The 144179-nt window shown below is 44.3% G+C and overlaps 1 protein-coding gene across 4 annotated transcripts; it reads right to left on the reverse strand.

Annotated features, from left to right (window-relative positions):
- Positions 1–8132: 8132 nt before the first annotated feature.
- Positions 8133–105443, reverse strand: TNC (tenascin C). 4 transcript variants are annotated; one of them, XM_045840664.1, is made up of 29 exons: positions 105221–105443; positions 69780–70372; positions 65875–67284; positions 64370–64633; positions 63225–63340; positions 62178–62334; positions 58470–58739; positions 57492–57677; positions 57167–57256; positions 55240–55503; positions 48741–49013; positions 47916–48188; positions 47050–47322; positions 43708–43980; positions 41097–41387; positions 36822–37103; positions 33478–33750; positions 31662–31934; positions 26655–26777; positions 25401–25544; positions 23156–23275; positions 21292–21435; positions 20432–20562; positions 17074–17206; positions 15293–15444; positions 14322–14418; positions 13316–13477; positions 9957–10120; positions 8133–8862 (listed from the first exon to the last, which is right to left on the reverse strand). In XM_045840664.1, exons 2-29 carry the CDS (start codon positions 70234–70236, stop codon positions 8752–8754), a joined length of 6906 nt encoding a protein of 2301 aa, XP_045696620.1. In that variant the 5' UTR covers positions 70237–70372; positions 105221–105443; the 3' UTR covers positions 8133–8751. The 4 variants fall into 4 exon arrangements, with proteins under 4 accessions (XP_045696620.1, XP_045696617.1, XP_045696618.1 ...); XM_045840661.1 differs by lacking the exons at positions 33478–33750; positions 36822–37103 and having other exon boundaries at positions 41115–41387; positions 105221–105441; XM_045840662.1 differs by lacking the exons at positions 33478–33750; positions 36822–37103; positions 105221–105443 and adding an exon at positions 103741–103856 and having other exon boundaries at positions 41115–41387.
- Between the last annotated feature and the right edge of the window lie 38736 nt (positions 105444–144179).

Here is a 144179-nt window from a genome sequence, read left to right on the forward strand (position 1 = left end):
ATCTGTGTTTCGTGGTCTCTTAACTCCTTTGTGATTTCCTTTCCTTTCGTTGCCTTTGAGTCTCAGGCTGGAGACTGAAAACTTGGAGCAGAAACATTTTGGACACTTTGTATGAAACAACTAACCCAACCAGAGGTGCAGAGTGAGTCCATCTCAGGGCTGGACAGGGCGTGACAACAGCAGCACTTAAATCACCGGGACCAGGGATCCCTCCGTTGTCAGGTGCTCACTGCTTCTGCGAGAGCCTGTTGTGCTCCGGATGGTTCAAGTTCTTTTCTTACTTGAGTGCAATTGGTCCCTGGGTAGATTTCACCATTGAATCCAAGTTCTTCTTTCTGTCACCCAACAGGATAGGCCTTCTCTCTTCCTTCTGTGATAGGCCTTCAGAGATTTTTGTCCCTGCTTATTATCCCATTTTATTCTCCCCAGAGAGGTGGTATTTCTAGTCTCACTATTCCGATTGTCTAAGTGTTCACCCTCTAAGGGTAACAAGTATGTTACAAATATATTAATAAGACATCTATTAATTGAGTACCCTCCCTCTGTTTTCTACTGGGCTTGGTTGTGACCTTGGCATTTTCCCCAGTAACTTGCAGGCAGTTATTATAAATTGGCTTCTTAATAAAGGAATGCCAACTGGGCAGCTACTGTGTTCGAGCACTGTGAACCGTGAGTAGACCTGGGGAGGCAGTGTGAACACAGCAGGCTCCTCTGTCCCCTCGTGGTATTTGCACCCTGCTCTGGAGCTAACTCTGTGTTGCACTGAATTGCCCTTTGCCACCTCGGAGTTGGGCTTTCGGCTGGAGAGAATGCTTTTCCTAACCCGACTCTGAGGCTCACCTGCAAGAGGTGCAGGCAGAGTGTGATCCTCAGCCTCCCTTGAGCTGAGTCCACTGTGTGTCTCTCTCCCAACCCCCTTTCACACACCTGGGGCCTATTGCACGCTCTCCTCTGCTAACCGCTTAGAGGGCTTTGAGTGCAGGGGAAATACAGGGTCCGGCAGGAGTAACTGCTACCTGAGTGTGGCTGGTAGGGTAATAATATGGGTGTAATAATTTATAGTTTTAACTTGAACATTTCACTTAAAATATCATGTGGCATGCTTGAGTGTGATATTGTTATGTTACAGAATTGCATGCTTATGATTTTGTAATAAAAGATTTTGTAATATAAAAGGGTGTTATTTGTGCTGTACCCTGATCTACAGAGAGAAGCTGAGTGCCGCTGGGGATGATCCAGCCTCCTTTTATATTGGGAGGCAGAGGTGCTTTTTGGAGAAGCTCTTGAACCCACAGCTAGGTACACCCAGTTTAGTGATGCTCCTACCATACCTGGAAATGCTCTCTCAGTGTCTCTGTCCCTATCATTTTTAGGAACCTTTCTAAAATTAGTGTATGTAAATAAGAGGTTTGGCAGGTCCGCTAATCCTGCTCACTTCCCACCAGGCCTTGAGAAATGATGGTTCTCGGTAGGGTGGGGTGGTAGGGCCTCTGTCCAGAAATGAAAGAGACCACGTGTGTGGAAAGTCCCGGGAGGAGTGATTTTGGCTGGACATATACCATGTCCTGTCTTTCAAATGATTGATTTTATGGTGTTTTCCCCTCGGAATACCCTGCTGGATCTTTTATTTATTTTTAAAGAAAGGGGAGGGGGGGAGAAAGAGAGGGAGAGAAATATCAGTGTGGGTTGCCTTTCACATGCCCCCCCCCCCCCACCAGGGGACCTGGCCCGCAACCCAGGCATATGCCCTGACTGGAAATTGGACCAGTGACCCTTTGGTGTGCAGCCTACACTCAATCCACTGAGCCACACCAGCTGGGGCCCTTTGCTGTTTCTTTAAATCACACCGTTAGTTTCTGACCTGTTGAGATAATGATGTGGCTGAGCGGGAACTGATTTCAGATCCACACCGAGTGTTTGGCAGCTTTGGGAAAATTGTGTCCTCTCTGAGTTTGTTTGTTTCTGCTCACAATGATGATCTGGGAACAGAGCTGACACTGAACACATTATACAGAGAATAAAGTGAGGCTAATCAGGACGGCTGGCTTCTCCTCCCAGGTCTGGCCATGTGGTCAGTTAACACGCAATGATTGAGAAACCACAGAGCGGGCTCTGTTCTAGGGGCTGGAGACACAGCAGACAGGAAACATGTATAAAGTTCCTGTTGTCACGGAGCACAATTTCCAGAAAACACCCGTAAATAGGTAAGCCAGCAGTATGTCTGGTGCAAATACATGCTATGGAGAAAAACAGAGACGAGTACTGGGCACAGGGCTTGTGTGTGTGCGTTTTTGCATGCGTGCATGTGCGTGCTTCTGCAGGGTTCTGAGAAGGTGACATCGGGAGGACACCTGAAGGAAATGAACAGGAGCCACGCACGTGTTGGGGGAAAAGCCTTCCAGGTGGAGGTCTGCCGTGGGGGAGGGTCTGCCAGGTTTGAAGGACAGCAGGCAGGCCAGTGTGCCTAGAGAGTCATGAGAGAGGAATTGAGGTGTGGAAAGTATGAGGGGACAGATCGCTGAGGGCTTCAAGGCCACTGTAGCACCTCGGGCTTTGCTCTAAGGCAGATGGCAAGCCCTGGAGGGTTTCAAGCAGCAGAATGAGATGACTCAACTTAGCATTGCAAGAGGATCACTCTACAACTCTTTGGGGGGATAGACTGGCTCTGGGGGGCGACTGTTGGGGCTCAGAGCCTTCGACTTTGTTTCCAGTGCTTCCCACGCCGCTCAGGATAGTCCAGGTGGATCGCCATCTAACCAGGTTTCAGAGGTGAAGAGGAAGTAAAAAACGTCGAGGGCAGTAGGAACTAGTCCCTATCTCCAGGTGCGCCTCACTCTGGGATAGAAAGTTGGGCTGTAGGAAAGGAGAACAGAAGTTTTTTCTCAGAGGGCCCAGGGGCAAGCCAAAGGAACAAGTGTAGACAGCAGGAAAGTGTGAGCTTGGCCTCGCAACCAACAGTAAGGAAGTCAAAAGCAAAAGTAAATCAGTGAGGGGACTTTAATATAATGGGGCCATTGAACATGGCAGAGAACGGGGGTCGGTGCTCCTTGCCAGGAATGTGAGTGGGGATTGGACACATGGGCCAGAAACCCTGTCCCTATCCTCCCCCTGCCCCCGCATTCCTATCCCCCACCCCAACGTACATTCGAAAGATGTGGTAAACCAGAGGGTTTGTGTGCAGGGGAGACAAGAACAGCAGAAGCGGCCTGCCATGCCTTGGGCAGAGTTTGAGCCTCGTATGGAGAGAGGGATTTGAGTGGAAGTGAAGGTGTTCCTTGAAAGTGTGAGTCTAGGAGCTCCGTTGACTTCGCGTCCACGTCGCTTTCCCCAGGCGCTCTGCATTTAGAGCCTCCCTAAAGCCGGGGGTGACTGCCATCTGCTGGAAGATTTAGGTATTGCACCCAGACGCTCAGCTTTCCAACTTCAGAGACAAACCTGTGTCGGCATTTTTCTCCTGACCAGGCCCCGTCCATTTTCTCTTTTAAATCATCACACATTCTCTTCCGGGTAGGCCCTCGTCATTCTCATTTTTAGGGATACTCAGAAAAATCACGCGAGTAGACCAAAATCATTCGGTAATTTCGAAACTTAGGACCCAAGCTCAGCTCTGACTACAAAAGAGAATTACTTGGAGAAGTTGTTACGATCACACCTGCCTTGCAACTGTAACGTGCAATGTGAGAGCTGGCACACGGCAGGTGCTCCGTGTGTGCCCAGTGAGAGAACGGATAGAGGGTACGTATGCAGATGGCGCTCCTCTGGGCTCTGTGGCCGATGGGCGCAGAAGACCTACATTTTAGTTCTCGGTCTGGCACTTCAAGGCCAAGTGAACTTGAAAGTCATTTTATTGCTCTGAAACACATTTCTTAACCTGTAACTACAACACACCGGGACAATGTGGCGGCTACTTATTTTCACTGTGTGTGTGTGTGTGTGTTTCCTATAATATACTGAAATCTGTTTTCCAGTCTTGGCATTGGAGCAATTATCAAGGACAGATCCTTCTCCTGCTTCCTTTCTGAGCTCTCAGTTCAATTTCAGGGCTCACCGGGGAGGAAAAAGGATGAGGAGAGTGAGCCCCCTGCTGGCCAGTGATATATCACACCGGCTCACACCCAGGCAGGGTGTGCCTTGGAGCCTCCCAGCACCCATTGTGGCCAGGGGACGCAGGTTGGGGGAGGTTGCCTTTCTAGTGCGACAGTGGGCTTTCTAAAGAGCAATGCTGATGATGTCGCTCCTGCCTTAAATGTCTTCAGAAATTCTCAGCTGTGCTCTGAGGACACAAAGCCTTCAAGGCAACGCCCTGCCCCACTTTCAACCTTTGCATCCAGCCACAGCCTCGCCCTCATTCTAACCATGGAAACCTCAAGGGAGGCTCCCCTAGTCCCCCTCCCACCTCACCCAAATCCGAACAGCAGCGATGCCCTAGTGCTCCAGGACCCTGCTGCCCTCCCCACTCCTGGAGTTAATGGCGCCTTGACTCTGGCTCCCCAGGTCCCTAATTAGTCTGGCCTAACTGAAATGACATCCATGTCTGGGAAAGATGCGCTGTAGGCATAGGGGGCAGCTTGGGGGCAGGGGTGTGGATATGGAGAAGCTCTCTGGATCCCCCAAGTCCTATGGTTTTTACCTTCTGTCCTCTCTCAGAATCATACACTGCACCTCAGGGCACCACGGTTACACAAACCTTTTCCCCTGGGCTCCAGCGGTGGCTTCCGTGTAGGCCTCTCCCATCGTGCACCTCTTTGCCCAAATCCAAACTGTCACAAAAAGATGGTTAAAAATAAATAAAAACATGGTCATAATACTTCCCTGGAGTAGCTTCCTATTGCACTAAGGAAAAAGACCAAAATCCTTATTCTGGACCAAGGGAACCCACCTGCAGGACTGGGTGGCCCTGCTCCTCCTGGACCTCTGGCTTTCCTTCTGCGCAGCCTGGCAGCCTCAGGGCCTGCAGAGACAGAGCCTCTGCCCTCTGCCTCTCCTGCCTCCTGCCCTGCTTAACTCCTCCTTGTCGTGCAGATCATGACTCCAATGCCCTTCCTCAGGGAAGCCTTCCTGGCCCCATGCCCAGTGGCCGTTCTCATCATGTCCTGTACTTGCTCCCATAGCACGACCTCAGTTTCCAGTTTCCCATTGGCTTGTCTGATGCGGTGGCTGTTGCCATCTGTCCCCAGTGTGGAGGCTCTGAAGGGTGGGGATGTGGTTATTTTGTTCACTTAGTGCTGGACATAGGGGTGCTCATTGCTAACTTGAAATGGAAAGGAAATTAAGAACCCTGGGAGGAGAGATCCGATCAGCTCAGCCCACAAGGAGCTCTGGATACTCTGGGGTTGGCGAGGCGTGGTGGGAAGGAGAGTGGCTACGGGAGAGGGCAAGCCCAGCAGGGGAGAAGGTGGGATAGATCATAGTCCCAGAGGATGGAGCTGTGTGGTTGGTACTGTGACGGTGGGCCAGCCAGCCTTAGGGACTCCTTGGTTTGCATTCCTTGCTCAAGGCTAAGTAGAAGTCCCTCTGCAGTTACCCAACAGGCAAAGCCTAAATTATGTGCCTACACTCTGGCTGCCCTGGGGAGGAGGAAAGGGTAGTTTTCCATTTGGCTTCCATGGTGGGAGACAGGGTCCTTGCCCAATGGGAAATGCTCCAAAACTAGAAAGGAGTTTGGATGTTGGGAAGGCATTAGATGACCAATGTCCGCAGCAGGGAGAGAGGCGTGAATAGACACAGTGAGGCCAGGCTAGCGGGCAGCCTTGTGAGTGGTTCTGAGGGCGAGGTACTCACAGGAGTGGGTGTGGTATGAGTTGAGGGGCTCTCTTTCCAGTGGTGTGGGCAGGGTGGGGGAGAACCGCATGGGCTAGCATGGTCTCCCAGGTCTACCAGCAGCTGAGGTGCAGAGACTGTCCTGGGCCTGAGGGGCAAGGGCAAGAGCAGTTATTTGAAACCCGATGGGAGGGTTGCGTGGAGATGTTCAGTTGACTGGTCCTGTATCTCTGTTATGAGGGAAACAGCCCACCATGATGCCACAGAGATAAAGCTGGAAAATAAGTACCCTGACTCCTCCCTGCCCCAGGCAGGGGGGTGCATTGATATAATTCACACACGGGGGCCTTGAAGGATACAATGCAGGGAGAAGGGAGGCAGGCAGATGGGGAGGGGCAAAGGGAAGACCAAACACCCTGGAAATTAATTCTCAATGGAAAGCTACTTAGTGTTTTATGAGGGTTGGGGTCAGATGTGGGCTTGGACTTTGAGGGTGGAGTAGAATTTTAGGAGACCTTTCTGGAGGGAGGAGGTTGCTTGAATGAAGTCACGGAGTCAGTGACTGGATTGGAATGCATCTGAGACACGGCGACCTTGCACTTTCGACCAGAGCTTGGGGTGTGTAGGCGGTTTGAAACCAGCTGTGAAGCACAGAATGTCATGGCCTCAGCCTCTTCTGGGGGTACCTACAACCTTCCCAAGGACACAATGAAAGTCTCCTGTTTGATGTGACCTCTTCACGAATCACAATTTGATTCTTGAGCAGCTTCTGGGGAATGCCTTACTGGCTTAGCTGTATCTAACTTTCTGGGGAGCGGAGGAGGCTGGAGTTCAGAGACCTCCAAGGCAGCAGGCAGGAGAGGGTTAAGCTCCCACTGAGGCCTGGGGGTTGCAGGGCACCAGTTTGTTTGGGTTTACAGAGCAAGGCCAGTGTTGCTATGGCTGAATTGCAGGCAACAAGTCCTGTGATCTGGAACAGCCAATTGTGTATATAACATGACAGTACTTATTAAAGCATGATAAACTCAGCAGCATGGGGTCTGGCCAGAGCCATAAATTCCTCTGATCCTCACTTCTGAGCCATCACATTCCATTTGAATGAGGCCTATCAGCCCAAACCGTTTCATTAACTAAGTCAATTTGCTGAAAGTTCCTAAGGGAATGAACCGGCAATTGCTTTCTCCATCCTCCCAATACCCTTGTTTTAAAAGAGAAATGTATAATGTGTGGTTCTGACTCACATTCCCCAAGCACAAACAGATCTGCTGTGCTGGGCAGTGAGTTCTCCCCATTACAGATGTATTCAGGGTAGGGCAGGGGGACACTGGCCCTGCCCTTTTTAGGGGCCTTGAGTAGGGGAGAAGGAGATATTTCTAACAGGTATTCTTTTCAGTTCTAAGGCTTGGGGATTGTGGGATCCTGATGAAGGATCCAGTGGACCTTCCTCGTTCTGCAACCTGTGCATTGTCGCCATAGCACCCCTTTTCCTGGGGAAGGAGAGATTTTTATCAGGGGCCTGGGGGAGAGCAGGAACATCGGGGCCAGAGGGCCAGAGTCTAAATCCTAGTTCTGTTATTAATTGGGTACGTAGCCACAGACAAGTCATTGTGCTTCTAGGAAGCTCGATCCATCATATATAGAGTAATAGTATGCCCTGATCAGACAGCTCAGTTGGTTACAGCATCGTCCTGATATGCCGATGTTGTGGGTTTGATCCCTGGTCAGGGCCCATACATGAATCAACGAATGAATGAATAAGTGGAACAAAAAAAATTGACATTTCTCTTCTCTTTCTCTCTCCGTTCCCTTCTCTTTTCTAAAATCAATACGTAAAATTTAAAGAGGAATAGTATAACTAATGCTTATTAGCATTTAATATATGCCAGGCACTATGCTAAGGGCTTTCTATGGATAATATCATTTATTTTTCACAGAAATGCTTTGAAATTAAGAAGTGTGAGCATCCCCATTTCACTGGTGAGGAAACTGAGGCACAGAGCACTTAGGGAATGAGGGGATGGTGGAGCCAAGATTTGAACTCAGGCAGTTCTGCTTCCGGGAATTTTAACAATTCTCACCTCGTCTATGTCATAAAATTGTTAGGAGATTACTTTAGAAAATGGGTGTAAAAGATCTTTTAAACCATAAACGATTAGTCTTAGAAATACTGAGCAAGAAGACAAATCTGAAGTTGTCAGCTTTTCCCAACCTTGTTCAACTTTGTCCAAAAATGTGTTCCCTTCCCTTCCGGCCCTTCATCTCCCACGTGACCACACCCCTCCTCACCTTCACTTTCCAGCGCCCGCCCGGTTCAAGCTCACTAGCATTGGTGGGATTCAGGCTCAGCAACAAAAGGCAAAATGACAGCTCTGTTTAAAAGTACTTGTGCTTTTATTAAAAAAAATACAATCAGGTACTGTCCACGTGTGTTTTGGAAAGGAAGATGTCTTTAAAAGTCCTTAGCTTTCATCATCATTATTATATTAATAACATTAATTACATCCTTGACATGGAAACGGCATTGCTTGTCTGGGTTCTGCAGTATGAAATGTAAAACACAGGCATGGCTCCCAATGACACACATTGAATCGTTGCTAACAAAAATAGTGATAATTAATTACACAGCTCTGTGTAAAATACAGCTGGTTCTAAAACAGACTACCACTGTACAGCCCACCCCTCTCCCAGCCCCAGAGGCGCCCCGAGAGGGGAAACCAGAAACCCTCGTGCTGCTGTCCCTGGGAGCGGTTTGCTGATCCGAAACAACAAAACAGAAACCTGCTGGAGACTGTCGTCTTTGGTGCGAAGGAAGGAATTGCGGAGCTCGGAGGCCAGCGCTCCTGCCAGTGGCCCCGCTGCTCCATGGTCAATGTTAACTCCTGCCAAGTGCCCAGGTGTGGCTTGACGGTTAGATGGGTTGTATTGATACTTTGGTAGAATTTTTGTCTTCCTCTGGGCCCTACACCTCTCTCACCGAGTTGTCCCTGAATTTTACGCCCGTTTGCGCCTGCCTTCGAGATTTCGGAAGTTGCTGGGTCTCAACTTCATCTCGGCAAACTGGATTGAATGTTCGTGGCCCTTCCAGTGGAACCAGTTAACACCCTGCAAAAAAGAGAAGACCTCCAGGTTGGTTTCCATTAGGCAAGGTGTTTACTGACCGTTGTTACTTAGTTGATGGAGCGAGTTCTGTTTCAACGTGGCTATTTGGTAGCTCACAGCTGTCTGCTGCCCCTGTGTCTATTGATCTGTGCAGTGAAAGCTTTCAAAGGGGCCGGCAGGATCTGACTCGGTTATTTTACTTCAGTCAGAAGCCACTGAGGTTTGATCCACCATCTTTAAACAAAGTGGCGGCTGATGAAACTTGCCATCGTTAGGAAAGGTGCTAACGGAATTCAGGTCCTGATTGGACGTTACAGGATTGAGTAGCTACAGGCAGGGGAGTTTATAATCCACAAGATTCCTACAAAGTACTTTAATAGGGGTTGGTGTGGAATGGCAGAAAGACCACAGATGTAACACATTTTGGAACCTGGAATATAGTGTTAAATCTTAGTGCTCAGGCTTGAGAGATAAACAGTCTTGAACAAGTTATCAAACATTTCTGGGCCTCAGTTTCACTATTTTTTTAAAAGCCTGACAATGCCAACCTTGGAAGGGTGCTATGAAGATGAAACGAATTCTGTCACAGTGGCTGGAGCAGAGTCAGAGTTAGGGCCGAGCTCCCATCCCTCTGGTGGCCTTTTACATGATCTCCTTCTTCTCCCCAAATTGGTTGGGAGGATGACAAAAGTGGTTTCCTTTTGGCATGTAGCTTTTTTTATTTTTCAAGGAGACTGTACTACACTGATGTTGGGGGGAAGGCAGTGAAGTGTAACCAGCAACGTAACGAGACGGAGGGAACACCTGGGCTCGCCCCGCTTCACCTGGATGGCCTTCACTGAATCTGCTCTCCCTTTGGCATTCAAAGATTTTGTCCGGGAAAAGCTTTCTTCTGCAATCCACTTGACCAGTAGTTCCCCTTGGGAACTTCAAGAGTTCACACATGCTGTTTCTGTGATTTCCCCTGACCTGCAGTGCCACTGGGGTTTCTCCTTGTGGTGCTGGGAAAAACACACCATCTACCTGAGGTTCCTGCCTCCCAGTCTCACCCCCAGCCAGTTTCCCAAGCCGGGACTTCGGCCTCACGATCTACTCACCTGACTGTGGTTATCGTCTCCGTATCTGCCCATTAGGTTGACACGGTGACAGTTCTTATACCAGAAGGCCCCCTTGTAGGACAGAGCACAGTTGGTGATGGCTGAGTCCGTGTCCTTGTCGAAGGTGGAGAAGGACCTGCCATTGTGGTAGGCCATCGAATCACCTGGGAGAGAGAAAGTACATGCCTGAGAGATCCCAGCTGGAGTTTTCTGTGGGCTGCGAAGGGCAGAACCAGGGGTGACAATGGAAAGGTCCTGGGGTGGGCCGGCCTTGAATATTGGACCCAGATTTAGGATCACATACAGGACTGGATGGGTTATGAGTGTCACCAAGGATGCGTTTCTGATGGAAGCAGCATAATCTGGTAGAAAGAGGGCTGTGGGTGGCTTCGGAGGGTCCAACTTCAAGGCCCATGTCTTCTATTCCGTAGCCATGACCTTGCACAAGTCAAGTCTCTTGCTGAACCTGTTTTCTCATCTTAAAAATGGAACCAGCATATTGCTTCTATCCACCTCAGGGTGCTGTCGGGACTGTGTATGACGGCGTGTGCTATAAAGGCACAGTGCTGAGCAAATAGTTAGGGTTGTTGTTCTTTTTACGGTTTTTTGCATCTTTCCATAAAGGAGCTCACTGAGTGATGTGAGAAATCTGCATTCAAGAATGCTTTCCCCAAATACAAATATTTAGAGCCATACTTAGAACGAAAACCCTTCAGATATTAGGTGTCACCAAATAGCCTGCGTATCATGTATTTTTCATAGTGTTTATGGGACCAGCATTCCCTGATTCTTAGACAAAAAGTCCATTCATAGTGCTTTCTGGGACTCTACTTTGTAACTTAATACGTTGACTTTTAGGAACATTTAAGTGCCCTTTCTTTCCACGTACCTCACTCCCCACCCGGTCAGTGCTGTGCATAAAAATATGAAATGCCACGGCACATGAGCCTGATATTTTGGAGCAAGTTGTCAGAGGGCTCAGATGCCCTTTTAAGCTGCCAAGAGCATGAACACGGCAGGCAGGAGCTGATGAGATGCTCCCTGTCAGGGCTGCCTGTGTGCAGGGGCACATCCCAGCTCATCTGGGGCGGGAATACAGAGAGACTGGTGGGCGGAGGCTCCCTCATTCCTGCGGCTCCATCCGTCTTTGTCTGCCTTGTAACTAGACCCTTTTTGCCTGAAGCCATCTGAACCAAAGAGGTATTTATTGCCAGGTAGTAAACCATCAGAATTCTTTGAGGGATGCAAGAACAAAAACAGTTTTTGCCCCCAGGTCTTCCTCTTCTCTAACAGCTCCCTCTCTTCTTTGACTGAGCCTGGCTTTTGGTGAACCTTTACCAGGAGACTTTTTTTCCCCATCATAGATGTTTCCTTGGAGGGCTCAGAGAGGTTGGATAGTACCACAGCATCTCTCTCTTCTGTTTTCATGCACATAACTGAGCGTTGCCCGAAGTGGGCCTGGGGGGCATGGGCTGGGCACACTCTCAGACCTGATCTGTCTTGATACCAAGAACAGCTTCTGCAGCTAGGCTTGTGCCCTGGGCCTGTAACAGGGTACAGCCTAGAGGGGGGCCCCAAATAGGGATTTGGAATGTGGTCCAGAACTCAAGGTATCCAGGAAATAATAGGATGTCCTCACTCTTCCCCACACAGGTATGAGTGGGGGGAAGGGACACATGGAACAGGAACACGCAGGGCTGTTTTGTACAGCAATAGCTAACTGGTTTCATAGATATGTTAAATAGCTGTGGCCATGCTTTGAGCCAGGGGGATGGAAGTGACCTCCACCCAAGATGTAACTGGGAGGCAATTCCCCCTGGTTATAGCACCTGCATGAGAGTTTGGAGAAGATTGGCTCCACGCCATGCAGCCACAGCTGCCCGGACTCACAATGGCAGCCCAGTAAAGCTGGAAGGATACGGGAATGCTGGCACGTGTAACCGATTATAGGAGGAGTTGAAAATGATGTTGCATAGGAAGATTGGCACGGGTATTTAAACGCAGACGCGGCAGCCATTGAGGAGAGGACCACATGGCCATGGCAGTGCAGGGAGAGAGCTACGTGGTTTTGGCAGAGTGGAGACCTCTGCAGCTTTGCTGGGAGAGAACCATGTGGCTTTGGGGTGCTCTCTTTGGCTACATGGCTTAAGAAGTAGGAGAGGCTTTGCCTGGAAGAAAAGGGGTACAGGGACTTTTGTTGGTGGGCCATGAGAAGGTGCTACATGGTTTTGGATTAACTGGAGATCCTGGTGGCAACATAGCTGATGGTCCCGGGAGCCTGAATCACAGACTACAACTTTTCCTGAGATCCGGTACCCCAAATAAGGGCAGGGGGTGAAGGAAGGACTGTGTGTGTCTGTGGGTATCTTAAAAGACTTTAATATTTTGATGAAGATATTAGCTCACTACTTTAAGTCTCTGTGCTTTAAATAAACATTTCCTTTCCTTTTCGCAAATCTCTGGCATTGGGAGATGTCTTTCCTCTGGCGGTGGACAAACAAACCTGGGGTGGGGTCCTTTCGGTAATAGTATATCATACACCCCCCTGGGCCCTGTTCTGTAACAGGCCCACCTGCTATGAGCTGTTTCATCTTGGGCAAATCGCTGAGTTTTTCTGAGCCTTGGTTTTCTCCCCTGTGTCTTCCTGGCACAGTTTTTGTGAGAGTTAAATGGGGGTCATGTGTGGGGAATGTCTGTAAAAGAGGGTATTACCTACCAGGCCTGAATGCAGGTTTCCCTACTTATTTCTCCTCTAGAGTGGAGTCAGGAAACCATGCAAAGGTCATTTCAAGTCAAAGAAATCTTTGAGACCTGAACTAGGTTATGGATGAGACAAGGAACGAAAAGGCTGCTGGAGAGCGTCGGGATGACCTTGTGACAGGGATGTCTTAGAAGAGATTCAGACACTTGGGTGATGGAGTGGATTGTCTGCACAGACCAGCAACACCACCCACAGTGGGCGGCACCACCAGGGAACCTGGAAGAAACGCTGGCTCTCGATGTGTCAGCAGTGCACATTCCAGTCACAGGAAACTGAGAAGCACTGGCTCACGTGAGTATTAAAGTCTGAGAGACTGTTTTTCTATCAGTCTAAAACTGGTATCTGAAAGTGGATAAGAAGGCACCTTTTTAAGTGATGGCAGCTGCAGATCAGTCCTGGTTGTCCTGCGTCCCAACCTCCTCTGTTTCAGTGACCAAAATACCTATCTACCCAGCCCTGTTCAACAGCAGTTCTTCTGCACTGGCTTCCAGTAGGGATTCACATGTTTGTTGATGCAATTTATGGATGGATTCATGAAGGATGGGATGATGAATGCAGGGATCAGCCGAAAACACGAGCCGGTCCTGTGGGTTCCTACCTGCTGTGCCACTGTATTCCTCCACCTTCAGCTTGTAGCGAGTCTTCGCATCTCCCACGCTGAACCTGTTGTAGACGGCGTAGGCTGTCTTCCCGCGGTCCTGCAGGTCCACACGGAGCTCGTACTGCCCTTGGGATGTGATTTTGTTCAGGTTGTCCAGCCCTGTGGATGACAGGCAGGGGTTGATGCAGATGCGCAAGTGACTGAGGCCATTACTTCTACTCCACCATGTCAGAGCAGTGACTGTAAATGCTAACGGGAGTTGCGGTCATACACAGACCCAGGCTCGATCCTTGCTGGTGCAACACCAGGCAAAACAGATGATGTTTTACCTGATGTCATTCTCAGGTAAAATCAGGGTGGCAAGCGTTGCCCTGCCAACCACCTAGGGTATTGTGAAGATTAAAGGAGGTAAGGTGGAAACAACTCCTTATAAACTCTAAAGCTCCTTACAAGTGAAGGACAATGGAGGACAGCAGGATCCACCTTCCCCGCCTAGGCACTGATGCACAGGACAGTGCCCTCTGCAGGCAGGTTGTGGGAAAGTGTCAGCTGCGTGGGTGTATGGGTGTAATGTTGGCTTGGGAGATTTCAAATTGCAGCTCAAATGCTTATAGTGTCGGCTAGACTCTTGGGCAAGATGGGGATTTTGTACCTTGCAGGGGTGCTTAGAGGTGATGGTTATAAGCAGCCCATCTCAGCCCTGGGAGACCAGAACAGAAGCAGTTAATGGTATCAATAAGGATGATTTTATAAATGGTTCAGTGAATGATGTAAGGCTAAGCTCATTCTTAAGGCCTGGCTGTTCGCTTTCCCTTGACCAGATTTTTATTTTTAATGATCCAGAGAATTTGAAGTATTTTCCACTGAGGAGTTGAAATTCTGAGTCTACCACCAGAGCTGTCTCCTCCTCATCCATTTCTCTCCCATAGGTTGCTGTGGGCTGGGACAGCGACAAGGAGGGCAGACATGGACGTTGGGTCACAGACATGCAGGGCTGCGTTACCAAGCCAGAATTCTTCTTTGCGGTCCCCAAAGCCAGCAGCATAGGCCTTCCAGTTTCGGTAGAAATCCTCACGCCCGTTTTTGCGTCTCAGGAATACCTGTGAACATAACCAGTGAAGCTGGGTGCGTGTAAGCTATTGAAGGAGGGAGAAGGCATCTTCCTGGGAGGAAGAGCGTTCGACTGCAGGAAAAGCACTGGCCCCCTGTCACAATTTGCCAGGTAACTCTGGGCAGGTCCCCTCCCCTCTCTGAGCCTTGGTGTCCTCACTTAAAGAATAGGGACTAACAATACCAGCCAGCTCTGAGTGGCAATGATGTGTCAATGCAGGACATTGCTATAACAAATGCATCATCCTGGGGTGGGATGATGATAGTGGGAGAGACTGCATGCAGGGACCAGGGTATGTGTGCACTCACTGTACTGTGTGCTCAATTTTGCTGCAAACCTAAAACTGCTCTAAAAAATAGTTTAAGTCTTTGAACAACAGGGTGGGGATTGACAGAGGGAGTGGGGGGAGGGATGGGCAGGACAGGGGAGAGCAACAGGGGAAAAATTGAGACTGTAATTGAACAATAAAAAAAATAAAGTTTATCAATTGCAAAACACTACCCAGATCACATGGTAGAGATTGAAATAATTCATATAAAGTTCTTGGCACAGTGCTTGGTAGAGAGCAGGCACTAATTAATACACAGAGTGTATGACCACTGTCATATTTATGCATCACACAGCTGAGGATCAGAGGAGGGAGGTCACAAGAAAATGATTTTCTTCTGTTTTTTTTTTAACCCACAGCTTCTTTCCCAGTCTTTGGTATAAGAGCTAATCCCTGAAAGTCTCTGTGTGACAGGTGATATCTGACAAAGCCTCATGTGCCTTGGGGTCAGAGTGCAGGGAGAGGACCTCCGCCCCTCCCGCCCCATGTGCCCTCTGCCCCCAGGCCTCTTTCCTGAGGTTTCAGTGATACTCACGATCCATCCACCCCCGTCAGAGGTCATGTCACAGAAGACTTCCAAAGGCTGGGTCTTATTGCTGTTCAGATAAATGGTGTAGAGGCCAGAGGTTGTGTCTCCGTTCAGCATTGCTTGGGAGCAGTCCCTGGGGAATGGGTACAGGAGTCCAACTGCAGGGTGAGAGGAAAGGGTGGCTGTCAGAGCGGGAGGCCTGGGGTGGAGCTTGCACATTTCAGTGCTACTGTTTGTTGGCTGGATGACTTACCCTCTGAGACGTTGTTCCCTTACATGCAAGGTGGGGACAGAACCTATTTTGCGAGGATGCAATGAGGTGCAGAGGTTATGGATGTAAGGGACACATCTGTCTCAGTCCCTTAGACGGATGGAAGCCATCAGTGATGGCAGCAGGAGGAGGGCTAAGCCACTGGGATGGGCATGTAGGAGGTTGGCCTTGATCTGCCTGGAGCAGCCAGGCAGCACCTGATGAGCACGTGGGTACTGGCCAGGATGGCTGGATTCCTAGCACCCTGCGGGTGGCCCGCTGTGGATCAGGGCACGCTGTTACGCTGGGTGTGCCCCAGTGTCATCAGACAACTCAGAAACCAAAGATAAGGGTCCTAGTCCTCAACTTGCCCCTTCCTTGCCTTGGGGTGCCAGAGAAGGCATTTAACTGCCCTGAGCCTGGGAATCTTAGATAGGGGAACACGAGAATGCCTGGGGAATCTCCAAGTGCAATAATGTGATGGAAAACATTAAAAACATGATGGATACAGACCGTCTTGGGTCTGTGCTTAGCAGGTGGCACAGAGAATTGACGGCCAGAGGAGTTTTTTTTCTGATCTGACTCCTCACTGGACCACTGTACTTCACCTTCACCTGAGGTTGCAGCATTAGCTGTTGTCTATTTCATAGCCCTACTCTGAGAGCATCTTTAGGATACACTCATATTGTTGTGTTCTCAGCACCTGGCGTAAGTTCTGTCAGAGGTACTTTTGCCTGTGCACGTCCTTTAGCAGGTGTATGCAGAGTGACCAGAGTGAAGCATGAAGGGCAGGTTCAAGGCTGTACAAAGCCCGATGCCTCCCTTCCCAGGAATGGCTGCTTCCTCTTATTCACCAGTGGAACACCTTGCGTGTCTGCCATCTGCAGAAGACACCCAGTGGCAGGGTGCAGAGAGGGTGCCCTGGTCCTCGAACACCTGAGCCCAAATCTGACTCTAACCCATGGTGTAGCCTTGAGCAGGTCATTGAGTCTCTGAGAACCTCTATTACCCCACCAAAAACTGGGTATTGTATTCCTGGCTCACCACACCTGCTTGGTGGGAATACAGTGTGTGATTCTGAATCTGGACAGGCTTTGTAAATGCTGACATCCTGAGAAAAAAAGAGAGGGACCCTAAACTTACAATGAGCCCTGAGAATGGACCACACAATGGGCTAGGATGTCAAATACAATGCAAGGACCCTCACAAAGGTCTTGTGAAGAAGGGATGGTTATTAATCCCATTGTATAGATGGAATAACTGAGGCTTGTGGAATGGCAGCGATTTTCCTGAGTCACGCAGAGCAAGTGGTGGAGATGAGGATTGAGTCCAAATGTCCAGTAAGTAGTGATACTTGCTGACCCTCCTTCCCTTTCCCCACGAGCCCCGTTATCCCTTGCACCCACACTCCTTGGACTTTCAGGTAGTAGCAGGGAACTGATCCTTTTTAGAGATTGGTAGAAAGGGTTAATGTAGCAGTCAGAGAAGGAGAGGAGGGTTGGTTCAGCTCACAGAGTTCGATCCCTGAGCTGCTTACTTGTGGTGAAGATGGTCTGGACCAGCTTGCTCCTCAGGGGCCCACGCAGTGCCTGGATCTTTGCTGTGTAGTGAGTGGATGGGCTCAGCTCTGCTAGGCTGTAGGAGGTGGTGTCTGGCCCCAAAATGACTTCCTAAGGGCAGAAGAAAGACTAGAATAACTTTTGGCCACATAAATCCTTGGGTACAGATGATGCATTCATTCATTCAACCATCCATTTATTTCTTTTTCTTCCCTTTTACTCCCATTTATTTCTGTATTTAACAAGAATCCACTGGTCCCAATCTGTGCCAGGCTCCATGCTCACTCCTCAGATGTCAGAGATGGGGGAATGCAGCATGAGCTAAGGTCTTGGGGCCAGGAGAGGCAGAGCTAATTAAAATAATATGAAAAGGCAACAACGTGCCCCAGACATCCTTGGTTCTTGGTGGGGGAGTGCCAGAAGAGGTAGGAAAAGACCAGATGACCAGGGGACTTAAATGCCATGCTGTGGAATTTAAAGTATGTCATGATAAGAAATGGAGATTCCTAAAAGGTTTATGAGATGAGCCCAATGTAATATGGTAGCAAGGTGAATTACACGAAGGACAAAAGGTTTAGACTTTGAGACAGTTATATCAGTGGTCCCTAAATATGGCTCTTTTTCACAGCCCTCTGGAAAGCTTTAAAATAATACAACACCTGGGCTCCATCCCAGACTGACGGGATCATAAGGGCTGGAAGTGGGGCCTGCTCAGGTGCCTATCTGAGAAACTCCCCAGATGATTCTGAAGCCCAGTCGGTTTGGGGCTCTCTTCAGTCAGGAGGTGATTGCAGTGCTTGGTAGGCAGGGCGTGTGAAGACTGGAGCTGACCCAGCATGCCTCTCTTCTAGAGCAAAGGCATCCAGGAGAGGCAGACGTGCGCAGCTGCGGCACACATCTGCAAGCTAACTACGCTTGCAGTCTGTGACTGGTCACTGTGCTGCTGTCCAGAGGTGATCGGTTTCGATGTGCAGGAAATTCTCTTTCTTTTCAAATCTTCTTTCTAGCTTCCCATGCCTGTGAAGTCACCTTTTAGCAAACAACCTTGGTGTGTGAGCCTGGAATTCAACCTGCATTCCTAGCTAACCAAACACAGCAGTGCTCTGTACAATCTGCAGACACAGCTGACCGGGGTTAGGCAGTGATGACTCAGTACGGAGGCCCCTGGGAGGTTCTCTTCACCCTCGCAACTCAGCAGGTGAAGTTATCCTGATTCTTCCAATGGGGGTGGGGTTTCAGAGAAGCCAAGAGACTTGCTCTCACTCCATAATTTATTGGTGGCAGAGGATGGTCCCCTGGTATCTTGTCCAGGACTCTTCTGTCCTACACCGGGCTGATTTTCTGGAGTGACTCGCATAAAGCTGGGAACTGGCCATGCAGGAAAGTAAACCAGGGTGAGTGCCCATTTGATATGTGACCTTGTGACCTTTGCATGGCCCCCAGGTCTGGCCCTTGGGGAAGGATCAGATACAAAGCTGGGTTCATTGAATTACTTGGGGATACAATTACCTATGAGCTCTCTAGGCTGCTGTGCAGTCATTTTCTAGGCAACTAGGATGGATTGAAATGAGACTCATGACTTTAGGTGGACACCAAATCCTAGACTGCCGGGCCAGGAAGGGACCTTAGAGATTGGTGGGTCCAGTGCATTCATCTTATAGATGTGAACACTGCCCCCCAGAGAAAGTAAGGGACTTGCCTCTGTTCACACAGGGAGTTAGTTCGTTGTTATACCAACTCCAAGCAGGGCCATGATGGTAACTAGAAGCGTGTGTCTGCTTCTGGCTAAGCACGGAAGATCAGACATGACGGTTTATCTCTACTGGCCTCTGATGTCCACTAAAATGAGCATGAAGGGACATACAGTGTAAACCCACAAAGTGAGGGACATGGCAGAGGAGACAGCCCCAGGCACGTGGTGCCAGCGGAATCCTGGTAGATAGAAAGTGTGCAGGGGAGTGACAGCTGAGGGACAGAATGGAGAATGCTGGGGACTGAGTTGGCCGAGCCCTCAGAGGCTTGATGACGAATGCCCCAGCACCCAGGGAGTTCAGGAATGGAATGCAGGCAGGGGCAAAGATGCCTTTGAAGGTCAGTGTGGGGCATGGCTGAGCAAAAGTTTGTTTAAAAGCTTTGTGTGAGAGAAGGACCCCCCCCCAGCTCTAACAGTCTGCATGATGGTCCTTCCCAGCCCAGAGGGAAGGCTGAGTCTAGCCTCCGGAAAGACTGAGCCAGGGAAGGGGCTCTTGTCCAAACCCAGCAGGGATAGCTGCAGGGGAGGTTGGGGTATCACACCAGAAACAGAAAGTTTGTGCGCAGTGGGGCCCACACTCTTTCTCTAGTTGGGCTCCTGGCAGCCTGGTTTGCAGGAGTTGGAGGGTCCTCCAGGGAGACTCAGTTGCTCAAGAGAAAAGGCTTACAGTACTGATACTTGGGAGTCCCCCTGCCCCAGATTGCTGGGTACTTGCCCCATAGTTGACAGGCCCTGTCTGTGTGACTGGAATTCCCAATCAGCTGTTTCATTCTTGGCTCCAGGGAAAAGGACCAACAGACATTGGGTAGAAGTCTCCAGCATGAAAGATGGAGACCTAAACCAAACCAACAGTAGTGAAGCGGAAAAGAACTTGGAAGAAACACTGCAGGTTGTAGAATAAAAAAGCAATAACATGCATTCTCGGAGATAAAGAGAAGATGATGCATAAAACGTGAACAATATGCTAGGAACAGATGAATGTGCAGAGACTAAGTAAGAGATCCCAGAAATGTAAAGGGTGATGACCGAAATTAAAAATTCATTAACAAGGTTTAGCAGGTTAAGTTAGGAAAATCTCACTTGCATGAAGGTCTAAAGTTATTTCAAATTAAAAAGTAAAAGGGAAAATGTTCCTGGGTAGAGAAATAAATAGCATGAACCACTCCTGTGAACAGTACCCACCGTTCAAGTCATAAGACCACGGTGATATGTATTTCAAACATACAACAGAGAGATGCCCTCTGGGAGGTAATGTACGTATATGTGGCAAAAATGCAGAAGAAGCCTTTGGCCTTTGCTCAACGAAATGTTAACAGACCAAGAATCCAGCTCCCAAACTGTTCTCAAGTCTTATGAGCAGTGGTTCTTGACCTTGGCCGGCTACCAAAACTGGAGTCTGATGGAAATGAGAGATGCTGGAGCATATGATTCAGAAGGCATGGCATCCAGTCCCTATTAATTTTTTTTCCAGTTTCTCAGTTGCACTGGGATAGAGAAACACACCCAGATAATTCTTCCCTACTTTGAGAATAACAGAAAGGTTTCAATTAGCAGTGGAGACTTTTTTATATACTTCAAGATACCTTGACTGTACCATCCGCGGATTCATACACCAATAGGTAACCGGTGACAGATGCCCGGGGGGGTCGCCAGGTGAGGACGGCACTTTCCGACTGAACCTCGGTAGCAGTCAAGTCTCTAGGAGCATCGAGGTCTGGCGAAGATAAGACATCCAACAGCAGATAAGTGGGCATGTGCAAGACAAAAATCCCTGGCTAGGTATCCGGAGGCCTGGGTCTAAGTCCTTTTCTAACCATTGCTCTACCTGACCTTGGATGGAGCCTTCCCCATCTGTAAATGAGGAGGTTGAGCCATATAATCTCCACAGACATATGTCCTCTGGGCTCCATCTCATCCGAGGGACCAGGTTTTCCCGAGCCCAACCCAGCCTTGATGGGCCTTGGACTGGGAGAGAAAGACACAGCTGTGGACATGTCACCGATGTCCCTTGTTCCTAAACAAGAGGACAGATGGATACCCATATTGATGCTCACCCCTACTGAGAGGGCACTTCCTCCATTTCCCTGCTTGCTACAGTTTGTGAAAAGATCTCAATGTATAAAAACTCAACAGACATTTAGACAAACTTGCCTGAACAATCTTTCTCTCACAATATTTCCTTGTCTAGAACATGGCTCACTAAATACTGAATTGAGGGCCAGTGGGGGCTGGTTTTCTACTTAAAAGCTCTTCTTTTAAAATTGTTTTCTGGTCCACTGGGAGAACAGGTCATCTCAGGTCAACAGGAAGCCGTGTGCTTCTTCAGGCCCAGACGGAGTGGGTGCTGGGGAGTTTGGCTGGTAGTGGACGCTGCACGGATCGGACTGAAGAAGGACGCTGGAGAGGGGACTGTCTAAGGTAGGGGCTCCTGGTGTCTTTGTACCTGTCGTGAACTTGGTATTGATGGTGGAGCTTTTCTGGGGCCCTTTTTCTGCAAAGATCCTTAGCGTGTACTCCGTGGCCGGCTCGAGGTTGGTCAGCACGTACTCCACCGTGTTCCCGGACACTGTTCTCGTAATTTCTGGCACTGCACATGAAACACACACACCGAGGCAGTTACCTCTGCTGGTCTGAGCCACCAGCAGACTCCGCCAGCAGCGCACATACCTCCTTCTCACACAGACACTTTCACTGGCCCTGCAGAAAGGCACGTTCGAGTTCCTGAAATGACTCACGCCCCTTTCTCTCTCTTAAGCATTCAGCTCATGTACAAAGGATTCATCATATGGAGACTGAATTTTTCCAGGCACCAAATCAGAAGAAAGGGGAACTGGGGGTCAGGAGAATTTTCCAGATCGTGCAGGCACAGCTGGAGGAGTGGTGCTGGAACATCTTTAAATATTGCCCACACTTCATCTGTCTCAGGGCTCGTTGTCCCTCTCCTTCTTCCTTACTTACATGGCCTTTTATACTTTGACAAATGTTGTCAAGTCATTAGGCTGGAGGACCACAACAGTCGGGCGACAGACGTACCAGAGTCTGGTCCTGCCTTTGAGACCCACTGGGTCAGGTCCAAGGTAGAAACCAAACATTAGTGCCCGAGTGTATGTGTTTATTCCCTAATCGCTGGTGACCAGCCATCCTGGCTTGCCAGGGACTGAGGAGTGTCTCAGGGTGTGGCACTTTTAGTGCTAAAACGGGGAAAGTCCTGGGCAAATTGGAACGAGTTGGCCACCCCACCACATCATCTATGAGCCCCCCTCCACACCCCCAGATCACGCCTTTCCTAGGCACTCAAAATTTCCATGATTTCCGTGAGCTATATTCTGATGTGTTTTAGGTGAGACAACACCATCTTCTCAGACTCAGAAGCGTTTGTCCATAGAAAATATTTATGAATTGAAGAATAAAAAGAATAAACACACACACCTATCCTCCTCCCCATTCCCTCCCCCAGGCTCTGTCCTCACAAAGAATTCTCTCAGGTTGGTGCCGGCCTGAGTTCAGGTGTTCAAAGGCCCCAGACACAGGTCATGGCGCCTTGTCCTCTAGTCACTGAAAGGAAAACCCTACTGAACCATCAAATATAAAATTAGCATATGCTTTGAGATTAATGTAGTAACATTTTTTCTAGAGGAGCTCATTACAAACGTATAGCTCATTCATTGGAAAGGAATCCCTCTCCTCTCTTATTTGCATTGGAGTTTAATAAAACAGGTGTTTAATTTGCCAACTGAGCATCTTACCAAAGAGGCTTGCAAAGACGAGGAACAATACCTTCTGATTTCTCAAACTTGCTACCGCTGGCCCCTCTGTGGCCCCTGGAAAGCCTAGGTTCCCAGAATCACCTGAAGTAGCCACTTTAAGATTAAGCTTCTGAACCCCTTCTTTCTAACAGATGAGAGCTGCTTCCTAGAGAGGAAGAGAGGGTGGCTGATGCCGGAAGGTGGAGACCCTTGCAGGAGAGGAGGAATAGGCTAGGGATGGTTGCCTTTAGTTTTCCTTTAGATGGACGACGGGACTTCCTTGACAAAACCACAACATGCAAGCTCTTTGACAACAGGCAGTGGCACACAGGCAGGGCTTCCTTGCCACTCCCCTACCAGGCCCCACCTCCCCCACCCTGCCCCTGCCCCAGCCCTCGTTCTGAGGTGGAAATGGAGAGCCACGGGGACACTGCTGGCCTTCCAGCCTCCCCATGCATTTCTGTCATCCTTCACCAAAGGTGGCCAGAGAAGGGAGAACGGGGAGAGCTTCAGCAGAGCAGATGCTCCCCACAGTGGGGAGGGTCTTGGACACAGCCTCACCTTTCTCCCCTGTGTAGGAGATGACATAACTGTCCACGGGGGCGATGGCTGGCTGCCACATGGCCAGGGCTTCTGAGTCGGTGATGTTGGCTGTCACCAGGCCAGAGGGGCTGTCCAGAGCTGCAAAGAAAGATGATGTGTCAGAGATAGGCAATCGTGGGTAGGACCGCAGATCACAGCTGTCATCAGACCTCTGCTGCCCACTCTGCTCCCGGACTCCTGGCTGGGGACACAGCGCCAGCTGCATGGAAGGTTTAGAGTCCTGACCTGGGAGCCAGGATGAGCAGGGTTTGAGTCTTCCCTTGCTGGACGTGTTACCTTGGGTCTCTATTTCCCCATCTGTAAAGTAGGGATACTCATTCTGCTTGGTGGAATCCTCAGTGTTATTCTGATCATCACATGATATCATAGGTGGAAAGATGCTGTATCAAATGGAAAGGGCTGGACACGTGACAAGTTATCATTATAGTTCCTGTTGCTTTCCCAAGGGAGGGAACTTAAAAACACACACACACACACAGGAAACTTATGGAGTGAAGGCTGCCTGAGGCTTTTTGGGGTTTGAGTGAGAGCTCTGGTTAGATGGCTTGTTGAGGACGTGGGCTCTGGGCGCTGGGGGCTGGGGGCTGGGCTCCGCCTTGGCCTCTCTGTCTGGGGTCTGTGTGGCCTGTGTCATTTCCTTCTGCAAACCTCACTTCCTTCAGCTGTCAAAGGGGGACTGTTGCAAAGATGAACCTGGTGCTGTGTGTGATGTGTGCTGGGGACAGCGCTCAATAATGGCGGTGTTATCAATAGAGCATTCAAGTTACTTGGAGTCATTGATACGATTTCCCAATGACTTGGTCTGGGAAAGGATGGATATTCACAGGGCCCTGGCCCGTTTGGTTGACCACTGCTGCTACCCAACACTGCTTTTTTAGAAACCAAGCTACTTACGACTATTTTCCTCTTGTGTCCCCATTTACCACTTAATTATTTCAGTATAGCAGCCCCAGGAGGGTGGAGGGCAGCTGTCATGAGCTCATTCTGCAGATGACACGCCTGAGTCCCAAGGGAGGCAATGACTGGCCTTGACAGTCAGGAGTGGCCGAGTGACTTGGGGGACCCAGATCCTCCGCTCCGAGTTCCTTCCTGCCTCATCATGCCTGCACAGAATCTCCTTTAACTGGCGAGGACACTGGTGCCTTGGGGAGAAAGGCATCCAGCTTTCGCTGTCTGCTGCCATGGAGAATCTGTGAATGAAAAACTTCTGTGGGGGCAACAAGGGCTTGTGTGGCAGGGTGGACAGGACTCTGGGTTCAGATAGGATGTTTTAATTGCATGTTATAAACTCTTTGAGGCTATTAGGGTATTTTTAAAATTTCTACAAAGCCCATTCTTTGCATCTTTGAATGGATTAGACTGGATAATTGCTCATATATCAAAGGATAAATTGTTTAGAGACATGGCTGCCTGAAGAGAAATTTCCCAGTTCATTCTTCTTCAATGCAATTCATTATTTCCCCCTCCTCACTGGGCGCTGTCCAAATCAGGTTGTAACAGGAAAACAATCCTTTATTTGAGAGGCACACAGAGCTAGACTGACCTCAGTTGAAATTTGTCTCCAGCATTTACTAGTTATAGGGCTCTGGGTCTCAGTTGTTTCCTCTGTAGAATGGGAGTGACAATAGCCATTTTAATGGTTTAAATGTGAAGGGATTAGTAACAGAGCCGGGAATTCAGTGGCTGCTCAGTTGAGAGCAGTAACTTGGTAGCTGCCACTGTATCACGTCTGTGTGAAGCACCTGCTTGAAAGGACCCTCGTGATTTGCTGGCACCAGGTGGGGAAGGGGGTGGAGGCTGATTGTACACAGTCATCTTATATACAGATGCTTTACCTATATTGTTTCATGTGATTCTTACAGTAGAGGAAGCAGAATTGTACCCATTTCACAGAGAAGGAAGCTAGAGCCTAAAGAACTGAATTGACTGCTCATGTATCTAGAAATGGTCAGTCCAGGATTTCAACCCAGCTCAGCGTGACTCCCCAGCTTGGCCTTTACCTTCCATATGGCCCCAGGAAACAAAGGTCCAGGGTGTTTAAGGATAAAATTAGGGTTCCCCAGCCCATAGGAGGAAGGGGATGGGCCCGAAATGAGGCATGTGATGCTTCAAATCCCGTCCACTTCCCACTAAGATTTCCTAAATGGAAACATTTTCCCAGCTGCTGAGTCATGAGCGATAATACTAAAGGCGACAACAGCACCTGTGGTGAAGGTTCCCGAGACGGGTTCGCTTTCCTCGAAGCCCTTTGTGGCGATGATGCTGACAAGGTACTCGGATCCAGGTAAGAGTTTCACCAGCCTGGCCCGGGTCCCGGTTCCGTCCACAGTGACCACTTGTGGTGTACCTGGAACACAGTAAAGCAGCGTCGGGGCTGGGGAGCCTCGCCGAAACGCACTCACTGTTGCCCCAAGAGTGGGTGTACCCGATCCGGAGATGACACCATACCAGTGCCATTTTCTTGACTTCTCATTTGCTCTTGCCCTCTGGCATAAGAGAAGAGGTCTTACTTTTTGTATAATGTAATTTTCCATCCAGGCAGATGCCAAAATCCAAGCCAGGAGAGGAAAAAACATGAAGTCACAATGTGTTAAAAATGGCAAATTTCCGTTCGGTAGAGAGCTGTCATGTTGTACAAATTTTATTTATTTTTCTCACAAAGAATATGGGAAGCTCACCATGTGATGCCCATGTAACATATTTAACCCATTGTTTTAGGTTAGGCATATATAGGCTCCCTTACCAGTAAGGATTCTATTCTTTAAGAAGAGAAGATAGTCATAATCAAGTCTGTACTCTGACAGTTATTAAAAAGCCCAAAATTTATATTTCTTAGAATTTGGGGACTGGTGAAGAGCTTGAACATCAGCTAGTTAAACTCAGCACCTCATAGAGATGCTACAGCATTCCTCTGAAGAGGTTGTCAAGCCTTCTCTCTGTACACACTTCCCCTAACAGGGAGCTCACTACCTGCCAGAATGTTTTTAGACAGATTTGACTGTGCATCCTCCATGGTCATTTGTATTACAGCCGATGTGCTCTGAATTAGAACTCTCAATTCTACTAGGTCACAACTTCCCATCCTTTACTGAGACAGATAGATTTGGGGGCCCAATGGCAAAAACCTCACATACGTCCAGGTCAAGACCAGCTTTTCAGATGAGCATGCTCAAAGAGAAAGGCCAGTGTATTCCGTGTCTTCTGTCATTGTGTCAGCACAATGTTGGGGATCTCTTTCTCACAGATGTTTAGAATTTCAGGGCTGGAAAGGATCTTCATACAATGACCCTCCCATGGTAGATTCTTCCTAGGACTTCATAGCACTTTACAATGTAGAGTCTATCCAGATGCTCTCCAACATGAAGATGGTTGGGAGGACAGGAATGATCAGGGTCTCTTCACTATTCTACCCAGACCCCCAGGCCCCTCCTCCCCGTGGCCTCGCCGAGCCTCCTACCTCCAGCCATGGGCACGTAGGTGACCCGGAAGTTCTCCACCTGGGCAGTGGGTGCCATCCAGCTGACAGTAGCCGAGTTTTCAGTGATGTCTGAGAAGATGATTTCCTTCGGGGAGCCCATGGCTGTGGAGGAGAAAACACAGAAGAAACCCAGAAACAGTTAGGTAACTATGTTGCTCATCAAAGATTCTTCCTGGATTCCTTATCCAGGAAAATTCAGCCCCTCGTCTGTCTCTGGGCCAAGCCTTTGGGATGGAGAATGTGGTGGTCTGTGGTCAAGTTACTGTTTTGATGGAAATACCCAGTCTTTCATTCAGGTTCAGGGCCCTGGGCTATGGAGCTGCCATTTGGTTTTATTCAAGAAGAATGTTAGCACCTTGGCTGACATGGAAGGAAGTGTGGGTAAGTGGATTCCCAGCTTGAGACACACCCTCCTTTGATTCGGGATTTTTAGCACTTGTTTTCCCAAACCTTGGCTTTCTAGTCCCTTTTATTAAATGATACCAAGACTTGACAATGGCATAGTTCTTAGCAATTTGTAAGGACTAACTCTCATTTAGAAACCCCTGAGAAGAGGGTATGATTAGCCATTTGATGGAGGAGTAAACTGAGGCTTGGTTGGTTTCCCAGTGAACATTCTTGTGGTGTGACCTTTCTGGGTCCCAGGACTGGGCGCTGGAACGGAGGACAACCCCAGGATCCTGAAAATAATGTTTGCATGGAAACTGACCTTGGCAAACCCATTCCCAGAACTGGACGGAGGTCCAGAGCCAGGGGAGTAATCTTGGGCCCACTGCCAAAGCAAACACAGCAAGGACATGGGTTCTACCTGCGGAGAAAGCCACGCCCAGGGGCCCGTTTCTGCTACATAAACATCTCCCCCTGCAAACCCAGTGTCCTTTGGCTTTCTCTCTGTGTGTTTTGGCGTAGCTTTCTGCCCTCTTTAGCTGACCATGCTTAACCAGAGAATTCAGGAAACAATTTTCAGGTCTCCAGGGACCTCACTTCATCTTTTCCCTGTTCCAACCCACGTGGATCATTAAGTTCTGAAACCCACAGACCACTCTGTAGAGGGTGTTTTTTTTTCTTCCTTTCTATCTTTTTCTCTCCTCCTGCAGCGTTCTCTTGCAACCCGGTAGCCACCCCCAGACTCTGTGGCTGCCTGATGTTTTACCCTCTGCTGGAAGAGCTTTGGAAACCACAAGGGCTCTGGGGCCTGCAAGATCGTGAGAGTCCAAATACCACGGAGAGCCTGGGCAACCTGGGGCAGGTCCCTTCACTGCTGTGAGCCTCAATTGCTCCAGCTGCCCTGTGATAAATGGTGTCCACTTTCAGGAAGGAATGTTCTGAGGATTAGCAGAGATAATGGGTATAAAGCCCCAGTGCAGAATCTGGCATGCAGTAAAGAATTCAGTAAACATGATTTGCCCTCTCTTTCTTTTATTTGACATGTGATTCTTTCTGCCATGGGCCACCTTGGTTTTTGAAGACCTTTCCCCCAGGAAAGGTCTAGATGAGGCCAGCTGAGGAAAAAATCCCAGGGAGGTATGTAAACTCAGGCTCTCCTGCAAACTTCATTGGTGCAGGTCCTGGCCCATTTTAGAAGGTGTGCCTTGAGGCCACAGCTGAATTCTCTGAACCCCAGTTTTTTCATCTGAAAAATGGCAATATTATCAGCACTATCTTAGCAACCATAGGACTCAGTAGCCTCATCCACCATGCACTCCTGAGTGTACAGGAGCAGTGGAATTGCAGGGTCCATGTGCATGACAGTTTTGGACTGTAGACCTAGCTAAGTGTGGAAGGCTATTTGTCATTTTAGCATGCCTCCTTTGGCATGAAGAGCCTGCTTCACATGGAAAGGAGGACAGCCAAGTCTCTGCAGACTCATTGACCTAGACTGCCAGACACAATGACACTGAGACACGGTGGCGTGCAGTTTCAAATGCATCTGAACTGGAACTGAACAGAGGGGTGAAAAGGCTGTTTGGCTGGAAAGGGAGATGGGGTGGGAGGGAGAATGTTCTGGGAGTTGGGGAAAGGGGCATTGATTACCCCCATTGGCCTCAGGGGTGCATGACTGGGACTCCCAGTGGGGACAGTTTAAGGAACCTCCAGAAGAGAATGACAAAATCATTTTACTCTCTTGCTGGATTTTGAACTCTTTTCTGTCTATTCCAGGGCCCCTCCAGGGGGTCCTCAGAGACGTGTTGTCACTGAACTCCCCAGAGGCAAAAAGAGCACTCCCCAGAAGTGCTCTTGGCACTCCAGGCATCCCACAGGGGGCCAAGGCTATTAGGAAGAAGTGGCTTAAACTATAGAAGGGAAGAGGTGCCCTTGGAAATGCAGGAAACGACGGATAGAAGGAGGAAAAGTCATAAACTAAGTGTCCGTCAGTAGGGAAATGGTCAAATTAATGTGTATGCAGTTATCTCTGAGATCTGTGAATAAGCAAGGAACACACACACACACGCACGCACATCAACAACAGTGTGTACAGCAGAGGGTATGTTAACCACTGTGCCAGAAAAGGGTAGAAGAGAATGTAGAGTTATGACTAATTTTGTCTGTTTGTATAACATATTTCTGGAATGATACAGAAGGAAGTGGTAATACTGGTTTCCTCCAGATAGAGCAACTGGGGGGAAGGGATGTAGAATAGAAACTTCACTCTAACCCTTCTGTGATTTTTGAATTTTGAACCAAGTGGACCGTTAAAAATAAAATTTATACTAAATTACCTAATATCATGTTGTTACATTAGGCTATGTTATATTTTATTAAATAATAATAATAATGTATTAATAGCTAATTTTGTTACAATGGGAAGGGAACTCTGCTAAATACTCTGCATTCATGATCTTATGTAAACCTGATGGCTGACCTTTGAGGTAAATTCTATCTGCCAAGCGAGGGGACTGAGGCTCAGAGAGAAAAGGAGACTGGTCCAAAGTCACTCAGCCGGTAAGACACAGAGCCCAGATCAGACTACACGGAATCCACCCAGAGACTACAGGCTAACCACCAGGCTACACGGCTTCGAACCACCCCCTCTGCCACCAGGGCACTCGGGGCTGGCAGCTGGCACTCAGGGGGGTAAGAGAAAGACATGCAGCAGCTTCATAAGGAAAAAGAGGCATGGAGCATCACAGAGGTGGTTTACAATGGTGCAAGGGAAGAAAGGGCGGAGAACGGATGAAAAAACAGAGGGAAACTTTATAAAGTTGACGACAGAGTTACCTCTCCTGCTGCCTCTAAGCACCAGAGCACAGGCACGCAGACACACAACGCACACACAACTCTGTGTGAGTTACAAGGCCCCAGAGACAGAAATCAAAGACAGGGCTTTCTAAAAAAGCACAGTCTATCTTTTCTTGTCTTTCATTCTTAAAAAAAAAAACAACAACAAAAAAAACCCCAACATGATTATTCATTCTCCTTTTGGCTTTGGAACTGCCGAGCCTCGAGAAAAAAAGTCCAACAAAACAAAATCAGTAATTAGAAGTAAACTTTGAAAACCAGTGTTTATACACCAAGGTCAAAATCAGGCTCTGTCTCTGGTCTGCAGTTGTTTTATGGGCAGCCCCAGGGGGAGGCGGCGAGGAGCTGCAGCCCGGGAGAGGGTGTCCTTGTCCGTAAGGAGCAGGGTTTTCCCCCTCACTGAGTCACTGCCCGGCTCTCAGCATTTCCTCCACGTCCACAAATACTGACTGTGATTTCTGTAGGTGGCTTTTTGGAGCTCACGAGGTCCTGAAACTGGACATAATAAAATACCCATCCCTGGACAAAGAAGTTTTGGCTAGTGGTATTCTCTGTACTTGCCACAGAGGGAAAGTATGTACAAGGGTAGGCAAAAGTTCATGTACAGTTGTTTGTACAGCAAATAATACAATAATAAGTAAATAATAACACAAGAATAAACTGTGTTTCATGTACTTGTAACTGTGAACCTACTGTTGCCCACCCCGGTATAGTCATTGGTTATCTGTCATCTAACATGCTTATAGTTAATAGTATTAAAATAAGTTGGTGTTTGGGTTCTACCCCAAATCTGGCTGTGTGTCCTTAGGCAAAATCACTTGACCTTTTCTGGGCCTCGGGTTCTTTCTGCACAAACAGAAGAGGCTGTGCTGCATCACTTCTGTGGTCCCTTCACCTCTTCCTGGGATTTGATGAGTCTTTTCTCTGCTTCCGCTTTGAAGCAGCTGTCTCTAGCTAAGGCTGTGTTTGTCTGTTTTTCTCAGTTTTGTGAAGAAATTCACCCCACCTGTTGTAGGTCTTTCCTTTTCCTTCTAAAGAGTCATCTTAGTTTTCCTATTATTATTATTATTAGCTATGTTATTAACCATCTTCCTTTATTCTCCTTGAAAGAACTCAGATGGAATAGGCTTTTCATTTCCTCCTCTGGCGTCCTTTAGAGTCACTGTAAGTACTGAATAAAATTAGCGAGTGTCAGGAGGAGCAGGCCTTAACCATGCCAGCCTCCTCTTTTTCCTTCCTGATCATGCTACTGGTTTTTCACACATAGCATTTTATAAAGATTAATTGTATAGGTGGAGGTACTACTTCTGTGTTATCCCTGTATAGCATAATTCAAACATTTGACCAAAGAACAAGGAAGTGTATATCTGGATAAAAAATGATGAGATAATGGGTAGAAGGAAAAAATCTTTGGAATGAAAAAATGCAATAATTGTAATGATGGTGATGTATTAATGACAATAATGAATACAGAAATATATCTCATTTGCTGAGCCCTCACTATGTGCCAGTCCTGCTCTGGGCTTTCCATGAATTATCTCATTTAATCCTCACAATGCTATTAAATAAATCACATAATACTTTTTTTGTGTAGAGCCTCAGCCACATTGTCCAGTCTCCCTGTCTATAATCAAAACAGCCAGGATCTGAAGTCTGCACCCAAAGCTCCTGTAAGTTCCTAGCCCTGTGAGAAGGAGACCCCCAGGTAGTGACTTTTCTCGGTTCTCTCCTGTTTCTGTACGGTACCTGTTGTCGCCAGAGCACTGACTGGCTGGGAGCGCCTTCCACTGCTTATTCCATAGAGTTCAATTTCATATGCGGTGGCCTCTCTGAGACCTGTTATGTCCTTGGTACGCTCGGGGGCAAGGAGGGTTATTTCCAGTGGCTCAGACTGCTTTTTGGTATCTCTGATTTTGAGAACAAAACTGTCAAAGACCCCTTCATCAGCGGTCCAGGACAGACGGAAACCATCTGGGGTGGCATCTGAAACCAGAAGGTTGTCAACCTCTGGTTCGGCTTCTAGAAGGGGAGAAAATAGTGGAAGGAGGAAAGACAACATCAATTATCAGCATGTGCAAGCTTCTCTCCAATGGGATGTCAATATGCAGTGATGGCCCCATCCTGAGATACCAAAAGTAAAATGATTCAACGTGGAAAAGTCTAGCAGGCCTAGGAGAAGGGAAAGATGGCGTTGACACATTTAAAACAAACCAAGTGCATATGTGAGTTTTGTCTAAAAGCAATTCTATAAATCCACATCTGGACTCAACATTGGCCCTCCCCTGCATTATTAAACAAGTTCAAAGCCAGTAACTTGTTTACATTTGCTCTCTGTCTTCCAGTGGCTGAGTGCCCATCCGCTGTGAGATCTTTTTCTTTTCTTTTTGAAAAAACAAATAAACCAGCATTAACGATCTGTAGAGCTGCCCATGATGATACTGCTGATTATATTTCCCTTGATCATGAGCAAAATGGCTTTTAAAATGATATAAATGTTATGATCTTCTTGCTTTTTTCTTGGAGCTGTTTTACTAAAGAAGGCTCCCACTCTTTTGACTTGCTTGCTTTTTTTAACCATTAGATAAGTGTTAAGATGGTAGAACTGATGCTTGGAACCTCTTGTGCTGAATGCTTTGGACTCAAGGTATTATCTTGGATTGCCTGAACTAGACAAAACTCAATGTCAACGTAAATTTACAGCTGTGTTTCCCAAAGTGTACTCACAGCAAACCATTCCTGTTTGATCTTCTTCCTTAAAAGGTATCCACGGTCCAGTAAGTTTGGGAAATACTGCCTGGGTGAGTACCTCTTGGAGAGACACATGCATATTAGGATGTTCTTTAAAGTCCTGTGGTCAAGGATCCTTTTAAACTATGTTTAAGTCAGTGTTTCCAAAACTTGTTTGAACATGGAACTTCTTCACCATGTAGAACCTTTGAATATTCCACAGAAGTAATGGTCTCTAGAGAGACTTTGGGAAACACAGATTTGTTTGAAGGTTCACGTTGTTAATGCTCTATTTCTCTAGGAGTTACTAGTCTTGAGAAAATTATGGATTTAGTCTGTGTTCAAGAATAGCCATGATGTTAGTGATTACCGACATAGTAAGTTGATAATTGGCTTTGCAATGACAAGCCCACCTGGTAAGTTTGTCAAGGTTATAGCTGAAACTTGGAGATGGCAAACGTAAGTTTTTGAAACATACTCATTGGTGTATTTCTTCTGAGAAGGCTGAAATGTAGCTGGGGACCAGCCAGGATGAACACGGGGGAAGGTGATGTGGAGTAAACACACAAGAGCTACAGATAAGACGTGGTCTGATGGATTTGGCACACCAAGTGGCGACATTTCGACCTTCTCGTTTCTGGGGTGGGAGAAGGGGAGTGCTCATTAGAGACGTAAGACAAGGGAGAATGTGGTGGGGGAGCATAAAAGTCCAGGCCACATCTACAGATTAAGTAGAGAACACGGACAAGGATGTTAAAACCATGGTGATATGGTCAATGGATTACATGGTAGGAAACCAGGAAGAGAAGAAAATGGCTCACTTGAATCGAAATACCTGTAACAATCTCAGCCCTCAAGGGCTTCGTTTGGTGCCCTTGGGTAAAGCCAGAGACCATAACCTCATAGCCAATGCCGGTTATGAGGCCTCTGAGCTCCAGCTTCCTCTGGGGTCCTGAAAGTGTGAATTCCTGGGGATCCAGCAGCCTCCCTGAATCCACCACCGTGACTAGGAAGCTGTCAAAGGCATTCTCCGATGCCATCCAGGAAACTGTGAACCCGTAGGGATTAATGTCGGAAATGGTTAGGTTTTCCAGAAGGGGCAGAGCCTCTGAAAGAAGGGAGGAGTGAAAATAACGCAGGTTAGCAGCACTGACTCTGCCGGGATAGCGTAAGTCTGCACAAACACTGACAGATACCCAGTCGCCCATTAAATGTGTTGTATGCTTAGCAGATTAGTAAGAGTTTATTAGGTGCCAGATGATGGGGTCTTGTGTAAATTTCATAATAAGCCTATGAGAGAGATACTATTCACATTATACAGGAAAGAAAACGGAGCTTCAAAGAGATTAATTAACTTGGCCAAAGTCACAAAGCTAGTGTGGGATAGAGCAGGGTTTTTTTAGCAGGGTCTGACTCCAGTAGCTGGGAACTTCTTATAAAGTCAGATATTTTGTGTTGTGTTTGGGCCCTTTCTCTACTTTCCACTTTCTTCTCATCTTAAAGCAAATCAGCTTTTCACCCCCTTCAAATATATTTCCTTGTTGCTATACTTCATGTGTTTCTACTCCATTTCTAGTTTGCATTTTGAATCAAGTTGATTAGGCAGTGAGTGACACATGTTCTCAAGTTGAGAAAAAGGGAGGAAGATTTTTCATGTGTCAAAATTAACACATTATGGCAATGGCCAGTAAAGAATACTAAGACTTGCTAATTCTTTTGATATTTATTTTTTTCTGGATAAAATTAGGGGATAAAGGACACGTCAGGATCTTCTGTAAGTTCTGTCATCATCATTTGTTCATTCATTCACCAACATCTACATCTTAAGCACTTACTCGTTAGGTGCCAAGGGTTCTTTTCACACCTTGGCATTCTCAAGAGGAGTGTGCTTATAAGAACTGAGCTTCTGTCAATACTACCCTCCCCCATCATATCTAAAGAAACACAGAGGTCAGTGACTTGTCCAGGATCACATATCTACTAGGTGGCTAGGCTGAGATCCAACTCAGGTCTTCAGATTCCAAGTTCAATGTTCTTTCCACACCCTTAGCCAACATCTAATTAGTCAAGCCATCAGTGCTGGTAAGTGCTGAGACATAAGTAGGATTAGCAAAGGTCCAAAGCATCCCCTCTTGCAAAACAAAACAGTAATGGTGAATGTATTTATTTTTTATCAGAGTGGGCAGGAGGGTGGGAATTTCATGGTCAAGGCTGTTTTAGCTGCATCTAGTTTAGAGCCTTCTTTTTTTCATCACTGCTAAATGGAAACTTTCAAAGAGATAAATGACCATACACTAATGCCCACAGTCTAATCCACAGGATGTAAAGAAAAATGTTTTAAAAAGAAGTGTTTGGTGACTGAATGAACAAGTAAATGGATGTCCTCATCCTCTAAGCAGAGATTTAAATTTTACTGTGGCTTGGACTTTCTGTACTTATGTTGAAACACTTGGTGTTTATTTTGAGACTTTTTTTTTACCATGTAAAGATCTCCCCAGAATCACAACTCTATCAAAGGCAAAGATGAAATCACATGTACTGTGCAAACAGGCTTCCTTGTCTGTAAGACAAGAGTCTCAGATTCTGTTGCTGAGCTTTGTTTAGATAAGCGGCGCCTCACTCGGAGAGCTGGCTGCATTGCACCTCAACGCCATCAAAGCAGCGCTTTCTGATGAAAAGGAGAGCATTTGGGCTAATTAGTCAATCCAGGGTCTGTTATTTGTAGTCCGCCCCCCCTTTAAAATATGCTTCTTTTAAATGCAGTCTTTCCTCTTTGAATCAAGGATTAGCTGAGACAATACTGTAACTGGATCCAGGCTTCCCAAAACCAGCTCTCCTGACCTCCTTTTCTTCTCTCTATTCTGCAGGAGGCTCTGCCAGCAGCTACAAGTCCAGGCCTGACGGGCTCTGTGGCTGGCCATGTCTGTCCTCCCTGGCAGTGAGAGTCTCAGGTCATGGCTACCCCATGCCCCACTAAGGAATTACCGTGGTCTGTGTCTGAAGACTGTGTGAATGGCTGAATTTACATTAGATAACGAGACAGAAAATACAATCACTTTTTGATCTCACATTAAAACATGCCCAAGATTCTCTCAAAAATAACAGGAAAGTTACGGTTGCAGAGGTCTATTGATTCTATCTAGGCTTACTGCTAATTTTTAAGCACACCACTTTCCTCATAGTGTTGGGGGAAAGCAGGAAGGACCCAGCAGTACCTGTCAAATGCCAACTGGATGCCGGGCAGTTAATTTCCATCATGTCCACTTAGTTCCTGGGACAAGGCTGCCCGAGGGAGCTATGGGCACCATCTCCTCTTAATAGGGAAATTGGGGTTCAGAGCAGTTAGGAACCAGACAAGGTTATGTAACTGAAAAGAATGTGGGAGAGGGTGAGAAACCACTCAGGCCTGGTCTCACAGTCCTCCCTCTTATAGGACATTATGCTGCCTCCAATACTTACTTGAATGTATTAATATATCTTATTTACAGCAATTTAGGCCCTAGGAGGGTTCTGGTTTAATGTGAAAATCAGATGGCAAAGTTGGTGCTCCTATTTTTCAGACTAGATATTTGGTAAATCGACACTATTGGCATCCTTTGCCATTGATTTAGGATGATCTCAGAAAGGAAATAGAAAACCATTTCTTCACATAATTCAAAGAGAAATTGGAAGTCAAGTTTAAGGAATGGGTAAGGTTAAATTAAGCATGGGACTTATGTGCTCTTCTAGGTTGAGCCTTCATTAATCTGTTATAAGGTCAATTTTAAAGAAGTACTTTTTAGAAGAAAAAGATAAATTATATTTCTGGGGCATGTAGTTTATGGACTGACTGACTTACAATAGCAGGATTTATGGACAAAATTCCTACTCTAGGTCATTATGAACTTAGAACTCACTCTTTAGTCAGAATCTCCAAACTGTAAATCGGACAGTCTATAAAACTGCACATAGCAATCTGCAAGTTCTATACAACTTTCGACCACATTGTGTCCACTTACTAAGAGTGGCTATGGAAGATCCCTCCCTGCAATAGTATCTGCTCTCTCTTCACTTAGAAGTTTATATATGAAGTGAAGACTGTATTGTGGGTTCAGTTTCTCTTTAGAATGTCTATCACCTGTCCCCCCTTTTCCCATCTCAGAATTCTAAGCAGACAAGTGAGAACCTTTGAAAGAGTACCTGTCATGACAAAGGCAGTGAGGGGTCTGGTGGGCTCCCCAGCCCAGGTGGTCCCTGTCACACTAACGTCATAGCCAGTGTTCTCCACCAAGCCGGTGATGTGAGCGTGCTGTGCGTCTCCTGAGACTGTGAATTGCTGGGGCTCATGCAGCGAATGAGAATCGCTAACATTGATAACAATCTTTGCAAGAGGCCCAGCTTGAATGGTCCATGACACGTTGAAGCTGTCAGAAGTAATATTGCTAAAGATTAGCATGCCCAACTGTGGCTCTGGCTCTGAAGAAGAAGGAACATAGGCAGAGAGAGAGAAAGAGACATTATTAGAGGAAGCAGTGTGGATATTTCCAGAATGTAGCCATAGAACATGAAAGTGTCAATCCCTCCAATTATTTGCTGAAAGGTAGTATATTAGGCTCCATCACTTTGTCTGCAGGCATAGATTTGCATTCTTTTAAGTGTAGACATGACCATGTGCTAGTCATGTATGAAGAAGAGTAAACAAGCCATGAGAGCAGCAGGATTAATGCAAAGGGCATTAAGGGTACATTCTCTAAGGTTTGTAATGAGGCCTTAGCTCCGTAAGATGTTCCAAGAAGACAGCTTCCTATTGAAGCATGTCTGCTAAACATGGAAGACTATCTCTCACCCTAGAGATTCACAAAACGGTCTAGCATTCACACTAGCTTTTAGGGACAGTCTAGCTTTTAGAGACTCAGAAATGCTGGTTCCTGGAAAGAAACCTATTTAATTTTATTTAGCCCAGCATTGCATAGGCTGATTGATCAATGGATACCCTATATGAGGAATATTCTTTGAACATCTCAAGGAGTGACTTTGCCACTGAGCACCTTATAAAATTTACTCTGAAGCTTCCTTACTTAGTCTTCTTTATATCGATTTGGATTGCACCAATTAAAGGCTAGTACCCATATAAAACAAATTCTTGACAGTAGTTAGAAACCCAAATGTGTATGCCTTAGGAAAACCAACATCTCACCGTCAATGCTGTAAATGTGAAAATGGCTTTCACTAAAAAAAACACCTGGTGTATGCACACATTACAGAAAAACTTGAAGTTGGGTGTTGCATTTTTCTGATTAGGAAATTCACCTATCGGATAATTTGGAAAGATGGATGGTTCCATGAAGGTTAAGCTTCTCTTGTCCCTTGAAGTCTAGACAATCAGTGATAAGAGCAACTTGTTTTTAAAGTAGGGGGTCCTATGCTGCTACTTTCAACGGAGATGTGCTCTATGATCTGGCTTCTCACATGCACATTTACCAAAAACACGAACATTAAAGTATGTTCAACCCAGACTATATTTTAGAGAGAGGCAAGAGTCCTGGAGGGCTGAGATATGAAGATGAGGATTTGGGGTTGGGAGGAAGCAGACTAATCCTCCCAAGGATTCAGGGGTTGTTTTGCTGCAGCCACTGCACTTGCAGGAAGGAAAGGACTCATTTGGATAAACTTTAGCTGGATGATTGCACAGCATAACCCAATGCCATAAAGTGTCTCAGGACAAAAAGGATCTGGCTCAGGAGCAGACTACAGCCCTAAATAATGGCATGGGATTTCCTACTTAGCAGTCAGTTTGATGGTCTGATTTTCAGCCACAGCAGTGGCAAATTACCTCAACCCCACAAAAGGTAAAATCCTCCAAATGGGACTCTGTTTGTCCTATTGCTGGCTGTGGAAACAATCTCCCGAATTAAGGGTGCATGTTAGGGCTCTTCTCACGCTACCAGACAGAGACCAGCAGTGCCGACACATTCACCATGCTGGATGAGACCTGACTGCTCGAGGCCAGGTTGACTGCCAGCTGTCTGTCTCCCAAAGGGTGCAGCCAAGCTGAAAAGTGAGATGCAAGAAAAAACTCAGAAAGAGAATGGTAGTTAGTGTTCCATGCGAGCTAGGAACTTTTTTCTCCCACCACTTCTAACCCTTGGAAACAATTTCTTGACATGCTGCCTGCTTCCAGGAAATACAGACATTTTCTCAAACATGTAATGCTCTGGATATTCACCACATGCACCAAGATTTGGACAAGATGATGGATGAAAGGAAGACTCTAAACCTTTGTGACAGATTTCAGTGGGTGACAAAACATGCTTGATAGGGTAAATGTCATAAAAGAGCAGTCTCTTGGTAGAGAATGCAGGCAAATGAAAGTCTCAAGGACAAGATGAGACCACGGGGTCCTCCCATGTGGTTCTTGGGGTGTGTTTTAGGATCTTTTCTCTACATGTTAGTGGGCCACTTTTAAAGTCCTCGTGGAGAGGAAGAGAGTGTTGAGCATTCTGACTAAGGAAACAAAAACAGCATGCATACACCTCTTTGAATGTGACAGGGGTAAACTTTGATTAGAAAGACCGCAGGCAGATGATAATGAGAGGAACTGGAAACAATTATTCAAGATCAGATGAAAGGATGGTTTAGAAATTCAACCAAAGCAAGTCAGGTTAACTCTATACAAACAGAGCAACTCCAGATGTGGATGAATATTTAGGAAAAAGAGGTTGATGTTGAAGTTACTTAATTTGGGGTGAGAGTATTTAAAAAAAAATACCTTTAAAGCTCTGATTTGGGTGGCTCTATCAAACTTGAGAGAGATCTGGAGGAACTAAGAGGACGAAAAATAGGGAGTGAGTGAATTTTTTGAATGCTCCTCAAAGGAAGTTTGATGGAGAGTGAAGACCCCCTCGTGGGAAATACCTGTGGTTGTCTGGACCATCAGGGTCTGAGCGTGCTGCCTGCCCACGAGCCCGTGAAGGTGGGCGGTGTAATTAGAGGAAGCTTTGAGGTTGGCGGTGACAGAACTGCGTGACGCCACAGGCACTGAATGTGCACCACCATCTCCTGGAGGTGGTCAGAATCCCTAACCTCTACAAGAAAGCTATCAAAGGCAGACTCCCAAGCTTTCCATGAGATGGACACACTGCCCCAGGTCACATTTGAGATAGTGAGGTGGCTAAGGAGAGGTTCAGCTACTAAAGCAAGGAAGGGGAAAAAAATAGGAAAGCGTGTCAATTTAAAACACCATTATAGGTTCAAAATCAAAACACATAAGACTAAATCCATAAAGTTTTAGGTTGGACCCTCTGGTTAGGGAACTTGTCCTTTGTTGGAACAGATCTGAGCCATCAGACACAAATATGTAGGGCTGACCAGTTTTCTTCCCTAGGTGGTGGTGTAGTTTAATGTGGCTGAGACGAGAATGAGAGAATGCTGGCCCTCAGGCTTTTCTGCGGGCCGCCCTGATAGTGAGGACTGAAGACAGACCCTGCCTCAACCTCGGCGACTGATACAATAGGTAGCTCTGATGCTACAATGGCCATCCTTTTCTTGAATTCCCCAGAACATGAGACTGTGAACTGTAAGAAGAAATTCTCCCTTGTTTATTCCATAACTATTTTTTTCAGTTTGTGATGTCTTACTTTATCTGTCAAGAGGAGGCATTGTCCCAAATGTACTAAGATGGCCATTTTGCACGGAAAAGGCCCTCCTCTCTAAATTCATGCAGAATATTCCCTTCTGCTGCATGCCAGCGAACATCTGCCATAGGGTGCATGTCACAGGTGTTACAAATTTGAAGTGACAGCCATTTACCCTTCTGCCAACCAAGCTCCTTGTTTGAATGTGACTATTTTATTTCCGTGTTTACCATCTAACACTTGCTGTTCTGGGGGCAAGAACATGTTCTGGTCTTTTCTCTTCGAGGGAGCATTGGAATCGGGATGTCCTGGGTGGCATGGTTTCCTTCTGTACTCATCTGAGGAGGGATCTGCTCTTTTTTTATTGCTTTCTGAATTGAAAAAAAAAAAAGCACCAACACAATTTCATGAGACTGTCAGGGTATTTGAGTATTAGGAGGTCAAAGGCACTAGGAAGACAAAGATACGAGGATAACAAAAAATATGACTTTTGAGGCCTGCTTGATTGATGTGATGTCTTTCTAGCTGTGGGAGAATGGTCATTATGGCTTATGGCTTTTTGTTGTTTTTGCTACTGAAGGGGAGGGTGCTTTTCTCTAGATTCTATGTGGCAATCTGGACCAAACTACATTTAATGCTGCAAATGTCCTGGTCAGTGACAGATCAGGCAAGGGTCTTAGTGGAGATCCACCACTTGGGCTGCTGTTGGAGGAGAGGCATGTAAACAGTGCTCCAGCCTGGCATCGCAGAGGAGTTACTGCACTGGGGCCTTGCTTCGGTGGGAGAGAAGGAGCTGCTTCACCCTGCAAGGAAGACCCTGGAGAGAGAGGGCGTTAGAAGTGGGAGGATGCATGTGTACCTGTGGTGGCTGTGATATTGATGGTTTTGGTCCGGATGCTGGGAGCAAGTCCAGAGAGGTAGACAATAAAATCATTACTAGGGCGTAGCCCTGAGATGTGGGCAGTTCGTTCAGCACCAGAGATTCTGTATTGCATCGTCTCCAGTAACCTATTGGAATCAATAATTTCAATGGTAAAGGTCTCGAAGGCTCCATCGGTAGCTGTCCAGGAGAGATTGAAGCTCTCAGGGGTTATGTCGGAAACATTTAAGTTTCCAATTTCTGGTTCTCTGGCTGAAAAAAACAATGGGTAGAGGAGAAGAAACAAGTAAATTTGAGTTGATCGTTTGGCTGTGTTTTAAGGCTGAAGTTGTTAATAGAACTGTAGTTGGGGAGAAGGATCTGATACCTGAGAGTTATGGCGAAATGAAAGTGTTACTAATCAATGCCGTTGAGGGAGGAAGTTGGTTAAAAGGAAAACACAGAAGGGTGGGTACAGCGGTTGGATTGCCCTGCTCAGGGGCTGCCCCACAGGATCAGGCTGGCGGAGACCAGCGTGTGAGAAGACACGCTGAGTGACGGCGGCTGGACTGGCTGTGCCTGAGCCAGATGCTTCTGGGAGCCCCACCTCGAGGATGCTGGCCACCAGTCAAAAGATATGAGTTCTGGCAGCTTCCAGTCTCCTGAATTGCACTCAATAGACCAAGATTACTTGGCTAGCTCCTATAGGCATCTTTCGCCTTGAGGGAGCTCCCATCTATTCAAATGAAAACTAAATAATTCTGATGCCAATACCCTCCCTAGATGGTACCTGCAGGCTTCTGATTTTGCAACTTAAAAGAAATTGGCAGCTTGTCAGTGTAATTCTTGATACTTTCTGTAAACTTCTGACAAGGGCCAGCCGTTCTCATATTCTGTTAAAATAGCTTGTCCTCTCTTAACTGCTCCCTGCGGGCCAAGAAGGCTAGTATTTGCGTTGCCAACCAGCAGAGCAGAGCCAGAACGAGGCAGTCAGGCAACCCTGTTCAGCCAAGAAATGACATTTTGCCTTGGAGATGGTTCTACCCAAGTTTTTCTGAGCAACAGGAAGAATACATGCAGAGGGCAGGCAGAAGCAGGGTTTGAAAAGCTAATACTGTCTCTCTCTCTCTCACTCTGGCAAGGAAAGAGAAAGCCTTCCTGTCCCAATGGATTTGGTGAAATACAGATCAGATGGGGTTATGGCCCTTCCTCCCCTCTTACTGACACATCAGAAGCAAGAATGTTGTTATCAGTAAAATGGAAAAAAAACTCATAAAACTACTAAGAACACCCAAACCGTAAGATCTGCAGGAAAGATCAGAAGTGGAGGGTGATTTCCCTGCCTTCTGAGAAGGGACAGTTTGTGGATATGAGCTGGAATGAGCCCCAGGTACATGCAGGGCAGCCTCAGCTGCAATTTTGAGGCATTTGGGATCCCCATTCATTCAGTGGTTGCCTGTGCAGTATGTTTATCTCAGCAAGAGATACTAAAATGAGAAGCTAAAAAGTGGAGCTATGTTTTTGGTACAACCAGCTAGGACATATAGGTTTGCATGACAGTTTAGTTGCAATAATTACCTAAAAATGGGGTAGCATATGCAGAACCAAACAAGACATTCTCTACTGAGCTTCAAACCAATGGTGGCCCCTAGGAAGATGGACAAAGGCAAACAGTGCTGCAAGGCTGCTCACTTTCACAGGCTCCCGGGGAAACGCTGAACGCCTTGTCCCTCTGCAGAGGGATGAGTCAATTACAAGGCACTGTCCTGGGTCTGAGCTGGGAGTGTGCCGTCCAAAGGCCAGCATGCGGGGGAGCAACTCTTGATTAAAAGAGCGAAATGGGCATTGGATCTCTGGCATTCATAGCCTGAGACGTTCCTTGCTTCAGATGCTGCTGTGTGTACTTCTGTTAATGAACGGCTTTTTCGTTGGTACTATCCCCAGTCATAATTGTGTGATATTTTTTCCCTCCCTTGTTGCTCTAGCTATTTGCTAATTTGGTGTTCTAACAATGACTCAGTAACTGAGACAATTGCCCAGCAGAGAGTAATTCAGTTGCCTTATTTTACTCAGTGCATTTTAAAGAAACATTTGAATGAAAACATTTTTTTAATGCAAGAACGACAGCGCTCCTACCCTTGAGGTGTTCAGGATAGTAAAGCACCATTTCCAACCAGCAAAAATACTCTCTGAAGTAAACAATCTGTACTCCACCAGCACTCACAGAGGGGAAGGGTTGGCTTTTAGTTATATCCAAGCACTAGAGAGGAGAATTAAAACTTTCAGTCTGTCTTCTAAACCAGAAAGGCATCATTCCATAGAGATGAGAGACGTAGTTGTAGAATTAGGTAGATAAAGTCTGGGAGAGGCTGGAAGCTGAAGCTCAGAAAAGGTAACACCTATATTGCTCATTCTTGAGATAGCAAAGGCATCTGGACCAAGGCTCAGGCCATAGGGAGGTCTCTGACCATGCATGGCCAGCAGCTACAGGGCGCATGGAAAGGATTCAGACGTGGAGAGAAGCTGACTCCCTGATCTCTTGGAGAGAAAGAAGGGACCTGGGGGGAGGGCATCTACATGGAGAGGAAAGTACCTGTGGAGGCCTCAGTGGAGAGCACTGGTGTTCTATAGCCCCGGATCACCCCATAGATGGTAACTCTGTAAGGGGTGGCGGCCTTGAGGCCCGGGATGTCCATAGCCCGCAGGCTGCCAGGCACCGTGAGGTTCTGAGCTGCTTCCACCTTGTTGGCCTCCTGCACCTGAATGACAAAGTGCTCATAGGCCTGGTCAGCTGCGGTCCAGTTGAGTTTGAGGCCATCCCAGCCAACCTCAGTCACGGCTAAGCCTCCCAGCAGGGGGAGCTCCTCTGAAGAAGGACAGAGAGGTATTTGTCAGTTCTGTAAACCAAAAATGAAGAAACCAAACGTCCCACAGCCCAGCGAAGAGAGAAAGGGGTGGGAGAATATTTTGTGTGTGTGTGTGTGTGTGTGTGTGTGTGTGTGTTTGTGTGTGTGCACGTGCATGTGTGTGTCTGTGGTCATTTTTGGTCTCTGGGTATTTCCAGTTAGAACTGTGCTACCTGGCCACAGCTTTTTGTTTCAGGAGTTGAAAATCTGTACTGTCCGTCCCCGAGATGACAGTGCCATCTTGACCACTGCACAACCTGCCTGTCTCTGAGCGGGCACAGCCAGAGCTTAAAGGACAATTCGAAAAGGTGGGACTGTGGGTCAGGCTGAAGGAGATAGGAATGTTTAAAAGTGTAGGCTTTGGAGGCAGCTGGGCCTTGGTTAGAATTCCAACACTGATGTTTGCTAGCTGCCTAATCTTGGCAGGTCACCAACTCATCTCTGAGCCTCACTTTTCCCACCTTTAAAAGGAACTGACCGTACCATTTCACTGGATTGTGCGATGATTAACCGGTGCTATTTATAAACCTCTGAGTATCCTACCTGACACATACTGAGTGCCTGGTAAGTAAGTGACAGCCTAACAGACACATCCTTGTTTTGATGTAACTGCACAGGAACTTCATTTCTTTAATGTGACTTTTTCCTTAATTCAAGCAGCTTTGCCCTGTCTAATAGCACTATGACTCATTTGCCTTCTTTTGACCGATCTTCCTCCTCCACACATACTGCCTATCCATTCCCTTCTCATTAAGCCCTCAGGACAGTTAGGTTCTGGTCAGCATCAAACCTCCTTAAAGAACAAAGCCTCAGGTTTGTTGATCAGGAGAACAGAGTTTCTGCTGAAGATAACATCTTGACCTCAGTGTTGTGTCAGCCCCAGACCCGTGCGGGTGGAACAACCCTACTGCCCACATCCTTTCGAAGCCAGACAGAACAGTGCCACAGCTGACATCAGCACCAGATGCGCTGATCAGCTACTCCCTACCCTGGCCCTGACCAATCAGTAGCACCCACAATCCTGATTCCATTAGTTGCTGTGATTGATGATTCCCCCCTACATAACCCATCCCCTACAAGCCACGGGGAGCCAGGTTTAAGAGCATTAGCTCATAGGCTTGGTGCTGTTTCCTTAAATAAACCTTGACTTTCTTTGCTGCAACCCCCCTTTTGCGTCTTAGTGGGCTTTGACATGCACGGGCAAACAACTCCCTTCAGTTTGGTTAACAGTGTTTCCCCGTTGCAAATTCTTGGTTATATTGGAGAGAATTCCTTGCTTCATTTGATTACTTGACCTTGAAGAGATCATCTCATTGCTGGACCTGTGCTATCTGACTGGGTTTATAAAGCTTCAGGTTTGGACAGGTCTGGTGTTTTCTCTCTGGACTTTTCTCAGCTTTCATTGATCAAAGGTTCTGTACTGTATTCTTGGACTGGTGCTTTCCCTTCCACCGTCTTCTGCTAGTATTTTGTGTCTGAATGAAGAATGCCTGCATCATGAAGCCAGGCCCTTTGTGGGAAGTGAGGGCCCACTTTAACTTCCAAGTGATCATTGCTTGGTAAATGGTGCAGAACAGAACCTGCTATTTATTTTTCTACAATGTATGGAAGGAATTTAATGTAGTTATTATTGCTTACTTAGAAAGTTTAGGTTCAAATGTCAAAAAAGCCCCTGTTTCTCAAGGTTAAATGAAATCTCTCAGTCTCTCTTTCTAAAGCTGAAGTGGCTGTGGATTCAAAGTTAGAAATGAAAATAACTGCAGGAATTTTACTGTGAGAGTCTGAGCAAACTTGTCCATTCAGAGGGACTGTTTTCCAGTTGTGTTCTACATAGACCTGGTATCTTTTTGCAAGAACTGGGTTGGGGCCCTGGGTCTAGGCAGCTCACCAAGAGCTAGGAAGGAAGCTGGTCATTTAATTGTCATAAATGGGGTTCCTTGCAAGATTTGATGTACAAAGGAGTTCTGCTGCTAAAAGCAAAAGTTTACAAACTACAGATGTAGACCATTAGCATCCTGCATCCAGATTGCACAGGTCTCAAAGGCCCCTTTCACACGTGTTTGGTTTGAAGCTGCTCTAGGAAACACAGGACAGGGACAACCTGGCCAGCTTGTGGGGCTGCATCATTACCTTTCTTATTTCTGGAATTGCATGCAGTTTCTAGCAAAGACTAAATATATGTGTTATATGTGCACAAGAAAAACAGTTTTTAAAATTAGATTATTTGGATGGTGGTATCAAAACAGACTACATAATCTAGAAAATATCATGAGTTTAAGGCTCACCATAAAAACCTTCCTACCAAATATCTGGCCCATTTTCCCATAGCTCCTTTTTAAGAAGTTTCTAGAAACCTCATGACCAGTGTGAAGTTTTTGGTAACAGATGAAGCAGCATATTTTCAGGGGACAAATTGAGACAAATTGATTTTCCTCCTCCAAAACATGGGAGTCAAATGTGGCTGCCCTTTCGGGGAAATGTTCCTGCCCTGAGTGGCTGTTGGAGAAGAGAGAGGCTTGGTGATTTTCGAAGATGACTACATCATTTCCAAGGTTGTTCTGTAGAGACCTGGCTATTAGCTGGATGACTGAGGCCACGGACGATTAGAGTTCTCTAGAAAGTTCTGACCTTATTCTTGTGCCCCAGCCCTACTGTTTATGCTGTTTTTATTATGGTATGTTGCTACCTGGTAAATTTAGGCATTTGCCAGTCAATATTTATTAAAGGATAGGCACTTCACTGAGCACTTTCATGATCTCATTTTCCCGCTCCTGACAGTGTTCTGCAGTAGAGGTCTTATCTCCAATTGGAAGGTGAGAAAAGCAGGCTCAGAGATGGGACATAATCCACCCTCCCCAGAATATTCAACCAGTAAGGTGGAACTCCAACCCAGACCTTCCTGAGTTACAGCTTGTGTCTACGCTGCCTCTCCACAACACCGAGACAGGCTCTGCCACGAGGGGAGTTTTCTGTGTTCCAAAGACAGGCTGCCTCAATCACAGTCCCGGTCAGACAGGGGGGTCATATACCTGTGGTGACCTCCACACCAAGGGGTCGAGTGCTGCGGTCCCCGACCTCGCCGTGCAGGGTGATTGTGTAAGGGGTACCAGCCCTGAGGCCTGGGATTTCCACGGAGCTCAGGCTGCCAGGAACGGTGAGGCTGTGAACTTCTTTGGCCTGGCCAGCCTCCTGGACCTCAATGACAAACTGCTCATAGATCCCTTCTGGGGTGGTCCAGTGCAGTCTGAGCGCATCCCAGCTAACCTCGGTCACTGTGAGGTTTCCCAGATCTGGAACCTCTTCTGCACAAGGACATAGAATTGCTGAGTTACTAGAGAAGCCTGTTGCACGTTGGATGGCATTTTGGTGAGGATTGGGATGAGTTGTCTAGACAGTGCTGGTTACAGACACATAATCTCTCCACAGCAGCTGCTGAGCACACTCGAATAGCCAGCATTAAAGCCAAGCTTTTTCTCTTCGGGCGTTGGGGGTGAAAGAGAGCTCTAGGGATTGTTCACAATTTCTATTTTTGACATACCCATGGGGCTTTGGGGAGTCTTTTGATATGTTCTTAAAATGAGCTCAAACTTTTTTCTACTTGCAAATTGTGCTTTCCAACTTCTTAAATATTATCACTGAAACTTGCTTTGAAAGAAAAGTCACCTTTCACTTTTGTAAGGGAAAAGTACATGGAATTTCTCATGGGACTGGCTACCATGCTACAACTTGGGCTTGGCCATATAAGGAATATGACACTGAGACAGAAGCAGGGGTGATTCACAGGTTTTCCCCAAGGTGGTGGGGGGCTGAACCCTGTTTAGAGCAGGGAAGAGTTTTGATCCCTCCTGAGAAGAGACAATGGGAGGAAGAAAATTAATGAGTTAGTTTAGAATACCTGTCAAGACTTCAACAGAGAGAGGGGCTGTGCTGAAGTCCCGAGTGACCCCGCGAATGGTGACGCTGTAATGAGTGGCTGCTCTGAGCCCAGGCAGGTCCACGGACCTCAGCCCTCCCGGGACGGTGAGGTTCTGGGCCGACTCTACCGAGCCAGTCTCCTGCACCTGAATAAAAAACTGCTCGTAGGCTCCTTCCGGAGCACTCCAGTTGAGCTTGAGGTTGCTCCAGCCCACCTTGGACACGGTGACCTCTCCCAAACTGGGAATTTCCCCTGGAGAAGGACAAAGAACCAGCTTAATAATCAAATCACACACGATCCAGGGGCTCTGTAACACAAGAACAGGCATTATGTGACTTAAAAAAAAAAAAGTGACTTTCTTTACGTAAAGGTGCATCATGCAGCTTCCTAAATTTGCAAAATAGAGCAAAGGAGGCAAGGTGTAGGAAAAGATTCGTTATCTTATTTCATTAAGGAATAGCCCTAACCTCCAGTAGACAAGGAAATTAATTTTTTCCTTTTAAATAAAATGCTTTAATGCCCCTTAGCAGGAGGGAGTCTGTGAAGCTGATCGTCCTTGCCTTTGGGCTGAGAGTGTAACCCCCAGGCTGGACTCTGTGGAACTCCAAAGGGCGTTGCCCACATGGGGGTCAGTGTGGAAGCTGCCCCTGGAGCCCTGCAGCCTCACAGCTCCCCATTCTCACACACCATAGCGCTATAACCTGGGGCAGAATAAGTCCATCCAAAAGCAAGTTGCCACCGATTATCCTTGGGCAGTTTCCTGTTGGAAAAAACAGAAGCTATAGACAGAAAGGTAAGAGGTACCTGTGGAGGCCTCAGTGGAGAGCACTGGTGTTCTATAGCCCCGGATCACCCCATAGATGGTAACTCTGTAAGGGGTGGCAGCCTTGAGGCCGGGGATGTCCATAGCCCGCAGGCTGCCAGGCACTGTGAGGTTCTGAGCTGCCTCCACCTTGTTGGCCTCCTGCACCTGAATGACAAAGTGCTCATAGGCCTGGTCAGCTGCGGTCCAGTTGAGTTTGAGGCCATCCCAGCCAACCTTGGTCACGGTGAGGTTTTCCAGTTCAGGGGTGTGGTCTGAATAATGACAGAGATGGGGTCAGTTAAACCATGCCTCAACATGCTTGCTTCGTGGGAACCCCCAAATGGCACCCTGGCTGCCAGTGCTGAAAGGCCACGGGGGGCCTGAGTGCTGTGTGTCACCGACCATGTCCCTGAATGCGTCCTCGAAAGGTGCTGTTGCAAAACAACAACAGAAACATCAATGTAATACTTGTTTTGCCTGGTTGCATATTTGGTCTTGTCTTTTGAAAATGGTATTTTCCTGTTGACCTGTGGTCTATGTTATTACTGCTCTTGGTTTCAGTTTATTCCTCCATTCCTTCGGTTATTCCTTGATTTCTTGGTCTGAGCTGTCCAGCCTCCTGTATTTTTAGAAAATTGGCTCCTCTTAGATGTCCTGCCTTTCCTTCACTCCTCTATATTATTGTCTCTTTGTGTTGGAATTTTTGTCAGTTTCCGGGGTTCAGATTGGCTTACATAAACAACTTCAGGAAGCTGAGAGATAAATGAATATAGTACAAGTAAGGCTGAGCTGAGCAAGGCGGTGTGTCTGTAGAAAACTGTCGCTTACTAGACAGAAAGACTGAGGCCCTAGGAGAAATAATTAAAATGGGATGTGCCCTGTGTTCCACCTCCTGAGCACACACATGAAGTGCAGCTTAACTCTCTTGTCTGAATGTATACAATTCAGAGTTACAACATGCCCAGGGCTGACTTAAATGGACTTTGCATGATCTAGGAAGAAAGTACTTTCTCTGGAAATGGATCCTGTAAAAGCAGAGTAAGAACTGCTTTGAGTTCACTTAAAAGATCTTTTCCCTCCTCTATTTATGCCTTACACTGTTTGCTAATTTTAAATGAGCTCTGTGTCCATTAAAGCAGGCTTCTAACTTAAAAATCTGAGTTTGCAATTGGATTGAAGATATCCTTTCAGAGGGGAAAATGTTTCTTTTCAAGAATCTATTGAATTCAGACTTTCCAAGTTCTTGGGACTGTTCTTTCTAATTGTTTAATATTGGCAAAGTGTATACTCCTTCAAATCTTGTTAGAACATGGGTCTGCAAACTATGATCTGAGGGTCCAGTCTGGTCTGCTGCCTATTTCAGTAATGGGCACACTGACAACAGTTTTCATATTTTTAAGTGGTTGGGGAAAAATCCAAAGAGGAATAAGTACTTCAAATATATGAAAATATATGAAAATATATGAAATTCAGGTTTTATTGGAATGTAGTTGTGCTTTCTCATTTATGTAGTATTGACAGCTGCTCAAACCAGCCTTAAATGCACTGGCCCTTGTGAGGCCAGGAGCAGAGCTCCAGACATAACAATCATGTCCTTGACCTTGGGATTTCAGCACAACCACACTCAGGAGCATGCCCTTTACAGTAACCCAGCAGTCTTCTTGCATGAAGGGACATGGGACAAATCTAACCTCACCAAAACCTTAAAGGTTAAGGAAATTGATCCAATAGCTCATAAACTCTCCTTCTTATCCCACTTTCTTCTTTTTTCTCCTCCTCCTCTCAAAATTGCTGGTCTGCAACTTGACATTGATGATTTCCCCCTTTATGTGAATCAAGTCACTCTCTCCTTTGCAGCTTTTAAAGCTCTCCTTCTAATTCTGACATAAAACATATTTTTCCCCATGAAAGAAATTTTCAGGTACCAGGCTGTAAGAGATATGAGAGTGACCTAACTGGGCAGGGAGGAAGGGATTACAGGTTATCTATTAAACTGTGGCAGTGAAGATGGATGGAGGGAGGAGAGGAGACCCACATGGAAAAGGTCTCTTCCTGATGAGAGCCATCTTTTCTCCTTGAATCAGTGTTTTATATGCCACTGGCACTACATTATACCGTGCTCCCCTCTCCCATGTCCTGCTTCATCTGCTCATACAGTTGAGAGTAATTTCACCTAATGTTATGTTTCTTGGTGAATACTAATAATCATGGTAACAATACTTCCACCCAAATTTCTGGCTGTTCTTCCATCCTTTTGTCTTTTGAATAGGGAGGTATGTAAATCAAGGAAGATTATACTTTCAAGTTTAAAATCAAGTTTCTACTTAGTGAATGGTGCTGCGACTATTTCTATAGCAGGTGCCCTTGGTATCCCACCCAAAACTTTTCACTAAACCAGTGCTAGTCAGATAAGTATTCATTTATCAATGAATAAAATCAAAGATAAATTAAAAGAAGAGGGATAAGAATAAGAAAAAGGGATATACTGATATTAATAAAATTCAGCAGACAAGAGCTGAGGTGGGGCCCAAGAGGCTTCCCACAGTAAACGTTGACTGTACATCTCAACAGCAAATGACACACTGGGGGCTCACTGCCCGGGAAGCCCAGTATTTCTGTTGTATAGTTCCATACTCAATCTCCTGGCATTTCTTTATGAAAAGGCTGTTGTCTTTTTCTTCCAGCTGTGCACTGGCATCTACCCTGTGAACAATGTTAGTGGGCCTGGGAAATGAGAATTTCGAAATCCCATTTCTGGGCTGATGGTGGGTTGACCAGCTGGCCTGAAGGAATTTCTGGCTGTGCCAATTTCAGATCTTTAGATTCCCAACATCTTGTAGATGATAAAGTGTTAAGTAGTTTGCTGCCTTAAAATATACCTTTTTGGAAAATTTATTATTTTAAGCTGGTTATTTTTAAGAACAAAACACTCAAGGAGAAGCTTTGACCTTTTCCCTAGCTGCTTAAACAACTGAGGTCCCTACATGCTCATAAAGCACATGCCTTGTGCTTGCCTGTGTCCAAAGCCCTGAGGATATAGTGCTGGATAGAGGCAGAGTCCTTACATTTTGGTTGGTAGTAGGAGCTAGACAATAGATAAGTAAACCAATTCCTGGATAATATCAGGCCAGGTAAGTGTCAAGAGGAACCCTGGAATGCATGGAGGGGTAAATCAGGATGGGGGCACCATTTTATATCAGTGGCCAGAAAAGAGATAACACATTGCATTCAGCTCTTGAGATAACACATGAGCTGAATGCAATGAGGAAGATGCCATGGGAAGAACTAAGAGAACAGTGGTAACTAGGCAGCAAGAAGAGCATGTGAAAAGGCCCTAAGGTAGGAAGGAGCAGCCTTGGCACACTTAAGGAACAGGGAGAAGGCTGAGGTGACAATGGGGAAATGAGTAAGGGAATGAATGGTGGTAACCGGGTCAGAGAGACAGAAAGGGCCAGAGTCTGTTGGGTTGTGCGGTCTGTGGTAGGGTCTTTGGATGTTATTGCATGTGTGATTGGCAGCTAGATTCTGCATACTTTTAATTTGGTGCCACATCAAGGAAAAGGTTTTCACTCTGGCTCAATTCTGCAGCTAGAACCCTGGAATTCCCTGGGAAAAATGCTTTGGGGAAGCCAATTCCATAGCTTCTGTGGAAAACCCACAGACAATGAGTGGCACTTCGCAGACTTCTGCTTTTAAGAATCTAGTGATGCAGAACTGGGAGTCCCTTTTTTCTGAAGTTAGAACCTATAGTCCTTTGACATTTCAGGACTCATAACCACATAACACATCTACCCAAGAGCTCCCACTTTTCCTGTTTCTTTTTCTTTCCCACATGCTTATAAAGGCCGGGAGCCTGGACTCCTATTTCTTTACATATTCCACAACACAGTCCTGTTTGCCTCTCTGTGTCTGTCCAAAAGCTTACTCCCATTTTAGGCCTGATTCTCAAAGGCATTCTGTGTTCCTGCTGCATGCTCTGCCTCCCATTTACAGCAAGGGGAGTGTCGTGTTTTCTGTTTATTAGATCATGACTTCCCCAGAGCACAAACCTGTCTTAATTGCTCTAGCATCCCCAGAACTTAGCACAGAGCACATTTGTAGTATACTGTTGGCTGTAGTAAATGTAAGAGACTTGGGAAGACAGAATTCAGGAGAAGGAAAGAAATGTCCACCTCACTTTTAATAAAATAAAATAATTCTATGGAGAAAGCTATAGAGAAATATTATGGAGACAATGGGTAAAGAACCAATAAAAGGGACTGTGCACCCTTTTTTTTTCTATAATGGAGAATGTATTTAAATATCTAACATGATTTCTGTGAAACAGCGTTAAGGAGGCATGCCTGGGAGATGAAATCATGAGCCTTTGGGGTGCCAAAACTGGACTCTCAGTCAGAGACAAAGTAGTTCCAGCCTGTGGTTCATTTGGAAGCTCTCATCTCTCTGAGCCTCTGAGGCCTGTGTTTCCCTACTGGAGGTAGGAGATAATGTGGCTACAAGGTAATATGATTAGATGGAGCTAGGGAACTCTCTATGATTCAGTATTTGTCAAACTCAGGGAAGAGCAAAGAGAAAGAGGAAGAGAGGGGGAGAAGGAAGAAGAGGAAGAAAAAAGGTGGAGGAATTTCCTATTTTTTGTTTTTCTGATTCTTTGTTATCCCTTGATACCTTATAACAAGCTGAAACATTCACCTCTTTACCATGGATTTAATCCTTCCTGGTTCTATTCTGTCCCTCCCTCACCTATGACTAAGCTTCCTTTCCATAGGATCCTTGATGATCATCTCAGAGCTGGGAGGGAAGCAGTCCATGCACAATCCATAGACTTGACCACCAGAGCTCACTTTAGACTCTCTGAAGGGGCTACCTTTTGCCTGACAAATAGTCCTTCCCTCTCTCTCTTACTTATAAACAGCCATATTTTCATGTGGGCAGCAACATGCTCAGCCAGAAGACTATCTTTCTTATAGCTTGGAATGGCTGATAAAATGTGAAGTCATTGGTGAGGTTTCCAGAAAGACTCATCTAGTAGCTACTCTTTTTTGGTTTTGTTTTTTCCCCCTTTATGCTTCCTAGAACACAGATATGAAGGCTGTACTGCAGCAGCCATGCTGTGACATGGAGGTGACTTTGGGAATGGATGCCAAGAATGGAGAAATGAGGAGAGTAGGAGCTGGAGTCACTGATAATTTGGAACTATCCCTGAATCACTGAACCTCAGACATACTTTATAGAGGAGACCAACTTTTGCTTAAGTGACTGTTATTTGAGATTTATATAATATGGTGGTGAAGGTACTTGTAAATGTACCTTCAAAAGGTACAAAAAAAGGTACTTTTACCTTTGGAAAAGACTCAGAGCCATTTCCAAATTTTGAAAGTACATTTTGTACCTTCAGAGGGTACAAAAAAGGGTACTTTTACCTTTGGAAAAGACTCAAAGGCACTTCCAAATTTGTCCATTACAACCTCTTTTCTGTTTATGGAGAGTCAGCTAGAGTAAAACAGCTCTGCCATGACACTTTCTCTTATGGCTCCTGATTCTTCTCATCACTCCCTTACCTTGATTGAGTCCCATCTAGCATTCTGAATGTCTAGCCTTCAGGTCTGTGAGCAGGAGCATGGGAGCCAGAATGACAATGCCAAGTACGTGACCCACTTGTCCCTCAAGTATCAGCACACTACAATGTATTCAAGTGGGTTCTCAAGAAATAATTACATTGAAACTACAGACTATTATTTGTCAAACCCTGATGAATTAACATTTTCCAACTATACATCTTTTATATTTGGGGGCCAAAATTATATGTGCATATTTTTCACATGTGAAGAAATGATGTGTTTATTTTTCATTTTTGCTACTGAGGAAGTGTGGCAGCAGGTACAAAGTATGGAATGACTGGGTGAGAAGGGACACTGGAGGTCAGATTTGCCACCATGGGGCCATGAAATTCCCTCTTAATGACTAAGAGAAAAGAGAAAATGAGAAGGGTACCTTGGAAGGCTCCAAGGACCATATGTAAATTTGCAGTAACCTTAGAGGAAAGCTAAAGACCTGGAATAGAAACATTTAATGAAAAATAACCAAAGAATTATTACCACCATCATGGTCATCTTGAAAAGAAATAAAATGAAAAGTAAATTAATTTTTAGGCTAAAGGGGGAGGGGGACAACAAACAATTTAAAAGACTCTGTACAGTGCACAAAATAAAATTTAAAAAGAATCAAAAACAAGCAGAAATCCCGATGGTTTCAGTTTTCCTAGGGAGAAATAGTTGAAAACCACTATTGATTACCCAGCAAGGGAACTTTGCCTAGTCAGTCGACAAAAGGAAAAGATAAGTGAGTAGCTCTTTCAAAGGGGCATGTAGAGGCTATGTGAGTAGGGAAAGTGGCAGGACTTCCCATCTGGTGTTCTTGTGTGAAGACAGCCCAGCAGCTGGGTCTGCCAACCTCTCAGTCAACAGTGTCTGCAGGGAGCTCAGGGGCTAACCTCACCTGTGGACGCCTTTACCCGCGCGGGCTTGCTCCTGTGCCTGCCCTTCTCTGCTCTCAGGAGGATGGAATATTCCTTCCCAGGTTCCAGGCCTCTCAGGACGTAGGAAGTGGTGTCTCTGGGAAGCTGCACCTCCATTGGCTGGCCCGAGGCAAGGCTGTAGTTGAGGCGGTAATGGTCAAACTTGGCCAATGGTGACTTCCAGAACAGGGTCAGGGTGGTCTCCGTCGTCTCAGAAACCCGAAGGTCCTTGGGTGCGTCCATATCTGGGAGGAAGACACAGAGATGAACCCTCTGCAGGCTGTGAGGCAGGCTGCTTCTGGGACTGAAAGTCAGCGGGCTCGGGGCTGCAGCCCCGCGTCCCGCGGTAGACTGGCCGGGTGGCTTCAGGAGACTCACCTAACTGGGTCCCAGCTTTCACCTGTGTAAATGCTGTTGCACGTTACCTCACCCGATTTGTGGAAGACTGAAAAGAATATAGTGGGACGTCCATACCACGAAATGCTACTCAATTAAGAGCATTTATAAGGGATTGACTATTGATACGAAAACAACCTGGATGGATCTCAAGAGAATTATGCTGAGTGAAAGTCAGTCTCAAAAGGTTGCCTACTATATGATTCCTTTTAAGTAGCATTCTTGAAATGACAAAATTATAGAGATAAAGAACAAATCACTGATTGCTGAGGGTTAGGGACGGGGAGGGAGGTGTCATGGCTGTGAAAAAGGAAGAGAGATCCCAATGATGGAACTATTCCAGGTCTTGACTGTAGCAGGCCATTCAAAAATCTACATGTGATAAAACTGCATAGAAGTTAATACACACAGATGAGTGTGTGTAAAACTGGCGACATCTGAATATATTGATGTCAGTTTCTTGGTTGTGATATTGTGTTTTTTTTTAATGTTAGGATTTTTTAAAAGATTTTATTTATTTATTTTTAGAGAGAGGGAAGGGAGGGAGAAAGAGAGGGAGAGAAACATTGATGTGTGGTTGCCTCTTGTGCACCCCCCAACTGGAGACCTGGCCTGAAACCCAGGCACGTGCCCTAGGCTGGGAATCAAACAGGTGACCCTTTGGTTCACAGGCCAGCACTCAATCCACTGAGCCACACCGGCCAGGTGATATTGTTTTATAATTAAACAGTTGTTACCACTGGGGGAAGCTGGGGGAGGGGCTTAGGGGGAGTCTCTATATTATTTCACAGCATGTGAATCTACAGTTACCTTAAAATAAAACGCTCAAAAAGAATATGTAAGTGCTCAGCATTGGCTCCTGCATAATGAGAAAGCTCAGTGAAGCATGAGTTATGTCCCCCCTGCACTCTGGCCTCCCTTTTCTTCACAATATTTAGGGGTATGTCAGGAGGAGATTGGCAGAGAGATAGAGGAAAGTGGTTTTTTTTTATGTTTTCCAGAAGAAAAGAAAAACCTTGAAGAAAGAAGCAAGGGCTTCGAATCAGGTAGCTCTTCACCATCCTTACCCAGAAGTCAGAGCCTCAGGATGCAGTGGGTAAGAGCAACTTCTGACTTAACCTGTGCTCCTGCCACTTAAAGTAACTTAGTGTGTTCTAACAGAAACCCTGCAGATGTGTTTGCATTAGTGAATGGCATTAAAAAAACAAAACAAAACATGAAATGAGTTATGAACTTTAAAAAGTTTGTAGATTTCTTATAAAGTCTGTTTCCAATTTTTCCTAAAAAGAAACCCGCTGCTCCGTTTCCTGAGAGAGCAGTGTCGGCATCGTTTGGGAGTGGTGTGCTCACGTTACTGTGGGGTTAGACATCTGGGCTGGATGATCCTAGGGGTTCCTTTCTCATTGGAGCATCTACTGTTTCTTTTAAAGCAGATTTTCTGCCTCCGGAGCCCTGTGTCTGCTAGTGCCAGCGCAGGGCGGAGGGGTGCAGTAGGAGTCCGGTGTGCCTCACCTGTGGCCGCATTGATGGTGGCTGGATTGCTTTCCATGTCCCCCTTCACAGCAGACACGCCAATCCCATATTCAGTTCCTGGCCTCAGGCCTAAGAGAGAATGTACAGGTTGAAATTCAGCTTCAAATCGAAAAGCCTTTCAGAGGATCATAAAAATGCACCCCCTTCTCTGGAGGCTATGATTTTTCAGTGTTTGGAATGCTCTCAAGACTAACTGACATCCCAGGGAGAGGAGTTGCTGGGAACTGTACCGTGTTCTGTCACTGGAGGTTTGCCACATGGGGCCGTGTCCCGGGGCTGGCTGGGTCTGCCATGTGGAGCTCACCTGTGAGTGTGGTCTTGGTTGTGGCTTGTTGGCTCTTCGGGACTTCGACCTCAGCGTGGTCGCCTCCAGAGATGGGTGCGTACTTAATTCTGTAGCTGTCGATCGCGGCCTTGCCGTTCCTCCACTCCAGGGTGATGCTGCTGTCAGTCTGAGAGACACGGCGGAGGTTCCTGGGAGCATCCAGCCCTGCGTGGGAGGGGGAGGGACATCTGTATTGGAAACACCAGGTTCGGGGGGGTCTCACAGTTCAAGCTGAGACGTGAAAGTTCTCACCATTGGAGAAAAATTGCCCACATACCTGTCTCAATAGCTGATGTACAATCCAAACAAATATGACATATTTGACACCTTTCCCCATTATTAATATATGTGATACTTGAGTCATTCATGCTTTCCTCAGATTTTGTGCTTAAAAAAACTATACGGAAACTTACAAATTAGCTCTATTAGTGTAAGAACTGGTCTGTTGAGTTCATCAGTGCATTTCCAGTAACTCACATAGTGCTTACTGAGTTCTGAAAAAGTATGTACTGGATGACTGATGACACTTTGGTATGTTAAAAAAAATACCATAGGCTAAGAGGTTAGGAGGCATCTTTGTCATTCATGTTTTCCATATACTATATTTTATTATTAAAAATTATATTTAAAAATTTTGTACTAGAACTTTTGTCTGAGAATGTCAGACCTGCACCTTCTATGTATGCAACTATGTGTGTGTATATACACATATATGCATGTATATGTATATATACATAAATGTATGTATGTGTATGTTTGTATATATACACACGTGTGTGTGTGTATATATTGCTATGAAAGGTTACTTTGGGTATTTTTTTCTCTGAAAAATTAATCAATCAACCAGTACAATATTTGAAAATAAAATTTAAAGGAATGAAAATTCCCTTTGTAGTTTCTTGCTGTAAACGGAGCTGGGAAGACACCCCAGTGCAGAGGGGGACGGAGTGTTCTTACCTGTTGTGAAGGTCTCTTTGGCAGGGTTGCTGGCCATGTCGACCCTGCGGGAGGTGAGGGACACCTCGTACTCAGTGTCGGGCTTCAGGTTCCCGATGGAATACTGGGTCTCATCAGCCGTGAGATCGATGGTGGTGCGGTCGCCCGGCACATCCTTGATCCCATAGGAGAGCTCGATGCCATCGATCTCGGCCAGGGGCTTGAACCAGGTGACCAGTGCCGTGGTGTCTGTGACGTCTTTCACCTCCATCTGGCTGGGAGCATCCAGGCCTGTGACCAGCAAAGGACAGAGCTGTTTCAGAGACCGCGGGGGCTGTGCCAGGGCGGAGCACATAGGCAGCCGTCGCCATCCACCTCTGTATAGTCAGGTGTAGTACTGACCACTCAACCTTACTTTCTCTTCTGAGCCTCAGTTGCCTGTTTGACAGGCTGTACGTAGGGATGATGACAGCTACCTGGTAGGGTTTGTTGTTTTTCTCAAAGTAAAGGAGACAATGCTTGCAAAGCGTCCAGCATGCAGTCTGGGACACAGCAGCCACATCATAGGTGGTTGTTACTCAGTTAGTATTATTAGTACTGTTTTCATAAGTTGAAGAAACAAGCTTGGGGCTACTTCATTTAAAAAACATTGACTTAGTCTCTTCTGCCTTTTTAACTAGGCAACACTCTGGATGGTCGGTAACTTCTCCATTAGAATTATGGCACCGGAAATTGAGGCAATGACTGTCTCACCAGCATATGGGAAATTGTTTTTGATGAAAAGGATTCAGGAAGGAAAGTCATGGCTGCCTCTCCTTGTCTCCTCAGCGTGGCCTTCCTCCTGCCCTGTTATTCACCTCCTGCTCTGTCCACCCTTTGGTTTGGGAGCTCCGACAGCAGGCTGCTCAGTGCTCTGAGAGCAATTCATGCTGTTTCTCCCCTCCTGGCCTCTCCACTGGCTGTTCCTTGGTTCCTGCTCCCCACAATTGCTTGTCCTCCATCTAAAAATCTCCTACTTACCCTTCAGAATCCCATTTATTGGTCATTTCCTAATGAGATTGTAACCCTGTTACAATCAGGTAAACAGATATTCCCTCTCCAAAGGGTAAAAGGCTTCAGTTAATCAGGGTGATTAAGTTCTAGAGATTTGCTGTACAATATTGTACCTATAGTTAACAATACTGTATTATATACTTAAAAACTTGTCTAGAGGGCAAATCTCATACTAAATGTTCTTACCACAATTAAAAGGAAGAATATTTTAATAGTGTAATTTTCTTTCTGTATGCAACAGATTTCTATACAGTTTATTCAAAGTATACTGATTATTCAATTTAGATAGGGTCATTCATTCATTCAGACAAAGGGTCTTTGATTTTTCTTAATCCCCAGCATAGAGTCAGGCTCTGTCATTTATGTCTTAAGTCTATTTTTTTTAATTACATAAACAATTTCAGTGCAAACACTAAAACATTCCAGGCATTCAGTAAATACCTAAAACGAAGACTTGCTAGGCATTCAGTCAATGTTTCCTTCTTTCTTCATTTTAAAAAGTAGTTAAGTTCGTGTTTTCAGTATTGGTTGAGGAAACAATAGCAAATGAAAGGAGCTTGGTTTTATAAGGGGAATGAAAAGAAGGAATTATTCATAGCTGACTGTGAGAAACCTACCATCTCTTTTCTTTAATTCCAGTTGTTGACATCTTAGTGTCAGCTCACAGATAATGAGCCCATAAAATGCACAGTGTAAATGATGCTATAATTCAATAGTGAAGCTGCCTCTCCCATGTTCTGACAGGGGCTAGCAAGCACCCCCGTCACACCTACTATCTACCTTAGCAGCTCTGTTATTAAAGAAGTTGGGATTCAGCCAAGGGCACTGATCTCTCCCTAGATTTGGGAGGCTTGAACCGAGGAGACCAGCATTGCCCTATGCTTATGTGCCCAGCACAGTGCTTTGTCATTTACGTCTTAACTCTCATGACCACTCCACAAGTAGGATACAATGAACCCATTTTCCAGATGGTGGGTCAGAGCTTTATAGAGGTGAAACTGCTCAAGGTCCTAGTGAGTGGTAAACCTGGAATTCAAACTCAGGACTGTTTGGGTCCAAAGCCCAAGCCTTTTCTCCTCTAAATGCGAAGGCCTCTCAAAAAAATTCATGGGCCAAAAATGGTTGTAATACAAACTCTATAAAGATCAAAGGGAAAGAGTAAAAAATGTTCTGGCACCAAAACTTTAAGGTTCTTTAAACTAAAGAAATCGCTCAGGTAGCAGCAAAGTGAACAGGTAAATATCTGCCTCTCAGTGTTGATATTTATGTGATTATGGAACATCAAACGTTCGGATGTTTGTCCTGCAGTAAGATGAAAATAAAGCAGCCAATCCCCATGTTTAAATTACAAAGAAAAGGGCCAAGGAAAGAAAGGTCTTTTGTATTCTCAGTGTGTCTTATATAGCAAATAAGTATTTGCTTGATCTTTTTTATGCCTTTCTGATGATCCAATGATTTTTTCCTGCTGGTACCTGCCTTCTACCTACCACAGAGGGACGTTGTCAGGATGATGGAAATGCTTGTTTATAAAGGAGACAATTCCATGAGTTGGCTCTGAGCTAGACAAAGTATGCAAGTATTTAAATGCAAGAGATTCTTTCTTGTCATTAGCCAACAGCAGTCTGCTGGTGGAAAGATTTAACTTTCCAACAATGCTCTGCCAAGAAGAGTCAATTCCTTAAGCAGGTGGTACATATGTTATTTTTAAAAAAAGATAAACAGGTTTTATCAAATGGCAATGAAAAATAATTTTATTTATTTATTTATTCATTCATTCATTTATTTATTAAAACGTTGCTTTCTGGTAGAACAACTCCAAGTTTGGATTTTTTTCCCCCATCAGATGATCTAGCAGTGTCGAATCCTATTCTACCTCCAAGAAGTTCTGACCTGATTAGGATCGAGTAACCTTTTGTTTCGATTCCTGTTGAAGACATGGAGTCAACATTCTGCATAAACCTGAGCCTAGTCAATGCTGGTGGTAATGGGGTTCATGTAGTAAAATGAGACCCTGGCTTAAAATGGTGGTCCTGACAGTATTGACCATGTAGTATTGATTAAATTAATTTAATGTTTCTCAGTCTCAGTTTCTACTCTTGAAAAATAATACCATTGATATTTGCCCGACCTCTTTTACAGGTCTGGTGCAAATATTAAATTAGATGATGTGGTAGATTGTTTGCAGTGGTCTCAATTTTCCTGTACCCTGGCCACTTTGCAATATCAGGTTGAAGCTATACTCCTCAAGAGATGGACCTGTTTTCTTATCCCTTACACCTGGACTGGCCTTGAGATTTGCTCTGAGAAAATATTAGTGCCAGTTTTCAACCTGGTTAGCTACTATAAGAGCAGGGCTGGGGTAGCATCCTGGAGGCTGAGGGACCAGTAGAGCAGAAAGGCATCACTCTGGATGAGGCCAACCTGGACCCACCAGCCCCCAGCCCACACAGGTGCATAAGTGAGCCCAGTCAAGAACACAAAATCTGTTGAGTGGAGCACAACCTCAAATCATCAATGTGTAGGATTATTGTTTTAAGCCACTAAGATTTGGCCTTGGTTTTTCTATAGCAAAAGCTACTTGATACAGGCACTAGGAAGAGGGCATGTTATTAACCAGAAATCCTGAGTTACAATCGGCTTTATCATGGTGTCGGTGATATTAAAGGTGATACTCACGGGTGGTTGTCACCTTCTTTAGGCCTGGGCCCCGAGTATTGTTTTTCACGATGTGCAGAGATATCTCATATTCCTGTCCAGGAGCCAGGCCTGTTTGCCGGTATGTGGTCTCTGGCCTTCTCAGGCTTTTGGTGATCTCTTCCTCATCTTCCTTATTCTGAAAGATAGAGGCCCCCTGGTAAGACCTATAAAAGGTGCCGGCCTCTTTACTTACACAATGCATTCATTTCACATTCATTCATTCCTCTTTTATTCTTTCTTCTATCCACTAACCAGTTACTTATCAGTTTGGTAGGTGCTGAGGATACAGAAATGATAAAGACATTTCTCAAGTGTGTTTCTCTCATAAACTTCCCAGCTCACCCCTTTGACACTCAAGTTGAGTGACAGAATGTGAGAGCCAGAGCAGTTCTGGAGCCACAGATTTACTCTCTCTTCTGATAGAATAAGAAGTCAGCATCACAGAAGTTGGGTGATTGTCTCATAGTCACATAGATAGTTAGTGGCAGAGCCTGGGCTTGAGCTCAGGAACCCACTACCCTGCTTCGCATGTACTTCAGGCCCAGAGGCCATTTTCTCTCTTCTTTGCCTCTGAGTAGAGATTTTCAAGACTATGAGAAATAATTAAAACCTAGAGTTAAAGTCTCTTTGTCTAGGCTACAGGTGGCAAACACAAGGCCTGTGGGCCGAATCCGGCCCTCCACCTTGTTTCTACCCAGGGCAGTGCTGAGCTCCTTGTCCTTAGTTAAGGAGTAGTTACATTTACACAGTCCTAAAGTTACATTCGGCCCTTTGAAGGCAATTGTGAGGCTGATGTGGCTCCCAGTGAAAATGAGTGTGATGCCCCTGGTCTAACAGGGCTCTCAGCCCTAAGTGTTATGCTTATTGACTTCTTAAAGTCACTTAAAATGTCTATGCAAACACACTAGGGCCAATTACAGCCTTGTCCCTCACCAAAAGTCAAGGAACTAACGTTGATATGAAAGTTTACAGTGGCCTTTGACCACCTTTTAGACTCTTGCATGCCCGCTGCTCTGTGCTCCCTACCATATTCCGGAAGATGATCTCCCATGTCTCAAAAGCAATGTCCAGAGGATCCCACTCCACTTCCACAGATGTCTCCTTGATGGACTTGAATTTGAGGCCTTCAGGTGCAGGCAGGTCTGTCAGGGAAAGCACAGAGAGGAGGTAAGGATGGCAACGAGTGTGGTGGAGGCTCCATAGCCCTGCTCCACTGACTCCAAGGGCGGTGTCTGCCACAGTCAAGGGCTGATCATTCGAGCTGGAGTCTATTCAAGGGCTCCTCTGGGATGCTGTCTACTGTGAGGCCATATGAAAGGAGTATTAGGACAAACCATATGATTAAGTTTTGGAAATTTTATAGGGTTAAACCTAATATGTGCACATATATTAGGATTTATAATATAAACTCCTGGCTTTGGAATCAGACAGACCTGGGCTAGAATTTAAGTTCTTCAATTACAAATTTTGTGTACTTGGGCAAATTGCACAAAATGCCCCAAGCTTCGGTTTCTTCACTTGAGAGAAGGAGGTAAGCATGCCTGCCCCTTGGGAATGTACTGGGGGCTGAGCGGTATGGTGCATGTAGATGCATGGGCATATCCCTGGCATGGAGCATGAGTCTAACATGGCAGCCAGTGTTACTACAATTAAACAAAAAAAGACCACTTTCTAGCCCAACTTGCTTTTCAGGTATGAAGAAAATTATACTGATGTTGGACTCTTAAAGGAAAAATTTGAACCCTGTGTTTCCAGTGTTAATATATATATATAGACAGTGAGCTGCATAAGAATGTAGTAGTAGAATCTAGCATTTAAGAGCATAAATCTGCAACCAGACTGCCAAGGTTCAAACCCCATCTCTGCCACTTATTAACTGTGTGATTTGGGATGAGATAATCACAGAATCTCAGTTTCCTCATCTGTAAAACAGATTAACGATAGCTCCCATCTTACAGGGTTATTGTGACTTAAATGAGTTAGTATATGAGGAGTTTCTTTACGAAAACATTCAGTGGGCTTCACTGGATTCCAGGGCCTTAATGGGTGCAACTATGAAAGGACAGCCATGGAGTTTGGGGGGCAGGGGCAAGGCGATGACTCATGGGAACAGTCATGCACTGGGCAAGAGGGGGCAATTGAGGCTGCCCAGGGTGGTTCTGCTCACTCACAAGTGGCCACCCGTGCGCTGACGGGAATGCTCTTCTTGTTCTCCAGGATGGCGAACACCCGGATAAAGTACTCTACGCCAGGCTCCAACTCCCGGATCGTGGCGGACGTCTGGTCCCCGGGGACCCGGAACTGCATTTCCAGGCCGTCCTCGTGGGTGGGTGTGTACATCACAAGGTACTCTGTGACCCGCATCTCGTTGTCCCAGGCCAGGTTTACAGTCTCTTCTGTCACTTCGGTCACAATGAGGTCTTTGGGAGGGGACACTGATGGGAATGAGAAAGGACAGCTGGGGTCAGCCATGTTTCCTATAAATCCTCTCTTCCACTGGCAGTCCACAGAGGCCCGAAATCTAGCTTCCATCTTCTCAGATGCAGAACTCATGAAGGAATGGCTGCTGTGACCTGTCTATAAAAGCTTTGGTGGCCATCCATTGCCACCAGGCTGAAGTTCCAGGTCAGCCATGCAGCCTTGAGGGTTCTTTGTGACCTGTTTCCTCTGACTTCTCCGTTCCCTGGACCCTGGTTCAGATTCAGGCCATCTGCGTGGGAAGGGGCAGCCTGACCTTAGCTCCCTGCTCTGCACTTCAAGCCTGGGAGGGTGTTTTGGGCTCACCTGGCCCAACTTTTTCACTTTCTAGATGTGATTGAAGTAGAGGGACCTGCCCAGCTTAGCACATCTCATCAAATGTGGACTCACATCTCCCTGCCAGCCTGGGGTTCTTCCCACCCAGCTTCTCCACCTCGGCCACATTAAACTCAGAGCCATGTGTTTATTCTTATCTGCCATTAGTTTTAATCAAGGTAGCAGTTCTCCATTATGACAATCATAATATGGATGGATGAGAGAAGTACAAAGAAGGTCCTTATTAAGCATGAACATGTCACTCTTCTTTGTGTTTTCACTCAACCAATGTTTTACTGTGTACGTACTACAGACCATGTCTTGTGCTAACTGCAGGGGTAGTGTTCCTTTAAGGAGTTCACCTTTCTTGGGACCAAAGACAGCACAGAAAAGATTAATTAAGAGACGGGCCTGCCTTGTAAGTAGTCAGCATTCAGTCTTTAGCTGATTGTGCATGTAAAACAGTTTGTTTTATATAATCTCACTGCCCATTTAATTTAGCTGAATTTTTATTCCCAGCCAAATAGAGGAATCTGGTTTCTGACTGGTTCAATGTCAGTGGGAAGTAGGAAAGAAGGTTGATGCTTAGCAAAAGGGAGGTTATCATTTCATCTACTTCATACTGGCTACTAGGTGTCAAACTCAGTGCAGAGAAGTTAGGCAGACTCAAATGTCAGCCCTGTGATGTATTCGCCGTGTGTCCTTGTGAGAATTCCATGACCTCTCTGAGCCTCTTAGACTCAAATAGGTAGCCCTGTAAGAGTTGAATAACCAGGGCCCCTTCAAAGAGTTTGCATGTGTGTGTTTTAATATAACACTTAGTTCTCCAACACAAACCAGATGTTGTGGCCTTTATCTTGCTAGTTTGAGCCCCAGTACTCACCCTCCGAGCAGTCTTCCCCGGTGTAGCCCTCGTTGCAGATGCAGCGGCCTGCCACGCACTGTCCCAAGTTACTGCAGTCATTGGGGCAGGAACGCTGCCCACAGTCTGGGCCCGTGAAGCCCTCGTGGCAGACGCACTGGCCATCCACGCAGCGACCTCGACCGTGGCAGTCGCTGGGACACCTTCGCTCCTTGCAGTCTTTGCCCATGAAGCCTTCGTGGCACACACACTGCCCGTTGACGCAGCGGCCCTGGCCGTGGCAGTCGCTGGGACAGGCGAGTTCCGCACAGTCGCGGCCGGTGAAGCCGTCCTCACACACACATTGCCCCTCCACACAGCGGCCCCGGTGGCTGCAGTCCTTGGGACACCGCAGATCCCGGCAGTCCTCACCGGTGTAGCCATCATCACAGACACACATGCCATTCACGCAGCGGCCGTGCTGGTGACAGTCATTGGGACAGCTCATTTCACTGCAGTCGTAGCCCTGGAAGCCTTGTTCGCACACGCACTTCCCCTCGATGCAGCGGCCCCGGCTGTTGCAGTCGTTGGGGCACCGCAGCTGGCTACAGTCCTCCCCAGTGTAGCCCTCGTCACACACGCACTGCCCGTTGACACAGTGGCCGTGGCCACTACAGCTGTTGGGGCATCGGAGCTCACTGCAGTCAGCTCCCGTGAAGCCATCGTCACACTCACACTGCCCGTCGGTGCAGCGGCCGTGGTGGTGACAGTCGGCGGGACACCTCTTCTCGCTGCAGTCCACGCCGGCAAAGCCCTCGTGGCACACGCACTGCCCCGCCTCGCACCGGCCCTGGCCGTGGCAGGCGTGCGGGCAGGTGAGCTGGCCACAGTCCTCCCCCGTGAAGCCTTCTTCGCAGTAGCAGGTGCCGTTGACGCAGCGGCCCCGGTCGAAACAGTCCTTGGGGCAGATCAGCTCGCTGCAGTCCTCGCCAGTGAAGCCCTCATCACACACACACTCGTTCTCCACGCAGCGCCCACGGTTGTAGCAATTGTTGAGGCACAGGGGCTCATTGCAGTCGTCGCCGGCAAAGCCGTCCTGGCACACACACTGGCCGTCCACACACCTGCCATGCTCCTTGCTGCAGGGCACCGGGCAGACCTCCCGGCTGCAGTCAGCGCCGGTATAGCCTTCGAAACAGATGCAGACCCCATTCGTGCACTTGCCCTGGTCATTGCAGTCGCTGGGGCAGGCCAGCTGGCTGCAGTCCTCCCCGGTGAAGCCCTCGTCACAGATGCACTGCCCGTCGAGGCACTGGCCTTGCAGGTGGCAGTTGCCTGGACAGTCGGGCTCAGAGCAGTTGGGGCCTTTCCAGCCAGGTTCACAAACACAGCCACATCCTTCAGTGCTGAAGTTCCCGTGGCCACTGCAGAAGGGCCTGGTGTCCAGGCGGCCTGCAACAAACAGAACAGAGGCTCTCAGCCCAATTTCTCAGTTTCTACCTGCGAAACTCAGAATCAAATTCAGCCAGAGCACGGTTGCACCCCTGGGCCACATCTGGCTTGAAAACCAGAAGCTTAGTGTGTGAAATCAGATGGTAGGAATTCTTAACTTGAACTCTCTGAAATGTGTAACTTCCATGCAAAGACAGTGTGTGCTTCGGTTTGTAGGTATGTGTGTGTGTGTCTGTTCCCACCCCTAGGGAGAGGATCCCTAGTTTCCACCACATTTTCACATAGTCCCACAACCGCAGGTGGTTATGGATCACCGCCTTGTGGAACGTGTTATGTAGGGCTCTGTTGCTACTTTGGTGTCCAACCAAGGTCGGGCATATAGGAGACATCCAAGAGATCGTTGTTGAACTGAACCCAGTTCTGATTCTTTGACTCAATCTCTGTGCTGCTTTTGGGAGGGGCTTTAGGCTCTTTCTGGAGCTCAGTTTCTTCATCGGTTTAATGGGACCATCAGAGCACTTCCCTGGGGTCTACCAAGGTTAAATGGGGACATCAGGAGCTGACTGTGGTGCTCATCATAATGTTCTCTTTATGGGTTTTTTGGGTTCACTCACATTGTCATAGGGGTTCACGCGACCAACACTTTCTAATTTTCCATAACTGAAATGAGGCAGTTAAGTCGTGGCTTTCTAATTCTGTCAGCACAACTTGCAATTTGGCTCTGCCCCCACAAAACTCACGAGGCTCTATCTTTTTCCCCCTCTCTTTCCCGGAGGCTGCAGTGGCACGTCTGAGGAATGGTCAGCGCTGACATGCCTTCAGCTCTTTAAAGTCTAAAGACTGTCTCAGCTCCATTTGCAGGGGCCACTGGCGTGATCCCCGTGGAACCCAAGGAGGAGCAATAAAACTCACTCCATTTTCTCTGCACACAAATACAGTTGCATTAATATGTTTTATCCCCTTCCTTACAGCAGGCAGGAAGGCAATTTTTTTTGAAAAAGTTTATTTGAAAAGTGAGAATGTACACCTGTGCTGTGTAGTATGGTGGCTGAGGGACCCATGTGGCTATTCAGCAATTGAACTCTGGCTGATCTGCACTGAGATGTATCTGAAGTGGCAGATACATTCCAATTCCAAGGGCTTAGAGTAAAAGAATGTTACGTGTCTTTAATCGTTTTTATATGGATTACAGGCTGAAACATGGATATTTTAGTTCTATTGGGTGAAACAAAATAGATGATTCGAATTATCCTTATCTGTTTCTTTTTATTTCTTTAACTTGGCCACTGGAAAATCTACGGTTACATAGATGGCTCACATTATATTTCTACTGGATAGCACTTCTCTAGGCAATTATTTCCACCCACTTTTTAGAATTCATTCTATGGTGGAGCTCTCATCTATTCTGCCAGGGAGTTGAGAGGTGGAAGACAACCTAATTTGTGCATAAAGAAAAAAAAATTTTTTTTGCCTTAGAATCCCAGAGCATGTCTTTAGTATTCTGTACTTATGGTGATTAGGTCTACTCTTAAAATAATTTGTTCTAGTAATTTATGGTAATTTTTTTCTGAGTGGTATAAATAGAGATTTTCATCTCTGATTTAAAGCTCTTGAAGCTCTTGCAGTTTTATCAACTTCAGGGAATGGAAATGAGGACGAATCCAAAGTGGCAACATTTCTTCGTGAAGCATGCAGACGGGCAGTAGCGGAAGACTGGGAGTTTGGGCGGCATACAGGCATGTTCACGGCTCCAGCCTCTCATTACCCTTGGGGTCAGCTGGGCAACTTCTTTGAGTCTCAGTTCTTACATCTGCAGAATGGGACTGTCCCACCTCATCTTAAAGGGTTGGCGGGAGGATTAAATTAGGTAATGAATTACAGTGCCATGTACATAAAAGGGGCTCAGCCATAGTGGTGATCATCCTCATGGTTGCCACCCAGCTAGGGCATTTATTCCAATTCCCAGGCTTCATACTGCCGTGGGAAACATTGTGCATTTGTAACAGCATCAGGGTGTGCAATACTGTGGTTGAAGTCCTAACTTGGCCACTTATCTCAGAGCCTTGAGGAATCCCATCCTACTTCTAGGTCTTGGCTTCCTATTTGTATGGTGAGGTAATGGGGCTATATCAGTACCTTTCAGAGTATGGCCTTTGGGTCAGGGATTTCATAATGTGTACATAAGTTTTGAGGTAGGGAATGTATATATTTTGTGGTCAAATAAGTTTTAGAAACTAGCAATTAAAGTAAAATAGGTTTTTTTGAAGCAAGACTTCAGAGGCCTGCAAATTCCTCTGAGAAACATTTGTCACCAAGAGCGGAATAGAGATGGTTACATTCTCTACGTTTATTTGACCATAATGTCTCTTTGTAATGATCACCCTGTGGGGCTAGTTTGCCCCGGAACCCACTGTGGAAACAACGGATGGACCCCACCCCGCTCGTCGTTTCTCCCATTTGTGCAGTGAGGGGCCAAGGCCATCCCCAGCTCGTACCTTCAGCAGGCTGGAGACAGCAGCCTGCTCCCATGGTGCACTGCTCCCGCAGGGAAGACACCAGGTTCTCCAGCTCCTCCAGCCTGCTCAGGAGCTCCTTGACGTCAGGAGCAGCAGCACACCCACAGGCCCGGCGGGGGATGTTGATGCGGTGGGTGAAGACGATCTGGTTTTCCCTGTCCAGCGTGTGCTCCTGGAAGGTTTCCCTGGGCTCCGATGGTGGGGCCAGCTCTTTCTCGCCACTGGCTGATTCTAGATCCACGGAGCACTGGGCCCCTACAGGCAGCTTGATGTTGTAGATGTGGTTAAACACCACGGGCTGGTTTTCCTCCGGCAGAGTGATGTTCACCCCACTCTGCCGCTTGTGCCGGATGACTTTCTTGAGCACCCCTCCATCAGCCCTGAGGGCGAGAAAAGCTAGGCAGATGCCTGCCAGGAGCCGAGTCACAGCCCCCATGGCGGAGGTGGGTTTGGCTGGGTGTTTCTCGGGTTCTAGGATCCTAGGTGTCTCACTCTCAGGCAGAGATGGGGACTTGGAAGCCGAGAGTTGAATCTAAATCAGTTGTTCCTGATCTTCTTGAAGGAATTCTCTTCTACAAGTAAATAAAGAAAAACAACAAGCTTATTAGTATTTTCTGCTAATCGACTCTATTGACTATCTGCAGTTGTAAGTGAATTTTTACTTTGTGTCTCCTCTATTTGGAGCTCTCTTGGTGTTCATTCCATAGTCACTGTAGCGCTGATATGCCGGAGTCTCTAAAAGTAAAGAGGATCAGATACAAAGCGAGGCTGGAGGAGGTGTGCTAATGTGAGGCAGTTCTTACTCTGCTGAGTCGCCTTACCCATCTGTGTGATGGCTCTTCACTGGTGGGGGCAATCAGGCAACAGAGGACAGAGGAATTGTGAAAGGAGGTTGAGAAATTATGGAGCAAAAATAGGAAGACAAGGTTAAACTTTAGGTGGTTGTAATATTGATGAAAGTATGGCTTGGGTGCATATGAGAATGATCTATACACGGTATGATGTCATTTATAGACCTCTTTTACGAGGAAATAGAGCTGGGTGTAGTTCAAGAAAGCGATTGAGGGCTATTTGTTTTTTCACAAGTTGACATTTCCCTTTGCCTGTGTTATTATTAGACTTGAACGCTCTAAGTGAGTTATTTATATCAATTAGATGTGGTATTTGGGTTACTAATCCTACGAAAGGTTTCACAACTTTTGTTTTTCCCAATGATAAAATTCATCCTACTGGTAACATGTATCGGCATGATCCCAAGTTATCATCTCTTCCATGACGACAGGAAGTCACAGCAAAACCCAGACAGGGGAGGTGGCAGAGGAAATAGAATTAAAAGCATTTCTGTAGGACTGAGCAGGGAACTGGGGGCTTAGAAAGCACTGGCTGCGCATAGAATCAACTTCCTGTCCATGCTACATCCTAATTATATTCATATTTGGTATTTCACCAACTGTCATATAATATCTACTTAGGGCCTCTACTCCCTGCTTGGAACAGAAACAATAACAAAATAAAACACAGACAAACAAGAAACAAAAAACGTCTTCTGAGTATGCTTTTTCATTCAAATTACCATAGTTTTTTAAATAAGAATTGGTGGATCTGTGATGTAGGCAAGCCGAGTGAATCAAAATTATTATGAAGAGGAGAACTTGGTCATTTTTCTTCTCTCAAACCAGCATGGTCCATCTTATTTGTTTACTGGACAAATATTTGTTGATTGCCTGCTCTATTGCAACTGCTTTAACTCTCTTTGTCTTCCACAAAGTCCTTCCTTTCTTCCCACCCTCTTCCCATCAATTCTTGGCTTTAAATGAGAAAGAGCCATGGGCCAGTTTGAAATGCTTTTGGACTTTTAGCCAACACTTTTGTGTGTTGCTAAATGACTTAAATTTCCATTTAAAAAGCCATTAGAGTTGCTGGTTGGGACTCTAAGGCAATGAGCCTAGGGTAATAATGATCAGAGCATGGGCTGAATGAGGATTTTTCACTGTGCTTGTAAGAGATGTGCATCGGCACAGCCAAATGCTACATTGTCTGGAGGAAGGAAATGGGATTCTTGAGGGCTGTGTATTTCCCATTGACTCATAGTGGGCCGAGCTATAGTTTTGTACTTTGGGGAAGACCCATTATATCTTCAGTGTGGTAGAAAATGCCTCAGCTTTGGAATTAGACACAACTGGGTTTAAATGCCACTCACCAGCTCTCTCACTTGGGGCAAGCTATTTATCCTGTCTAAACTATGACCTCCTTTGTAAAGTGGGGTCAAAGTTCTTCAAGAGGGAATTATAGATTAGCGCAGATGTAAGGACCATAGTAGACACACATTAAAATGTAGCTGCAATTTTGTTGCGCTTCCAGGAACAAAACCTAGCCTAAATCTAGGCCCATAGCCTCCTTTTGCTTAAGACTGACCTCCTCATTGAATCTAGTCCTATAAACTACGCAGCAACTTGAATCTAGAACAAAGAGGAGCTGCGGAAATCACTAAAGGATGATGGGGTAAATCTTATGAAGATAAATGTGCTAGAACTGGACACATTTACGCCAGAGAGGTAAAAGATAGGGTACAAATAGTAACCTTTAAAAATGTCATATGCAGACAAGTGGCTGATTAATGTCCCCTTTGAAGATAGATCTAGGGAAATTGCTGTAGATTGCACTTTGTGATATTTAGGACAGACGTGAAGGATCATGTTCTGACAGTAGGGCGTTTAAAATTTCAGAATGAACAACTTATTCTATAGAGACTCTTTAAAAAGCACAGAAGATTCTTATCTTTATGTGAAACGATCAGGCAATGGAAAGTCTAGAAAATGTCTTGTAGGAGGAAGGATTGTGGATCTGTGTGTGTTCATCCCGTGGTTGAAAAAGCCGAGATTGAGAGGGACGGGGTTAACATGTCTAAACCCTGCAGAAGCAGGAGCAGGCTCGTCCTTGTGACCCCAAAGGACAGAACGAGCAGCCATGTGTGTGTATGTTGAGAGTGCAGAAGAGAGTTAGTCACGATGAGACAAATTTCAGCACAGCAGCAGAAGTATTTTTCTGGTTAGAATTGTCCAGTCGAAAGGGCTTCCTTGAGAGTGTAGCAAGCTCCAAGGTGCTAGAATAGTGGTGGAGAGATATAGTGGCACTGAAGAGCACAGGTTTTGTAAACAAACTCTTGATTTTGAGTTACTGTTCAACCACTTCCTCTTCCTTGAGTGAGGCATTGTCTGCTCCTCACAGGACTGTTGTGAGAAGTCTGTAGGTAACGTGTAATGGGAATGGTGTAGTCTTTTGGCAGCAGCAAGAGCTCAATAAAGAGAAGATTTGTAGTAAAAAATATGGACTTCACTTAATACATTTTCCAGGATTTTCTTTCTTCTAACTCTTGAAACTTCTTTGGCTTATTCAGATATGGGTTTTTGTTTTGTTTTGTTTTGTTTTTGCTTTTGTTTTTTAGCAAGGATAAGAGTTATGTAGTGAAGCAGAGACTTCTCTCTCTCAGAATTCCCAGTAAATATACCCTGGGAGATTCTCCCTTCCCTTCCCTTCCCCACCCCCATCCTCTTCCTCTTCTTCCCCCTCCTTCTCTTTTTCTCTCTGTCTACCTATATACCTATCCTTTATAGTGAGATTACAGATTAAAGGATCAGATGAGTCAGTGTTTTCAAAGGAAGGCAGCAGGAAGAGACACAGCTTTTGGATGGGCTCAATACATCAATTGTTGGGGTCACTTATCCAGGACAAAGTGTCTGTTTCTAAGCCATGCATGTTGCCTCGATCTGTGTCCTGTCTCAGCATATTGCTGCTGAATGCAGAAAAATACATGTGTGGACCAGACTGCAATTTCTATCTTTATCAAAAGAAATTTTTAGAGCCAAATTAACTGCTGTGAATTGTTTCTGTGAGACTCTTTAGGTGTATTCTTTCCTATGAACTACTCAAAACATAATTAATCTGGAGGGAAAAAATTACCATAAAAATTTCCCCATGAGAGAGGGCTTAAAAGGGGTAAAAAACTGAATTCGTTGCTCTAGAGTTGTGCTGTCCAATATGGTTAGCTACCAGCCACAAGTGGTAATTAAAATTATAATGAGTTAAAGTTAAATACAATAAAAAATTCCATCCTCAAGTGTACTGCCCACATTTCAAGTACTTAATAGGGACATGGCTAGTGTCTATAATATCAGACAGTGCGGGCAAAGAACAGTTCCATCATTGCAGAAGTTCTATTAAACACTACAGGTTTAGAGAGCTGCTGGGTCACGCTAAGCCCATGGTACAAATGAGGAAACTGAGGCTCAGAGAGGTCAAAGTGAGTCTCTAAGAAAGTTACGACATTATTGTCTCCTGTCTAATGAAAATGGGTGAGTACCTCAGAGAGAGGTGCCAGGAGACTAGGAAGTTCTTTTCAGTAACTCACCTACACACAAGCAAGTATGTATATGCACTATAATTTCCATACCTGACATGTTCAAACATATCCAGGTACAAGAGGGAAATAGTCTTCATGACTATTGTGCTCAAATCTGGAGGAACTCCACCTTGCCCCAGGTAGGCATCCTTTTTCCACACCCTACCCTAGGGATGGAAAAGTTTTTCTCTTTTTTCTCTCTCTCTGTACCTTAAAGCCTCTAGTTCTTCAGGAGATTCTTCTCAAATCAAACCCCAAATAAACTTTTTTAGAAACCACTTTGGTCATGCCTACCATCTTGGCCTTCTCTGCCTCTCCCTTCTCTTGGGAGCTGATAGAGCTTATAAAAGGTAACTCATGACTCTTCTTACCCTATTGACCCTGCATGACTTTGCTCCAGAGTTTTCATTTTTATTTATTTTTATTTATTTTATTATTTTTTAAAAATTGTATTGTTTTTTAAACATTTTTAAATTGTTGTTCAAGTACAGTTTTCTGCCTTTTCCCCCCAGCCCTTCCCACCTCCCTCCCCTGTTTCTAGCCCCCCCATTGTTATTGTCCATGTGTCTTTTATAATAGCTCCTGCAAACCCTTCACTGTTTTCCCCTACAATCCCCTCCCCCTCCCCTCTGGTCACTGTCACCAGAGTTTTTAAAGGAACTCAGTCCTATAGAAGTCTAAACAATTCTGTGGATGAGCAGCTGGATGTGGAAGAAATAGACCTGTGTTAGAATCCAGCTCTTCCACTTAGGAGCTGCTACTTGTGGACATTCTCTTTCCCCCTCGGAGCCTCACTTGCCTCATCTCATACATGGTTATACATATGAGGTCTGTCCAGAAAGTATCCAGTCATGTACTATGAAAAACAGAGACATTTATTGCAGAAGACAAAAGATTCAAGAAACATTGTACATAGGACAATGATGCTTCAGTCCCTTTCAAAGTAGGTACCCTGGGACCTCACACAGTTCTCCCAGTGTCTCTTCCACTGTTCAAAACACTTTGCAAAATCCTTTGTTGGAATCACCACCAGCTGCCCCATCATATTTTCCTGAATCTCATTGATGGTCTGAAATCTCTTCCTTTTCAAAGGTGATTTTAGTTTTGGGAAAAGCCAGGAGTCATAGGGTACCAAATCTGGACTGTACGGGGACTGAGTCACCTGGGTGATTTGATGTTTCACCAAAAACTGCACAAGACGTGATGCATGAGCGGATGTGTTGTTGTGATTACGTTGCCAATCACCAGCTTCCCATAGCTGTGGCCATTTTCATCACATTGCATCTCTCACCTGATGAAGAACACTGAGGTAGCATTCCTTATTAATTGTGTGGCCTGGAGGGGCGCACTCATGATGCACAACAACTTCCCAATCAAAAAACACAGTTAAAATGGTCTTGATCTTGCTGTGACTTTGTCACACCTTCTTTGAGTGTGGAGAACCAGGCAATTCTTTTGGGATGATTGGGCCTTTGTTTCTGGATCATAGCTGTAGGCCCACAATTCATCTCTGGTTATGACCTTCCTGAAGAAATCTTGTTCATCGGTATTGGTTTGAATCAAGTCATTACCAACTGCAACATAATGTTTCTTCTGCTCTGATAGCAGAAACTGAAGAATGAATTTTGCCTGTACACATTTTATGCCAAGATCCTGTGTCAAAATCTCAAATAGTAGTTTTTGGAATCTCTAGATCAGCTTCCAGTTCTCGAACCATCAGTCATCAATCTTTGTTGATTATAGCCTGTACACGTTCAACATTCTCAGGTGTTCTGCTTGTTTCAGGCCTTCCAGAACTTGGGTCACTTTCAACAGATTCTCAACCATCTTTGAAGCATTTGTGCCACACTTTCATTTGTGCTGTACTCATTGCATTGTCCCCCTAAGCCTTCTGAATTATCCAAGTAGTTTCTATGGAGGAATGTTCAAGCCTAACACAAAATTTGATGCAGACTCATTGCTCTGCTCTCTCAGTCATTTTGAATGCAACAGCCACACAGTGCACACGCTCACTCAACGTCTACCACCCCCACTGACTGGTACAGTGAAGTCGCCATTGTTCACACATGCACATTCCAGTCCACTCTCCTTGGCTGCCAGGTTACATCGCTGTCACACAAACTGTTATTGTTATATTAACAATGGCTGGATTTCTTCCAGACAGACCTCGTATGTCTAGTTCCTAGTTTTGTGGGAGGATGGGATGAAATGAGAAGATGTATATTAAGCTACTAACACAGTGCCTGATACACCATAGGTGCTTAATATATGGTAGCTAATGATAATAAAAGCAACAATAACAACACTGGTCAATTAGAGAATAGATCAGAAAGGAAACTTTGCATATGGAAGGGATGGAACAATCAGGGAGCTACATCATGACTACAACAGCAATATGATAGGTAACAAAAGGGACTGACCAACATAAGCCTATTAAAGCTCAAAGTGCAGGGAGGCAACTTTCTTTTGAGATGCTCAAGAAAGACACCTTGAAAGAGATGGACCTGAAGGATGGGTGAAATTCTAAAACATAGATACAATTGTACTAAGGGGCATAATTGGAAGCCTATGGAAGCCTATGGAACAGCAAGAGTAAAGGCATTGGAGTTGAAATGCATGGGAAGAAGATGACAATATTAACAACAGCTTCTCTTTGTGGCTGTCTGACATAGGCAAAGGTCAGGTAGCATTATGGAGTACTACCGGGGTGTAAAATACATCGAGGGGAGCAGAAGGGAGAGGACACATGAGACAGGAGAGCCACAGTGAGGAGGCCATGAAGGGTCAATGCAGGGAGCTGGTGCTGAGCCTGTGAGCACTGCTGTTTCTCTAAGGCTACATGCCTATCTGCTCACAGTGTCATCTGTTGAAAAAATATAGACTTCTGTATTTAGTCCTTTGGTTCCCAAATACCTGACACACTTATAGTGCTTGTTCTCTATAAAAAACAACAACAACAGACAATAATAACTATATAAAATCAATGGTCCTAAAGGCTTTTTCTTTTTCGGGGGAGGAGGGTGTATGCAGGGGGTATTGAAGTATTAGGACTTCATTACTGATGAAAGATGAAAATCAATTCTTTGGTATTAGATGCTGCCAGTATAGGCCGATTCTCCAGGTTTGGGCATTATAGATTTTAATTCAGAACATTACTCTGAGTTACTTCATTTAACAGGGAGACCACAGTCAGTAGCACGGCAACCACATCCCAGGGGCTTTTTGGCTAATACTTTTATACTCTAAGATGCCTCTTGGCTTGTTATCAAGTTTTTCATCCCCCGCCCAGTAGATCTGTTTTGGTAGCTAATTTTTTAGAAGCAGCATGGAATAAACTAAGTGTTATTTTTGGGCACCTCACCACAGGACAAAGGCCGTTGCCGGCTGAAGGAGTCAACAATCTTTGGATTGTTTTCTTAGTCACAGCTGGAGAATAAACAGTTTCATTTTTAGATAAAGATAAAACTTCCAATAGGCTAGAATCATATTTCAGAATTAGTTACTGGTCACTTCACTTTTAGTAGCTCACAGAGTATATTTATGTTGTTGATTTGGGCACGTACGTGACATATCCTCAGTTCGGGGGAACAAGGAAGATTCTCACTGGTTAGCAATTCAGATTAATTTCTTTCCACATCACTTTGGCAACGTACGAGACGGTTCACACGAAGAGGATTTCTTTGTGCACAGTCAGTTAAGCACGGAGTTGCTTACACGGGCATTCTTAAAGGTTCTAGGAATTCCTCACCCCCTGTCCTTCCCAACGTTCATAAATTCCTCCTTGGAATGTGTCAGGAAGAGAGAGGAGCCAGGAAAGAGCCTTAAGTGTGGATTTTTTTCCAAGGACATCTGATCTTTATAGTTGACTGAGTCCAGCACAATCTGTGTCTTAAAAGAATTGAGAAAACTCTGATTGCCAAACCCAAACCCTTCCAAGCCCTAGGTGTTTGAATCCCAGCACTGAAAATCATTTATCCATTGATGTAGCATGGTGGTTTAACGGGTGCCCGGTTAGGATGCTAGTCGAGCCAACAATCTTCTCAGAGGCCTGACAGTGAATTTATTTTAAAAATCATTTATTCTTGCATTCAACAGAGATCAGTTGAATGAGTGCTAAGACCAGGCTATGGGGTGTACTTGTTTGCAGTGAGTTCAGTAAAAGAAACAGACATGTGAACAGATATTTACAGGCAAGAATGATAAATGCTACACTGGAAAAATATCCAAGAATATTCTATGCAATGTTTGAGAATATCTGCCCTGGAGTCAGTCAAACACTATCAGGTCCTGGTTCTGCCATTTGCTATTAGTTGAACTGCCCTTTTTGTAGGTTGAAAAGGTTGGATAGGGGCAACCTCATATGGCTCAGTCTAGAGGCCATGTAACATTGCCTCCCAGAGCCTTAGCATTTTCTATTTGTAAAATGGCAACACTAACAACAACCCCACAATAAAGTTCTTTCAACTGCAAGTGAGAGAAAATGAGATTATGCATAGAAATATTTAGGACAGTGCCTAATCGGAGGGAGAACTCAGTAACTGGTGTGTGCTGTTACTGTGTGAGGAGCTGTGCCTTTTGTTTGGAGAAGAGTGAAGGCTGGTCTCTGAAGCGTGAGGAATTCCTGAGGCAACTTTGGGGAAGCCCTGAAGGCCAGGGATACCCTGAAATCCTTAGGAGAGGAAGGAGGCTACAGCCACAATCCCGGTTTCCTCTAGCCTATCTACTCTAATTCAGTAGCAAGAAAATCCAGCCCACGAGCCTGGGGTGGAGCTCTTTTCCGGGAGCTTAGACCCTGGCCAAGCAGCAGCGCTGCTCTTGGGACGGCTGTCCCGGCCGCTCGGCCAGGGCTTTCTCCAGAACAAGCTGCCTGTGGTTTAATCTTTCAAGACATTGCTCCTGACGGGAAACGTCTGGCTCAGATTTTCAGCACTTTCCACAGACACAGACAGACATCAGGTCATACGGCAGAATCAAAATCAGACTGGAGCAGGGCTAGAAGCAACTGTAGGAGGTCACTGACCCCAGAGATGGCAGATCTGGGGCACCCCACACCTGCTTCCAGGGCATGTGGCAGGTATTGCTAATCCGTACCAACGTGCTTCTGCGGAGCCCCACTTCAGAAGTGGTATGAATAAATCACTCCAGGCAGCCACACCCAGTTCAGTAGAGAGAGTACACGCTGTGCAATAGCAGAAGCGAAACACCCAGAGAGGGCCACCAGCTAATTAGTAATAAAGCTGATATTAAACCCATGGACCCTGCCTCTTGATCAAGAAATTTGATTGAAGTTTATCTCTTTCCCCACACCAGTGAGAAAGCTTCAAAATCAGGTATATGTGAAAGGCTTCTAATAATTCTTAGTCTGAGGTCAATTTAAGGGTCTCCAGAGAGAAATATGAGCAATGGGATTTTGGAGAACATCTGTTAAGAGATTTCCAGATTTCTTGGTCCTGCAACATTTCTTCAATGTTCCATCTGTTCACCCATCCCTCCATCTGTTCATCTACCTAACCATCCATCATTTCAGTACATTTTTATTGAATACCTACCCTGTGCCAAGCCCCATGTGAGGTGTGAGGGATACAATAAAGATTGGCCTATTCCTTATAAGCACAAAACTTACAGTTTTTTCCTGAGAGCTCACAAAATCAAATTGTTTTTAAATCCACATATTTTGGATTTAATATTTGTGATATTCTTAAGGGTCACTGTAGATTGAGAACAGGGTGCATGCTCTGAAGCCAGCAACAAGAATTAAAATGTTAAGATTCTTTTAAGAGCTACTTGCTGTTTACTTACTATGTGCTGTGCAACATGCTGGGTGCTGGAGAGACAAGGCCAGTAAGGACCTGTTGTCTGATTCCAGAAATCTCAGAAAGTAGAACATACAGAAACAAGTTTGAGCAACACCCAGTGCTGGTCTGAATGACCAGAGCCTATGCTACACACTATAAATGTTCAATTTCAAATGTTCACAAAATGATATAAGGCAGTATCTTTATTCTAATTTTACAGATGAGAAAACTGAGGCATAGAATAATTAAGTACCTTGTGCAAGTTCAGATATCTATTAAATACAGAGTTGAGATTTAAACGCAGGACCGAGTCCAAAATAAGTGCTCTGAACCATCATGTTATAGAGCCTTCAGTGATGGAGGGCCAAGAAAAGGAGTTATTGTTCAAGACCAGACCCAAGCTCTGTCTGTATAACTTCCCAACACCTGGCTCAACAGAGACTACTATCAATGCCTGGAATAGGGCTTTCGGGTGTCTGTATCCTGTGGGTGCTATAGAGAGAAAGCATACTGACCAACACCCTAGACACACTGTTACATTTCAGTTATTGGGAGAGGGTTCCAGATGCCTAGAAGACATCTAAGAAGCCCTTTTTGTTATCTCTCAAAGGACAGGTCTGTTTGTCCTTCAAGATAAAGCTAAAAAAAAATCTATTATTAGATGTTTTTTTTTTCAGGTTCCTCTTTGGAATTCTCTGATTATTTGATGTTGTATTTCTGTCATATGTCATTCTAAAAATGATTTGGGGTGGCTTTATTATGGATGTATATCTTCCTTTTTCAGGGAAAGAAGCAAATTGTATCTTGTGTTTATGTTAGACTGTAAGCAGTTAGTGTGGGTACAGTTAGTCCTTATATAGTTGGAGTACATACAGTTAGACTATTTGTAGATTGTAAACTCTATAAAGGCACGAACTGTATCTGAGTCATTCATCTCTCCATACCCAACACCAAGCCTGTGTCTAGAACATAGTAAATTCACAATACATTGATATTGAATAAAATAAAGCTGAACATATTTCTTGATTTGAACTCATATATAGCAGGTGCTCATAAAATTAATGAAGAATACATACTCTTATTTTCCTGTTGACCTTAATAATAATTAGTTCTTCTGTGATCTCTTTCAAAGCAAGATACATCAAGAAATTCATCATAGCCACACTCCTGGAATTAGTTCATTTTTTTTAGCCTTACCCAAGGACATTTTTTCATTGCTCTTAGAAATAGAGGAAGGAAGGTAGGGAAGGAGGGAAAAAGGAAGAGAGAGAGAGAGAAAGAGAGAGAGAGAGAGAGAGAGAGAGAGAGATGGATAGATAGATAGATAGATAGATAGATAGATGAACATTTGTATAAGAGAGAATCATCGATTGGTTGCCTCCTGTATACTCCCTGAATTGAAGATTGAACTTGCAATTTAGGTATGGGGCTTGACTGAGGATTGAACCTGCAACATATCAATTTGGTTTATGGGATGACACTGCAATCAGCTGACTGGCCAGGGCTTGGGATTAGTTAATTTTTACTCCTTTGGTGATTTGGTGTCTATGTGATATGTGCCAGACACCACACTGAACACAGGGGTTATGAAAGTAGCCAAGACAGATCAGGCTCCTTACCATGACATTCTAGTCAATATCCCAAGGGTTCTTGAGCCCTGGAGTCATGGTTCTGACAATTACTCATGTGACCTTGGGCAAGTCACATCCATTCTCCTGTAAAATAAGCAAGTATATGTGGCTCCAATTCTAGCATCCCTTTGGTTCTAACTACCTACAGTCCATTGCTAATTCAGCAATATTTCTGCCCAACCTAATTTTGGATTTTATTTTAGACCCACATCCAATGGTCAATACTAAGTACAAAACCCTTCAAATAATGAGTGTTTCTTTCTTAGTTGTTTGGGTTACATATTGGCAGTGATTCGTGGCTTCCTCTCTCCCATCTCCCCAAGAGAAGTTTCATTACCAACCAAATTAAGCCCACAAATCTTAATCCATGAAATATTCCATCCAGACACAATACTGAGATTCATATTAGTGGTTTAGTATACCTAAGAAAAGCTCAGATGGAATATGACTAGATCCATTGATATATTCAGACCACAAAACTGCCCTGGTATGGTCTGGTTTTAATTTTTGAAATAAAAATTCTGCAGAGCACTTGCTTTTCCTTGTCTGTTTCTTGCCTAGACAGAAAAGAAAATAAAAAGTGGTCTGACCAAGTGGCATCAATATAGGTTCCTGAATTATTCTGGAAAAAATGTTTCAGAAATAGATTTTACTTCATTTCCCAATGGAACAAAAGGCCTCCTCTGTTTTGGCCTTCTTCCAGAGTTGTAAGAAATCTAGTCAGCTCTTTCACAAGTATTGGAAAACGGGTTCTTGAGCTCTTCTGCCAAGCTTAAAAAACTAAACAGATTTATCTAGGTAGGACAGGTTAGATGGGCCCATAACTCCAGAGATTTTCTGAAAATGGCTCAGTGACACATGGCCTTTTAAGCTGTTATCAGTCACCCAGTGCCAAAGATGCAGTCCTGAAAAGACTTTGAAAAGCCATAAAGTGGCACTGCAATGGGAGAGAAAAGAACACAGCTTTTAGAGTCAGGAAGACGTGAGATTAAATTCTGTTTACCTGCCTTGGACAAACTCCTATAATTTTTCTGAACTATGGCTTCTTTACCAGTAAAAGAGAGATTTCTCCAGGGTTGTTGGAGACAGTGAATGGGATAATGGATTATAAAAGCCTGGTATATTAATAATACATGCTAACTAAATGTTAGTGTCTACTTTCCTTTTTCCTCTCTTCTTTTCTTGTCCTCCCCTATGAGGAAGCTCCACAACATTGAATATATATTTAAAATAGGTGATAATATTGTTTAACCAATAATATGTATTGGTTAAGAGGTTAGATTGGTTTGGGAAGTCAATAAAGCTTTAGTTCATGTGTCAACTTCAGTTAGCTGATGAGGCTCCTAGAGCTGTGTTGAGAAAGATTCTTTGTCCATGTTTGGACGCCAGTGGGGAAAATGCTGTGATGGATTAGCAATGTCTGCCATGGGTACAGAAAGGGGGAGTGTTGATGTATATGCCAAATATTTGGCATAGCAAAAGATAGCTTTGGCAATCTTTTCCACCTCAATGTGCTGGTATTTCAATGAATGGAATGCTGCTTGACTGAGGCCTTTGTCAGAGGGAGCTAGATGGAGTCATTGACAATTATAAAGGCCTGTATGAATCAAGTTCAATAAAATCTGATGCCTTTTGATAAAAGTTGACTCCTGAAATGAAAATATGCTTCTAAGACTAGAAGCAGGAAACTGGACTTTCTGGGAAAACTAAGACTACTCCAGTAATTGATTTGTGTGATCCCAGGCAAGGCAGACATACTTTCATCATCTACTTTTTTCTTTCTCAAAATGAGGCCATTTGGATGCTACAGTAATAACTAATGTTGATTGAACACACCTGTGCCAGGAACTGCTTTTTGGGTCTAATGTGGATTATCTCATTGAATCCTCTCCAAGACCACGGAGGGAGCTTCCTTTATTTTCCCAGTTTACAGATCAGGAACCTGAGGCTCACACAGCTCAAGGTCATATGTCTGGAAAGGGGGAGCAGGAATTGAATTCTGGTGGAATTCAGTTCCTCCAGAATCATGAGTCAGAGACCCCATTCCTTCCCATCAGCCTTGCTGCTGTCCTTTAATGATGTTAAAGGGTGGTTTTGTGTGACCAAGTTAGGACTAACTTCAAAAGGACCCAGTGGTCAGGGTCCAGAATAAATATTAGCCATGAAAGACCATTATGACTTGCAAAGAGAGCAGGAAGAGCTGCATATAAGCCTGAAATACAGAGATATTTCTAACTTTCAACTTTGATTTAATTTAGCTGTTTAAGTGGCATTTTCTAAAGTGTAATCTACAACCTGCTGACAGGTATTAATGCAAGGGAAAAACATTTCCTAATTAAACATTCTTGGCAACTGCTATTTTAAAACCAAATACTCTTTGAAACCAAACAAATTACACAGCTTTTGGGGTTTTCCAGGGTCTTAAAGTGTTTGTGTTCATTGGAAATATCCAAGAAAGGGGGAATTTATAGAGTGTTTCCCAGACTTACTTGGTTATTTTGTGTCTGAGGTATGTTGCAGGATTAGATTTGACAGCACACAATGGAGAACAACTCTTAAGATTCTTTCTGTTTTCATCTCCTAATGCAAGGTGGAGCAAAAGCAGGTTTACAGTTTTTCATACAGAAAATAATACAATAATTAATAAATAGTAATACAAAAATAACTGTTATTTTGCATATTTACAACTGTAAACCTACATTTGCTCTACCCTATATATTAGACAGGAGTGATGATATACCTATGAGTGATCTGTGGCTAAATGCGGGGCTTCAGAGTGGAGGCTCTCTAGCAATTTAAACTAAGAATGAGGTAAACAGTTTAACATTTATCCCGTGCCTGACACTTTACAAATGCCATTTTGTTGGGTTACCAAAATTACGAAGCAAAATCCATTGTTCAATTTAAAGAAATAAGCCAGGCAGTGAAAGACAAGTACCATATGATCTCACCTTTAACAGGAATCTAATCAACAAAACAAACACAAAAGCAAAATATAACCAAAGACACTGAAATTGAGAACAGGCTGACAGTGACCAGAGGAGAGGGGAGGGAGTTTCAGGGGAAAAAGGTGAAGGGTTTGCAGGAACAATTATAAAGGACACATGGACAATAATGGGGGGCAGGGTGGAAACAGGAGGGAGGTGGTGAGGGCTGGGGGATTGGGCTGGGGTGGGGGAAAAAGGCAGAAAACTGTACCTGAACAACAATAAAATAATTTTTAAAAAGAACTAATATTTTATAAACATCAGAGGGAAATACAACATCAATGATGTACGTAGAGTTGTTAGATTCCTCAAATGAGACCTCTTGGAAGAATAGTGTTGGGGAGCTGAGGTGCACATGACTATTTTATTTACATTTGTAACTTAAGGGGAGGCACAAAGCCAAATGTACTATATGTCTGGGCAAATCTTTAAAGTCCCTGGAAATAGCTAAATCTCCTTGCATCTGGCCTGGAGAAAAAGAGAAAGTAAGAAGTAGCAGACGGGAGCTTAACCATCTCTTCTTCCTAGAAAATTGTACCTTATGTACTATCTATGTACTATGTACTACTCATGTACTATCTATGTTTTACGTACTCTCTGCAAAAAACCTGTGGCTCCCAAAAAGTTAGTCAAGGCATGATAGCATTTCTGAGAGGCTAGACATTACAACTTTTATTTTTGAAAGAATGGCTTTATAAGAACAAATAAACAAGATCCAAGATGGCAGTAGAGTAGGTGGAATCTACACTAACCTCCTCCCAGGAACAAATAGGAATTAGAACTAAATAGAAAAATCATCCTGAATAACCCGCTGAAGACTAGCTGGAGAGAAGCCCTACAACCAAGGACTTACAGAAGAAACCACACCACCATATTGAGACTGGTAGGGAGTGCGGAGGGATGAGAGGGCTTGCTGGACTCCCATGGGTGGCAGCTGAAGTTCCAGAGGTATATTTAAGCAGCCTGGGGGGGTTACCCCAAGAAATGTGGGGTCTAAACACCAAGCCAGGATCCCCAGCATGAAGCACAAGAATGGGGAATGGAACCCACAAAACATCTGGCTGTGAAAAACAGCAGGGTTTCTTTCCACCAGGGAGAGATGGCTAGAGAGGCAGACACCCTTTTAAAGAGTCAGTGCACAAAATTGTGTTTGTAATCACTCCTTTGGGCTCCGGTGGAGGGAGGGTGGGTAAAACAGAGCCACGTGGGGAAAGTCTAGGGCTGGTGGCTCAGGGAAGAGAGCTGAATGGTCAGTGGCCAGGATCCCTGTACTAAGTCATTCCCCATTCTGCAAAAGACATCTTTCTTGGGCAGAACATTTCCCTCCATGTGGGATCAGCCTGGGGGGAGTGGGGGCGGGGAAGCAATAGCCCAACCCTCAGGAATCCCTCTCTTCCCACTCTATGAAGCTTAAGCCCTCCTGAAGGGTACTGCTAGAGGCTCTTTTAGTGATAAAGCCTAACAGACAAGCTGCAGGCAGAGGTAGATCTCTGGGAGTTTTGAGACTTTATTTGAACCTCCATTAGTCCTGGTACAGGCAAAAGACAGCCTTGGTGAATAGCTTCGTTCTGTAAGCATGCACCCTGACCAAGCAGAGGGAGCCACAAGCTGTGGATTGCTAATAGTTCCAAAGAGGTTTTCCAGGGCCAGTTACAGGCAGCATCAGACATAGGTCTGAACCAGAGTTTTTGCAGATCTTCCCAATACATAGAAATAAACACAAAGAGGCAGCCAAATTGGGAAGACAAAGACACAGGCCCCAAATGCAAGAATAAGAGAATTCTCTGGGAGAAGAGCTAAGTGAAATGGAGGCAAGTAATGATCAGATATAGAGTTGAAAGTTATGATTATAAGGATGCTCAGCATAAAAAAGACATAGAAATCATAAAAAGGATCAGAAACCATAAAAACGAACTATAAAGAATGTAATATCTGAAAAAATACACTGGAAGGAATAAACAGTGGGTTAGATGAATCAGAGAATCAAGTGCAATTTGGAAGACAAGGTAGAAAAAAACAGCCAAACAGAGCAGCAAAAAGAAAAATGCATTTTTAAAAAAATGACAATAGTTTAAGGGACCTTTGGGATAACATGAAGTGTAACAATATCTGCATCATAGATAGATCATAGGGATACCAGAAGGAGAAGAGAGAGAGCAAGGGATTGAGAACCAATCTGTAGAAATAATGATCAAAAACTTCCCTTACCTCGTGAAGTAAATAAACACAAATCCAGGAAGCACAGACACCCAAAAAAGATGGGCTCAAAGAGGCCCGCATCAAGACACATCATAATTAAAATGGCAAAGCCTAAACATAAAGATAAAATCTTAAAAGCCATAAGAGAAAAGCAGTTAGTTACCTACAAAGGAGCTCCCATAAGACTGTCATCTGATATTTTGACAGAAACATTTTAGGCCAGAAGTGATTGGCATGCAATATTTAAAGTAATGAAAAGCAAGGCCTTACAACTAAGGCTACTTTACCCAGCAATCTTTTAAAATGGAAGGAGAAATAAAGAGCTTCCCAGACAATGAAAAGCTAAAGGAGTTTGGTATCACCAAACCAGTATTGTAACAAATGTTAAAGAGCTTGAAGGAAGGAGAAGGAGGAGGAGAAGGAGGAGAAGGAAGAGGAGAAGGAGGAAAAGAAGTAGAGGAAGGAGAATAAGAAGAAGAGGAAGAAGAGGAAAAAGGAGGAGGAAGAAGGAGAAAACAGGAAAATAGTTAAAAAATAAAATGGCAATAAATACATATCTATCAATAATCATTTTATATGTAAAAGGCTTAAAGGCTCCAATTAAAAGATAAAGTAGCCTAATGGATAAGAAAATAAGATCCATATATATGTTTCTTCAAAAGACCTACCTCAAAATGAAAGATACAGACGAAAAGTAAAGGCATGACAGACACTTCCAGCCAAGATGGAGGCATAGGTAGACACACTGTGCCTCCTTGCACAACCAAAAGAAGGACAACAACAGTTTAAAAACAAAAAACAACCAGAACTGACAGAGAATCAAACTATAGAAGTCTGACAACCAAAGAGTTAAAGAAGACATATTCATCCAGACTGGTAGGAGGGGCAGAGTCAGGCAGCTGGACGAAGAGGACTTGTGGCAGAGCGGCAACTGGTGGACTGGGGCACACAGGGCAGCAGCTGGTGGACCCAGTGAGGTGGTGGATTGTGGAGTGGGGTGCATGGGGCTGCCTCTGGCCAGCAAGACTGTGGTGGTGGCTGATGGAGCGAGGGGTTCCACATTTGAGTGCAGATGGACCAGGTGAGGCAAAGGGGGAACCAGACAGACCACACAACCCAGGGCCCCAGTACAGGGAAATGAGACTTAAAACCACTGATTGAGGGCATTGGGGCAGCAGTGGGAGAGACTCCCAGCATCACAGGAGAGTTTGTTGGAGAGGACCACAGGATCCTAGAATGTACACAAACCCACCCACATGGGAATCAGCACCAGAAGGGCCCAATTTGCTTGTGAGAATTGGGGGAAGTTACTGAAATCTGGCAGAGAGTGGAGCAAGTGCCATTGTTCCCTTTTGGACCCTTTCCCCACATACAGTGCCATAATGCAGCCACATGGGTTACCCCATTTTGGTGAATGCCTAAGGGTCTGTCCCTCACTGTGTAACTGTCATGTCAAGACAAAAGAAAATGGCCTCAATGAAAGAACAGATCAAAGCTCCAGAAAAAATACAACTAAGTGACAAAGACGTAGCCAACCTATCAGATGCATAGTTTAAAACACTGGTAATCAGGACACTCACAGAATTGGCTGAATATGGTTGCAAATTAGATGAAAAAATGAAGGCTATGCTGAGTGAAATAATGGAAAATGTACAGGGAACCAACAGTGAAAAGAAGGAAACTGGGACTCACATCAACAGTGTGGACCAGAAGGAAGAAAGAAACATTCAACCAGAAAAGAATGAAGAAACAAGAATTCAAAAAAAAAAATGAGGGGAGGCTTAGGAACCTCTAGGACATCTTTAAGCATTCCAACATCCAAATCATAGGGGTACCAGAAGGAGAAGAGGAAGAACAAGAAAATGAAAACTTATTTGAAAACATAATGAAGGAGAACTTTCCAAATCTAGCAAAAGAAATAGACTTCCAGGGAGTCTAGGAAGCTCAGAGAGTCCCAAAGAAGTTGGATCCAAGGAAGCATATGCCAAGGCTCATAATAATTACATTATCCAAGATTAAAGAGGAGAGAATCTTCAAAGCAGCAAGAAAAAAGGAGACAGTTACCTACAAAGGAGTTCCCATAAGACTGTCAGATGATTTCTCAAAAGAGACCTTGCAGGCAAGAAGGGGCTGGAAAGAAATATTCCAAGTCATGAAAGGCAAGGACCTACATCCAAGATTGCTCTATCCAGCAAAGCTTTCATTTAGAATATAAGGGCAGATAAAGTGCTTCTCAGGTAAGGTCAAGTTAAAGGAGTTCATTATCACCAAGCCCTTATTATATGAAATGTTGAGGGGATTTATCTGAGAAAAAGAAGATAAAGAATATGTACAGTAAAATGACAGCAAACTCACAATCATTAACAACCACACCTAAAACAAAAACAAAAACTAAGCAAACAACTAGAACAGGAACAGATTAACAGAAATGGAGATCACATGGAGGGTTATTAACAGGGGAGTGGGAGGGGGGAGAGGGGGGAAAGGTACAGAGAATAAGTAGCATGGATGGTAGGCAGAAAGTAGGCAGGGAAGGGGAGGGTAAGAATAGTATGGGAAATGTAGAAGCCAAAGAACTTGTAAGTATGACACATGAACATGAACTAAAGCGGGGGGGGTGTGGGTGGGAGGGGTGTGCAGAGTGGAGGGGAGTGAAGGGGGGAAAATGGGACAACTGTAAAGTTGGGACAATCAATAAAATATATTTTTAAAAAATAAAAAAATAAAAGTAAAGGGTTGGAAAAATATATTTCATGCAATTGGAAAGGAAAAAAAGGTGAGGTATGAATACTTATACCCAACAAAATAGACTTTAAAACCAAGGCTATAATAAAGGACAAAGAAGGACACTACATAGTGATAAAGGGAACAATCTAACAGAAGGATATAACCCTAGTAAATATTTATGTACTTGACATAGGAGCACCTAAATATATAAAGCAAATCTTGATGGGCATAAGGGGAGAGACTGACAGAAATATACTCATAGTAGGGAATTTTAACACCCCATAGACATCAGTGGATCTTCCAGACAGAAATCAACAAGGAGACAGAGACCTTAAATGACACTCTAGATTAGTGATATCCAAAGTTTTGGCATCTTTGGGCCACACTGGAAGAAAAAGAGTTGTCTTGGGTCACACATGAAATTCACTATGACATATAATCACAAAAAAATATCTCAGAATGTTTTAAGTAAACTTATGATTTTATTTTGGGCTGCATTCATAGCCATCCTGAGCTGCATGCAGCCAATGGGCCATAGGTTGGACACCCGTGCTCTAGATCAAAAGGATTTAACTGATACCTTCAGAGTATTTCATTTTAAAGCAGCAGAATATACATTCTTTTCAAGTGCACATGGAATGTTTTCCATGTAGACCACATGTTAGGACACAAAACAAGTCTCAATAAATTTAAGATTGAAATCATATCAATCATCTTCTCTGACCATAATGCTATAAAACTAGAAATCAATCACAAGGAGAAAACTGAAAAATACACACTGACATGGAAGCTAAATAACATATTATTAAACAATGAGTGGGTTAGCACTGTGATCAAGGAAGAATCAAAAGATACCTTGAAACAAATGAAAACGAGAACAAAACTACCTGAAATCTTTGGAACACAGTGAAGGCAATCCTAAGAGGGAAATTCATAGCATTATAGGCCTATCTCAAGAAACTAGAAAAAAATCAAACAATCTAACTTGACACTTAAAGGAACTTGAAAAAGAACAACAAAGCCCAAAATGGCAACCCTTTAACCAGATTTATCAAAAAAAAAAAAAGGAGAGAGGATACAAATTAAAAAAAACAGAAACAAAGGAGGAGAAGTAACAACTGACACCAAAGAAATACGAAGGATTGTAAGAAAATATTACAAACAACTATATGCCAACAAATTGGACAACCCAGACAAAAAGGATAAGTTCCTAGAAACACACAGTCTTCCAAAACTGAATCAAGAAGAATCAGAGAATCAGAAAGAAAGATTGCACCTAGTGAAACTGAAGCAGTAATAAAAAAAAATCCCAACACACAAAAGCACTGGATCAATGGCTTCACAGGTGAATTTTACCAAATATTTCAAGAAGAACTAACATCCCTCTTTCTCAAACTTTTCCAAAAAATTCAAGAGTAAGGAAGACTCCCAAGCTCATTTTAAAAGGCCAACATTATCCTCATATAAAACCAGATAAAGACACTACAAAAAAAGAAAATTATAGGCCAATAGCTCTAATGAACATAGATGCTAAAACCCTCAACAAAATATTAGCAAACCAAATACAGAAATGCATCAAAAAGATCATATACTATGATCAAGTGGAATTTATTCCAGTGATGCTGTGTTAATATAATATTTGCAAATCAATAAATGTGATACAGCACATAAACAAAATGAAGGATAAAAACCACATGATCATATCAATAGATGCAGAAATAGCATTTGACGAAATCCAGCATCCATTTATGATAAAAACTCTCAGAAAAGTGGCAATAGAGGGAACATATCTAAATGTAATCAAGTCCATCTATGACACACCCATTGCGAGCATCGTACTCAATGGGCAAAAACTACAAGTGTTCCCCTTCAGATCAGGAACAAGACAGGGTTGTACACTTTGACTTCTCTTAATCAACATAGTACTGGAAGTCCTAGCCGAAGTAATCAGACAAGAAGTAGAAACAAAAGGCTTCCAAATTGGAAAGGAAGAAGTAAAACTGTCATTATTTGCAGATGACATGATACTTGGCACAGGAAAGCCTAAAGATTCCACCAAGAAACTAGAACAGATAAATAAATTCAGTAAAGTAGCAGGATACAGAATTAATATCTAGAAATCACTTGCATTTTTATATGCCAATAATGACCTATCAGAAAGAAAAATTAAGAAAACAATCCAATTCACATTTGCTTCAAAAACAATAAAATACCTAGGAATAAATTCAACCAAGAATTTAAAAGACATGTAATTGGAAAATTATATGACACTGAAGACAGAAACTGAAGAAGACACAAATAAGTAGAAGCATATAGCATGGATAAGGAGAATTAACATCATTAAAATGTCCATACTACCCAAAGCAGTCTATAGATTCAATGCAATTCCTATCAATATACCAATGACATATCACAGAATTAAGCCAAATATTCCAGAAATTTATGTCAAACCACAAAAGACCCCAAATAGCAACAGCAATCTTGATAAAGAAGAACAAAGTTGGAGGAATCATGCTACCTAATATCAAACTATACTATAAGGCAGGGGTGTCAAACTCATTTTCATTGGGGGTCACATAAGCCTCATGGTTGCTTTCAAAGGGCCAAATGAAATTTCAACTCCTTAACAGTTAAGGAGTAACTACATTTATACAGTCCTAAAATTATTTCAGCCCTTTGAAGGCAACCATGAGGCTGAAGTGGCCCCAGTGAAAATGAATTTGACACCCCTGCTATAAGGTCATAGTAATCTAAACAGTATGGTACTGGCATGAAAACAGACACAAAGATCAAATGAATGGAATAGAAAGCCCAGAAATAAATCCACACCTTTATAGTCAATTAATATTTGACAGAGGAGGCAAGCACATACAATTGTCTAAAGATAGTTTATTCAATAAACAGTGTTGGGAATATTGGACAGATATATGTAGAAAATGAAAGTAGACCACCTTTTTATGCCTCATACAAGAATAAATTCAAAATTGATTAAAGACTTAAATGTTACACCTGAAACCATAAAAATCCTAGAAGAAAACATAGGCACTAAAATCCCGGACATTACCTGTAGCAATCTTTTTTTCTGATATATATTTTCAGGCAATGAGAAAAGAAAATAAACACATGGGACTATATCAAACTAAATACATTTTGCACTACAAAGGAAACCATCAAGAAAATAAAAAAAATCCCAGTGAATGTGAGAATGTATTTATTGATACATGTGATAAGGGTTAATGTCTAAAATTTGTAAAGAACTTGTAAAACTGAACATCAAAAAAACAAACAGTTCAATAAAAAATGGGCAAAGGACTTGAATAGATATTTCTCCAAAAAAGGACATACAGATGGCCAATAGACATGTGAAAAGATACTCAATGTCATTAATCATCAGAGAAATGCAAATTAAAACCAAATGAGATATCACCTCACACCTGTCAGAATGGCTATCATCAATAAATTGACAAAAAAACAAGTGCTGATGAGGATGTTGAGAATCCTTTTGCACTATTGGTGGGAGTGCAAATTGGTGCAGCCACTGTGGGGAGCAGTATGCAGTTACTTCCAAAAATTAAGAATGGAGCTGCCTTATGACCCAGCACTTCTGGGAATATATCCAAAGAAAACTGAAACACTAGTTGAAAAGAATATACACACCCCTATGTTCACTGCAGCATTATTTACAATAGCCAAGATTTGGAAGTAGCCTAGGTGTCCATCAGTAGATGAGTGGATAAAACAACTAAGGTACATTTACACAATGGAATACTACTCAGCCACAAAAAAGAAAATTTTACCCTTTGTAACAGCATGGAAGGAACTGGAGAACACTATGTTAAGTGAAATAAGCCAGTGAGAAAAAGACAAATACCATATAATTTCACTCTAAGTGGAATCTAATGAACAAACTGAACTAACAAGCAAAATATAGACAGACTTATAGATAGAGAGGCTGACAGCTCTTGGGAGTGGTTTGTGGGGGCGGAAGGATTGAGCAAAAAAGAAAAAGAACTCATGGACACAGACAACAGTGTGGTGACTGCAGAAGTGAGAAGGGTGGATGGAGGTGGGCAAGAGTATAATGAGGATAAATGGTAATGGAAAAAATACAGTACAAATAAACTATTAAAAAGAAGAACACATGAACCAATAAATCAGGAAAGGGAGAAAGTCCCTTCAAGACAGTTTCATTTCATGTAGCATATGGCAGAAAATCAAGAAATTTGGCCTGAGAGAGATAGCGAGGAGCAAAGTGGGATGAATCACACAAATGAATAATGCTTCTAGCATTCTTTTATGCTTCCTTCAGGTACACAGTTCAGCATGTTTTTGGAGGACTTACTAGATGAGTAGTTCTATTTCAATTTCTTTATATGTATAAGTATAATAATACCTAAGTTGCTAGGTTCTGGTGATTGAAAACTATGTATATAAATTCAGTATACTGACTGGCAGGAGTCAGCAGCCTTTTTTTAAGTGACCAGATAGTAAATTGTAGATTTCAGTCAGTTGGTCTCAGTCACAACTCAACTTTCCTATTGTACAGAAGTACCCATAGACATGGCATAAATGAATGAGCAAGGCTGTGTTCCAATACAACTTTATTTACAAAAAATAGGCCACTATACATTATATGGTGACCTTTGTTGGGACATAGTAGTTAATAAATGACAAGTATTTAGTATAAAACCAAATATAGATTGAACTAGACAAAAATGAAAGTGGCCTTTTGTTAGAGCCTACTATATACCTGTTTCGTGCCAAGCCCTACACTAGATGTGTCTGTTATATATGCCATCATTTATCTTGTCATTTGTCATGGTGACCTGGTGAGACAGGTATTACTATGCCTAGTTAGAAGTTAAATTGATACTCGGGGAGTATCGGTAACTGGCCTAAGAGGCAGAGCCAGCTTTTGGACTTTTAACTACTACACTGGGTTGACTCATCAAGTGACTTCCTGCAGTTTATATAAGATGAAAACTTAAATCAGCACTGCTTGGTAAAATGAGAGATTAGAGCCCTAGCACACCCCTTCGCCTTTCATTTCCTACACCTCCAGCAGCAGTCAGTGGCTGTCCACATGTAAGCACTGAAATGTTTGACCTCTGTCTTCCTCCCAGAGGCTCTGGCGGGAGCTCAGGTTTTACACACTTCCCCTTTGGAGAAGGCTTCAGCCAAGGTGTACTGTTTGCAAGTGCTTATTAGCTTCTAGGAAGATGTTGGCAAGTTTCTTTTGGCCTGAGATGGGGTTCCAGAGTCGGCGGAAGCCTGGCTGTACTCATTGATCATCTTAGCCAAAAAGTGATGTTAATTAGGGTGACAGCCTGCTTGCCTCTTCCTCCAGAGCTGGGGTTTCCTGCTCTGGGCATGCCTATTATGGCCCAAATGGTTTGTTTGGCTTATTACTGTAGGTCTAGATGAGGAAGAACAAATTCATAGTCCTTTTAAAATCTACAAAGCCTTGTGCTCTAGTGCAGAATTTACCAGACTATATCCCAAGATGTTGTTAGGTAGATGTCCTGTGGGAAAGGTTATTTACAGCCCCAAAGGTTAGGGGATACTGGGTAAAACAAAGCTAAATAGATTAACTGGTACGGGATTTCTCAGATCATGAATTCTTCCACCCCAAACCTCCCGTTGGCTTCTAATCACACTCAGGATAAAATCCTAATTCCTAGCCACTGCTTACAAAGCTTGTTTCCTCATGTCACTCAAATCTCTGCTCAAGTGTCATCTCAATGTGCTACCCTGTCTTAAAGAGGGCCCCCACACCACCAGTCATTGCCCGTTCCCCTACCATATTTTATATTTCTTCTTAGCAAATATCTACCTGAAATTGTACTATGACTTTATTTGGTTCCTTTTCATTGACTGCCTTCTTACATCATAATGTAAGTTCCATGAATACAAAGACCTTTCATAGCTTGTTTTCTACTGTATCTCCAGCCCTTAGAACATAGGAACATATTGAATGGACATAGGAACTGTGAATTTTCAGAACAGGACACAATGTCAGGTATTCCTCAAACTCTTTTGGTCACAGAACACTTTTTAAGGTGCATCTCATGAGAGTGCTGCTCCACAGGGTGCACTTTTGGGAACTGCCTGTTTAATGGAGTTTTATTACCAAGAACCATTTCAACAACTGGTAACAACAATGGTAATTCAACATTTATACTGAGTGCCAGTTTCTGTGCTGAGCAATGCACTTGCAGTACATTGTTTAATATGCATAATAACCTTAGAAAGTAGGTGCTGCTATTTTTCCTTTCATATGGATGAGAAAAATGAGACTTATTAGAGAAGTTAAGTAATTTGGCCAAGATCAGATAACAAGCAGACAGCAAGCTCTGGAACCCAGAACTTTCTAATGCTAGAGCCATACTTTTAGTCATTATCCAATCCTTCCTCTGGGCTGTTCATTTCTCCATGTCCTAAGATAGGGATATCTTTGTCTGCATTCCTTTCTTGAGCCCTTTCCTTCCTTCCACTAGTTGTAGACGGATCTGTCTTATAAAGTCCAGATTTTTCTATCTCTTGTGACTCAGCCTCAAATCCCCAGACAGGCCTCCTCTGTCCTTGGTACTGGTTTTTCCAACTCCCAAGCAGTTCTTGCTTTGATTCTGGGGGTCACCTCTGAAAGCAAAGACATTCCTTAAAGTTTGCATCCTGAGATGGTTTCCTGCCCCCAGACTGTGCTTGCTTCCTCCTGTCATGTATTGTGACCTCACTCTGCACAGTTGAGAGCTTGGAGGGCAACCTCAAGGTCTGGGCTTCCTGAACAAACTCTGGTGAGGAAGGGGAAGTCCAAATCTGGGAAACAGCAAGGACTGCTCTCTGTGGCTGCAAATTAATTTTATTCCAGTTGTACTCAATTACAAATAAAATGGATACAGAATTCTCATTCCAAGAACATCACTGGCAGGAGGCATTAACTTATGAGTGAAAAGGCAATTCCAGAATGACATAGTAATGTTAGAGAAATACATGGTGTGGGATGGGGTGACGGAAAAGGGTTATCTCACCTACCTGGAGAAGGTGAATTCTGAGCTGAATTTTAAAAGGTGATTGTGAGCAGGTGAAAAGCATAGGGAAATGCATTCTAGGAAAGAGGGAATAGCACTTGGGAATGGTGGGTTGGTATGGAGAGCATGAATTATATCTGAAGTACAGGTCTGTTTGGAGACCAGGAGCCAGATCATGGAAAATACTAAACACCAGGGTGAGAATTTGAATTTTTCCTGTGGCCGGAAGAGAACCATTTGAAAATCTTTAGGTTCAGGAGGAATGTGACATCTACAACCTATGGCTCATGGATGGGGGCCAGTGGGGAAACTGTTGCAGTGGTCCATCTGTGAGATGCCACAGCCTGAACAGGGTGATGATGGAGGGGATGAAGAAGCAGTGATTTAATTGTCAAGACAGAAGAGTCCAAAAGATTTGGTGTATGGCAAGTTAGTAAAAAATGTGGAAAGGGAGACGGAGTTAAAACTAGATTTCAGTCTTCATTGTATCTGCTAAGAGAGGAATAGGTTAGGGAGAAGGGCAAAGGATCAGTTTCAGTTTTGGTCACTTTGCATGTCATGCCTTTGAATGAAATACATTTATTTGAAGTCCTTGCCTTGGAAGATTGTGCCCTGGGGTGATATTCAAGAGGAATCATGGTTCCCTAATGAACTATAACATTTAATACAAAACACATGGCTTCCCTTTATAAATGGATGGGAAGATTAAGTAAGACACCGTCTTCCTTAGTGGCTGCCATATTATTGATTGCTTACAACAGAAGTGCAGGTGTGTTGGATGAATTTGACATTGATATGTTGACAGAAAACAGTGACATTGGAGTGTTGGGAGCAGTGGCAGGCAAACTCTGAGATGCTTCCCAATGATAAGCTTCCTGCTCTGCACATCCCATGTAATTATTTCTCCTTGAGCGTGGTATGGTCTAAGGTGATGGCATGTCACTTGCACTATTAGGCTACACAAGACTGTGCTGTCTGTCTTACTCGCAGGCCCTCTTGCTCTCTTGCTGGCTTTGACCAAGTGTCAATGGGGGAGAGTTCCATGTGGAAGGAAGTGAGGGTGGCCTTGGGCCCACAGCCAGCAAGGAACTGAGATGCTCAATCCGACAGCCCTGAAGGAACTGAATCCGGCCTGTAGGCACATGAGTGAGCTTGGAAGCAAATCATTCCCCACTTGAACCTTCAGATAAGACCTCAATCCTGGCCAGTCATTCCTGTGATTGTAGCCTCATGAGAGACCATGAGGTAGAGAGGCCATCTGAGCAGTGCTTGGAACCCTCACCTGTGGAAGCAGTAACACAATCAGTGTGTGTTGTCTGAAGCCACTGCATTTTGTGGTATTTTGTTATACAGTGGCGGATAGCTAATACAGAGGACTCCTCGGCTCGATATGTGTCAAAGCTATTCAAAGGATAAAACTCTGTTAATGTTTCCTTTTTAAACAATTTATTCACTCTGACACTTTTTATATTGTCTGTCTTCTAAGAGCAAGAGTCAAAACACCTAGGGCTCAGTCCTGACCCTGTTGCCAACTAGCAAGAAATCCGAGACTTTTCCTTTTCGTAAGTCTCAGTTTCACCATCCTTAAAATAAAGGGAGTTAAACTAGGCCACCAGTTTACAAAACTTTCTTTTTGTTGTTACAGAACTCTTTTATTAAATGGCATTTCATGAGGAAGCTCAGTGTATAACACAGATAAAAGTAGAGGTATTTTAGCTGAAATCAGGTCGAGCCTCCCCACCTCTCCACGGCAGCCCTGCAGTCACCTCCGAGGCACCTTTAAACGCAGGGGATGAGCCCCTGGCTTAGGGATTATTGATGAGCCCTTTTGGTTTCAATATTCTATGCATTTTAGGGGGATTTAAAAAAAAACAACAACCTACATGTAAGTTAGATCAGTGATTTTCATCCAGGGTGCTGGAATTTCTAAAACATGCAATACCTGACTATTTAGTCGGGGGCACTGACCTCTTCTCCTTCAGACTGTCAGATTAAAAAAATGACAACAGCCGACACAATAATAGCCATCAAGTGTGAGTGAATCAAAATTATACCTATTTTTTGTCAGATTGGCAAAAAATATATATATTTTTTGGTGTGCCACAGAATTTTAGTAATTCGTTCATGTGTGCCATGAGCTGAACAAGGCTGAAAACCGCTGAGTTAGACCACTGTTCTGTGACAGCTCTGTATCGAGCTATCTCTGTGTGACCATCCCACGGCCCAGGGGAAAAGTACCTCGGAGAGCAGGCCACTTCCCTCGGGGTCAGGGGAAGCACTGCAGGTGTATCTGCCCACCTGAGCTCCTGAGCGCCAGTCCAGGGGGCTCCCTTTGTCGCATCAAAGCTCCTCTTCCCTGGGTGGAAAGTCATAGCTTCCTGGTCTGGAAGCACCCACATGTGTCCGTGCTAATGCTGTTGCTGGGATTTTGTATCTTGGTGCCTACACTCTGGCTGGCAGGGAGTCCACTGTTGCTCTGGGCTCCCTTGTTTGCGCAGTGGTGCATTGCTTCTGCAGGGAGGCGACACGCGTCCATGCTGCACTGCACACCCAGCAGAGTTCCGCAGTGCTCAGCTGTGAGCCAGGATTTCCCTACGCTGCATTGGCAGGCTGAGATTTGAACAAAAATATACTGCCTTGCACTCAAACTCACTCTCCGCCATCTTTTTTTCTCACCACCAAGTATGGTTTTATCTCTGAACCCATCATGGGGGATGAAATTTGAGCTCCTATTCTTCCAAAGTGTCCCTTTACCTGAAGTCCACCGTAGGCAAGTCTTTTATTTGTGTTAAGTATTTGCTCTCAGTACCAAACTACCCTTTAATAATGTAAATATTTTTCTAGCAAGCCGCCTGCTGCCTCTAACCCCTTTTTCTCATCTAAAAAATGGGAATCATCCCTGAGTGCTGAGTGGCACAGTGAAAAAAAAAGCACAATTTGGGGAGTCGGGCCTGAGGAAGAACCCCAATCTACCACTTTCTACTTTGTGCAGGTGACAGCATTCCCAGGTCTCAGTTCACTTAGTGTAAGATAATACATAGTTGCTGGGAGAGCCTGGGAGTGAGGCACAGAAAAGTTACTTTATACATTTATAAATATATGAGTATCCTATGTTGTTAAAACTTATTTGGCACATGCGTCTGCTTCATAAATCATAGAACACAGTTACAAAGCAAAACGGTGCTGTGCTATTATTGCTCCATTTCCTCTGGGACAGGAGAGTGTTCTTCAACAATACCCTCCCCAGGGCCTGATACCTGCCAGCAGGTGGCTGGGCTCTGGGGATAAAGAGCTTCGGCAGACACAGTTCCTGCCTCTCTGATGTGCTTGACTTCAATGGCATCCACTCAGGTGGAGGGGGAGCCCATCATCTGTTCTGATGCAAGAAGGTCAGTAGGAAAAGCGGAGAAGTCTGCAGGAACCAGGAAAGGGGAGTGTAAGCCAGCCAGCAGGGCACGCAGCTTCACTAAGGCAGCACATGCTTATGTATGAGCCCCCGTGCTCTGGGTCTCAGGGTGGTAGACAGATGAATCGTGGATCAGGCTCCATTCTCCTCCAGCTCAGAGCTCAGAAGAGGAAACATATGACACTAGAAATCATACATTATTGAATTAGTTTTCACAGGAAGTGAAATCTGAAGGAGCAAGTTGCAGGTCGCAACGGTGGCGACCCTGTGGAAGAGAACGCTAGGGTCTGGAAGACAAGCCTTTGACTCCTCTTAGCTTTGCTGTGTCCAGCCCTCCCTGGTGTCAGAGGCTGAATAGAATTACGGTGCTGAACATGACTTGCTTACTGTACTAGTTATAAACACTTGCTTGGGATTTGGAACTGGCTCTGAGGTCAGGCTCCAGCCAGAACTATCTGTGTGTGGTGTTCGGGAAGCTACTTAAACTTTCACAGCCTCAGGTTCCCCGTGTTTAAATGGAGAGGGGTGATTATACTTGACAGAACAATGGTGGATGATTGAATGGCATAATGCCCGTAGATTACTCAATAAATATTAGCTGTTATGATCATCTCTGCTAGAAGAACTTTTTGGACTCATTCATGTAGAAGTTAGTAGCAGCTAACTCACCTCCTCCAGGGTAAGAGTTGATCAGTGGTTAATTCTGAAGCAAAGCAATCTACTCAGAACTTATGAAATATTTCTGGCTCTCGACACAGTGTTTGGAGAGGGTTAAAGGGCCAGCCAAAGCCATTTGAGTTACTATGGCTGCAAAATTAAGGACCTATGAATTTTAGGAAATTTCAAAAATTTGAACTAACTTGGCATGAAATAATTATCACTAACAAATAGACTAAAAATAGACATGGAAGGGATTTTCCATTTATAATCTACTTTCAACAGGAATATTTTCCTTTTATTCACTGCTGCAGGGCCAAAGGGAGTAATTAAGTGCTGAACTAGGTTGTTGCTAAAGTTAAGGAGAGGCTGGCAATATGAGATAAGGGAGAAAAGCCGGAAAATAATTTCTAGCCTTAATGGCATAACTGGAAAATGAAAGAAGTTTGGTCATGAAGGTTATAATCAGGTAGGAATACAGATTTTTCTCCTAGGTGAGGCCACTGCTGTTTTTGCCTTGGATGAAATTATTGCCTGGAGTTTGCGAGGGGTTATTCTCCTTGGAAAGGAGACATCATCTAATGTTTTCCATGTGTTGAAGGTGTTCATGTCATTCTAGCTGCAGATTAGATTCAAGGGGATTCCCTGTAATCTTCTCAAAGTGAGAAGTGGCTGAATCATAACCCTTATCTCTGAGGCTACAAGAGAATGTGAGTCTCAGAGCCTACAACCATTTCCTGCCGGCCCCAGGGTGCACTGCCCCAAGGCTGCACACCAGTTAGCCCCTTTAAAACCAGGTGGGCCGTTCCCCTGGCTTTCAGAGAGGGCACAGGGTACAGGAACAGCCCTGCTTCCTCAATCAGCTCCCACCTTTGGACATGGCAACATGGTGCCAACTTGTCTGTGATGAAAATCAGCAGTAATGACCTCATCGCCACCTCTCGTGTCATTCTTCTCTCTCCCGGGGCTGAAATTTGAACTTTTCTATTTCCAGGCAAGACAAGTGCCCTACCATGAGTTGCCCTTCCCTGAGTGAGCACCATGAAAAATGATATATGCCGGGCTATTCTGTAAAATCAATAGACAGCAATGCTGGTTGGGGGCTTCTCCACTGTCTCGGCCAATGACCGGGAGACAGACATTGTTGAAGGCTCTGTAAGAGGTAAGCCCCACCTGACTCCAGGAGACAGGTGGCATAGTGGAAAGAATGGGAGGGTTTTAGTCAGAAGCTCTGGGTTCAAAGCCAACTTTGCTCCTCACTTATGGAAAACCCTCAGATGAGTCACTTGACTTCCTTGAGCCTCATTTCTTTTTGGTCATAAAATGGAGCTAGTCATTCATCACTTATAGTGTTAGACTATGAATTATGAGAAACCATAGGCAAACCCTTCTATCACACATGCAATATGTGACCCTCATCATTAACTATTTTGATGTTGTACCATCACAAAGGGATTGCGTATTAAGAGTCAACTAAATGTGTGTTACCTACTTCGACTTTTCAAACTGACATGATTTCAGCATGGAGGGAGTTGTGTTTTAAGGGGGCAAGATTTTTTTCCCCATGAGGAAGCATGGCTGTGTGTCTATAGAAACCCAGGGGTAGGGGAGAGTAAGTGTGCTGAGTTCTTTGTGAGCATTAGAAAGGGTAGGATTAAGAGGGATGTGTTTTTTCATTCTGTCAGCTTGAATTCCCTTTCCAAATTCCATTCTGGTTATATGATCAGGCTACCGCTGTATTTATGGGTGGCCACAGTCTGGCTGGAGGGGCAGATTTAGTCAGAAAGGAAGTTCATTCCTTCTAAAGGTAGTTCAAGAAACAGCTGCATTCAGCAGGTACGTGCTGAAATATGCTTCTGATTTGGGGATCAAGGGGACATGGGTCTGAAAACTGGCTCCCTCCCTCTGAAACTCAGGAAGATTCACTCATTCTCTTTGCTTTTCAGGCTATGTCTTTGTCTAATAGGTATAGTCCATCTCCCAGAGACATGTGGCTATTTAGTGAGATTATATATGCAAAGGGCCTATATGTTAGAGAGTAGGGTTTTCATTGTTATCTTCATAATGATAACAACAGGGTTTGGCTATCGTTATCATTAAGTTAATTAAAACGATCGTCCTCCACTTAGCATTTTAAACTTCCCGCATATATTCTTGTCGACTGTACTGCTTGGGAAATTTCTCTGACCTCCATTACTGGTGGGGATTCAGAGGGGCATGGGTCCTCGTCAAATGCAGAATCGCACCCTAAATATGCACCACCTGGCTTCATGACGTTTAACAGTGTTTGGGGAGTTCAAGGCTCTATGGAGATGTTCCAGAGGCGGGGGGGCGGTGTGCAGGGAGTTTTTGATCTCCCACCCCCATTTCAACCCAATCAGCCCCATATTTACCTGTTGGGGTTTTGCCCTCAATTTCATTTAATGGATATTTTCACTGCTAAAAGGGTTTGGAAACCACCATCTTAGAACATTATTTGGTCTTGGACAAGTCCTAGTAAATTGATAAGCAATAACACCAAGAGAAGCCCCCAATTTATTGAGCTCTTACTATGTGCCAGGTACTGTGTCAACATTTTGCCATATATGATCTCATCTGAGCATCACAGAGCTATACAAGATTAAGATTGTCACTCTCTTAAGTGGATGACAAAGCTGGGGGCTAAAATATCAGTAACTTCTTAGGGGTTAGGGAGAGAGTGGGAAATAAGATAGGGAAACAAGGTTTTTCAAATGCAGCATAAAAAAAAACTTTAGCAACTGTTAAGTTTGGCAGCACCCCTTTAGATCTTTATCCAATTCAGGCTGTTTGAGAAAATCAGAGAACATTCATAGTGTGCACCCTCTTCTTCTCCCAAACACTGTCACCTTCCTGCAACTCACAGGGTCAACGCACACTCACTCACATCTACCGCACAGGGCTCGCACACACCCTGTGCCAGTGAACTTCCCGCAGGTTTCTCTAGCACTGAACGACCCTATCCCCTGTCCTGCGCTGGGCTTGTCCTATTGCAGGACGAGGCAAAAAGCCAGCTGGGCTGGGCAGCAGGTTGCAGTTCTAAAGCACATATGGAAAAGCACCATAAAAAGTGAGGGGGTGATCCACAAATACCTGGGAAAGAAGTATCCATTCTTCAAGCGGGGTGCTCAGTCCTGCCCTCCTTCTGGATGGAAAGCATTTCCAAAGAGGCCCCCCGCCCCCACCGGCAGCATTGTACATTACAGCTGACAGCTTTAGAATCCGCAGATGCCCAAGCTCAAAACCTCGTGCATTCTGGAATGAGAACCCGGCATTTACATCCAGCCCCAGGCAGCTCCCTTTTCTCCCAACCTGTGCCAACACAACCGCCTGCTTGCAACATCTAGCCGAGACTCTGACCTGCCAGCCTGGTGAGACACCTCAGGCCTGGCAAGGTAAAATAACAGGGTGGGGACAGGTGGGTGAGGATCGTACAAGCAATGATCGGAGGTTGGCTAAGTACCTCTTTTTGCTTCCAAGGCGATAGCAGTTTTTGGCAGTGCCAGCAATGATCCACACTTTCAGTTGTTGAGCAACCACTCATTTTCTCTTTATCAAGATAGCAGAAGTTACTGTGCCCATTTAGGAGAAGTGGAAACTGAGGCTCACGGAGGTTATGCATTTTCATCAGGGTCACAGGTTTGGTGGTGGTGGCAGCGGGGATATTAAAGGGTTTCCCAGCTTCAAAACCTGAACCCTTAACCCCCTACAACACCAATGAGGGAGAGGAACCCCTATGTTCCTTCCACAGCCAGTCAGGGGATTTAGAATTCCCATCCCCAGGAGAATTGGATTCTCAGGGCTTTCTGTGATGAGAGGTGAGGAGGGAGAGGTGATTCCCGAAAGATACGGGATCCTGCTGGCTCTAAGCTCTCCAGACATGTCCAGGTACCCAGTCCAAGGCTCAGCAGATCAGGAGGCGCCCACAGGGAGACCCCCAACCCTTCAGAACAGAGGCTGGTGTCCAGCACTTGGGCCTCACAGCCTGCAGTTGTTCACCTGAGCCTAGGAGTCACCCTGCGGCTCCTGTCCCCAGCCCTCCTCACTTTCTATGTCTGACCTCGGGGTGGGTGTTGTGAAATGAGGGGATAGACACAACACCGACACCTGTAAGGTGAGGGCTGTTTAGATGTAAACTTGTATTGTTGTCTCCGGGACAATCCTCTGTCAGTCTCCCCCATCCCACCACCCAGAGTGAGGCTCTGAGCACACTCCGCGCTGCAAACCCTACTTCCCTAACCCTCACAAAAAAGATTCACAGGTGAAATCAGCCAGGCAGGGGGGGAAGCGAATGTAGTTATTTTTCCTCTGAAGAGCAGCACAGATAAAAGCTTTTTTTTTGTTTTTATAAAAAAAGTTCCTTCTATGTGTAACTATTCATAGAACTAGAACAAACAGACAAAAGTCTACAAGACTGGAAGGGAGCAAAGAGAAAACAGTCCAGGTACACCCAGACCCTAGCGGCGCAGATAAAGTAAAAGTTTTGTGCTTATGAAAATGCAACCCATTTGGCAACAGGACGGTGAACAGTGTGTCATAATGATCTCTGGTGATCGAGGTGAAGCAGACTTACCTTTCCGGAGTTGGAAAAGACCTAGATCCTTGAATGAACCAGCTCCATGGAATCAGTACCTGGACGTGAGCAGCAGCCGCGGGACTCCCAGGTGCGCTGCGCCCCAGAGACAGGCCACCCCACGCTGTCTGTGCGCGGAGGAGGGGCCGTGTGTGTCTGCGCGGGAGAGCGTGGGACAGTAGGCAGGCTGTGGCCAGTGCAGCCAGCTTTGGCTGGCTTATATAGTGAGCTCCTTCCTCTGTAATGGGACGCCTCGCCTCCAGACATCCTTTCCCACTTTTTCAGTTGGCGAATTAAAGGAACAGCCCTCCCAGCGGAGGAGCAGGGTTAGCTCATGAAAGACGCTCTCACTGCCTGCTCCCTTCCAGGAAAAGAACCCATTTGCATACAATTTATGGCGAAAGTAGGAATTCCCGCTCCCCTCCCTCCTGCTCCCGACTCAGAACAGCTGTTAGCGATGTGTGATTTTTTTTTTTTTTTTTGCTTTGCTCCCCAAACGGATTTTCTAATTATGAGACAGAAGCCCAAGGAGGGAGAGGGAGCGGGATCAGGGGGGCTGGCTCTGCACCTCGGCAGCCTGGAAACGTGACCGGGGCTCGCCTGGGCTCTGGGCAGCAGCTGCTCAGTGGCACCTCTGAGAAAGCAAATGAGTTCCTGGAAAGAGGAGATAAAGCCTTTCAGAAGCCTGGGGAGTTTTGGGTTTCTCTGGGCCAGCAGACAGATAACCCGGGCTTAGTTCTCAGCAGGTGGGGGCAGTGTGGGGAGCACAGATTGGTCCCTCTCCTCTCCTGTGGGAGACAGCCATCCATGCCCAGCTGCCTGGAGACTGCTGTCTCCTAGCTCCCAGTGCCTGCGGGGAGCAGCTTTTTGACATTGTTTGTGCCCTGTGTCTGGTCCTGTCTTCTAAGTTGCATCTCCTGGGGGAAGTTCTCTGAGGCTTATTCTCAATGCTGAAAGGTGTCCACCACACTGGAAAAAAAAAGTAATGCTAGGCGAGGAAAAATTTCTCCTCACCCTGAGTTTTTCTGCCTGGTTTAAGAATTAAATTGACTCGAGTTGGGTTAACAGGAGAATATAACATTTAATTTTGTATGGATGGGGGTTTGAGTCTCACACGTGGTCAGGCCATGGGGAGTCTATGCCGTTCTGAACCAAGGAGAAGGGCTGGGAGTGGGGTTCCAAAAGGGAGGGAAGATGAAAATACAAGTATTTGCTGGGGCACACACAGACAATGGGACACAGAGAGCTTTGGTCTCCAAGCCCTGCCCCCATATTCTTCGCAGAAATCTCTGGTGACAGTATTCCTCCTGGACCAGGTCCTTTAAATTCTTTTAGGCAATTAAGGGGGAGGTTTAAAAACAGCCCTCCCAGAGTCTTTTGTTTCTGAAAAATAATCAGCCTAAAATATTCCTCATGCCACAGAGACATATTTTGGGTGGCAACATCCAGTTCCCCCCAGTAACAACTTAACCTCGGAGATGTAAGTTGCACATTTGCTGCCTGCTGTGGGCTGCTTTCAGGCTGTGAGTCACCCGTGAGTCTGGTGGTTAGCCTGCATGGAGTGTCCTCAGGGCACACACAGGCGTTTGAGGGAGTGGGGAAGAAGTGAGGACACAGCGCCCATGCTTGAGCTTGTCACAGCACATAGTAGTTTTGTGACAGTGGAGGGAAATGAGGCATCATGGGACTTGTAGCTGCCGTTGGGCCCTCCTTTTATAGGTCTATATTAGGTGCTGTACAAGGTGCCTTACTGACGCTGTCTTACGACATCCTCCCAACCACCATAGAGGGACACATGCTGTATGACCCTTTTCACAGACGAAGAAACTGAGGTTCAGAGAGTAATGTAACTCGGCTAAGAGAATGCCTCTGGGTAGCAGTCATATTGTAACACTGGGCTCCCTAATTTTTTTAAACATGTTATTTTTAGAGAGGGAGAAGGGGGAGAAAGGGAGGGAGGGAAACATCAACTGGTTGCCTCTTTCACACCCCTGACTGAGAACCAAACCTGTAACCCAGGCATGTGCCCTGCCCAGGAATCGAACCAGTGACCTTTTGGTTCATAGGCCAACGCTTAATCCCCTGAGACACACCAGCTAGGGCTGGACTCCCTAATTCCTATTGTTACGCATGAATACCCAGGAGCTCAGTAAGATGATATTTAAATGATGTTTTATGCCCCATTAGATTATAACACTGATTTATAAAAATCACTGCCATATTTGAATATGGAAGATGTTTCTTTGTTCCACAGAGCAAATTCAGAGATCCTTCAGTTAGCCACCTATTTTAAATACTGAATGATACCATCTCCACGCCTGTGATTTTTAGATGCTATGGACCTCAGTTTCCCCATCCGAAAAAACTGGGACACGATTACCCCTGTGGCGATGCTGGCGCTGGTATTCTAGGGCTCTCTGCTTACGTGACCATCCCAGACAGCAAAAAAGCCCATAAATAGTCATGTCATGAAAAGAGCTCATTTGAACTTTTGAACCATTTTGGCTAATTCAAATGCTATTTGTTTTGGAAGTTTTTAATTCTGTGTTTTAGCCAAAACATATTGCAGTAGCACAAGGCTGTGTTTCCAACCAGTAGAGAATGCCTGTCGGCTTTGCAGTGTCTAGCAAGTTGATCTCCTGGGTTCAGGAATAAAGTCCTGGAATAGTGGATACAGGTTCAAGATGGCGGCGGAATAGGTGGAAGCCACACTAACCTCTTCCCAGGACCAACTGGAATTACAACTAAATTATAGAAGAATCATCCTGAATAATCAATTGAAGACTAGCTGGAAAGAAGCGTTATAACTGAGGACCTACAGAAGAGGTGCGGGAGGGCTGCCTGGGTTCCCACAAAGGTGGCAGCTGAAGTCCCGGAGGGCTGTTTCAGTGACTGGGGAAGGGGGATCCCCCTGAGAAGTGTGGGCTCTAAACTCCAAGCGGGGCTCCCTAGCTTGGAGTACTGGAACTGGGAAAGGAACCCACGTAACATCTGGCAGTGAAAAGCAATGGGATTTCTGTCCACCAGGGAGAAATGGTTAGAGACACAGACACCTTCTTAAAGGGAAAATGCACAAAATTGCACTGATAGCCACTCCCCTGGGCTCTGGCGGAGGGAAGGCAGAGTGGCCCTGGAGGGAGGGTGGAGCCAGAGAACATTATGCTAAGTGAAGTAAGCCAGTCAGAGAAAGACAAATACTATATGATTTCACTCATAGGTGGAATCTAATGAACAAACTGAACTAACAAGCAAAATAGAGACAGACTCATAAATAGAGAGCAGGCTGACAGCTCTGGGTGGGTATTTGGAGCGGGGTGGGGGGATAAGTAAGAAAGAAAAAGTACTCGTGGACAGGGACAGCAGTGTGGTGGTTGTGGGGGGAGAGGGGGGTGGGTGGAGGTGGAAGAGGGTATAAGGGGGGTAGACGATAATGGAAAAAATACAATAAAATGAATTAGGAATAATATATAAACTATGTCACATGGCACATAGATTACATTTATACATAATATACAATCAATATATATTTACAACTATGTATGTTTTAAATGAGATAAAAAGCTTGTTGGACAACTTGTGTGGTAAATATAGCTTCTTCTGGGAATGTCCCAACCTGTACCCTGCACCCTTGTAGTGTTTCACAATCACGGACTAGGGCCGACCACATGGTCTTAGCCAATCACAGCGAAAACAAAGCCAGATATGACCAGGCTGACCCCCAAGGCAGGAAACAGGCCAATAGAACAAACAATAATAGAGCTAAGCATTAACTGTTATAAAAGTATATTTCAATAAAGTACCTAAGAGATGACTAGCTTTATTTAGGTATCTTTAAAAGGGGCCACTCACAGAAAGAGTTTTCTCTACATCCTCTGTGGAATCTTAAGTCCTACGTTGGCTTTTGAGAAAAGGGTCCCAGACAAGGACTTGTTTCCATCCATCCCTGGACTTTTTGCAGGCTCTGTCCCAGGCAAATGGGTCTGTATCCACCTTGTGTTCTGTAATACCAGAGTCTTTGCTAATGCTGTACTCTACCTAAAATCCTCACCTCCACCTCTGCCATATTGTTCAGTTCTGATCTGACCTCACCACGGAGCTTCTTAGATTTCTTCCACAAGGAACACTTCCACGCACTATGACATTTTGTAACATTCATTGCCTGTAGATGGTATAATTGTCTATGTGTGTCTTGTTTTAGCTCCTCCACTCTAGGCTTCCAGAGGAGAGTGACCACACCCACTTTGTCTGTGCCTAGCACAGAGCCTTGGGTATTATAGAGGCTCAGTAAATGTTTATGGAATGAGTGAAGTAACAGAGGAAGAGAAGAATGTTTGACATGATGTACTTTATAATTAAATCCTTTCCTTTTAACCCACAGAACATAAAAAGGAATTTAGATTATTCCATTGCACAGATGGCAAAAGGGGACCCAGAGAGGTGCCTAACCCAAAGCCACCATGGCTGCTTTCCATGTAGATGGTCGCCACAGTTAGAACTGAGCAAGCCAATCACACTAGACATTACAGCGAAGGATATTTATGAGGTTAGCACCCATTCATCCTTCTGGTTGGCAGAGGCCACATGGCTTGGCTTCGGTCTCTTACTTTGCATCCTTCTTAGTATTGTAAGGGCATTTTTCCACGTAAGAGAGCAGAGTAAATGCTTATAAACACCACCTCTGCACGGAGTCCTCAGCCAAAGACTGATTTTGTTGTTGCTTGTTTGCAATCCTTATTCACAGGTTGCTGGTGGAGGCTGTGGTTTGGAGGCCAGAGGGAGTGCAGGGGTTCACCTCAGGTGAGATCATTTCTATTTCCTTGAAGGTCTGTTAAAAGTCGTACATTTTTCCCCAAGGTAGATCAGTCAGTGGTGGAATGTTGGCCAGGACTCACACCCTCTGAGGAAGCTGAGTGTCTATTTCTTTGAGAAGGCTGTCATTCACTTCCCATAGGACCCCTTGCTTCCGATCTCTGCTTACCTACTCCATTACTGTTCCAAAACCCCTCCTCCTCCTCTTCTTCTTGGAATTTACCTAGTGCTAACTCCCATCCAAAAGTCCCATGTGACTCTATCTTGGCCAGAATTTCTCCCGAAGCAGCGAAGGAGCTCTGGTCCAACACAATGGGCTATCATTCAATCAGATGCATTTTTTAGAATGAAGGTTCCCCCAGTCTTTCTTCAGTGCTCTTTTTCTCCATCTCCTATCACTTTTCCTTGGACAAAAACAAAAACAAAAACCCTCAAAGAGGACTGTGGTCATTGAATGAGTGGCAAGATACAGGAGAGCTTCCCTCCCTGTCTGATGGAATAGAGCAAATCAGCTGTGTAATCAACCAATAATCAGATTTTCTGGTCAGCATGGCAGAATGGAAAAAGTTTTGGTTTTGAATTGGGTCAAGTCCTGATGCTGAATCAATGGGCTGTGTGACTTTGATCAAATCATTCCCTTCCCTGGCTCTCAGTGTCCTGGTTACCAAATGAGCGCTCTGTAAGGATCTTAGCAACTTAAACATTTTAAGTAAAAAATTCAAAGAAGTAATTCAGAGGCCTCTGAGGCTTTGCACTTTCAATCTCCTGTCTTTAAAATAACCCTCACCCCAATTCATCCACATGGCTAATTCCTATATTATTTTTCAAGATTTACTTCAGAGTAGTTCCAAGAAAGTTTCCATGACCTTACATGCAGAGAGAATGGCTTCTCTTCCATGCTTATCCAGACTTTCATTTTATTAAAATCCTCATCTTAGGATATGATTTTTCTTGATTTTAGAAAGACAGGAAGGTAAAGAGAGAGAGAAACATTGACGTGAGAGACAGCATCAATTGGTCCTACAACCTAGGTATGTGCCCTGACCAGGGATTAAACCTGCAACCTTTGGGTGTATGGAATGGTGCTCCACCCAACTGAGCCACCTGGCCAGGGTACCAGACTTTCATTTTTAGCACATTGCATAAACTGCCTGTTTACCTCATTAGACCATGAACACTTTGAGGGTAGGCACTGTACCTTTTTATCTGCTTCTTCACATGCCACATGTTAATTATTTTGAATATCATTCTTGCATATCATGAATTTTAGAATGGCCTATATCTATGGTAGAGGCAAACAATAAAACTTTCTTGAAAATATTTATTCGATGACTAGAGCATTTATCATTATCACTGATTTATGCATCCATTTCCCCAATGGGACCGTGAGTGCTCCTTGAGGGCAAGAGCTGTATTTTCTATTCCAAAGCACTGGGAAGCCAATCAGTGTTCCCATGAAATGACTGGCTGACCAGCTGATTGGTTGAATAATGGAAATGGTGAAAAAGGCATAAGATAGGCACACACAGTTTTGGGTTTAATCAGCTTGACCATTTTACAAAGTGAATTACCTTGAGAAAATCATGTTCCTTCTCTGAAACTCAGATTTCTCGTTAATGAAACAGATAACAATCCCTACCTCCAGAACCACCCAGAGTTGGTATAAGACCAAGTGAGAGTTGGAAGAAAAAGTGCTCAGCAAACTTGAGGCCCTATGCAGATTTTTAAAATAATAAATTATAATCCCCCCCCTGAAATCTCAGCTGAAAGCTCACACTTTGCATAGCCATCCTGTGCTTATGAAAGCAGGAGTCCCAGCTTCTATGTAAAGTATTTCTGGGCTCTGCAGGGAGAGCAGGGGAGAGAAGGAAGTTGAAGCCACCTGGCTGTCTTGTCTGCTAACACTTTCTAAAGACTGCTTCTCATCTGTCAAGGCCAAGGGGAAGAAGGGGAGTTCAAAAGACCAGCATTGGCCAGTGCTACGTGAGAAGGTTTGGAGTTGTATGTTCCCCCACAGGGGGCTGAGAGAGTGGTTTTGGTCATATTTACTGGTCTGCAGTGATGAATATGAGTGAGTCAAACCACCTTGGGCTCAATGCAGGTCAGAGAGGGAACACATAGCTTTGAAGCCAATGCAGATTGAATTTCTTTGACTGATTTGCCACAGCTGAGTTAGACACTTGTGAGAAAGTATAATTTATCCTTTTCCTGATTTCTCTCCTTGGTTTTTGTTAGATTTCTTTTGCGATCAATGACAGATAACAGTGGCTCACATTAAGTAGTTTGCATGAGCCCATTGGGTAGACCCTATCTATACCATATATTATTCCCATTTCTAAGACGGGGGTAGTGAGACATAGAGACACTAAGTAAATTGTCTTAGACACATGATTAACAAAAGGCAGCAAGAGGATCCAAACCCACATTGTAGACTCCAGACCCTACTTCCTATTATGGCAGGTGCTTCCTTATGTATTTAATTCAACAATGATCTGAAGACAAAGATGGCATTTTTGGACTCAGATAGACTGCACTGAATGAATATGGAAGTTGTGCATAAATATCTACTGAGGCAAGAAAGGCTTTGGTTTTGCTTCTTTGGGCAGTATGTCTGCAGGGTTTAGTGAAAAGTCCATGTCTGTCTGTGCTAATGCTGGAACTGTGAAGCTGTCTGGCATGGATACGGTTTCCATTCTAGTTCAACCACTAATTAGTTATAAAAAGGATTGGGACCTTAGGCAAAAGACTTAACTTCTCTGTTATAGGTCCTCAATTCTAAAATGAGTGCAATAATAACTAATACATCCTGGAGTCCTTCTTGGGATTAAAGAAAATACATTTAGTCAAATGTTTATACTTCCACATCTAAGTAATCTCAAAATGGTGGTCACTTACTCTGCTCTGGACATTTATTTTCTCATCTTTAAATGATGGAAAAGAGAAAATCTCAGATATGTTCCAGAAATGTTCTCACTAAAACAAGAAGGGTTAATAAAAGTGCATAAACAGGTAACAAATATATAGCTTCTTTTGTTACCAGCCATGGGATTCACAGGCTGAGGGAACTGAGTGTACTGATTATTTATTCAAATAACCTTCATAAATCTCCCCCTCTCCATCCTGGTATGCACACGACGTCCCTCACCTCCAAAGCACTATCACATTGAAATGTGTATTTTCCTAAAGGGCTGTTTAGTGTTAAGAGATTATTTATCTGGAAGAAATTGTAGTAACTTCCTTTGAAAAGTGGAACTATATTTGCCTATCCATTCAATAGCAGGCTCTCAGGGCCCTGTTCTCCCACTGTTTTCCAAGTCTTTACATACTCTGTTTCTTCAGGTGATGCTAGAAATTTCTCTCCTATTCAGAATCAGCTTGATTGTACCACTTGCCACAGACCTAGAGTCTCCCCCAGCAGGGCCTAGAGACTGACTGGAATCATAGAGGCATGAGGATCACTTTGCTGCTTGGGAAGTACCCCTGGGGGGGCCTTGGTCTTTACTGGGCAGGTTTACCCCTACTCCTTTCCTACCCACAGCCTTCCCAAAGCAGGGTGGCAAATATAATACTTATCATTGCTATTGACATTACAAAGCATGGGTATTATTTTAGTCCTCACACCTTAGGCTATGCCTGTATTACAGGTGAGGAAACTGAGGTGAGGGGAGGTCAAGAGACTTGCATAAAGTCACATAGCCAGTGCATGGTTTGACAGAAAGTCTCCACATGTCAAATACGGGGCTATTTGGCTTCCACTAAAGAAACCATTCATAAGGGTTGTTATTTTGTTAGTGTAATGGGGTACAATGGTACAAAAAAGAAGAGCCCATGATTTGAAACTAGACAGACTTGGTTTTAATTCCAGCAATGCTATTTATGAGTTCGTGAAATGTTTCAAATTCCTTCTGTATAATGAAAGTGAGCATATTCACTTCATAGAGTTGACAGGACTGTGGTAGGCTGAATGACAGCCCCCCACCCTGCCCCCACACACAACTAGCCATATCCCAATTCCTCAGAATCTATGAATACCTTATATGTCAAAAGAGACTTTTCAGATGTGATAAGTTAAGGACTGTGACATGAGGAGATCATCCTAGGAGCAATCACAAGTGACCATATAAGAGGGAGCAGAGGGAGATTTCACTGCAGAAGAGGAGAGGGCACTGTGATCACGGAACAGAGATTGAAGTGATGTGGCCACAGGCCAAGGAATGCTGGCAGTTAACAGAAGCTGAAAGAGGCAAAGAACAAATTCTCCCCTGGAGTCTTCACGGGGGAACAGCCTACTGGACAACTTGAATTTGGCCCAATAAAACTCATTTCAGATTCTGCCCTTTGGAAATGGTAAGAGAATAAATTTCTGTTGTTTTAAGGCACTGAGTTTGTGGTAATTTGTTACAGGAAAACTAATACAAGAAAAAAAATGGGATGATGTCTTCATCTTGTGTATAACAGGGCCTTAAAATAGTAATTTTATCTCATTAGATTTCCAAATACCTTCTTGTTGCAGGTTCTTTAATATGACTTTAGGTATTGCTGGAAGACAGGGAAAGAAAGGGAAATTAGAGGGAGCTGCCACCTCCACCATTTGCCTGACAGTTTTGAAGTGGCCTCTTTGTGTGGGAGCTCTGCAGTGTTGAGTGATATAGCCCAGAAAGAAGAGTAACACTGGACTTCAACACTACATCCTTATCATTCCGCAGTCAGCCTGACCGTAATAAGTGTCAGGCTTATCTGGGTAGCGGCTCATCTATAACTCCGAGGACTCATCCACAGCACACTTTGTCAAGTGAAAAGAGCTAATTGATCATCGTGCTCAAGTGAGAGATGAGAAAAGGAGGCTCAAAGCAGTTGCCTGCTTTGCCCACACACTGAAAATTGTGACCAGCTGAAGCTAAACTCCAGCTCTGCTTATTCTTGGAACAATGTTTCACATGGAGGAAGCCACTTGTCCAGATTTCTGTGAGACCCACAGAATCAGAGGAGTTTGTTGCCTAGAAAATCCTTCACGCAGATTGAAGTTCTTCTACTTAGAACAGACATGAAAAGGTGACAGAGAGAAGTAAGCAGACACACACCAGCCCCCCCCCCCCCAATGCTTCTGTGCGAGATCCACAAGTCCTGTCTTTCTTTTCAGCTTTCTTTTGCTTTCCTTTCTGCTCTCTGATCTCATCAGATAGAGCTGTGGTATCTGGGGACCAAAGAAGCCCCATAGTGAGCCGCCAAGCAAGTCTTCAGACACTGTCTCAGAGCATGGCCTCTGTAGGGGAAGTTCAAAAGCTTTCTAAATTCTTTGGAACACCTGCCCAGACCAGGATTGGACTCAACTTGCAGATGAATGGTATATGGGGAGTACTCTCTGTTTAGACGCATGACTCATTATTTGAGGCACATGACAGGTGATTTCCCCCCACCCCGTGGAAATACTTTATAAGGAAATGATGGTGAAGTCTTGATAATCCCCATGGACAGGAGGGGGTAGGGGCCAGGATGAATCAGTGAGACAGCTGCACTGCAGAAGACCAGCTGTGGGGTGCTCACTTTGAAGTACATTCTACCAGTAATTCCTGTAAGCTACTATAGTATTGCCAATGAGAGATCTTCCGGGACCCTGGTTTAATGAGCAGAAATCAGCAGGAAATGATTGATTTTACTTGACTGACTATACTGACTTTACTTTAACTGACTATACTTGACCTACAAAAATGGCAATTACATATTCATTCAACTTAGCACATTCCAAGTACTATCACTGAAGCTGTTGCAAAGATAAACTCCAGACCAAACCCTGGCTACATATAAAGCAGCTTCACCCACTGTCACTCTTGCAATGGAAAGACTGGCCAGGTTGGTGTGAGGGAGGGTCCTTGTGAGGGTCAGTGAGGTAGCCCAGTCCCGTAGTTCTGGGAACCATGGTTGAACAATGGATCCCTTTCTCCCTTCTGTGGGTATTCTGCTGATATTGAGCTATGTGTGAATGTAGGTGTATCAGGAAGATGCCCCCTAAGGAAATGTTATAAATTGATATTGACTATCATAGTGCAGACTGAGGCTCAGAGAGAGCCAGAGAGGTGAGCAGGGAGCATGGGTAAAGGGATGGTGTTCTTGAGTCCACATCTGGGCAAGCGTGTGAGTGGATGGGTACTTTCTAAGAGTCCCTTCACAGAGGAGAGTTTTATTTCTGCCACTGGGGATCTCCTATAAATGGTGATTGCTAATGTTCATTGAGCACTTACTGTGTATTGGATACCATACTTAGAATATTACGCATACTAACTTCATTTAACCTTCATAACAAACCTATGGATAGATACTATTATATCATTACTCTCAAATGAAGCCTGGTGCCATTTGTGGGTTAGAACCCAGACCTCTTTTCATTTTGCACAGAATCCTCTTCACCGTGTTTTCTGAAAGAGCACATTGTACCACTTTGCTTTCCTTGTTTAATAAAGGGGGCTGGTAAGCAAGGAAAAGGACATGGTGATACTTTCACTGACTAACTCACTCAACAGTTTATTCATTTCTTCATTCCATAAATATGGGTGGGATACACAGATGCTGCACTAGCAGATGCTGAAAACACAGCTGCATCTTACCACCATCACCACGGCTGGCACACAGTGAGCACTCTACAGATACTTGGTTTTGTGAATGGTTGAACCTAATCATCTTTCAAGTACAAGCTTGGATCTGAAAAATCTGGTTCACAATTTTTCTTTTTATAAGCAGCCAATTGAATTCAATTCAGAATTATGGATTGTCCATGCTTGTCTGGAGCAATAAAAATAACAACCGTGATTTTTTGTTCCTGGTTGTTAAAAGTTGTGTGAGCAGAATTGGCAGCAAGTAGACGCTGAAGCCTAGATCTGATGGGTTGGAAGACATCAGGGTGGCAATTTTGTCTAGGTTCTAATTTGGTCCATGCATGCTCTCCAAGGCACCACGTCTTTACAAACATTTATTGGACTCAGATTTATATCACACCTTAGGTACAGGTAATGGGACCAAATCACAGGGATTAAAAGGTGATTTGTCAGCTCAGACGGAGTTTATAGTCCCATAGGGGAGATAGACACAGAAACAGGCAGTTGGGAGGAAATGTGATATGTGCTGTGGAAAAAGCCGCTGTGAGGGAAGACAATGTGATAGGCACACAGAGGGATAGAGAGTCTAATTTTTCCATTGCTTGACTACTTCCAGTGTCAGGAAACTCATTACCTCAGAAGAAAATGCCTGGGGGGGGGTGTGGAATATTCACTCAGCATATTTTAAATGAGTATCTACTATGTGCCAAGTGCTATGTCAAGCTATGTCAGGCAATGAATGAAAGAGATGCAGTCTCCAGTCTCATAGAACTTTCAGACTCATGGGTGAGACACCCCATAATGCATAAGTAAATGCATAAATACACGAATAAGCACACATCACAAACAGGGATAGAAGGACAGCTGCATGGCTGCGAGACGCTCTGCACTGGTTCCTGCTACCTGGGGAGTATTTACCTCTCCATTTGGCAGAGGGGTTGGCTGAAGTTCTCAACTGCAAAGTGCTTTCCTGAAAGCCACAGAGCTCACAAGTGTCAGAGCTGGGAGTAGAATCCGGGACCATCGGATGTCAAGTGCATGCTTTTGACTCCAAGTCCTCATTGAGGAACCTTGTGGTATTTCAACCACCCTATGCAGGGACAGGTGATTAGAAATGCAGTCATTAAAACATAGTCATTCTCTTCGGCATACTATTTACTTGAGAAGCCTTTAACACATCTCACCAACTTAGGGGTTAATTGTGTACTATCTCATGTTAATTTATAAATATGAGTCAGTTTTGTTTAACTAATGGCATGGAAAGTCTGATCTTCCACACAAATCCTCCCACCTTCTGTCTAGGCTGTTGTTGAAGGTAGTCTCATTACATAGTTATTGGTTTAAATCATAGACTTCGACATTTTTATGATGTTTCATATGAACTCCAAAATAATGGACTAAGATAACACAGTAGCTCTGAGTTTGGACTTGAATTCGTGTAGACCTGGCTGGATTAAAATCCCTGCCCAGTTGCTTATGAGCTGCATGCCCCTCAGCATGACTGTTTGCCTCCGTAATCTTCAGTGTCTTCGTCTGTGAAACAGGGATTTGCAACACTTATGTTCAGGTCTAGTAGGAGTCAGTGATATAAAGCACTTAGAACCATGCTTAGGACACAGAAGTGCCACAAAGTTGGTAATGATTATTACTTCTAGATTTTCCTCTTAGTTGAACAAATGGCATCAAATGGTCAAACTACATCTCCAGCCTTTGCTTCATTTCTCAAACTAGATAAGAAGTTGGAGACTTAATGTATTTTATTTTTCCCCTGCATTATCTCCCCTGTCTTTAATAAAAAGGGGTTTCATTCATTTCACTTGGGGTTTATGCCAGTGGTTCTCAATGTTGGGGAGGGGGAGGGATTTTTCTCCCCAGGGGGATTTGGAAATGACAAGAATCATTTTTGGCTGTTGAAACTTGGTAGGGGAGAAGGTGCTACTGGTGACTAGCAGGGAGAGGCCAGGGGAGCTGTGGAATATCCTGTAATGCACAGGACAGCTCCCATAACAAAGGATTGTCCAGCACAAGTATGTCAGTAGTGCTGAGACTAAGAAGCCCTGGTTTATATCTTCCAGCAGCACACACACATGTACACATGTGCACATACATGCACACCACACATGCATATGCTTGCACACATGTACTGTCCTAGTCCCCTGCCACATGGAGGGAGCAGTGTTGGCAGACCTGAGCTCGGGTGAGCTCCAGGATGACGTCATGCTGGGGGAGACCCACACAGGTCTGCGGTGAGACACATTACATGCGGGGGATCTCACCATTTCCGTGCAGACCATCACCTCGCCGTCGCCGCCGCCTCATATCCTGCTCTAGTCCCTCCTGGGAATACAGGAAAACCTCGCAGCAGATGGGGTTTCGCTTAGTCACATTCTCTGTGGTCAGATCCGATTACACAGACAGCAGCTCCGGCTCTGAGGGACCTGCAGTTGCCTGGTGCTCTCGGGGCTGGCCTTTCACCTTCCAGAACCCAAACTCACCTCAGGACAGGACAGGAGAGGGGTTCGTTTGCCGTTCTAAGAAAGCTGAGAAATAGAAAACACCCAAAAGGATGTTGGTATCTTCTTTTGAGAGCAGGGACTAGATGTTTTTGTGTGTTTCTTGTGCTTATCATGTCAGGTGGTAAGTATTCAGTAATTTTTTAAAAAAGAAACATAAATGATAGAAATCTTGAGGGTGTTATTTCTCATGAAAGAGTAAGAATAGGTACTAATTACCCAATGGTTATATTATTAAAGTAGTGTGTTGTGTATTTAACAAGTATATTATTAAAGCGGTGTGGTGCGTGTTTAACACGTATTGTCTCAGTAACTCTAAAACAGTGATACGTAGATTAGCATCTGCACGTGAGAGCTGATATAATAGAGGGTGAGCAAAGCTGGATCACCCAAGGGCAAGAGCCGCTAAGTGGCAAAGCCAGGATTCCAGCCCAGTTCTCACTTTCCTTGAGGTCTGGGTCTTTCCCACTAACCTAGATGCCTCTCACCAGAGATGAGAGAGCTAATCTTTTGTGGAAAGTATGAGTAATCTAAGACCTCCCAGGCACGGAGTAAGTGATGGAAGGATCTGAATCTTAGCACTGTTCTTTAGCAGACAGGTGAAATTAGTTCCTAGTACCTCCCATCGCTCTCCTGGGCAGGCATTTCTCACCTGGCTGTGCTGTTGCCGCCTTCTGTCTCAAGCTCTGGATGCTATCTGTCCTCATCGTGGCCATTCTCTCAGAATCCTTGCTTTTCTGGTTATCCAAGGAATAGTGTCATGGGATCAAGTGACACATGTACAAATAGAAGGTGTATTTACTGGGGCGGCAACAGCTGCTGAAATAGAAAATACACATGCAAAATTTGGGTGGCATAACAGAATAGATTATATCTTGCTCATGTAAAGCCTTGGTAGGAGGTTGGCTGTCCTTCAACCAATGACTCCAGAGTCATTCCATCTGATGGCTCTACCATTTTGGATTCCATAGAGAGTGGATTTACCTGCAGAAAACCAGCAAACACAGAGAGCAAGGAGAATTGCATGGGTGGGATTGTGGACAAATGTAGTAGTGACATCCCACTGGCTGGAACCCAATTGCACAGTCACACTTTACTGCAAGGAAAGCTGGGAAATATGTCGCTCTGAGTGCCTTAGGAAGTGAGAAAATGAGTTTTATGAATAGCTAGACAGTCCCTGCCACATTGGGGATCTCTGAAGCTTGTTCCTGCATTTGGAGGAGATAGTCAGAGATTGGACGAAAATTTTGGTGGGTAACAGATCTGGCTGTGTTTCTCAAATCTCACCTTTCAGTTGATGACCAATTCTTTCTACCTACAGACATTCCTCCTGGTGACAGTGAGGAGCTAGGGACAAGGTGGCAAGCAGTACTCCCCTGGGTGCTAGGCTAGGTCATCTAATTTGTAGAATAAAAATAGAACTCTTTGGGAAGAAAGCCCAGTTAGCCCCTGAGGTAAGAGATAACTGGTGTATGTGAATCTGACAATGTTGCAAGCAATTCACTGATTTATCTATTTCACATAATTTATTTCAGAATGCTATATATATTGCCAGTCAGGGGGGACCTAAGCAGCCAGTCCCTGCTCTTGAAGAGCTCACAGTTAAGTGTGAAAAAGAGACAAACTATGAGGATGTGCTGGGAACTAGAATCTCAGTTTCTCGTTTGTGATCTATTTTTGGATAGGAAGCAGAGCCACATGGAAAAGATTTGATAATGTTAACAAATGACACAATAGTAACTAGCTGAGCCAGGAAGTGTTTTCCTTCACACTCAAGTGATACACTCCAGTTGCACAGACTTCTGGGAAAAGACTTCTCATCTTATCTAAAATGCCACTTCATCTTCTCCTGTTCAACCCAAATGCCACCTGCTCATTCCTCAATATTTAGCTCAGAATGCCTCTCTATATTTTAGCTGCATCTCTGTTCCTTGACTGCCCTCTTTGACTTGGTTCTTAAGTAATTGCTTCCATATGTGCCTGTCTCATGAGAGTATAAAATGAATGACATTTATTATGAGCCTCCATGTGCCAGGCACTGGATTATAACCATCTTACACATTCTATTTCATGGAATCTTCTCAAATTGACTGGGGGCAGATGTTACTAGTTCCATATTAAAAATGAGCTAATAAAAATTCCTAGATGTTAAGCTCCTGGCGGGCTTAAAAAATGTGCCTTTGTCTAGCTCCATGTACTCCACCAGCATGACATAATCATTCCCTGAAAACGGTAGAAACAAAATAAGTTTTTTTTTGAAATCTTTGGAATTCTTTTCTGCCCTCTCCAAGGAATGCAATATTCGTGCAAGGCTCATTTTATGTATAAGAAATAAAATCTCAGGAAAGCTCCATGGTGAGGTAACCAAGGAGCCGCAGCATTAAACATCTTGGGATTCTGCCATAGGCGTTTACCATAGGACTTGTATTGTTCTGTGCTTCATCATGAGAGAAAGAATGAGCAGTGATGTCCACATATATTTTAGGATCAGATGTGCAAAACGTCTCCCAGATGGCTGTATGTCCCAATGTGGGAAGGGCCTGGGCATCTGCCCCTTTTCATTTTCTTTCTTGACCTTTAGCAGGCCCAATGTCTCTTTCCCTTGAAACATCTTATGAAACACAACCTTTTTTTGGGTCAATCCCTGATTTCAGAAGGTCTTCAGACATCTGCTTTTCAGTGTGCATGTGTGTGTGTGTGTGTGTGTGTGTGTGAGGGAGGGAGCAGAATAAGAGAGTGAGGGAATGGTTTCCACTCAGTAGTCTGGGGCCCACTGTATTGGAAAATCCACCCCCTACCCACAAAGGGAATGTTACAAGAGCTCTTCTTTCGCAGAGCTTGGAGTGGATTCCTTTCTGTTTTTGGAAAAGCTGTGTGAAAAATTCATCATGTTCTCATACATGGTCAGGAGGCCTGTTCAGACCTTTAAAGCTGCAGAGGGAGTTTGTTAGTTCCTGTTTCCAGTTAGTTGGAAGAATTGGTTCCCCTCTGGAAGGGACTGTGGTCCCATGAAGTAGATGAAGCCATCTTTACCATCCCTGGGAGTTGGAGGCTGGGGTGGCCCTGAGGAGTTAATGACAACGTTCAAGTTTATTTAACTTTGTGATCAGTTTATTTGCAAATACATAGCATCTATTATGAGAACATATATTGCCTCCATTATGAGATGAAGATAATAATGAGGATATTTATTCATTTATCTAATACATATTTACTGATCACATGTGCTTAGCACTGTTCAGGGCAATGAGGAATTTGGATGAACTAGGAAGCGTGCCCTGATGAGGCCTACAGCCCAGAAGAGAAGACAGACAAGTAAAGTGACGATTATAGTCCAATGGGACAAGTGCCATCTTAGAGAGAGCAGAGGACCTAGGCAGGTGGGGGAGTAGGGGAAAAGCTTGCTGAAGAGAGTCACACCTGAACAGATGTTTGTGTATGATGTAGAGTTATGGAGGAAAGGGCAAGAAGGGAGGGAGCAGTAGTGGGAGACGAGAAGCAGCACGTGGCATTCTAGGAATGTTAGTGGAGCGAGGGTGGGGTGCAGACGGAATGCTGGGGGCTGGGCTGGTGGGGGGGGGGGCCAGGTTGGCAGGTTCTTGTTCAGGGCCTTGTGAGCCACGGGAAGGATTTTGAACTCTCCTCCTATAGGTAGGCGAAGGGAGGCCATTCCAGGGTGTCAGCAGGGTGGAGACACGGATAGATTCATGCTTTGGAAATATCATCCTGGCTGCAGTGTGAAGCAGAGTTAAGAAGGCGGCAAACTGGAGTCAGACCCGTGAGGGGCTGTCATAGTCATTTAAGCAGGAGTTGATGGTGGTTTGGGGCCAGGGTGGGGGCTGAGGGGATGAAGAGAGGTGAGAAGGTTTTAGTAATATTACAAACAAATTTGCCAGAGTTTGGTGATTGACTAGAGAGAAGTAGCATCCTGAATGGAGGGGTGCCTAGAGATGGAGATCATTCCCTGAAATGGGCCTAGGAGAAGAATGAGGAGGACCACCATTTGGACCTGGGTGTTCCAGCTCTGGAATAGAGGCAGTGGCAGCAAAAGGACTCCTTAGTGAGCCTGACTGCAGCAGGACACGGCTCCCATGCTCCCTTCACCTCCAGATCTGGCCTGTGAGCACACACACCTGTGACCCCATCACTTGAAGTGGAGCCAAGGAGAGGCCACACTCACCTCTAGAGGAGCTCTCCCCACTGGTTTGGCGTGCTTTTATTCTCACAGTCCTGAATGGTAAAACGGCCATCTTGATACTTACAGAGGGACAGTACAGTGGTTAAGCGCATACACTCCAGACTGCCTGGGTTGGTAATCTAAATCTTTGCTATATGACCTTGGGCAAATTACTTAACTCATCTGTGACTCAGTGTCCTCATTAGGAAGTGGGGTTCATAGTTTCTATTTGACAAATTTGTTGTAGAGAAAAAAAATGTGTAGACCCATATATAAGGGAATAGGCACCATATAAATATTGATAAAACAAATGAATAGTTCTTACCTTATTCTTGGTTCATTCCCTCTTCTTCTTAGTATAAAACATATCCTGGATGCACTGTGTGTCATGGGTTCAGAGCCCTGTTTTTTTTTCAAGGGAGAAAAAGGAGTTGAGAAGTCAACTAAGGTTTTTCATTCTTTCTTTTTTTTTTCTTTTTAAGTATCTGTTTGTATTCAGTGCTGTGTGCTAGGTTAGACATTTTTCCATCTCTTAATCCATGGCTACCCAGAATAATCATCCTAAAATATTGATCTAGTCATGCTTCTTCCCCTTGCTCGAAGTATCAAATTTAAACTCCAAATGCCTCAGTAGGACTTTCAAGGCTTGTTATGACCTATCCCCAATTGGTTTATCCCTTGCCCCACCTCCTAAATGATGATTCTACCCTCTGCATTACCCCCAATATATTTTCCATTCTTCAACTATCACAATCACACATGTTTCTATGTCAAAGTGTGTGCTGTGCCTTCTGCTGGGACTGCCCCTACTTCTCACTTCCTGTTCAACTGGCACCAACTCTTGAAAACTGGCCACCCCATCTTCTCTAATCCCTAGCACCTTGATAGTTTTTCCAATAGAACACTTACTATAGAGTATCTTAGTTATTGTTCATGAGTTTGTCTTTCCCTTAGCAGACTACGAGATCTTTAAGAGTACAACCTGTGTCTTTGTGGCCTTGGGAATCCCAGATCCTAACCTAGAACTTGGCACAGAGTGGGTGTTAAAGTAAGGCTTACTGAATGAGTCAGTGGATAAATAGACCTCACTGAAAATGGAAGCAACACTAGGTGGACAACTACTTTCTCCCTCCTCCTGCTATCTCCTTGCCTTTACCCTAGCTCGGCAAACTGCCCCAAAAGAAGAGCATCTGGAATTGACCAGGAAGAACATCTCGGGAAATAATACAAATATTGATTACTTTTCTTGTGTTCCCTAGATAAGGCTTTGATTCCAAGGCACCAGCATTGCACACTGCAATTTAAAATTAAAGAGTTTTTTTCTAACCTCAATAAAGACCCAGGATTTAAAAATCTTTCAGTTTCCTTATGCAAGTTAGGGCACCCTGGTACAAAGGGTAGTCTGGGTCCAGGGTTACGAATACTGGGCTGGGGCTGACAAGGACCATCCAATCTCAGCCCAACTTGACAGGTAACATTTATACTCAGAAAATGTGTCATACTCACATCCTTTACACAGATTATTTTATCAGCAGATGGGGTTCCCTTGAACACCTACCCTTTGATCTGTCCTATTGTATTTGTTAAAGAACTTTCACTGTGGTAAAATACAGGGTCCAGCAGGAGTAACGCCACTGAGTGTGGTTGGTAGGGTACCTGAATATCTCTTGCGAGTTGGAAAGCATTGTGAGCATTTCGCCTAAAATATTGTATGGTGTGCTTGAGTGTGATATTGTTCTGTTACAGAACTATATGATTATGATTTTGTAATGAAAGATTCTTACATAATAAAGAGGGGGTTTTATTTGTGCTGGACCATCTATAATAGTCTTTGAGAGTGTGCTTTTGTATCCTCTAAAGTCATCTTAGAAGAACCATATACCTTTGTAAGTTGGCAAGTATTTTTATTTTATGTTTAAATAGTTACAAAGCCCTGGCTGGTGTAGCTCAGTGAATTGAGCGTGGGCTGGGAACCAAAGTGTCCCAGGTTTGTTGCGCGTGGGTCACCGGCCAGCAGTGACCACGGAACGCTGTGGATGGCTCGACAATACGCGAGAAAAAACAACACATGCACAGAGACAAACTAGTTTCTGTGGGGAAGTAGGGACGAAATGGCCACCCCCCCTAGTGGGGAGCGCGCCGATTTACAGTCCATACCTGCTTTTATTGGGCTCATTTTGCATAATAATTCAGGTAAAGTACAGTACTCATTAGGGGAAGTAAGGAACCATAGAAAACAAAGAACTCTGCCGGTCTATTGAGTTGGGGTCAAAGAGCTGTAAGACTGAGGAACAAATTAACTTCCTCCTAAGACCCTTCTCATTCAACTGAGAGCATTCTAAACAAAGAAGGTTTCACAGTAATTTACATATTCTTTCTTAGGCCTGATCACCCCCGGGAAATCCGCACTTCTCAGTACCGAGCTGCACCACCCTGTCATTGTTTTAGGCTTAGGTGGAGCAAGGGAACTAGGTAACCAAGAGATAAGGAGATTTTTTTCCCAGACGCTGAGAACTCAGGCTATGTCAGAGCCGAGGAGCGAGGGTCCATCACCCCCTTTTGCTGCAGCCCCCCAAAACCTTCTTTTGGGGGGCCTCCCAAAGTGATCGTGCCTGGCTTAGGTCGTTCCCCCCGTGGGGAATCTTACCCGTCTTTGGCTAACCGACCAAGCTTTTTGGGGTTCAGTTATGAATAAAGCAGCAGAAGCAGCATTCCTGCCAGGGAGATAAGCTTTTGTCTCCTTGCTGGCTCACGGTTCCAAGGGTGTTCCCTTAGCTTTAGCTAGGCGGGGGTTTCAGCTTCTGATACCAGTCAGGGCGGTTCCCAACACAGGTTCGATTCCCAGCCAGGGTGCATTCCTGGGTTGCAGGCCATGACCCCCAGCAACCGCACATTGATGTTTCTCTCTCTCTCTCTCTATCTATCCTCCCTTCCCTCTCTAAAAATAAATATAAATAAGTAAAATCTTAAAAAAAATAGTTACAAAGCATGTAACTTTGGGTATATTGAAAATGCAGTCATTTAAAAATAAAATTATCATCTCAAATTTTAAAATGGATTTAATGAAATCTAAATTCCATAGTGATTTAATGCCACCATTTACCCATTAAGAAATAAATGGATAAGATCTTTCTTTAACAGCTGAAAGCTTGCATAGTTCCTTTTTATCATTAAATGTGTATTTTCATTCCATTTCTTCCATAGGAGCTTATCCTAATATGGCATGTTTTTATAGTTGAAAGTATTTTATTGATGTTAGCATATTCCGGTAAACAAAACATGCATATAAATTCATGTTCCTTTAATGTTTTGTAAGTATAAAGTTCTAGCATAAAACAATTTCTCCTGAAATGAATTATCATAACAGTTGTTAGTAGTCAATTGATCAACCCACTATACATTTATTATAATTTTGATAAATGTCTATGACATGAAACAAAGTTTTATTGAAAATGCTTCTCTGAGATATTTTTTCAATTAGATCATATATCTGTTGAGGAATATTTATCATTGCCTGAGATGGTATTATGTAAATTCTCTGTCTACCTTTCCATTTTTTGGTTGCAAGTGCGGAGAAACTCATTCACAGAAACAAATGAACGAGAAAAGAAAGACTTTTCCTATAATTTCCCCCCAGGTTGCTTGCCAAAATGCATAAGGGGATAATCATCCAAAAAAGCATTTTTAATGATTTCTCAATTGGCATTTTAATTAGGTTCGCCTTCAGTTTCATTGTAACCAAAGCATCGGAAGTCATCTGACTTGCAAGATGATCTGTTACTTGATCATTAGTCACTCACTTTCTCAACAGTTACAACAGAATTTTGAATTGTAACTTTGTTTGTTCCCCTGGAGATTTTTATACCCCAAGGGAACTCAAGAGGAGTGAGAGTTTATGGCTTCCTTTTGTAAAATGGGAGAACAGCGTTTATGAAGAGGAGAGTCCTCATGCTTACAACCCCAAGAAAGAGTGCAGATGGAAATCTAGAATCTGGAGGTTCCCTTAAAGCAGTCTCCCAACTGGAGCCCTTTGAAAACCCTCGAGCACCTCCGGGTGTCCATTGCTGCACAGTTTGAAAATCACTGTAATTAAATTGTCTCTCCAGAGAGGCAGACATGTTCAGGTAATGACAAAGACAACACTGCAGAGCAGCCAGAAGTCAAGTTCATATTGACTTATATGGACTAGACTGTACAACTCAGAAATGGAAAACACTTTTTCTTTGAGGTTGACTTCATGAATGAGCTGTGATTCAGGTGAATCCTTAAATTATGAAAACAGAATATTCAATGTGGAGTAAACTTCAGAGATCATCTCATCTGGAGAAGACAAGTGTTATCTTTTATTTCAACTTGGCTTCATTGTTAGTTGCCATTTAGAGTCTTATAGTAAGAAAGATTCCGAGAAGAATCATCTGGGATTCGTAGGAAGGAGTGTTGGGATTGATTAGTCATGACTGTCAGGGGACGCAGGGAGAGAAGTGGCACAGATGTTCCGTGTCCCTGAGCTGGTCCAAGTACACAGAGTCCCCATGGCATGGACCACAGGGAGAGCCGAAGCCCAGCGAGAGCAGGAAGCTCAATGGAAATTCCACAGCGCATTAGTGGCAGGATGGGAAGAATTACACTTCTTTTTCTCCAACATTTGGTGCTCATTGTACATTTGATAACATTTACTCCCCAAAATTTTTGGAGATTTTTTAGAGTTGAAAGGAAGCAAATCCTGACTGTTCACATATAAATTGTTCTTCCTCTTAGGGAGCTTTCAGGCTCCTTCACATCTGCTCCCTGTGCTATTTGCTGAAAGAAGAAAATGGGTCATCGATTAGGAAGAGACTGAAAAACTGAAACTACCAGGAGCATGGTCTTAGTTTCCCATTCAGATGGAGCTCAGGAAAAATCATAGACCGGGTAAGCAACTGACTACTCACCTGGCTATTGATTCTCCCTCATCCTGGCCCAGGAACAGAGATCTACAGACTAGAGTTAGTAAGACTCGCAAGGCTTCATCCTCTTCCATCTATCTATGGTTCCCATTCATTCCTAGCATCTTCACACCTATAGAGCCCTACATGAGCACTTCTGCCATGTGAGTATTATTGAATCTTTGGGAATAGCACTGGGCAGAGGTGTCCGTAGAGGTACAGCAGGACATGTACAGTGATAGAGGGGTTAACTTTATATGTAACAGGTAGATTCTACCACATGTACAAAATCATATATTGTGTTTCCTCCTTTTTCTTTTGGACCTCTTTCTGTGTTCTGTGTGTATCTACACATATGTGTCTCATTTTTCTCCCTCCCTCCCCTCCCTCTCTCCCCTTTCCTTCCTTCCTTCCTTCCTTCCTTCCTTCCATCCTTTATTTCATTTCTTTCTTCTTTCTCAGGTACAGCATAATATTCCATTGATTCCACACCTTTGCTAGTGCAAATAGTGCTGCACTAAAGATCCTCATGCATTCATCTTGGTGCACTTCTGAGAATTTACCTAAAGGGCACATTCCTAGGAGTGGGCTGGTTACAACACAGCTTTCAATTCAGGCAGATACTGCCAAATAGTCTCTCAAGAGGTTTCACCAATTTACCCTCCCAACTGTGGCAAATGGGAGCACTGGCTGTCCCCCAGCAGCTCAACACTGGGTATTTTGAAATGCAGATTAGAGGAGGATTTGAATATAGTTTGGATTAGACTTGAGGCATCCCTCTTGGCTACTCCAACCTGTGTGTACCCAGTGCAGTACAGCTGGGTGATGGCTTACTCCAGAGGCTCTGGGCAGGAGGCTGAATGCTCTCGCTGCGTGGGAACTGGGGGTGTCTCTTTAGTCTATGCCCTACTTGGCATCTGTCCCTGACAGAAGTAGCCAAGGTGGGGAGCCAGCCTCTGGATGGTAAGAAAGAATGGATTGGAAACAAATTGATCTTTTCACAGCTGGCCGTTCCTTTCTTTCCCCTCAATTTGGACCCAGCACAGAACAAGGTCACTGATGTTCCGTTGCAACAAAGATGGCATTATTGGGGCCTGCCTACTTGCGGTGGGGGTGGGGGGTGCCCATTCTCCAAGAACTGGCTCTGTAATGTCAATGATGACGAGCCTGGAGACAGCATAGCTGTGAGTCTGCAGGAGTCTCCAAAGCGACACTCAAACAGTCCATCCTGCTGGTGACCATGTACTCTGCTATTGGTGTTCACTGCTTTATTTAAAGGATGTCAGATGACTCACTTCAACAGACTGTAACCTCTTTTTCATCCTTTCTGGAGTCCCATGGTCAGAGGGTGGGAGAAACTGGGATACAAGATAAAAGGAACTATGTGAGCAAAGGGGAAAAGAATCTAGTGTTTTTTTCTAGCACTCTTATCTCTCATCTGCTTCTTTTTCTTCGTAGCACTCATTCCAGCTGAGAGAAATCTATTTATCTGTTCATTGCCTGTCTTCTCTACTAGAATAAGGGCTCCAGGAGGGCAGAGACATTGTTTTGTTCACAACTTTATCATCAGTCCTTTGAGTACCTCCTGGCACATGGGAGGTACTTGATACATATTTGTTGAATGAATGAATGAGTGAATGAATGAAGTTATAGAGCATATCTTGTGTTGCATAATTTAATGCATGCAATGCCACTTAATATTTAAACTTTATGAGGTATAGATATCATTTTCACTTATGGCTAAGGAAATTGGGTCTTAGAGATAAAATAACACTTCCAGAACGACATAACTGGTAATTGGTAGAACTTAGATTTTCATTTAGGCCTGACTGACCCCAAACATATCTTCTAGAATTCTAATTGTTTAAGGTTTAAAGTAAAAAATATTAAAGACTTTAGAAAGCAGTGAGGGACATTGTGATCAAAGATATTTCCAGGTGAGCATATTCTTCCCCAGCCTTCCAAAAATTTCCAAAATGTTAAGTGTTTATTAAAATCCTTATTCATTTGGAGACAAGGAATAATTTATATGCATTGCACACATTTTGGGACCTCTGAACAGGGTAACAAGGAGATTCTAAAAGAGCCTTGTAATGACAGTGAATGTAAGGAAGGGTGCTAATATTTAATAAAGTCATATTCTGTGCAAAGCACCATGCTCTAAATAAATGATTTCCCTTAGTTCTTACAATGGTTCCTTTCTTTCTTTTTCCCTCTTTCCTTCCTTCATTCTTTTCTTCCTTTGTCTCTGCCTCTGTCTCTCTCTTTCTCTCTCCTTCCTTCTTAATTTCCACACAAGGATTTGAAAGTTTAGTTTGGTTAGGTAATGCATAGCAGTAGGGCCAGCATTTGTAAAATATCTACATCTATAAACCACCTATAGAGCTCTCTCTACCCCCTGTGCCGCCACTGAGCGTTGAGCAGGGATGGTGTTCTGAGTTGACTAAGTACAGTCATAGGCACAGAGGGTGCTGTGTTAATGACCAGTTGGCAGACTCCTGATAGTCTGGTCCTAAGCCTGTGACCCCCCATGGTTCCTTGAGGTTTGGCATCAGGCCTGGTATGACTTTATCCTTTAACCGTTTCTTTTGTTGGCCAACCCCCTGAGGGAGCCTTGTCTCCTCTTGGAAACCCTGTGCTGGAATGAGAGGTGTCCATGGGATTCCGGAAGCCCACACTCATTGCTGTGTTTTTTCCTGAGAACTGGCTATAAGGTAATGCTGTGAGATCAGTCTTTCCAGCTCCCAGCTGAAAGATCCACAAACTCCAGGCTCCCAGGGGTTTGGAGCTGTCAGTTATGATAAAATAGTAGTGAAGAAGAAAAAATTATTTTTTCTATTTTGGGTTTCTAATCAGGACAGCATGGCTACAGAATGATTTATGTACTTGTATTTAAAAAAAGTTTTAAAAATATTATTCCTTCTCTAAGTTTCTGTTATCACTTGGGCTCAGCTTGTTGCTTCTCTGGAATCACCTTTATTTCCTCCATTTACAAAATGCCAAACACATGGCGCCAGTCTAGCTCCATGAAACAGAGAATTTTGGTGGCACTCTTTAGGGAAACATTCTATAAATGGTGTTTTGGATACAGCAAGCCCCAATTAGGTTGTAATTGCAGTATTTTGGGGTGAAATTTGCCCTTGGGAAAAATAAACAAATCTTAAAAAGGAGGAAGGAAAGGAGGAAGAAAGGAAGGAAGGAGGAGGGAAGGAAGGAGGGAAAGAAAGAAAAGAAAGAAAGGAAGGAAGGAAGGAAGGAAGAAGAAAGAAAGAAAGGAAAGAAAAGAAAAAGTTTTTCTAAAGCATTCTTGCCTTCATTCATTGTTCGTTCATTTAAGCAATCATTTTGTTCATGTAAGCAATCATTAAGCATTTACTCTGCATTAGACATTGTATGAAGAACAAAGTAGCAAGTCAGGTAGACTCCATTCCTCAGGGAGTTCATGGTCTATGATACCAGCCAACTGAGCAGTGTTGCTTGTAGAGTACTGCATTGCTGACCACCCCGTCTCTCAAGCCCATGTTTGATGGCTCCTTTCCCCCAGCACTAACATTCTCCTCATCCCACTCCCCTGACTTTTCCTACCTATTCCTCCTGTTCTTCTCCTGCTGTTTTTTGATCATGCACTTCTCTATATCCTAAAACATTTTTTCACCTTCTCTCCACCCAACTAATTCAGTCTTTAAGTCCAAACCTGGATCTCACAATGCCAGGAAGCTTTCTCTGACACCCTCTCCCCAGTTGCTTTTGTGCCCATCCTATGTGATCTCCGAGTGTCCTCCTGCTGTAAGACTTAATATATTGTATTAAAACCAGTTGCTTCCTTTCCTGTCTCTCCGACTAGACTGTAGGTATCTTGAGGACAAGGGCAAAGTTACCTCGTTCACAAGTATGTACCTAATGCGCAGCCATAGTGGGTGCTTCATAATTAGTTTTGGAACCAACATGTCGTCTGGAAAACAGATAAGACAAATCAATCTTAAGAACCTTATAAGAAGCAGTTCTTATAAGAATTAAATGAATTGCTATTTTTAAAGTATTGAGAATAATGCCTGCACCTAGAGAATGATTCCAACTCTGTGGAATACATGCCAGGATAAACCTCGTAAGGGATTCTATGTGAATGAAGGCAGCTGCCCTAACACAGCCTGAAAACCAGATGGAGGGAGGCCCTAGGAAACATTTGAAAGAGTAGTTGAGTCTTGAAGGATGAATAGGAGTTATTGAGAAGGACATACAGGAAAAGTGTTGGGGGTGGTATTTAGCTTCCTCGTGTGGTTGAGGAGAATGGATCTGGGTGTGAATGGGTGGATGGCAGGAGGAGATTTGTACATGAATTACAAATGGACCTATGGTCCAGTGGAGGGAGTGTTGGGGAGAGAATAAGGGGACTAGAATTTGAGCCCAAACTCTGACATTAACTCTTCAGATGATCTTGAGTGGGACACTTCATTTTTTTTCACCATAGTTTTCTTTCCTCTACATGTAATGTGTGCCATGCACTACGTGATCCCTAAGCCCCCTTTCATCTTGGACATTCAGGGAATCAGGGGAGAGTAAGAGCTTCTGGAGGGGAAAGGCCTTGTGCCTAATGTCTGGCAAATACTACTACTGTTACTACCATACTTTGATGCTGTTATTAATACTTCTCCCAGTACTAGAATGATGGTATTTCTAGTGTTACATAATACTAGCATGATATTATGTCTACCATTACTGCTGTATTACTATATCATTCTTACTGCTATTACCACTATACTGCTATGTTGCTACCAATGTGCTACTACTGCTGCTATTATTACTACATGACCACTACTAGTATTACCACAGTACTATTACTTATACTATACTACTATGCTATTATAGTACTCTATTACTATACCATTATACTACTAGTACTACCATTACCACTGTACAACCACTATTTCTACGCTACTATTATTACTCCTGCCAGAAATAATAGCTAATGTCAGTTGAGATCTTGCTCAATGTCATGTACTATTCTACATGTATTGACTCTTAGTCTTTCCAATAAACCTAGCAGATAGGTTCTATTATTATTGCCATTTTATGATTTAGAAAATAGATGGTCAGAGAGGTTATGTAACTTGCTCAAGAGGTTGGAATTGAAATTCAGGTAATAAGACTTCAGAGATATGCCTCTCCCAGGGGTTCTGTAGAGGTCTGTCTCTGAGTAACTGAGGAGAAGATTGATATTGAATAAAATTGAATTCCTCCATTGTTTTTTTCTGAACTGTTATTTTAATAAGAAGCTGTAGGGAAATTATTATCTACTGGAGATAGAAACAGAAGCTTCCTGAGTCAGGTTGGTGGAGAGACTTTAGCTCAATCTATTTAACCTTTACCATCCATCATGCGTCAAGCATTAGCTATATGACATGAAAGATGAAGTGATTTATCAAATTTATGCATAATCCAGCAGTAGGAGAACATGAGGCAAGGGGATGCCTCTTGTACACAGTATGAGGTTCCCAAAGAATTCCCAGCTCTCTTGAAGACAGTGGGAGAAATGTTGGCCTGAAGGCCCTGGTTTATGCTCTCCTGTGTCTGGCAAGAGGGAGTTGCTGTCCCTCTGTCAAGAAAGGAGTTATATGAGCTCCACTTGTGCACAGCTCAGTTCTTTTAAGGGTTTCTAATATTTTGGATGCACAGTGAAAAAACAAAAGCATTGTTCCTGGCATCAAGGAAACATTGATGAATAAAGCATGTCTATGACAAGCACCTTTACGCATTGTCCATTTCCAAATGCTCTAGAAGCATATCTAAGAACTTCTCATTAACCTTACTGCATGGGTCTACTAATTTGGAATTTCCCTTATGGCCCCTTGATTTGATTTGGCATCTGTGCTTCATCTCCTTGGGTCCTTGGGGTTCTGTCTTAGGTTGCTGGAACATTTTGCTCTCACAGCTGTTGGAAGCGACCTATTGATGTAACTGGAGACAGTTGCTCAGCATCTTAACAGCAAGACCAAAAGGAGTGAAAAAAAATGGAATTCATGGTTAGTAAATGACTGACCTCATTCTGTAGGAATTCCTTCTGGAAAGGGAGCGGCAGAGTGTTGTGACAGGCGGTAAGTCATCTGTAAGAATGTTTATCATGGAATTCTAGCAGCAGAAAAGGCTCGAGAAACTTCCTGGTGACACAAATGAAGTCTGCTCAGAAGCCCCTCGGGAGTGCTGGGAAACATCAGCCTGGTTGGCCAGGGAGGCCACCTGCACCTGCACTGGGCTGCAGTGGCACTTGAGGTAACCTGACTGCTAGCGTGGTGCTTGTGAAAGAATCTTCTGGTTCTGAAGTCAGTTTGACTTGAAAGGCTAACCATGGGATATAGGAGGAAGATGTCCAAAGGAAGCTACCATTTACTGAGCATGGAGCTAGGAATTCCTGTTTCTATCTTACAGAGGCTTATACTTATTAATGATTTTTCCTAAATTCACAAAGTTTGTAAGTTCCAGAGTATGGTTTCAAATTCAAGTGTTTTTGACCTCAAACCTTGAGTGGTTGCCTTTTTTGAGAGCAGGGTTATGTATTCCACATATTTCTCTTAGTCCATTACATTATTCACTGTCCTGGGTAAGTGCAATGTTAGAACATCAGGGCCAAAGGGCCTTGGATGTCCCATGGTTTAATCTTCTCACTGTACAGGTGGGAATGGGCTCGGAGAGGGAAGGGCCTTGCTCAGACTCATATAGAGGCCAGGGCTAGCATAGAGGCTGGCTGAATGTCAGCTCAAAATGCTCCCTTCTGACTGGGAATATTGCTCTGAATGCACACTTCATTTGCTGGTTGATCTTTTTAATGCAATTATGGCAGCATCATCTCTCTCCTTTTTCTAGGTAAGTCATGGCTGAATCCTGAGAGTTCACCTTTAGTTCCAGTGCTGTTTTTCTCCTTGTTGGTTATTGGCATTTGGTGTATAAAACTTCTCTTTCATGCAGTGAACAGCAGTGTGGTGTGAGACAATGGAGATGCAAAGATAAATCAGTCATGATTCATGAACTTCAAGAACTCGCCAATCAGTAGGAGAGCCAAACAGGAGAGAAGCTTATTATAATACATGTGAAATATATGCCTAGGGATGTAAAAGCAGAGATTAGAGGCCTTTTTAGAGGATGAACAAATTAAATTGATTAATGACATTTATTGGATACCTCTACTATGCCAGGTACTCTTCCAGATAGTGAGGGATATAATAATAAGAGAGTAAAGTATTTCTTTGTATAGTTAGCTAGATAAAACATATACACATATAAAGTATCCAGCCATGTAATATGAAAAATAGAGACATTTACTGAAGAAGATACAAAATACAAGAAACATTGTACATAGGACAATGACACCTCAGTCCCCTTCAAAGTTATGGACTTCTCGAGGAAATCTGGTTCATTGGTAGCAGTTCGAGTCAAGTCGCTAACAACTGCAGCATGATATTCCTTTTACCCTGGTAGCAGAAGCTGTGGAATGAATTTTGCCATGACACCTTTCATGCCAAGATCCTGTGTCAAAATCTTGGATACAGTAGTTTTTGGAATCTCCAGATCAGCTTCTAGTTCTTGCACTGTCAGTCATTGATTTTTGTTGATTGCAGCCCATTCACATTCAACCTTCTCAGGGGTTCTGCTTGTTGCAGGCCTTCCAGAACGTGGATCACTTACAACAGATTCTTGACCATCTTTGAAGCATTTATGCCACACTCTTATTTGTTCTGCACTCATTGTATTGTCCCCAAAAGCCTTCTGAATCATCTGAATAGTTTCTGTGGAGAAATGTGCAAGTTTAACACAAAATTTGATGCAAATTCATTGCTGTACTCTCTCAGTCATTTTGAATCCAACAACAGCCACACAGTACCCATGCTCACTCAGCGGCATCTAATGCCCCCACTGACTAGTACAGTGAAGTCGCCATTGTTCACACATGCACATTCCAATCCACTCTCCTTGGCTGCCAGGTTACATTGATGTGCAAATAATTCTCATTATATTAACAATGGCTGGACTTTTTCTGGACAGACCTCATACACACATACACATATACATACACATGTGTACATACATAAGTAAATAAATATTTATAAATGTAAATAACATATTCACAGAAAGCAGTATTCAAGGAGACTATAACAAGGCAGAGTCTAGAGAATGATACAGATTTGAGGTTTTATTTTTTTAAAAGATTTCATTTATTTGTTTTTAGAGAAGGAAGGGAGAGAGAGAGAGAGAGAGAAACATCAATGTGCGTTGCTAGGGGTCATGGCCTGCAACCCAGGCATGTACCCTGACTGGGAATTAAACCTGTGACACTTTGGTTTGCAGCCCGCACTCAATCCAATGAACTACGCCAGCCAGGGTATTTTTTAAAAGAGTGGCTGGGAAGGCCCCCTCAAAGAGATGTTTTTTGATCAATGACTTAATGGAGAAGAACCTTGTAAATGTCTTAACTGTTTCCCAGGAAGAGGAAAAAATAGGACCAGGGGCTTTGGGTTAGAACCAATTCGGTGTATTTGAATAAGAGCAAAAGCCTGCACAAGTAGGGGTGAGTTAGCGAGGATCACTGTGGGAAGAGATGGACATGGTGGTGTAGGCAAGGACCAGATGACAGGCCTTGTAAGTCACAGGGAAGTAGATGGCAGTGAGATGGAGAAGGGTTTTCCAAACTTTTCCTTCCTGGTAGGCATCGCTGACAATATCACAACATCAATACATAGACAATGACCAAGTTAATAGCAAATGAATCATTTTTATTGCCTGTGTTGAAAGGTTGCTATGGATTATGACTAATGCATTCCTGTCCACTGGGTCATATTCCATCAAAACGTTTCCCTGGAAAATGCCGTGCCCAGTACCCCTGGCCCTGGCTCTCCTACCCACGCCCTGTGCATCCTACATTCATCATCATCTCTCTCTGGTCTTTGTCATGTTGCTAACATCCTTTGAAAGAATAATACGGCTCCAAGTAAAGCTGTCTCCATAAATATTTAGACTGAATGGAAAATGTGCCAAAGATGCAAAGAAGCTGTCCAGAGGGAGAAGAGACCTCTCTCTTTATTGTCTCATCAGGCTTGTAATTTAATTCATGGATACGTGTCTTTGAATAATACATAACTGTGTATCAATTTACCTAAAAGAGTTCTATGGAAACTTTAGCCTCTTCATCCTCTGCTGTGCCCTGCATGACATTTTCTTCTCATCCTCAGATATATATTCCTCTAGTTTTTTTTTTTTAAAAAACCCCTTTCTTTTGTCTATATTCCCATGATTCTGATCACATACTCTATGTCAGGCTTTGTTACACTTATCCCTGCAGAGTCTGTATCCACTGCCTCTCATCTCATAGTCACCTGTCAGTTTACTTTAATCAGCCATCTCCCTCCCACCCCCTTCCCTGAGTCAGTTTCACTAAGGTCAACCTATCTTCATATTACCAAGCCCAGTGGCCATCTTTCTAGTTCTTATCTTACTAGACCTCATCACTGAAATGTACAGTGTTAATTCGTCCTCATAGAAACGCACGTTTCTTTTGGCATGTTTGCAACATTCTTCTGTTGGCAGAGCTCTGCCCATTCCTTCTCAGTCTCTTAAATGTCTGGCTTCCTGTGGGTTGTGTCTTTGGCTCTCTTCATTCCCTAGCTCCATCCTCCCTTACTACCATGCTCTCTCTCTTCCATGCCTGGGCTCCGACTGATAGCTTCTAACCCTCTATGCTCTGCTGAGACTTCATTGCTGGCTCCTATCTGTGAACATGGAATACTAAGTCTCAGTCAACCCTCATTCTCATCTGATAAATGGGTTTTAAAGAGACCCTTGATGTATCTCCTTATTTCTGTTCCAGGGCTGGGGGCCTTTTACCTCCAGCAAACTTGCTAAGTGAACTCAGTAAATACCTTTCCCTTTTGGCTTTAGTTGCTCCAAGCGTAAAGCAACTGAGCCCGACCCTTTCAAAGATCCTTCCAGCATGAGATAAACAAGAAATGTGGCCATAAAGAAAAATAAGTAAATAACTGACTACTCTTACAGTTTTAAGAGTCTCAGGAAATGATACCCCATCTCTCTTCCCAAATTTAGAACCATCTGCATAATTGAAATTAGGGTAATATTTAAACAAGAGAAGCTAAATGTCAGCTTCATTAGATAAATGTAGACCCATGTACTGGTTCCTCTTTACCTGTTTCCAAATCTGTCTAGTAGATATCTCCTTAATAAGGCATAGAAACTCTGCTTGCCTAATAATTTCATGATGCAAATTTTTCTTCTTGAGTGTTTGATGATGGAAGATTTTGATTTGATTTTGCTTATTCAACCTTGTGAGAAACTCGAAAGCTGGAGGAATGTTTAAACTCCTTCAAGCTGCCTATTTAGCATAAAGAGCTCTTCTGGAGACCTGAGGGAGTGAGGGACTCTTATTTTCTCCTTTAATCAAACCAATTTAGGCTGGAAAGAAGGCCAAGTTGACAGTTAGCATTTCACTAGCATTCTACCTCTCTAAGCATCCATGATTTTTTTTTGCTTTACTGAATGAGACAAGTCTCTTCATTTTAAGGGCTCTCAATCAACAGGCACCGAATGAACGCAGAGCATGTAGAGGCAAACATAGAAAGTACTCAAGGCTGAACTACAAGGGCGAGAGTTCACAGACCTTTCCGTTGTTTACAGGTATTTTTTACAGATGAACAAAGAGGGTCAAAAAGGGGATATGACATGCCCAAAGCCACCCAACTAAAACAGAGCCATGGTGGTCCTATAATCCTGATCTTCCTAATGCAATGGCTTTGCCAGCACTCAGTGTACCAGAAGGTATTAACGCCCTTGATGTTTCTTTAACGCAGATTGCAAATTGTTTAAATCAGTAGCACAAGTGTAAGGTCCAGGGTAGTATCTCATTCAACATTGCTGTAATTTCAAAGACAAGAATTGTAAGAATTCTCCTACTGGTCCATCTGTTTACTATGCTGCTTCACTGTAGGTTAACACACTGAAAATTATTTCACTTTATTTTTAATTTTAAGAGTAATATAACTATCCTTAGGAATTATACTAATATCCTCATAAATTCGTTCTTATAGTTCATATAATAAAGCATAGATATAATAGTACTGCTTTCTGATTCCTTTTCTTGATTGTCTACTTGCATCTTGCATGCACTGGTCATTTTTTTTGGTCAGTAAATCAGTAAGTACTACCTGAATGTCTCTGGACAATAGTCAGTTATTTATTTTTCTTTTGACCATATACTATGCTCATCTAAAGCTGGAAGGAGATTTGGAGTGGCCCCACTCCACGCTGGGGACAACTGAAGCCCAGAGAAGGGAAAGTAGCACAAATGTAAGGTCCAGGGTAATATCTCATTCAATGTTGCTGTAATTTCAAAGATAAGAATCATAAGAGGCCACTTACCAAGTGAACTAGAAATAGCAGGCCCCTAGGCCTGGGTTAAGACCTACCCAGTCAACCCAACCATGATGCTCCTTAACCAGATCCAAGTCGCAGCAGAGGAAACACATATTCAGATGGTTCACCTCCCCAAGGTGAAGACTTCCTAATTTATGTTTCAGCCTTGGAATCATGGATGCCTCTGCATGGACCTCATTTCCATGCCCCCTCTAGGGAATATGGCCTCTCTCAATGTCACTTCCTTGCATTTCTGCCCCAGCTTCTCGCATCCGACTTCTTTGACAGGAATTATAGATGAATCGCAGCTGTTGGACATCTCTGTGGAGGAGACCAAATTCTTCTTCCAGGACCGAGCTCATCTCGGGGAAAACGAGTCGTGCAATGAGAAAGGGCTCTCGACGTGGCACTGATCTCACCTTCTTTTCCTTTTAGTCATTTTTTCTTTCCAGTCTGCAGTCTATTTCTCCAAAATGAGTTACTTGATTCCCTTCCAGAGATATTTCCTGTGAGTTTACAAATCTGGTTTTCATAATTGAATTTTGACCAGTCTAATATTTTTGACATTATACTTTCCTCTTCTCTGATTCCTTGGCTTGATTGTCTACCTGCATGTGTTTGTCATGTTCCAAAGTTCACAGCAGCTCCTGGCTTTGGTGCTAGAGACCAACAAATTTACCTCTATCTTTATAGCTTGATAGTGTTAGTTAAAATTTATTGAGCAACTACCATATATCAGATAATGTGCTAAGCATTTACATGTGTTGGCTTAACTGATTCTCACTGCAACCTATAAAGTAGGTACTATTATAATCTCCACTTGTCAGACAAGAAACTGAGGCACAATGAGGTTATTTAAATTTTCCAAGGTTGCACAGCTAATAAGTGGCTAGCCAACCTATAAACCTTCGTTATCTGAGCCCATAGATTGCCCATTAGCTCTGGGTTATACCAGGATCTCCATGCACAAGGCTCTGAAAAATGTCTTAACAATCCCCCCCCCCCCAACCTTCTTGATGTGCCATTCCTTTCTTTGCTCTATATCTAAGACTGTACAAGGGATTGGGTGTAGGTCCTGAGTTTCCAAGACCATTTTATACAATGAGACATGGGATGGTTTCCGGATGACCCAGCTAGGGGAGGGTTTGCTGAGGTAGAGGGCATTGTAATTGGCAGCTTTTGCAGAAGGAGGGGGTGTATTTAGTCCATGTCTGAGAACAAGGGGAAGAGCTAGAGCAAGGTAATTTAGGAGGGAACTTTCAGAAATTCAGCAAGGGTATACAACAAGTAAGATCCATCTTCACAGACAATACATCCAGCAACCTAAAATACGTGATAGATCTTGGAAATTTTACTGCTGGCCTGATGTCCCAGGTTGTCCCCAGATTACAGCCAGGCCCCTGGCAGCCTACAGAATGGAAACCCAAATTCTGTGTAATCCAGAGAGAATGGATTAGTTGGCAGCATCTAGTAGATATTAAAGATCTGGGAGAATTGATCACTAGGAAGAAGTATAGGGACAATAAAACTACCTCTTCATAGGGAGTTCATGGTGGTGAGTATATCCACATAGAAATGGGTTTGTTTCACTGATCCAGACTCATAGGTCCAGGGGGTGTGCTTTGATATACAAACTAGAATTTAGGAGGGACACAGCAACTGAGCTGAGTCTTAAAGTATCATTAGGAGCTAGACTATAAAGGCAAATGGCAAAGGTGGTATTTCCCCAAAGAAACAACCCCCAAAAACCCTCCCCCAAGACTTCTTTTCTGTATATATTTGGTTGTCAGTAACAGAAAACTTAATAATGGGAAAACAACTCTGAGTTTACTTTTTCACCTAATCAGGAAACTCGCCCTTAACAATGCTAACAATGTGAGGCTGGCATCTGCATTCCCCACCCCCCAGCCCTCTCACATTGGCAGCCTCAGTTGCAGGCATCTCATTATCTCCAGATAAGGAATGTGGGGGGATGGGTGACATTATCTCTACTCAGTCCTCTTTAGTTCTTTTTATCAGAAAAGCAAATGTTTTCCTAGAGTATCCTCATATTTCCACTTATATTTCATTGTCTAGGAGCAAATTACATGACCACTCTTGGTTGCTTTTCCAGCTTTGATAGAGGAAGTAAGTAAGAGAGAAATCCTCCAGGAACGTGCGGTACATTAGGTGAGTCAGCCGACAGTGTCTTCACACCATCCCTCCTCTCCCCAGAGCGTTAGAAAGACACCACTGGTTTTTCCCTTCTCTTTATTTTTAGCCAAGTGTAGTATTATCCCTAAAGAAGGGATAATATGAAACGTCGATTTCAGAAATGAGTAACTTCTGTTAATTTCAATGGACATTTTTAAGTGAGGCCCATATGCTTAGGAACTATATAGGTGTAGATCAAGAAGCCTGTGAAGGCTGGTGGATGGATCCTCAGATATACACGTTCTAACATGTTATGTACATGCTAGGATACAGAAACACATTGGGGGCTATTTTAGGAAACCTAGAGTGGTAGCACATGGCCCATCTTAGTAGGGTAGATGGAGAAGGAGAGCAAAAAGGGAGTCAGAGGTAGTCAGGATAAGTGAGGTTTTGCTTAGGTAACAAACGACCCCTAAATCTCCATGTGCAACAATAGGGTTAATTTTTCTATCATGCTATGTGGCCATTGTGGCTTAGCTATGGCTTTGCTCCACCTCAACCTTCCCCTGGGACCCAAGCTAAGTGTGCAGCCTCTATCTGGAGCATTGACAGAGGGAACAGAGAACTCAGAAACCATACATGGAATTTTAGAAGCTTCTTTTTACAAGGGACACATGTCATTTCTGCTTATGCTTCCTTGACCAAAAGAACTGATATGACTCTGTCAAAATTAACAGGGTGAAGGCATATAATCCTCCATGTGAGGGGCACTGGATGCGTGAACAGTAATATTGTCTGCCATAAGGAACCAGGTCAGGGCCTAACTGTGCTCCTGGTTCCTTCTGGTCTACCTCCTCCAATTTCTCCTCTTCCTATTACCCAGTCAACAGCCTTGCTTAGTGTGGGAGAGCTGTGGGCTGAGCTGAGTTATTAGAGATGATCTGGAGGAGCCAGGAAGCTGACTCCATCTCCACCTGATCCAAGAAGGGAGACTGAGGGAAGGAACCTGGGTCCAGAGCCAAGAAGATCCCAGCAGGATGTGGCTTTTCAGGGTGTACGCAGACAGATTTCACCATCTGTGTCTTTCCTCATGCCGTTGAAGGGGAGTTCTCCCAGGGTATAGAGGCTGGCAGCCCAGACTCCTGAGAAAGTCTTGTTGTCAGCCAGCACTGGTTCAGCACGTGCCAGTTGTGAGGATGGACTTCTGGCATGTGTGGGACTTGGCATCTGCAGAGTCCACTGGGAGAATGAGCTCTGGACAGGGACAATGACCAGATCCTTATTTGTTGTCAGTGGGAATAAACATTTACAAATATGGATTAAGCACACAAAAAGCCAGGTTAAGACTTAGCTTAACCTGACTATTTGGACTTTGGGGAAGAGACCATCTCAGATTTTTTTTTGTCTCCTTAAAGTATTCCATGTTCCGTTGCTTTCTTCCTGGCTCCCAGTTGTGTTTGAGGATGTTGACCCTTGCCAGAAAATAGGTTTTAAGATCAACAGTTATGAGATTACTCACAAACTCACATTCCTGTCTGTAGACACTAAGAATGTGCCCTTGGACTCCAACATGGAGGTAGATAGAATTCCTGGCTAAGACTACATGGAATTTAGTTTCACTCTTGCCTCTGGATTCTTCTTGGACCTTCAGGTACTCGTTAACTTCTCTGAGCCTCAGTTTGCTGATCTCAAAACTGGAGCTGCTATTCATAGCTCCCCTGCTTGCCCCAAAGAACTATTTGTGGAATCTAGTGACAGCCTTTATTTACTGAATACCTACTAAATAGCAGACTTATCTGGGTATAAGTGGGAATACATTGCCATTTAAAATATTTATGTAAGTGTCCTGGCTGCTGTGTCTCGGTGGATTGAGCACCAGCCTGCAAACCAAAGCTCACTGGTTTGATTCCCAGTCAGGGCAGATGCTTGGGTTGTAGGCCAGGTTCCCCAGTGCAGGGCGCATGAGAGGTGACCACATGTTTATGTTTTTCTCTCTCTTTCTTCTTCCCTTTCCTTCTGTCTAAAAATAAATAAATAAAATCTCTAAAACATGAAATATTTATGTAAGTATAAGGAATTTTTATTGTTGTAGTTACTGTGTCCAAAAAGAAATTAAAGTTGGGTCTACAAAGGTATATAATTCTGGGCAGTATCAGAATCTCTGCTTAGGGCTTTGAAATATTCTGACAACCTCCAGTGGTCCAATTTGGACCATGAACCTTCTGAAACTGAAATTGTCTTAAGGTAGGTTGCTAACATTTCCCACCTGGATTACGGAAATAGCCTTTTATCTTGTCTCTCTGCTCCCAGTCTTAGCCACCCCCATTCATTCTATGTACAGCAGACAAATCTAAAGACGTTATACTTTTCATAGCTTTCTGCTCATCCAAGAGGCCCATGTTT

This window comes from Phyllostomus hastatus, unplaced genomic scaffold (genome assembly GCF_019186645.2).
Source record: "Phyllostomus hastatus isolate PE091 unplaced genomic scaffold, TTU_PhHast_1.1 phas_contig_34, whole genome shotgun sequence".
Lineage (NCBI taxonomy): Eukaryota > Metazoa > Chordata > Mammalia > Chiroptera > Phyllostomidae > Phyllostomus > Phyllostomus hastatus.

What these genes read in the sequence shown, in the direction of transcription:
- TNC (XM_045840664.1), bottom strand. Translation starts at nt 70,236, where the DNA reads ATGGGGGCTGTGACTCGGCTCCTGGCAGGCATCTGCCTAGCTTTTCTC. An exon ending in CGGGGAAGACTGCTCGGAGG is followed by an intron (nt 64,634 to 65,874) that starts GTGAGTACTGGG and finishes CATTCCCATCAG; the next exon opens with TGTCCCCTCCCAAAGACCTC. An exon ending in CACTGCCTTTGTCATGACAG is followed by an intron (nt 33,751 to 36,821) that starts GTACTCTTTCAA and finishes CCCTTCTTTCAG; the next exon opens with AGGCTCTGCCCCTTCTGGAA.